This window comes from Anopheles marshallii, chromosome 3 (genome assembly GCF_943734725.1).
Source record: "Anopheles marshallii chromosome 3, idAnoMarsDA_429_01, whole genome shotgun sequence".
Taxonomy (NCBI): domain Eukaryota; kingdom Metazoa; phylum Arthropoda; class Insecta; order Diptera; family Culicidae; genus Anopheles; species Anopheles marshallii.
Window position 1 is genome coordinate 40,164,297 of NC_071327.1, and position 144,179 is coordinate 40,308,475.

At 44.1% G+C, this 144,179-nt stretch overlaps 11 protein-coding genes across 11 annotated transcripts; 7 read left to right on the forward strand and 4 right to left on the reverse strand.

Moving 5' to 3' along the window:
- The first annotated feature begins 372 nt into the window (after nt 1-372).
- LOC128711268 (stress-induced-phosphoprotein 1) lies at nt 373-1,419 on the forward strand. Its single transcript, XM_053806136.1, has 2 exons — nt 373-1,277; nt 1,347-1,419. Exons 1-2 carry the CDS (start codon nt 373-375, stop codon nt 1,417-1,419), a joined length of 978 nt encoding a protein of 325 aa, XP_053662111.1.
- Nucleotides 1,420-6,293: 4,874 nt separating this feature from the next.
- LOC128711386 (arf-GAP domain and FG repeat-containing protein 1) lies at nt 6,294-26,107 on the reverse strand. Its single transcript, XM_053806256.1, has 7 exons — nt 25,911-26,107; nt 9,329-9,517; nt 8,470-9,182; nt 7,584-8,258; nt 6,935-7,165; nt 6,406-6,833; nt 6,294-6,338 (listed from the first exon to the last, which is right to left on the reverse strand). The coding sequence occupies exons 1-7, from the start codon at nt 26,072-26,074 to the stop codon at nt 6,294-6,296; spliced, it is 2,445 nt and encodes an 814-aa protein (XP_053662231.1). The 5' UTR covers nt 26,075-26,107.
- A 1,841-nt stretch (nt 26,108-27,948) lies between these two features.
- On the forward strand, nt 27,949-30,359 carry LOC128714481 (intraflagellar transport protein 80 homolog). The gene is made up of 3 exons (XM_053809354.1): nt 27,949-28,752; nt 28,824-29,203; nt 29,273-30,359. Exons 1-3 carry the CDS (start codon nt 27,949-27,951, stop codon nt 30,357-30,359), a joined length of 2,271 nt encoding a protein of 756 aa, XP_053665329.1.
- A 721-nt stretch (nt 30,360-31,080) lies between these two features.
- Nucleotides 31,081-32,160, forward strand: LOC128711443 (reticulocalbin-2). Its single transcript, XM_053806320.1, has 2 exons — nt 31,081-31,919; nt 31,989-32,160. The coding sequence occupies exons 1-2, from the start codon at nt 31,081-31,083 to the stop codon at nt 32,158-32,160; spliced, it is 1,011 nt and encodes a 336-aa protein (XP_053662295.1).
- A 1,388-nt stretch (nt 32,161-33,548) lies between these two features.
- LOC128713764 (dedicator of cytokinesis protein 7) lies at nt 33,549-40,305 on the reverse strand. Its single transcript, XM_053808630.1, has 7 exons — nt 40,265-40,305; nt 40,071-40,155; nt 37,564-40,002; nt 35,454-37,478; nt 34,338-35,382; nt 33,821-34,220; nt 33,549-33,753 (listed from the first exon to the last, which is right to left on the reverse strand). Exons 1-7 carry the CDS (start codon nt 40,303-40,305, stop codon nt 33,549-33,551), a joined length of 6,240 nt encoding a protein of 2,079 aa, XP_053664605.1.
- An 869-nt stretch (nt 40,306-41,174) lies between these two features.
- LOC128714204 (glucoside xylosyltransferase 2) lies at nt 41,175-42,437 on the forward strand. Its single transcript, XM_053809080.1, has 3 exons — nt 41,175-41,326; nt 41,392-41,704; nt 41,772-42,437. Exons 1-3 carry the CDS (start codon nt 41,175-41,177, stop codon nt 42,435-42,437), a joined length of 1,131 nt encoding a protein of 376 aa, XP_053665055.1.
- Nucleotides 42,438-54,596: 12,159 nt separating this feature from the next.
- On the forward strand, nt 54,597-57,763 carry LOC128715499 (uncharacterized). Its single transcript, XM_053810405.1, has 2 exons — nt 54,597-54,744; nt 57,201-57,763. Exons 1-2 carry the CDS (start codon nt 54,597-54,599, stop codon nt 57,761-57,763), a joined length of 711 nt encoding a protein of 236 aa, XP_053666380.1.
- Nucleotides 57,764-58,909: 1,146 nt separating this feature from the next.
- Nucleotides 58,910-60,904, forward strand: LOC128712594 (U2 small nuclear ribonucleoprotein auxiliary factor 35 kDa subunit-related protein 1). The gene is made up of 6 exons (XM_053807485.1): nt 58,910-58,914; nt 58,997-59,573; nt 59,636-59,874; nt 59,938-60,041; nt 60,211-60,367; nt 60,439-60,904. The coding sequence occupies exons 1-6, from the start codon at nt 58,910-58,912 to the stop codon at nt 60,902-60,904; spliced, it is 1,548 nt and encodes a 515-aa protein (XP_053663460.1).
- A 486-nt stretch (nt 60,905-61,390) lies between these two features.
- Nucleotides 61,391-62,787, reverse strand: LOC128716122 (putative gustatory receptor 28b). The gene is made up of 2 exons (XM_053811043.1): nt 61,570-62,787; nt 61,391-61,504 (listed from the first exon to the last, which is right to left on the reverse strand). Exons 1-2 carry the CDS (start codon nt 62,785-62,787, stop codon nt 61,391-61,393), a joined length of 1,332 nt encoding a protein of 443 aa, XP_053667018.1.
- A 21,863-nt stretch (nt 62,788-84,650) lies between these two features.
- LOC128714038 (uncharacterized) lies at nt 84,651-85,462 on the forward strand. Its single transcript, XM_053808915.1, has 3 exons — nt 84,651-84,750; nt 84,816-85,216; nt 85,304-85,462. Exons 1-3 carry the CDS (start codon nt 84,651-84,653, stop codon nt 85,460-85,462), a joined length of 660 nt encoding a protein of 219 aa, XP_053664890.1.
- Nucleotides 85,463-94,396: 8,934 nt separating this feature from the next.
- On the reverse strand, nt 94,397-115,561 carry LOC128716198 (protein gustavus). The gene is made up of 3 exons (XM_053811117.1): nt 115,545-115,561; nt 94,646-95,559; nt 94,397-94,548 (listed from the first exon to the last, which is right to left on the reverse strand). Exons 2-3 carry the CDS (start codon nt 95,346-95,348, stop codon nt 94,409-94,411), a joined length of 843 nt encoding a protein of 280 aa, XP_053667092.1. The 5' UTR covers nt 95,349-95,559; nt 115,545-115,561; the 3' UTR covers nt 94,397-94,408.
- Between the last annotated feature and the right edge of the window lie 28,618 nt (nt 115,562-144,179).

The window sequence follows — 144,179 nt, forward strand, 5'->3', positions numbered from 1 at the left end:
TCATCTGCGTTGACATTTCATGCTCGCGCTGCATTTGCACACACTATCGAGCAACGCTCACACAGAGAAACAGAGAATAGAAGATTCTCGAACATTCGGATGAGAAGAAAAAACAAACGTCGATTAAGCGAAGAAAAACGTGTCTCGGCACTACTGCGACTGTGAGCTGTGAGTTTTCCGTAACAAAGCATCTGCGATATCAATCGGACGCGAAGGAGTACATCTCGTTGTTCGAAAGTCGGCGCGTGTGTGTTTTGCGAGCAAGTGCTACCATACTATCACGTTTTATCTCGACCGGGTGTTTCTAACCCCTCCGTTACAACACACTCGTCTATTCGTGGTTGAACACGGTCGGAAGTTGTTTTACTGAAAATGGCCACCCCAGAAGCCAAGCAACTGGCACTAAAGGAAAAGGACCTCGGCAATGCGGCGTACAAAAAGAAGGAATTTGACACGGCACTTCAGCACTACCGCACGGCATTGACGCATGATCCGATGGACATAACATTCCACAACAATATTGCGGCAGTATACTTCGAACAGAAGGAGTTCCAAAAATGCATCGAAGAGTGCGAAAAGGCCGTTGAGGTAGGTCGTGAAAACCGGGCGGACTATAAGCTTATCGCGAAGGCTTTCACCCGTACCGGCAATGCGTACCGCAAGCTGGAAGACTACAAATCCGCCAAGACCTACTTCGAGAAGTCACTGTCGGAGCACCGGACGCCCGAGGTGAAGTCGTTGCTTAGCGACACGGAGAAAAAGATCAAGGAGATGGAGAGACTGGCCTACATCGATCCGGCCAAGGCGGAGGAGGAGAAGGAAAAGGGTAACGAATATTTCAAGCAGGGTGACTACAGTACAGCAGTGAAGCACTACTCCGAAGCCATCAAGCGCAATCCGGACGATGCGAAACTGTATAGTAATAGGGCCGCCTGCTACACAAAGCTGGCCGCGTTCGATTTGGGTTTAAAGGACTGTGAAACATGCTGTCGGCTGGACGAAACTTTTATCAAAGGGTGGATTCGCAAAGGCAAGATCCTGCAGGTGATGCAAAAGTCGTCGGAAGCGCTCACAGCATACCAAAAAGCCTTAGAGATCGATCCGAACAATGCGGAAGCGCTGGAAGGATACCGAGCATGCACCGTGGCAGTACACTCAGATCCCAAGGAGGTGTGGAAGAAGGCAATGCACGATCCGGAAGTACAACAAATACTGAAAGATCCTGCGATGCGCGTCATTCTAGAGCAGATGCAAAACGATCCAAAGGCGGTGCAAGAGTGAGTAGTGTGGTAGATTTTTTAAGTAAACATCTGAAACTATACGGTTTATTTTTTTTATCGTTTTAGGCATCTCAAGAATCCTCAGGTAGCTTCCAAAATCCAGAAACTGCTCGAGTCCGGAATCATTCAAATCTACTGAAGACGCTTCACGAATGTTGATCATCGGAAGGGTTAAGGGCCACGCAACACATCTGAAGCGTCGTCACTCGTCACTCTTCCTCCGCCAGCCAGTCGAAAATATCCTTAACGTTAGGAGAGAGAGAGAGAGAGAGAAGGAGAGTGAATAACATCGATCGGGAAAAAGTTAGAAAACGTAGTTGAATGGTGGGAAGAGAGAGAGAGAGAGAGAGAGAGAGAGAGAGAGAGAGAGAGAAAAAGATCAAGAATTTTCCCGATGGTGAATTTATAAATCGTTGCGCGCCGCTTGCATCAGCCCGTCTTTTTTTCTAAGCTATGTCGCAAAGTCAGCTCAATGTTCTCTAATTTAGTAAGTGCCCTTTTGGTTTTGATTCCCGGATCCTGAGGTTCAACCATAATTAACCACACTTTCTGGCCGTGCCGATTGTGTGCACCCAGCACAAGTTGGAAACGGAATGTGTGTAATGTTTTGTTTTGAAGGCACCCATTTCCTTACCGGCACAGCAATGCGCGGCACCATTAACTACACAACACTCGATTCATCCACTAATAGTAACGCATTCAGAATTGCCTAAGAACAACGGTTAATAATCCGACTAAGCATTAGGGTACGTACGTAAGCATATTACTAGTAGTGCCGTAGACATTAAACAAAATAAGCGTAGAAAGGAAAGCAGGGGCGCGTGTGTGTGGTGACCAGGAATTTGCGAACTAAATGGTTGATTATAAAGCGACACTGAAAAATTGAAAATAAACTATTTCTGCAACGTAATGACTTCTGCAGTATAATATAATATTACAAACCAAAAGCGTTTTCTTTCTCGCCAAATGGTATTTTTTTTATGAAAAGATGGTACAGTAGTAAAATTGGCATTATCCAGGTCTGCGACGTAAAACATCCGTTCAAATCTCGGTACAAAATACGAACGGAAAAGAAAAGATACGAGTGCAATTTTAATTTAGATCCGACGACATCAATCGAACCACACGAACGTTCCCGACGATTCTTCGCGAAAAGACGCAAGACACACTGAGTGATGAGTTTCTGTACGGTTAGTTTCTTTACTGAAACCATCAGAAGTAGTTTTGTGCTTAATCAATCTATTAAGAAGTACCATTCCTGTAAATCTTCAACGAGGAATCATTCCAATTAGTACTCGTCTCTCAACAGACTCGTGAATCTTCAGCAATGTGACTCAAGATCAATCATTTCAGCTCAAAATCATTCAAATTTAAACATCTGAGTTGACCCAACACTAATTAGAACCAATCCAAGAAATTCAAGTATAGAAAGAGCGATATTATCTCATGGTGGTTTTTTCGATAGAACAACAACCAATCGTGTAAAATTCACGTAAAAACAACAACAACAAAAAACGCTTCATAACTAAGTGTGTCACCTAATAAATATTAAATAGTATTTTTCTTTATTTTACGACCTTTTGAAACATAGCGCATAAACTTGCATTTGTTATACATGTGTATGCATATAAAGATGAATCGCGTCTGCTTTCATTGCGGAACTACGCTACTACTTTGTTATCTCTACTGCTACAGATTGGTATTATCGTGGTTAAATAACCATTTGCCTTGTTTTGGGATGCATAAATGTATGGATGTAGTAATAACGTTTTATACTTTGTCATGCTAGAACGCTATGGTACTTATTCTAAACTGTTTTAATTGATATTTGAGTTAAAATCATTCAACCGTAGTACTGGCATAAACGTACATTTTTCACAACAATTTGTTCATTTGATAATCGCTACATTCATCTAGAACACGTTCGCTTTGCACGTATTCCATGTATCACCATATGCCGTGGTGGCCTGTGCCTCGATGCTAATAGTAGTAGCAGTTCGGTAGTACGAGCTAAAAACTTCCAATCTCGTAGTAAGATGCGACTGTGCAAACTTATAGAAGCGCAGTGGCGCTAGAACCCAATGCTTACAGGATTTCGGATTTCTCCCATGCCATAGAAAAGGCCAATCTCATCCTGTGTCAATGTTTTTTTTTGGGTACATATGTAACGACGTATAGGAAACGGTCGAACAAACAGTGCCACAATGAAGATCATCCGACCACGTGATGAAGCAAGTAGTTGACGCAAATTAAGGCACAATAGATGCATTGCACTGCACTAATCTTTTGATATATAGCTCCTATAATATACGCATTAAATCACCCACACTGATCGCATATCTAACTTAGACAATGAAAAGCACTTGAATTGTTTATTACCACTCGGTTCGGGATTCAACGTGTTGACTTGTATCCTGCAACGTTGGTTTTCCCACGTGTTTTGTCAACATCTCAATTCACAAATTGTTACACAACGTTAAGCGTGCATGCAAGCGAGTTTATGCTTGTGCGTAAATAAAGCATAACAAATTCTGTTTTAGAACATACACTGTCGTACACATATATATTCTAAACACTCTCACAGACAATGGTGGCAATGTAGACAGGTTTAATAAGCGGCTACCCATTACTATTATTCATTACTTTCTGTTTTGGGTTACTCTTTAATATTTTTTTTTTGTATTAAACTTTCCTATTATTTGATGTGCTTTATTAATCATTATCTTGTTTTATATCGTTCGCTAATTCTCCACCGATTATATATTAGAAGGCGAATGTTTCATCTCCAAACACATGTTCACATTTGCTTGGTATCACTTATAAGATTTAGACCTTTGTCCAGGAAGTGTATTGATTAATGCGTAGAAATCAACTTTATCTCGTTTCCTTTGTGTTGTTTTTCTTACTTAATAGCTTTTTCCTTGCCTTCCGCAGGACATGTTTTAGATCTTCGAGTAAAGGACTTTGCTGTCGTCATAGTGAAGGTAGAAGATAATAGTTTTTTTTTCTCAATTTGTAGCTAGTAAAACGGCATCAAGTTTGAGCGATGAAAATATTGTTTTTAAAAACAATGCCTGTAGTGATACATATGTTGCACTTGGCAATTTTTTCAAGAATAGACTTTTTCTACACCTACTCCCCTTGACCATCGTCGTTTTGCTACCGTTGTTGGAGCGATAAGTTCAACTTGCATAGGTACTGCGCTTGGTGTTGTCGAGCTGTTTTTGTATGCAGCACTACATTTTAGCACTACATGTATTTAACCGTACAACACACCTCCTCTATGTAACTTTCACTTTTCGTTCTTTGTTTATGTAAGGCCACATAAGCGTTTTCTTTGTTTTTGCCCAGCGGACATTTATTGACCAAACATTGTCAAACACTCTTGCGCTAAAGGGTCGATCGTTCAGATTAGAGCAATTTTCGCACTAGTCCCGGAAAATTGCACCCGAAAGGTGGATGCTGGACGCCAATTTAGAATAGTGGCTTGTGAAAAAGGCAAATGATCGATCGTAAATCTATTCCCACTGAGCACGTCTCGTTTTGTTTGTGTTACGTTTAGTTACAATTGAAGACCATAGGTTTTTACTACCACTCACTCATATATCGTTCGTTTAAATATTCTTTGAGAAGAGAGAAAACTACCAGCTTAAAAACGCTCTGTGTTTTGCATTTAACAGGGATTTAAAACGATCTGTTCGCTAGTGTTACGTTCATTGGTAGCGCATGTGGCGCACGGAATCGAGCTAGAGTAGATTTTATGAGGACAGAAAATGGCTTAAAATTTAGCATTAATACTTCTGTACTTTATCACTTTTCTTGTATGTGTCACGAGTTGTAAGCATAAAATATATTTAACACGTTTGCTTTTCTTCGTTCATTTGTATCGTATTGTTTTTTTTACAACCATCAGTAACATACACATCTCCTTACGTTTCTGCAATACGTTGATGAATAGTTTACAGAGTTTGCAATTTCGGAACTGTTGCATAGTTTAAAGAATTCGACGTAAAGGATTTGTTTTTTATTATTGACGTTTTAAACCAACAAGAATTGGATTGTTCGATTTGATCGTTAGTTTTGTTCATTAAATAGTTATCTCCGCTCCAGACCAATCTCACCGTTGTAATAAAACAGTGACGGTTGCTTCAAAATACAGTCCCTCTCTTTTCGCAAGATTTAGTTTAGTAGCAGTGTTTCATCGCTGTTATATGTTATCGCATATTTTTTGGTGCATTCCTTCGTGTTTTAATTTTTGTTTAAAAATTAACCGAAAATCGCTGCAGTTATGGTTCAACGTTCAAACACAAATACGCTTAGATGGATATAGCCAGCTGCTGGTGTTTGCATCCGCACGAACATCCCATTTTGACTGATTCTCAAAATCGGGTTTGCAGAAAGTTCACACATTTCTACGTAGAACAGAAGTTACAGTTACAGACTACAGCAGGACTACAGATCACTTCCCCATCAAATGCTAGAAGGAAACCTCCGAGAAAATGAAACCTTGTGCAGTTTGGGTGAATTTGTTTTCGCTTTTCTTCAGTAATCATTTTTCATCGTTTGATGGTTTCTATCGTATAATAGTGCCGCTAGTCAACGGATTCGCACGCCAACCTGTGTCTGTTTTTCAATAGTTTCATCTCTAACTGTGCCCACTAATATGTCATGGGTTAAATAAAAGGTTTGCGTTGTTCGCAAATCATATTTAAAAGCTAGATTTTCAATAAAATCTATACGTTGAATGTATCAGTTAGTTACTCTATTTAGTTAGTTTAAATTAAAACCTATGTACAATCCGCTAATGCATCATGAATTCCTCACAATCACTCTCGTTCACAGTAGTATATCGCTTCATTTCTTCATTGATTTCGCTATTATCTGGTTGAAACACAATCTGAAGCATTAAAACACTTTCTATATTAAAATAACAAAGCGTAATAAACACACATCCAAACATTTTCTTGTAAAATGTATAATTCGCTATCTATACACGTCTTCTTATGAAGCTACTCATAAGAAAGGGTTATTAGAGTTTCCCGCTGTAGTACCAGCAGCCTGAAAAAAGGGAACAAAAACATTAGATTCGCATCGCAAACTATACCCATCACATCATCAAACATACCATGAACGGATTCCCAAAGTTTGCAAAATGATGTACCGGATTGGTGACACCGGGAACGTTACCCAACATCGAACCGTTCGATGTCGCATTAAACTGTCCGCCCATCATAACACCATTAACTCCTGACATTCCGGAATATCCATTACCATTTGGATGGTAGCCCGCCGGAGGAAGATAACTCATGCCTGTGATCGCTGTTCCATTAACAACATTGCCGTTGTAGAGCTGTGAGCTTGCGCCATGAGCAAACCCGCCTTGGTACGGTGACGTACCATAGAAACCAGTCCCATTCGTTGATGCCGTCTGATGTCGTGCATCCGATGACGTACCGTTAATGCCACTGATTGGCCAAGCCATCGTTTGTTGTTGTGCATGTTGTTGTTGCGACTGAAACGGATTAGCCGTTTTGAACGGGTTTGCCGAGGAAGCTAAAATAAAAAAAAAACACGTTGAACAAAATGGTTCAATTTCTGACGATCATAAATCATCTATAGGCTGGTTTATTTTCTCCCGCCCTCCAATCACATACTTGGTGTAATAGAATCGTTTATGCTGGCCGTATTTCCTAGTCCGTTGGACGTTATTGTGTTGTTATTTGCTTCTGCTTGCTGCTCTAATTTTATCTCCCGGAACTGGTCATCCAGATCCTTCAGTGCAGCGTATCGGTCAACGGACGGGGTCGAATGGATGGACGTGCTACTGATCTTGCCGTTGCTCAATTTGCTCTCGGAACCGTTCGCTCCAAGCGGCATTGGAAGACCTATAAACACAAACAAGTAAAACTTGTAATAAAACCGCACCACATAATACGAAAGTAAGATATTGATAAAAAGAAACACATATTAGTTAAAGGATATTCTCAAAGCTACTTAAAATAATTTACATTTCACTCATAATGCTGATCACGTATGGTTGATGACGGACGACTGTAACGCTAAGTAATTGCATTTTTTGCAAAAAAAAAAACAAACAAAACTAAAAAAAAAGATGCCGAACTACTTAAATACATGCTCAATTAGGCACATGTGATAAAGCAGTTTATGTTCAAAATTTTGCTATATCGGTGGCCAAACTCACAATAAGCAAAATATTTAATACACAAACACAATGGTGATAGGCCCCTCGATCTCTAGCCCTCGCAATTCTAAGACAACCCATTTTGTCACACATCCACTTACTCCACCGGTTTTGATCTGAGTAACATTTCACTTGGTTGACTGCCGAATGATGCTGAGGGCTCATCATCTGTTGAGCGCCACTATTGCGGAACAGTTGCTGCTGAACACGATCATCCGCCGACCAGCAACAGTTGGTGCCAAACTGTTGCCAAAAATTCCACTGTACGGTATCATGGTGCGTACTTTCGGTGCTGACATTGTTGTTCAATTGATTTGTGCTTCCAGTATACCTCGTTGAGTTGAAATCGGTTTGCGTACCGTTACTATTTCCCCAAGGTAGGGTGTAATTTTGATTAGCGTAACCGGATCCAGCACCGGAGCCACCGTTGATGATACACTCGTTGGTCGCATAACACGTCTCACCGGTGGTGAAAGTGTTACCAAATCCATAGTTCGTGTGGACTTTTGCATGCGTGGTTTCTTCTGGTGAAATACATGTGTAGCCAACACCGCGAACGGACGGTCCAGTGGATGCTGAACCTGACGAGGCGGTCGGTGTGCCGGCCGTAGATCCCGTGGAATTGCTGCCACAATTATTATTACCACCGATAGTATTCGAGTAAAAGTTTGCGAACGGATCGGGACCGGTCAGGCTCTGCACGCTGGCCGTGCTACTGACGCTGGTCGTAGTGCTGCTGTCAATACTATTGCTGCTGAAGTAGGACTTCATGTTTTCTTATTTTACAACATCCAGACAATACACGCAAATGCCGCAATGGGGAAAATAAAATAAAATCAAACAATTGTACACGGTCATATCATTTGCAGCATAGAAATGTCTAAACTTGACACTTTGGACACACGTCTAGATTCGCAACAAACCAAATATATCTTTAACATTTTATAACTTTACTTAAAGGTTACTTAAAGCTTTTACGTTCAATACCTGCAGAGTTAAAGATGGGATTGTGGTCGAAGTCGGCAAAGTTTTCCATCCCCCTGGTCGATGACTTTTCGCTGTTCCCGTTATTTAGTGCGTACAATCCCGCTCCATTGTCGCTGTTATTGAGGCCATTCTTCAAACTGCTGGTACTTCCATAATGACTACCCCCGTTGCTGACGTTGTTTACAATAGTTGCGCTACCAAAGTCAGCTACAAAGTCCGCATCTGGTGTAAACTTGTTGGCATTAATGTCACCACTACTACCCGACAGACCGCCCGCTGTGCTGCTGTTGAGCAAACCATTCTTCTGGTTACGTCCGTACGTCGGCGGCAATCCATTGGCCGGCTGTTTGATCTTGATGCCATTCTTTCGCTGCAGCATGTGGTTCTTTTGCGGTGTTGGTGGCAAAATTTTGGGCGGATCAGAAGCGAAAAAGCCGGAATCGTCGGGCGTAAATTGCTGCTGAAATTGTGCACCAACAGCACCCATTGCACCAGGCAATGATGACGACGATGAGTTCACGTTGTTCAGTCCATTACACGAGCCGGAGTTGTTACGATTCAACCGTAGCGTTGCCGGAGGTGTTAGCGTTGGCGTTTTGAGAGGAACTAAACTTTCATTGGCATTCTTACTGTTGCCTCCCGACAGTGATGTCAAAGAGCTGGATGCGTTCGTGGGAAGCGATTTCAGTGGACTAGCAGGTTCCAGGTAATATCTGCAAGGGAAAGACAAAACATACACGTTCATACGCGGTACACGGTTCAATACATCTTCTGTCCAATCGAAACAATCAATTAGGCGGTTCGGAGGAATCTTTTGTCGCTCAATCGAAATCCACTCCGCACGATCAGGCACACGTACCTTTTCCTTTCGTATTTGTCTATCATAAAGTCTCGATGCTCCTGCTTGATTGCACGCTTCGGATCCCAAAGGCCCAACCAAGTTCGACTGCAGTTATCGTTACCGTTCTGCTTCAAAAATTCGATTTCCTCCTGGGTGAAGGTAGCCATTGAAATCGATTTTACGCGATGTGGCGGTGTAATTCCCCTTCTGCATGTACATGGAAAGGAAATAAGATACAAACGCGAACGTCATCAATGATATTACAGGAAACAGGTTTTTTGTCTGGTGTAAATAGTGATAGTGATCAATCATGTTTCAAAGTCTAACGTAAACGAATCTTGAACCTATACATTTTAGCATTAATGTTACAAAAATAACATTGCACAAAAACACAATTTCATATTAACTTTAATTTCTTCCTGAAAAAAACTAGATTTTAGATTAATTCTCCGTAGCGTATATCACGCGCAATATTTAAGGATTATTGTATCACGATCCACATTATCTAGATCGTAACGCTACCACAATTGTATAGCACCCGTACTGCAGTATCAGATCAGATGTCGACTATCTCGCTACGTGACATTTTTACAGAGGAACTAAACAAAGTCTTACAAAAAAAAGCAGGAAAAACAATCAAACCGTTCCTGTCTTGCATCACATAAGAAGCCCTGCAAACGCAAGCCAATGAAGTTAATCATACCGCTCACGTAACAAACGCACGCACAAACACATCCGAGACTGCCCTTGACACGTTCGCAACTATTTACACTTAGTTAGTAAATGGAATTGCGCATTAATCTTATCATAAATCGTAATCACTACGATCGGAAATCATTACTGCCAAACTGATCAATACAAATATTATGGCTCTCCGGATGGAGGATGTAATGTAGATGTTATGGCTAGGAGATAACGTGATGCTAGCTCAGATTTACCTAGCAAAGATTCTGGAATATTACTGATTTATCAGTTTTGTTTTATCGTTGATAGATCGAACATCAATAAAGCCTTGCCCAAAGTCGCAAAAGGTTAAGAAGATACATCCTCATATCTGCTCACAGTTCGAATGCCTTAGGTTGTTCAGGTAATAGTATCACCAAAATGTTGAAATTATTTTAAAAAAATGTAATTTACACCCAACCCAGTGGTTAGGAAACTGCAATACATCCGGATTTGTACACACAGACAGCAATTAGACTGGAATGCTTGCATGTTAAGACAATGCAAATCGATGAGGAACATTACTTTATGAATGAATGATGAGCAGTTGTCAGCAATCGATAGTAGTGAGGTACAGACAGTCTACTACCAGCGTATTGCGCCGTCTCGTAAGTGAATGTATCGAACTTCTGGTCTGTTGGACGAACCTTAGCGCAATTGTTTATATTTCAAACGAGCACCTGGCTCTCTTTGCATGCCTGAATGTCAACACTTCCTTGCGCGAAGCGCGTTTGAACCGGCGGACTTCCTCGATTCAGCTATTTAAAGATATCGAGTTGTGTGGATTTCCATAAAAAAACATTAAACGCCACAACAAAAACAGGAAAAAATCAACAAAAAAGGGCTTCTCAGATTAAATTTGATACAACTACAGCTAGGTTAGAGGTAGATTACCTTATCTGGAAAATGTATAGTATACCCGATCGATAGTGCGACCGAATTTACGGCAAACATTGGCCATCAGTCAGCAAACCAACTAGGCCAGGCAATAACTATGAGTACACTTTATAACGGAAGAAATAATACCACTCTCCGGCTACCTACATAATCAGCGGCGTTTGGCTCTATTTATATCGTCATATTAAAACCCGAAAACGTAATGTTTAACGATTGATTTCACACGACGTCAAACGTCGCCATGTTCAATAAAACACATCCCATATACACTTTTGGTAAGATATGGTGAGGTAACTGTTGGTCACATAATAATCTCTGCCTGTCGCTTGCCGCTTTTCTCTTGCTGGGGGCTTCACGGACAGCGTCACGAGACGGCCCTTTCTGATCCGGCGACGGTATGGTTTTTCAAATTGGCTACAATTTTGGCAATGACTAAGGCACCGACACAAGCGCTGCATTTTTATTTCATTACAATAAAGCGGACAACCGGACCGGACGGAATGAAGACAACGGGCAAACGGACGGCGGCCTAGGATGATCGGAAGTGAAAGGGCAACTTAGCCAAGATTAGTTTAAACAGCACTCAAAATAAAAACGATTCACCGCACCTTCCTACGTCACTGCTGCTCCTAGTCAGTGACGATTGGCCCATCACCTCCCACCTCCACCCAAGCGAACGCCGGTAGAGTGGGTGGCCTATTTTTAAACACCTGTTTACAACCGTGGCACGTTTCATGCAACCATCGAACGACTGCGAACGACTAAAATAAGGGAAAATTCCATTCCGGCATTTTATTCTGCTTTTGGGGCGCAAAAATTGTGTTTCAGCACGTCATTTCACAAAAAAAAAATCACATGGCATTGAATTATAAACGCAAAGGATGTCGTCGGATTTGCGCAGGATATAGAGCGCACTCGATAAAAACTCAAAACTAGCAAAATCTAGCGAAAACAGATCAACGGCGCCATCATGAAATCGGCGAAGGTCTCTTTTCTTTCGCTTCAGCCCGGATGCCCGGATTGGGTAAACGATACCGGCCAGTAAAGCCGCATTTTTACGGCTGCATGGTAATGCACGCTTGTTTGTATTTACGTCCAGTCCGGTCGGTTGGTCGACCGTCGCCTCAAACAGACGGAACCGACCGGGAAAATCGCGACACGCTCCATGCGGCGGCTCGATGTCTTGAGAAAGGCAAACCATTGTCCATGACACATTGAAGCGCGAAGACCGCGATCATCACCGTTTGTGGCGGGGTGGCCAACCGGCCGTTGAGAATCTTCCGATTCACCCGAAAAGGGAAAGGGTTCATATTCTCATTCGCTTTACACGCGTTTCTGGGGCTTGCCAAACTCGACGATCAGCGGCAAAACTATCGATGCTGGTCGGATAACGCTGCATTTATCGTACGCAGCGGCACGATTCAACAGTAATGCCCTAACCCCCTCCTTCCATCGTTCCTAGCACAATATGACTCATTTTGCCTCCGGTGTGTTTGCGTGGCGTTTGGGGCCCCAATAGTGAAAAACTTTTACTTTTGCCAACCGTTGCTTTCGTTTGGCGCAACGGTGGCACAGCATCGACTGAGAAACTAAATAAATAGCGAGGGGAAAAAGGCACGCGTTTGCCGTAGTAAGGGACACACAGCGTTTTTATCGCTATTCTCCAAATCGTTTTCCACTAACAGGTACTACAAACGAACTTACGAAAGATTCCACACCAGTGTGCAAGGTTGCATGTTGCATTGCATAGCACCTGGACTGCATTTTGCACCTATTGTGTGGCATTTACTTTCAGCGTTATGAATAATGGGCCAACCAAGCGAAACCCCGAGAGATAGCAGTGCTATTTGATTCGATGTGTTTTATCACAGAGGTGGACTAGGAAAACACTTCTTTTACGAATATGATGTGTGATTTGTATCGCTATGCCTAACGAATGTTTTGAGAAGAGTCATTCAAATCATGAGTGGGCTCTTAATATATTCATGAATCTTGAAAGATTCTTGAGTCCTAAAAAAATCAGGAATCTCCGAAGGCTTCCCCCATAGTGTGCGAGATTCGATTATCTTCTTCTTTATCGGTATAAAAACCTCAAGAGGTCTACTAAGGCTTGCCATTTTTAGCCTTCTGTGACTTTATTGACCCGTAGCTGGAAAGTCAGTCCAGCGCACGGAGGACTGGTCCTGATGAGATTTGGGTCCGTTCCGTTCGTGTGAAGACCGATGCCGCTAATCATAGTGCCACCGGGTCGCCCCTCGATTCGATTATAAATCATGTATAATTCGCGATTCTTCAGAACAGAGATTCTGATCCATTCCTTTAGACTGCTCCTACACAGTTAGCGAGTGTCGCAATTGCGACTGAGACTTTGTCAAAATCTTTACATAAAAAATTGCGAAATGTCGCGTATTGCGTATTTTCTGCGACTTTGTGCGACTTTGACGCCATGACAGTTTATCTGTCGTCACGGATGCAGTTGTTCGATTGCTGCTGATTCAAATGTTTAAATTCAAATTATTTCAGTTTTGAGCCTATAAAATGGTATAAAGTAATATTTAATTTGAGTAAGTTTACGTGTTGTAATAAATGAAGAGAATGTATTTATTTTTTATTTTTTTACTATTACATATTGGTACTATCCGGTGTTTCCCGGCGTCGAGCTTTCTAGATGATGACTGTTTTCAAACTCCATCACTAGCCTCTCGTTAATCAACTCTCGTTCGTCGAAATAATGAATACACAACATACTGTATATTTTTATAGCTTAGTTTAATTAAATTCGATAATGATTTCTTGCAACCGGTTCGACCAAAATCGTAAAGCAAACTGTGTGTGTGTGTGAAAATGTAAACAATTTTGACAGCACGATAAGTCGCAAGAATGTCGCAAAATTTGTTTGAAAAAACTGAGCTACTTTTGTCGCAGTAACAATTGCGACAATCGCTAACAATGTAGAGACGGTCTTAGATTCATTAATGCGAATGAGATTCATCCATTATTAAGCAATACGACCAGGCCGTCCTTTAAAAAATAAAATAAAATAATGTTAATGTTAACATTTATTAGAACTGCATCGGACTGTGTTACGGATTTCTAAAACTTTGGCGTCTTACAGAATGTATTTCAGTTACATTATGTGCATAAAAATGATACCAATACTGCGTAATGTTATGCCCCTCCTGCCAAAGACCGGTTATTCGCAGAACATGCGTCACGGGCGACAACACTTCGTTTCCATTCTATTAGGACACGATCATTATCCAAGAGTACGGCCGCTATTGTGGTAGTGTAACAATGTTCCTAGCGAAGGTGTTTGCTCTTTGCAAAAGCAAGCATCCACCTGCCTGCCAGTGCTCGGGAGAGAAGCATTGAACACAATAATTACCGCAACGCTTAAAGCAGGCAGTCAGCAGGCCCTTCTAACCTCGACTTGAACAATACTTAAGCATCCGTTTAATGCCGGCTGTACATGGTCATTGCGTTTTAGCCGAACCGAACCTTTTACCAGCACAACCAACATGTCACTCCGTCGACCGTAAACATGCTCCGAAGTGAAGCGGAGTGACTTTGTATCACTCCCAGAGTTTGCAGGAGTGATTGTGTGGTTTCTTACAAACCCGCACCATTCGGCACCGAGTGTCAGCTACAAAAGGCCGGAAATGGTAAAAATAATGCAAACTAACTTCTATACATACACACACACACACACACACACATAGATCGCCCACAGGAAGGCAACAGGAATGGGGGTTTTGCCATCAGAAAAGTACAAAGCGTTGCTTAATAGCTTTCAAGCCGATTTTGAGGTGGATTTTTACATTTTGAGACCATAATACGTCACGTATGGGTGTTTGGTTAACGACGTAATGATTTCATGGTGTTAAGGGGAGATATGCACTCAGAATCTAGAAATAAGCTTCATCTTTGGAGATTTTTTAACTACCTTGTTTGATGGGTTGGAATTTTAAAAAGTGTACTCAACCAAAAGCATAAGAAATCATCATCAACTAAAAACAAAATTTGATGTTTTAACAGTTAGTATTTTTTTAGAAATCATACACTCAAACCAAGTACCTGTCGTAAATTAAATGAATGATCTCGGAGAAACGGGTTAATAAAGTTGAAACCTCTAACATGAAGAATGAGTAAACATTTTTATTTTTTTCGAAAATGTATACCTCTACTTGATGTATACCTCCATTTAACATATAAAGTTGCTATTTAATTTGTACTCTGCATATTGTATATTCTATTTGAATTGTAACAATTTGACAAACAACTCTATATGGATTGTGGATTGGTGCGCGGATTGGTGGATTGGTGGATTAGGTTTAACATAGTGGATTAGTCAGGGAAATTAGATACTTTTACCGTATCATCGAAGTACTTCCCAGATAGATGAAGAAAACAGAAATATTTGACGTAGTTTTTTGCCAAAACAAAAACAATATGTGTATGATTCATTGAATATTAAAAAAAACGATAATTCGTAATAGGTTTGCAGACTGTTGTTTGCTTCAACATTCTATTCATTTTAGAGTAGTCTTAGATATTAGAAATTTTTGACTGAAAATTTCTAATAGTAAACTTTCCATGTCTGATGATAGATATTTTTACTGCAAATTATTTGTCTTCCTGCAAATTCAAGATACGATGTAGATTTGCAACAAATTCAAGATACGAAAGTACGGGAACAGAACCATGTAGCTGATAATTGCTCTTACGTCAGACGTACAGCATTGTGTCGCCAACTTCCGGGAAAAGGCAAAAAAAAAACAGGACAGAACTGCAACATGATAAGCATGTACCACGGAGCATTGATAAGTGATCCATCCTTCTAGCTGTTGCATGCCCTTATACATCGGCCGTAAATGGTCTGTCACTGTTGGTTGGTTTGCCTTCGGCATACTATGCTTCTAAATCCACTTTAATCGTCTTCTTGTTAAAATCAGCAAACTCCAATGGCACGAAATAGCCGTTACATCCTTCACCTCATTACATCATTATTTTTGAGGCGTTTTACACTGTTGTTAATCGTGTAGTACAATAAATTGGCATTCAGCAAAACAAGACACGAATCTAAGCGATCTGCCGAAAGGAAATGTTTGCGTTTATTTACGTTCACGCTTCGCCAATACGTGCGCCTACAGGTGCCATGGTTAATGCTCTAAAAGCCCGATAGTTGCCGGTGCCTTGAAAAGCGAGCTTGCGCGCGAGCGATGATCTGTAACAGCGATGTAGTCGCATTACTGCATCAGATTGTACTACCGCACGAATCAAGGCATTTGATTGATGCACCGCACGCAAACTTGCGAAGGTGGTGGTGGTCGCCGTATTAGTTAACAGGTGAATTCCAATGGGGTTACAATCATTCTTACTTGACTAGCTGTTTTTTTTATCGGCGTTCATCGCTCATCTTCCTGGATTACAACAAAATCCGGCCAATGGGGCAAAACATGTTCAGCGCAAAGCAAAAATTGCACAAGAAAGTTAATGAAAGTATACAAAACTTACGTTTTACAAGAAGCACAAAAATTTAATTCTGCGTGAATTCTCGGGACTGTCTCAGTTTCGGTGGTATAACGGTATTCTCCACATGATTAGAATGTTTATCTAACTACGAGTAAATGAAGTCAACGAACACGATGAGTGATAGGTCGAAGACCCTCTGAAGTTGTGGTGCAACGATCAGACCACCGATCTCCACTCTCGTTAATGATCTTCTGATACATCTTCCTTATATGAGTTGTTACAATAATTGAACCAATAAACAATGTCATTTCCATACACGATTTAGGTGTAAATTTCATCTTAACAGTTACTGAATTACAGCAAAACTGTGTCAGCAGCGCGCGCCTACTACGCACTCCAGATAAAATGAAACAGCAACAACATCATCGTCAAATTTAACTCATACCGAACACCTCACAAGTTCCACAAAGAAACGTCACCTCACGCTTTCTCAAACCACTTTCTCAAATCTCAGCAATGATTTTGCATGCAAATCCGATGATTAATTCACTAATCGAGCTCATTTTTTTTGTCTTTTTTGTTCCAATGTGTCTAAGCGATCTCTTTCGGGTTTATGGTGCTACCCGGCTACCCTTAGCTGCATACTCAAATCTACTACAATTTCTGTAAAGCGTCATCTTTCCACCCGGCACGATGGTGTTATGTTCATGGTGCGGTGAGTTTCAACAAATAATTTGCTCGCTTTTAATCTAGGTTTCGAGTACTGTGCATGCATATTATTGTCAGGCCCGGAAAGAAGCCAACCGAACACAAATGAAGCTGCACAGTTTAGAGGCTTCACCTCTCTAATTACACTTTTATACCAAGAAGCATAACTTGCCCAACCGAAGGGAACACAAAACACGATACGCAGGAGTAGCAGTGGGTTTTGGTAGCTCCCAAAAATCCAAATGTTTCACTAAAGAAATGTTAATCAGTCTACATTAGTCAACTTTTGCTTTATGCTTAAAAACCGCTTATTTTTCAGTTAGAGAAATCATAACAACACATTAGGTAATTATATATATATATATATTTATATATATTTTTACTGCAAATATTACATTTTAGTTATGATACAATAGATCACTTCATTTAACGTAACTAAACCAACAATGATGAAAACTTGGTTTTTTGACAAATAATCAATTAAAATTCGCTCAAGATTTTACTTGCCGCGCTACAACGACTTTATGGTTTTCTGAAGGCAACCGCACACGAGTGAGCGCGTCGTTTGCCAATTCATTATTCCGAGCATTTTGGCGGATGACTCAATGCCGTCAGTTAATTTCAATTTGGGCCTTATTCACCTTCGCTGTGGATGTGGTCGGATGACATCAGACTTTACAAAAGCTGAGTTGTCCGGTGTCATTCTAATGACTTGATCAGCTTATCATAGCGCATTTATAGAAATACAGGTAATCTTCTCCACACATACCAAAATAAAATCCTTGCATGATTCTTTTTTTTTCAGGGCAGTCCGGTAGATATGTGATAGTAGCTGCACCGGTCCTCAGACCAGCGGTCCGGACCAATCCACAAAAAGCCAGAAATGGCAGGCCCTAGACCTCTTGTGGTTTTTATTGCCGATGAAGAAGAAGTACAGGCAGTCCCCGAGATACGCTATTATAGCGGACCGCTATAGCCCGGGAAAAATCCGCGTATCTCAAATTTCCGCGTAAGTCGAATCCGGGAATAACATCGTTTATACATCAAAGTTGGATAGTTGACTTTCTTCCCTGTCCTTAATTTATTCAGCAAACCAGGCTATTTTTTGATAGAATACATCAAAATAAACCAAAAAAAAAAGTTTTATATGACAAAGGAAGCTATTTTAGACCAATTTTACACTTTTTTGCTTAGTTTTTGTGCTATAAACTAACTCAGCTGCCCAATTTCCAAAAACCCCTTATCTCCGAATCCGCGTATAAGAGGAACCGCGTATCTCGGAGACTGCCTGTAATTTATTCAATTAAAGTAAAAAGAAACCACAAATTTATTATACCACGACGAAGTTTTGTATACCATATAATATTAATTAAGCACTTCACCATATTTTCATTTTATTACCTTTTCACAGTTCGATAAAAATCATATAATTATAGTGCGCACTGTCAATTAATATTTGAGATGCAATCGTTTAGTTTAACTTTTGCTTAAAGCAATAATTCTGAAGCATCCTAGTCTCTTCCTAAATTCCCAACTACATGGATATTACTATGTTATGTTAGATCTGACTACTGACTTCTCGCTTGTTTTCTAAAACTTCATAGATTCTAATTGAATTTGGTAGTTTCACCCCTGAACGGACGTCATCCAAAAAGTAATATTTACATGTACTGTTAACATACGACGTACTGCAAATGGAGCATACAAACATGTTTGGATTTTTTTTTATTCAACAAGAACGGCCAAACCGCATTGCTAAATATGGTTGAATCTACTTTTGTATGATTGTTTAAAATACCAAAACCACCAAAAGTTGTGAATTGCGAATGGTTCAACAACACAATAACGGATGCTCCATTACGTTGTTGGAAATTCCAAATTTGTTCTTAGTCATTTAGCTTTGTTGCGGCCCGATCTGAACTGAGGCTGAGCTAAGGAGAATAGATAGGAGTGAAGACTCAACGTTTTATTACTAAGGTTATGATTGATGACTCAACCATTACCACTCATTAAGTTTTGAATCTACGTTCGAAACGAATTTTATGCCCATTATTTTTAATATAGATTATTCCTTAATTCGTTAGTTTAAATATGAATGATTAAATCATTTAGTACGATAGTAGATGATTTCAATTTGGTACTATCCATACTGCTTGTAGAGAAGGGTCTTGTTACCTTGCGATAAAAGATCACGGATCGTTTTTCGCACTTTTATAGTTGGGGTTCGGTTATAACCGACAAAGCGGCACAAAGACACACCAAGAAATATGGCAACTATCCATGCAATAGATCGAAATTTCAATTTGTTTCATACTGGAAAACCTTTTGGGTTTATTTTATGGTTCATTTCGCATATCATTTACGATGAAAGCAAACGTCGTCATATCGTGAAACGAGCACGTCGCAAGGCATCTGTGGAACTCTAGCAGCTACTGGCATCTACGCTATGCGGAAAGCGAAAAAGGAAAGTATAACCCGTGTATGATACATTGACCGGTTTGTGGACCACGATTTCACACACAGAGATGTGCCGGGTGGTGGAGTAGTACCGACAGATCCGCTTGAATCCAAGCCGTAGAAAGAAAACCGAAGCTCGCGGATGAAGATGAGGAGAAATTTTAATAATTTGATATCTGCCCGCCACCGACTCCACCGACCCAATCATCAAGGCGAATGCAATTTCAATCGAGTTTTAAATGAACCGTCGTATAGTTCGTGTGTCTCATGTTCCGTGGTCAGTTCCGTGCATCAAGAAGTGAAGGCCAACGGCGTAATTAAACGTTGTTCGGAAAAGCTATTATGCTCTGGATCCTCAGGCATGCATGATGATAGAATGACCTCCCAGATTACCAGGAACTGAACAAGGTTAATGTGAGTTGGGAAGCGTCTTAAACGCGATTAAATAATTAACTGAGTTTTATCCTGCTTACACTTACGATATGTGAAATGATGCCATATATCTTGGCAAGAGTACCCTCAAATAGGAGCAAAATATGGTCGAAATTCATTGTATATGGTATAACAAGCAATTGGGCAGGTTTGGTAAGGTTTCTGCAATGCGTTCGTCATCAAGAACGCTACCGACCATCATGTGGATCGTTGTAGCAAACATCCGCCACAAAAAAAAACATCCATTTGTATGGGTGTGCACAATTGGAACGCGAGAAAAAGATCAGATGTCAATCGATATTATAATGACCTTTTCCACTCGATTTGAATACCAACCAACTTTCCCCAGCACTCTGACCTACACTGTACGTGTCTCATGCATTTTTGGGAACAAGTTTCTTCTTCTATTTTTCATCCACTATTTGCTTAACGCTTCAAACGATTTGCCTTCCTCCGCCAGTTGCTGGGCATTTATTTTGCGAAAAGGCGGTAGCAAACATTTTTGGGCGATTTTACACAGGGCGGCAGCGCGAACGCGCACACCTTTTCTCTGCCCTGTCAATCAAACTAATGGAAGTTCCACTTGGAGCATATAGATATCTTCTGTGTCCCACAAACACACTACTCATGCCATGCACCCGCGCTCACACTATCGCCGATATTTCATGGGCATTTTATCGGCAACCGATCGAAACGAATGTAGCGCAAAAACAACAAAAAATTGGCAGCCATGTTTCAGTGTTGGCTGCTGCCAAAATATCATGCAATAACGATTTGAAGCCCATCGATGAAATTTTGTGATCCTAAACTATACTACTATACTATACATTCTTTTTTTACATGCCACCTAGCGATGTTTTCACCGTTTCAATGATTATTATTTTCCATGATGATTGCATTGGCAGATTAATTCCGCAAATATTTTACTTCTTCAAGGTTCAAAAAATTGCATTTTACTTGCTTTGCACGATGACATTTAAATCAAAGTACACCAACGTTTTGTTTTTCTTTAAACAATCTAAGTCATTATTCACAGCACAGCAGTGAAAAGCGAACGTCGATTCTATACGTGATTTAACAGTAGTTATATTCATTCTGCAATCTATGACGTATGTTCCGATGTCATATTCATTAAAACATGACTACACTATCGTAAGTATATTAAATACAAATATTGAACTGAACGAAACGTACGGTAGAAGTGTGTAGTGAAGAGCAGTTTAAAATTTTAGCTTTTTTATATCTCTCATCGCACCGCACTATGACACACCATGTTTATTGTTCCACGGCAACCAAAATCATATAATGAGACTACAAAAATTGCAAAAAAATATGTTAAGACCTATTGTTATGTTATGAAACGTATATTATTCCAGACTGATATGCAAAATTTTTAGCGAAATGTCACTCAGTTTTATAAGAGCGAAAATCGTACGTAGTTCAAATATACATGATAGCCCAAGCATTGCATACAATGCATAAAACATATAAGCCAAGAGTTCAATACTTTATGACAAACAATCAAAGAATCTTATTAATTTTTTAAAGAATTCAATGATGTAACCAGTTGCCAAGGGTAATTCTATAGGCCAATTATTTGCAAGAGTTGAATCGCATATTTTATATGAATCTGAAATGTGTCATTTAAATGTCATCGTGTGCTTCATCCCTGATATAACAAATATTGTGAACGTTATTTAGCGTATTTCTACCAACTTGGTTAATAATTACGTTTTTTTTTTTTTTATTTAAAAGAGAGACATGCTTGTAGGACCATTTTTTCTGAATGTTTTTTGGAATTCGGTTACATCAGGGACTGTGGCAATCTTACGGATGATTTCTTCTAAAGATCAATCATCAACTCAAGAAGCTCAGATGGGGTAAGATATTTATAAAATAATCTTCAAAATATCTTCGTTCTCCTCAGTTTAATGCGGGGACAAGAGGTGACGTTATCATCAAGAGGTGGCCATTTTAAGGCCTTTTCAGGAGAGTCTTTAACACAATTGAGTTTTAAATAATTTTTTGCTGTAATACATAACATGCAAACGTGCATAACGTGCATAAATGTGAAAACGGCCTAGATAATAAATAAATGCAGCAGAACTCACCACGAAAAGCCAAATCGGTTCACACGAAAACAGCAAATCGATCAACGTAGCAAAAAAAAAGGTGTGTGAAGAGAAGATCATAACGATTCCATAAATGACTCATAGGTGATCCTACACGGTGTGGTGGTCTTGGTTTTCTTTATCAGCGCCAAACGGTTCCCTTGTCTTAATATTGGTTACGGTTTGTTTTTTAAACATCCAGATTGGGACAAAGATTATTCCCATTAAACAAACATCATCAGCAGTAAGCTGCAACGGAGCGGTTCAGCATGACTCAACGTGCCATCGAAACGACACGCCGTAGAACAAAAAACCGAATCGCATCACAACCGGCGATATCGCGCATTTTAGAATGCGACAGCACTCCTCACTGTCGCGAACCCGCCGCTAGCATGGAATTTCATAAAGCGAATTGAAAACCGGTTTTGCGCCGTTGGGATGGGATGGTAGGGGCAAATCACGAGCACAGTACAAATCGGACACAAAAACGCAACTGGAATGCGCCAAGTCAGAAGGGATTGAAGAAGCATCAGTTCCTCCGCCACGAGGAGCTGCAACAGCAGCAGCAAGCGCGAAAGCCTTCACGAGCATCACAACAAGAAGCATTTGCGAAAAAAGGGCTGCCGCTCGAGACCTTGGTGCCGGTGGTGTTTGTTGTTTTCATTTCCATTTACCCCCCATACGATGAAACGATCAATCCTCCCCACTACACCCCGGGACACCGAGTTTAACATGCAACGAGTAAAATGAGGTTTGTTTTGATTACACACGATCCTTTAGTGGTGCTTTGCTGACCTAAACAAAATTCTAATTGCACTAGAAAACACTGAAACGCTTCCTCAAGTTGCAAAATAAGTCGGCCTAAGGCACAGCGGAACCTTACAACACATTCTGGTGTAATCAAGGCTAATATAGCTATAAATGAAGAAACGAACGTCAACGTTGGATGATAACTGGTCGGTTCCTGGTTTGTAAAGCTTTAATGAACTTTTCACTCTGGTGAGTCAATCAGCCCAAACCGATTGACGCGCTATCAACATATGATCTTGCGTTATTTTGGACTATTGGCAGTTGATCGCTTTCTTGACGGAAATTCGGACAAGATATACCATACAAATGGATTACATAACAATGCATTGGCATTTTGATCAAAAATATGCTTTCCTTATTTGCACTTGATGTTGTAATTGTAAAGAACTAATGTGTGTAACGATGCAACGGTCAATTGTTTAAAATTGATCAAAAATTAAAAACAGTATCAGTCTCACACACGTTATTCATTCGCAGAGCCACTGAATCATCGGGAGATGTTTACAAATTGAATTAAGAAATAAAATCCAATCCTTTCAATATGCTGAGGATTGATTCTGGTTTATGTTAAAAATCCTTTTTTTTGCATAACAAGCTTCACAAATTCTTATGGGGTTTCGACGGGACTCTCAATAAACTTCAAAAAACAGTCCCAAGAAGCCAAATGCTCATTAGGTTTTATTCTGTTAAAGGAATATTTTCGTAACTAGAAACAAAAAAAAAGATTGTTATGTGAAACACTCTTAAAAAAATATTAACAATGTTTATAGGTTCAACCGCGCTCTTTTTGTAAATTGTTCTACGGCTATTTCCACATTGTAATTATAACGCTTTTACAAACAGACCCGTGCAAACAAAGTCTATGCGGTGCATTGATATTTTAACATTTCATTAACTCAAACCTTTGCCTTCTAGTTTAAACAGTGATTACTAAAACTATAAACTATTGAACACTTAAAGCAGGACCAGGAATACAGTTCGACAATGACAGCTTCAATTGCCAATCAAACGCGCTTGGTTTTTATCAAACATTATTGTTGAATAAATACGTAAAATCTCTCTTTTAAGTTAACGATTTGTTCATGATCGATTGCTGAAAACGGCTCAATATTTAAATAAAAACTTTAAAGAAATTTTACTTATAACCTTTGTCGCTTATCAGAAATTTTACTTGATAATTATTTGCGGCTCTTAAATGTACATCTCACCATAGAGGATTGATGTAGGGTAATTTGGTGTACCTGCTAGTGCTTTCGTGTGTGATCATCCTTCAACGCACACGTGGAACCAAAAGTAGCAAAACAAGAAGGGGCAAAGATTTAGCCTTGTTCACTCTACTTGTTGATATGTTTCCAGGTGCCCATTCCAGGATGCAGACGCTGCACTTATATGACACCATTCGGTACGAGTTCTGAACCCCGGCTACCTGTACAAACCGATTCACACCAGCCATCCTGCCGTTCGCACGATACATGAAAGCACATTATGCAGTTATATGCACTCATTTCGAACCAGAAATGCTGGTTTTAGTCACCCAATCAAGCGGACAGGCGCTTCTCCGCCGGCGAAGATGTATGCTTTTGCGCCGATTCGTGCAAAAAAGCACAACATATTGACGCTTAGGAGGCAGAAATATCAATCAATTGAAAGACAAAAAAACGTATATCTCCCAGACACGGTCACCATATTGCTGCAGCCGGAAACGGGCGGTTCCGCTAGTCAGCAGCAGCAGCAAGGGCTCCAGAAGGACCGGATTGAGGCGTGAACGAGAGAAATGTGCTGGAAAGAGACGTAATCGAGTGGCCGCCGTTCGTTGACGACAAAACGACGTAAAGGGCCTTCACAAAACGGAATTGATGCCGTCTCAGCCATCACTGGTCGTTGTTGTTTTTAGCATCCTCCTGCGTGTTTGTGTGTGCATCGCACTGTAACGAATTGACAATTACGGGCGAACGACCTCCGACATCATCTTTGCTCCATTCGCTGGAATGCCACATGAAGGCACACATCAGAGGTGAACCAAACAGACAAAACGCGATCGCTCGCAGTGAAAAGAAACTGATCGCAAACATCGCCTTTTACAAAGCACGCTTTCAAGCGGTGACACTGTTTCTCAATATGGAACCTGGAAGGCAAACAACCGGTGGTAATGCTTAGATAATCCGTCCTTTAGATGGTGCTCGGTGTGCACGACACATCTTAAAATGTTGAACCATTGGGGAAATCAACAAGGAAGGGTAGGGAAGATCTCCTCCCTTTGGTTTTGTGGAGGATCGGATCGGAAAAGGTTACAGGTTTCTCACAGCGGTTGAGTTGTTTTAAAGCGTTAAGCCTATTGAGGCTACTCATAACATCCCTTATTTTAAACAATCCAGAATTAAAAAGAATAAACTGTCGGCCTAAAAAGAGTTTGAAAACAACTTATTGATGTTCTTTTAACAAACAAGTTAATTACTGTCTGATTACCGTTATCACTTGTAGTTGTCGATTTTTTTAAATAGTTTCGATGTTTACTACTCTACCCTAATGTTTACGTACTCCTGCCTGTGGGTAAAGTCGGAGCACTTAGGGGTGGTTATTATGAGAATTACTACTCCACTCGTACTACGATTTAATGAACTAATTCGGTCTTATCTTGGGCACCATTATGGTCGCGCATTTCTCATTAAATACACCGAAATGAACGACTTCCTCTATTCCGAATTGCGGTAACATCCTCAATAGAAAACAAAAAAAAAGTACAATGCCAGATAACAAACACTGGAAAACCCCTCGTCGATGGATGTAGGTTTTTTTTTTACTCTGAAGGTGACGCATAGAAGTTCTAGCACGGAACGTGCTCAATCTTTACGGCGATGGACAGCCATAAAGGCGACAGCACGAGCAAGAAATTGATGACGGTGACTTAAAGCATATTACTGACTCTTGGGCTCTGTTTCACACAGTGACTGTGCCGCAAAAATCCAGTCAAACCTACTACTATTACTTACAGTATGCCGGAGCAGCTGGTGCAGACGAATGAACCGATAGTCATGTTGATGTAAGTAGGCCCTTTCTGGCCACAATCGAAGCATTCTTTGTTACCGCCAACGCCTACCAGCTCTCGCAACGTTTTCAGTATTTTGTCATCGAGTTTCTTCCGCACCAGGGCCATCGTTGCTCTGCTTTTTCTGCTGTTCGGTGCGCTGCTTCTCCTGCTGTAAAGCTGACTGCGTTTTATTTGTGCCCGTGCTGTAAAACAAAACCTTCACTGCGTTCCACTAGCTGCCCGCACAGTGCACTGCCGCCTATCAACCAAGCAGCAGTGACTTGACCACTTCCGGCTGATGGTGAAGAAGATGATGATAGCGGCCTAAATTTCACCTCCGCTTCGTTGAGGTTCAACAATTATATTATTCTTTCTTTTTGGTTGTTGTTGGTTGGCTCTTCCTTTTTTCACTTCTAGCATAAACCGTGGTGCGATGCGAACGGCTTAAAATATTATTTTAATACGTATTATTTATTCACACGAACAATGGACTCACTTTGGACCACGGGAAAGCACTGCATTTTTCATTGCTCTTTTCTGGCCCGTACGCACGCACGGATTCACGGACGACACAGAAATAATACACGAAAAAACACAAACAAAAGGACTACACCTCGATTGGTACACTGGACAGAAATTTGCACCCCGGACAGCAAATGGCAATGAGGATGGCTTTTCCGTACTATTTCACGAGAACCACGGCAGCTTCTTGCATCGAGGACGGCTTTCTCTTTTTTCACCCTGCACGCACTGCACTAAGTCCGGTCAAACAGAGACTTTCTTCAATCGCCTGCACCACCTTTGAATTTTGCCACTTGACAGCTCGAACCAACAAGACGAAAGCGCCTGAAAGTGAACACCACGAACGAAACACCATCCGTACACACGCACGCACACTACTCCATCATACAAGCTAGGGTAACACGCACACCATGTTGTTTGTGCTGTTGAAGAGAATTACAAAAAATACAGGCTGGTTGGAATAAAAACATTGCGCTGTTCGCAAAATACGACTGGAAATCCTATGCTACCTACCTTTTCTCATCAGCAATTTTCACTTATTTTGTGTATATGGGCAGGCGTTACCTAGGCAACACAGATGGCAATGAATCATTCAAAAAATAAGCTAAAAACACACAAAGATTCGAGCACAAAGCACACGGAACTGTAATTCAATTTGTGTTACGTAGTTCAAATGGCGTAGCGCGTTCGAAGCAACTTTGCGTTGAATTCCTTTCGCACTGCTGTTTTACCCGACTTTCTTTCAACTTTTTTGCGAATGTGTGTTTTTTCGTGGGTACCCGAACGTGACATTTGATGCTTTTTATTTCCCAAATAGAAATTGTGAATGATGGTAATATTGACAATGTAATGTATGTTGGTTTTGGAGCTATTATACACTCCATGCAGAGCGTTTAAAATAAAAGCATTTGTTATTACGTTTATTAATTCAACATTTTTAAACTAGACTTACCACAGTTCCTGCTAACCACCCACTGTGTACCAATATTTTTACTGCAGGGTTGTCAAACAACATACTATTCGTGGAATTTACGGATCTTTGTTTGGACACATCGAGGTTGTAATTAATCTTCGCATTGGATTTACTAATTTGCATGTTCCGGTCTCGACTGGCCTTTGAATCCTATTTTATTAACTTTTCGAAGTTGATAGCCAACTTACAACTCAACGGAGAACCTTCTAACCGTTTCATATTGCTGTAGTGAAGAAGTGTTTTTTTTATAAAAATGAAATGAACAAAAGCTCTCGTACAAGCAAAATGAAGTAATACCTTAGCAGAAACCAATGCAACACAATTTCTAGGTTCCAAGTTCATGAATTATGAAAATAAGTAAAATGAAATGATACAAAAAACTTCCACCAATGAGCTGTGAGAATTTCTGGATACCGTTGCCATGACACTAAATTCTGCAATACAACGCAAACATTTTCGGTTGTTTAGGCATTGGAAGACAGACGGTACGGAATCATATTTGATAATGAAGTTCAAGACGTACATTTCTAAAGATTCTAAGCTGAAAGACACTATTGCTGCTCTGGGCTGGAGCAACAATGAAGACGTATACAGTTGTGGCGAAGATCAACAGGTGTACAAGTGGAGCTCTACTAATCGGGAAATGGTCCAAGTGGCTAAACTTCCCGATGGATTCGTAACAACAGATTTGCATTGGCTCATTGGTAAAGGTACAGGATTGGGTACACCGGGAGCAAATGCACCCGGTGGCAGCAAAGGAGGCGAATCCTTGCTAATAGCCGGTGCGGATGGTCGGTTTGTAATATTGAATAAAAGTGCACGCATCGAACGCAATGTATCGGCACATACTGGGCCGATTGTGACTGCTCGCTGGAGCCCTGACGGTGCCGGTTTGCTCACAGCCGGTGAGGATGGTATCATCAAAATTTGGTCTCGCTCAGGAATGCTACGGTCTACAGTTGTGCAAAACGAAGGCCAAATCCGATGTGCTAGATGGTCTCCCAATGCTACGGCTATCGTGTATTGCCAAGGACCGTTTGTGGCAGTCAAACCGCTGGCTGCCAACAGTAAGCTAACGAAATGGAGAGCACACGATGGGTTGGTCCTGTGTCTGTCGTGGTCCAACAACACGAATGTGATCGGAACTGGTGGCGAGGACTGTCGTTATAAGATATGGGACACTTTAGGGACGAATGTATATACGAGTGTCGCCGATGATTATGCCATCACATCGGTTGATTTCTGCCCCGATGGGGAACTGCTAGCGATCGGAGGATTCAACATGCTGAAGCTGTGCCATTATACCGGGGTAATTCTTGGAGATATTTTGTTCGCAATTTCGTGGAATTCATCCATCACTTTTTGTTGTTCTTTTTGTAGTGGAGTCACAGTATCGTAAGATTTAATCAGCAAGTGAGTGGATCGCTTTTCAACATAGTGTGGTCCGCAGATAGCACTCAAATTGCGTCCTCTACTAGCACCGGGTCTTTGCTGTTCGGGCACATTATCGAACGTGAGCTAAGAAATCGAAACCTGAAAGCAATCACCACTGGGCGAAAAACGATCCAATTGCAAGACATTGTGGCACGCACTAGTGACACGTTGGATTTCTCTGAGAGGATTATCAAATGGGAACTAGGATACGGCCATTTAGTGGTAGCTACGATTCATCAAGTGCACATTTTCAACGAACATTACATAAATACCCCGATCATCATAGATGGTCGCAGTGATATTCGCATTATCATGCTTGGAAAGAAGTAGGTCGACAACCGTAGTGCTAACTATCTTAGTGTCTTTTAAAATACTTTTTTTCTCTTTCTTCACAGACATTTCATCTTAGTTGATTACAACTCCATATGGATTTACACGTACACCGGACGGTTACATTTGAATCCACGCTTTCCTGGATCTCAGGCGCAAATACCTCACCTGAATGGACGATGCATATCACTAGGAATGGATTGCTTGGCCATACGCGACCATTCCGATCAAACCATCGTGCATGTGTTCGATCTGCTGCCTGGTGCCACACGGCAGGAAGAACCATACAGCATCCACAGCAAATCCCCCATAGTAGAGGTTGCTGTGTGCCGATATGGTATTCCGGATGATCAGTATCTTGTGTTTATTGATGCCAATCAAGATTTGTACATTACAAACGTCCACAGTGGACCGGAATATGTAATGCACAAAATTGGAACCCAAGTTACAACAACGATGTGGTCATCTGATACGAACATTTTAGTAGGACTGCATGACCTCAGCTACAGTGTTTGGTATTGTCCTGGGGAAGCCTGCGGGGATCCGACGTTAATTGCGTTGACCACATTTACATACGACACCAGCGAGTTCGGTAAAAACATAACTCTAGAGAATTTTGAAGGAGCGAACATAACGTTTCGTAGCTCGGGTGCGATTTTCACTATATCGGTAAAAACCTACTGCGTAATTCTTCACAAACTGTTCACAGAGAACCATTGGGATCGAGCTCTGAAGCTATGTCGCCTAGCACAGAACCATCTGTTATGGGCCACGCTGGCAGCAATGGCCTCGAAGCGAAATCAGTTGGAAATAAGCGAGGAAGCATTTTCCGCATCTTTGCAAATTGATAAGGTAAACTATTTAAACTATATTAAATCGCTGCCTCTGTCAAGCCCTGAACACATGGCAGAAAACTCGATCATGAATGGTCGCATCCAAGAGGCTGAAATCATTCTCATGCACAACAAGCGCATTCCGGAAGCAGTTCGATTTTGTCTACGGATGCATCGATGGAACAAAGCACTAGAAGTGGCACTTAAGCATGGTATTGATATGGAGTTGGTACTGGAGGAACGCAGAAAATACTTGCGGGCACTGGAACGGGAAGAAAACGATGCACAATTCTTAGCTTTGGACGAACGTCTCGAATAGCAGAGTGTAGTTACTGCTGAAGTTTCGATACACGCAGTTGAAAGCACACAATACATGCAACGATGTGAACACAGAATAAGAATTTCACCATGATTTAAGCACACTGTTATTTTATTATACTTTATCTAAGGACCTAGAGAAACTTGCTTTCCATTACCATCATCTATTCAACGTTTTAATGCACTGTTTCAGAACATAGCAACAGAAGTATTTGAGTAGCTCCCACGTTTTGGTCAGTGTCGTTAGCAATAAAGAGGTAAATAAATAAAAATAGATTTTATTACTGGCACCAAAACTCGCAGAGTATAATCTGTACTACGATAAAATTGCACGAGAATGAAAATTATAACCGATTTTTTCGGATTTCAAATTTGAAAAATATCCAAAGAAAAGCTGAGAACAGACAATTTTTCTGGGCTTGGGGTGTGTATCTTTTCATAGTTTTCAATAGTGTTGATTTGACAACACAGCTTCCATAAAAAAGTGACATATTTTTAAGAATTCCGAACAAGCTTTGCAGCAATACCTCGTATCGTATTTTTGTTTACTCTAATTTTAAGGTGTTGTAACAAAAAAGCTCCCTAAGCAACGCCCGGTTCCTAATGGTGTCAAAGGTAGCAAATTGTTCAACTTGAGTAAGTTCTGGGTAATCGTGATTGAAGTAAGGAATTCTACGACATTAGTTAGCAGGGACAAGCATTTGTGAAAAAGTGTCCAAACGATGGATCGCGTTATGTGGCTATCGGCTCTCTTGATTCTACTAATAGCCGTATGCGTTCAGTGTGCAGCTACGCATAAACACACGCATACACACACGGCAACCAAGGAACGCACCGAAGACGGAGCGTACGCACCTCGAGATGCGCATCATATGGAAGGTGGGGAACACTTTGCCGAGTTCGATCATGAAGCGATCCTCGGAAGTGTGAAGGAAGCGGAAGAGTTTGATAATCTGTCACCAGAAGAGTCGAAGAAACGGCTCGCGGTGTTGGTGGTCAAAATGGATCAAAACTCGGACGGTTATGTCGATCGGCACGAGCTCAAAGCATGGATTCTACGGTCTTTCAAGAGCCTCGCGGAAGAAGAGGCGTCGGAGCGATTTGAAGACGTTGATTTGAATAACGATGAATCGGTTACGTGGGAGGAATATCTTCAGGAAACATATGGCATGGATAGTGAAGATGAGGAAGGCGTTCGTCTTCCATTCGAAGAACCCCGAAACGAGGAGGAACGTAAGCTAATTCAAGACGACAAGGAAATGTTTGAAGCAGCCGATACCAACCAGGACGGAAAGTTGGATTCAACCGAGTTCGTTCAATTCATTTCACCGGAAGAGTTCCCCCAAATGCTACCGATAATTCTGCAACAAACCCTGCGCGATAAGGATGCGAACAACGACGGACGCATCGATTTCCAGGAGTTTGTTGGAGACAATGCAAAGGATCATGACAAGGAATGGTTGATTGTCGAAATGGACAAATTCAAAGAAGACTTTGATAAGAATAACGACGGTTTCCTGAGTGGGAATGAAATCCTTTCATGGGTTGTACCGAGCAATGAGTAAGTTTCTACATGCTGTCTTACGGCTTAAACTTATTTGGGTAAGTTTAACTTTCTGTTTATTTACAGTGAGGTGGCAAGCGATGAAGTAGCCCACCTATTTGCTTCCAGTGATGATGATCATGACGATCGTTTGTCACATCAGGAGATCATCGATAAATACGACATCTTCGTTGGAAGTGAAGCGACAGATTATGGCGATCATCTCCAAAACATTCATCATTTCGACGATGAACTATAATCGAAAAGGTTACCATATTTTCGCCAGGGCCTAGATGGCACATATACGTATATCGCACACTTTTTTATTTCGTGCTGTAAGAGCTCTCTCAATTAGCTTCTATTTAATTTATTCAACTCAATCAAACCTAACTTGGTTTTTATAAATTCATTTATATAGCGGATCAATAACTGTTGCCATATAGATAGTCACTAAATAGCGTACCTAACATGTGTTTGCCAAATAACTTATGTTCTTTCATTGTACAACTATTAAAATGTGAGTAAAAACCTTCATTTACTGAAATTATGTCTTAGCTTTGCACTGATTTCCCCATATCACGAATTATGTATGTGCATTGAAGATAAAAGTATAAAGTAACATGCATTACCACAATTAAAAGCTACTATTGATTCAACGGAAATCGAAAAGTCCTAATGCCTTAATCACTTTGGTTCGGATGAAATAAACTTTACATATACTATTTATGTTTTTAATTTATTAGCAAGATATTTTTTGATAAAAAAGCTCACCATTCATTTGTTTATTATTGTGCAATAGTGAATTGTTTGTCATTCTACGATTTTGATATTTGCATCAAAGTTACAGTTCATGTTAATGTGGAGTGTTTCCTGTTCTTCCTTTATGAACCTCGAAGATCAGGCTTTATAATATTGATTTTAAGGTAAATTTAGAACAAAAACAAATAATCATATTCGTATATTGCAAAGATAATTTCACACGTTACGCACACGTATTCACAACTATCGAAAGTTATTAAGAGTATAGATAAATTTTCTCCATTTGTCATGAATAGTTCTTAAATCATATAAATGTGCGCCCTAAAGATCAAGAATTCAATCAAATAATGAATGTGTAGAGCCATCACTTCTCATATAACAAATCTTTGGCACTGATTGATCAGAAACACAGTGGGGTAATAAGTCAAATATTTGTAACTGCACAGATGTGCCTGACGATTGTTTATAGGTGCTTTTTGAATTCTAAGGAAAATAGAAGCCAGTTAAGAAGTGCATATTAATGGTAAGAAATGAATTCTTTGATGATTCTTTGACTTATATAAGTTACATTATTTAAATCTGTAGAGAGCCATTTTTCGCATGATATTTCGCTTTATACCATAGTGCGCGAATCCATATCATTACACTCAAAAATTTATTTTCAACTCAGCTGTGAATAATTTAATTACGCCAGATGGTTCTCTATTAAACATTCACTTTAAAGAAAAAGTCATGATACGTTTTCGGGATTCTACTGTTGATACATAACTATTACCATATTGAAATGATCGATATTGATACATATTTACCAATGTAATATAATGAACACATAAATACAAAGAGAGCGTTGTAATGCCATGGAGGATCATAAACTGCTTAAACAAACTCTTAGAACCGAAGGGTACAGGTCAATCGGTTATTATTGTGTAGGTCGTTCTTCACTGCTACCAATCCCTGGGCCTGGGACGGACTAATAGTAATCAATGGAGCTAGTCGCTCTGTAAATACCTGATAATTTCGCTCCAGTTCCTTTTGGTAATCCTTTTGGTCAGATAGAATAAGATTACGATTCTTTTTAAGCGCATCGGCACATCTACGAATGTGAAAAAGACAAGGAAATTAAAACATTACCGTCTATCATCCTGTTGCAAGTTACTTACTTTTTTGAAAAATCCTTGAAACACAGTCGCAACTTATTTTGATGTTTGGTCGGTATCGTGTTACCATTAGCGATGTTCGATAAAAACACGAGAGCCATTTCCATTGGGCCCTGATTGACGGTGGTACCAATGCAACCCTGAAGCACCATTTGTAAAATTTTTGGATCCGCCGGTTCCTGATTGGTAGCGGCAGCGAGTTCGGCAGTCTTTTTCTGTATATCTTCGATAGCCACCTCGATGGGTTCCAGTACGATTTGATGCCGATGCACTACTTGTATGCGAGTTTTAACATACGGGAAGTGGTTTGCGGTGGTTAGAATAGTTTTGCGTTTACACTGCTCATGCAAATCGCCATGTGCTTTTCCGAATTTCGTGAACGGCGTAGCAAATATGAAACGTTCTGTAAAGGAGATAAGAAGTAAAATTAAATTCCATCACATTATATCCGGCGTCCATAGATATACGGCCCGTCCGTTTTTCAGATAAATAAAAAAAATATCCGGCGTCCACAACTTACTTATGTTAAAGTTGCGTTCAAAATACGTTTCCCTGTACCGCAGTTCGTATGTCTCAAAGTACGGCTCCACGTACGTAATTTGTATGTAGGCCTTTTCAGGATCCAGGCTCGCGACTTCAACTGCATTCGAATCCTTAATGATTTGTACCACGTCCGGGCCAAATCTATCGGCGTAAAAATTTTGCAATCGACTGAAAATCTCCGGCAGCTTTGTGAGTGTCGGTTCTTTATAAATGAATTCTTGCTGATCGAGATCTCCAAACTTTGCGCCATAGAAGCCTACGCGGAAGTACGTTCCGAACACACGCTTGCCCTGCAACTGAGCAATGCGGTTGAAGGCCTCCAACAGTTTGCCGTGTATTTGAGCCAATTTGCGAAAATCTCTGTTGGCTTCACAAATCGGTATTAACACCTTGTAAACATCGTTCATCGCTTCATACATGCCGGCTGCCTGGAATGCGCTGGCCGCATGATCGAGCAGTAGCTTTAGGCCTCCTTCAGTGAAGCTGTTACCGAGACATATTCCATCTTCTCCGGGGCTTACAACATCGTCCGAAACGGCTGATTCCATTAGGGCATTCGGGGAAATGTGCTTGAACGAGACGGCACCAACCGGTAGGTGAGTTTGAGATTCCAGCATACTAAGATACTCGGCTACAAGAGCGGCACTGTGCACGTAACACATTGCCGCTTCCGTGTGATTCGCACGCTCCGTGTGCTTCTTCGCCATGTTTTCCAACCACGTGAGGCGAAGATCTGGAGAATTTTGGTATCCCTTAGCAATACGGTTCATGAGATCGAGCAACATTTCAGGATCCTCTTGATATTCCTTCATTTTTACGGTGTCGGAGAGAATCATGTGTAAGTTAAATAGCAAATCCTGCACCTGCTCGGGAAAGGATGTCTCCTGTAGATCTGTGTCAGATTCCGCGTAGACAAGAATCGTTTTCAATGCACGCCGCAAGGACTGCTCGCTAAACGACGAGCTGGTGCCCACGAGAGAGCTTAGTGACATAGTGACCTGCATTTTAACGCGAGCAAAGTTCTGTGAAAATAAGAATAAAAATACATTAAAATTCATATTAAGTTTGGACTTTATCCTGCCATAATACATACATTTCCAATTTCAAAGTTTTGACGCATAAGCAAATACAACGATGCCGCTGCTTGCGATCGCACGGTAGGCAGCTGAGAACCACAATGTTTCAGCAGCAGCAAACAAAGATCCGCACAATTATCTGTTTCTTCGTCAAACAGCAAATTATGGTACTTGAATACCAGTGAACGCTGGGAAGCAAATAGATTTTGTAGCGCCAACGTACTCTGATTGCGCGACAGCGCATGTAGCAACACTTTCAGTACCGTCCCCAGCAGATTGTGGTGCATTTCGGAAGAGGACGCTACCTGCACGATCATTTCCAATGTGTCCAGAATGGTTAAACACACCTCGGTCGCCAGAGATCCTTCGATGAAATTGCTTATCTCCAACTCTGCCTCATTCTTAATGTTGCTGTCGTAAAACTGAGTCCGAATTTGATCCTTCTTCCAGCGAAGCTTCTCCGTCGAGTTGCGCCCATCTTTACGGCGGTTGATCAGATCGTTTCTTGCTGATCCCGTGCCACGAATAAATTCTTCTAACTTTTCGCGCATATCGGGTGTTTTACGGAAGCTCGAAGTGTTTCGTTTGGATGTGCTGGTGGGTTGCTTTTTACCGCGATACTCAAAGTTTGGTATACAGATATTCAACACCTGTAACATTTGATGAACACGATGCGGGCTTAAACCCATCGTGTACTTGATCAGAGTGGTTGGTTCTAGATTCTTCAATACCCACAGAAAACAGGCCAGCAAGTTGCGGGTATCGTTTGTTAGTACCGTTTTTGGTTTAGGTGTTTCCGAAACGTAGCTGTAGCGACGGATTCCGGAGATGGCAAATGCTACCTCCGGACTGATCGTACTAGTCGCCGGGACAGAAGCTGCCGGGCCTTGATAATCGTCCAGTTGCCCAATCGTGTTCAAACGATCGTGCGATTGTGACACGGGGGTATGCAGTTGTGGTATTACGTCCATGACAATTCCCAGCAAGGGAAGATAGAGAGCGGCAACGCGTGCTCTTGCATCGACCTCGCTATAGCGGGGATCCAGATCATGCGAAGTCAGGAGATTTCTCAGACAACGAATTGCTTTCCCGTGAAGTTGTGTGTTTGAAATGTCCAGCACGTTAGAGAGTTCTTGCAGAACCAAACCTACCAGAAAATGCTGCTGTCGGAACTCGACGCTCAAATCAGCGTACAGCGCACGATCGTTGCCAGTCATGGCACTGATGTACGAGTTTTGACTGTTGTTCGATGTAATGCTTGGAGTGGGGCTACACGGTGCAGAAAGAACCGTATACGGGGTACCAAAGGGAAGATTTAACGCCACAAAATGCTCATGACTGCAAACGATTCGCAAAAAGTCTAGCTTATAGTGAATCATGTCCGGAGTAGATGAGCTCTTTGTCATGATCACCTTATAGTACGTCTTGATCAATCCGTAAACAAAGCCACGATCCATGATGCTTAACAGATCGAATATGAAGAACGCTAAGCTGGAGTTTATCGATTGAGCTAGTTTTGGATCGCTACTATTGTAGCCGACTACTTTGGTCGTAACCAGATGCACCAGTGTGGCGATATCGTCCGTGTACTGATGCGGGAAGCGACTTTTACGAGGAGAATTCAATGCATTCGTTAGCTCCAAGTGTTCTACCATACTTTTCACGATCAGTTCAAACAACATCCAGGAATTAGTCATGGATAGCTCGGCTGCAGAACCACTGGCTACTACCCAGTTTAAAGCGATTTCTTCGTGCAACAGTCGTACCAAACCATCTTTAACACCCGATCCTGGAGAACAACCATCCGATCGCATGCTTAGCGCACGATCAACGGTACGACTTGCATTTAGATCCGTAAGTGCCAGCAAATCGGAATTGCTTGTGCTACGATTCATTTCTTCAGCCGACGCAGGGCGGCGAATTGGCATTTGCAGTGAGGCCAGTTTACACTTCGGATCCATAGGATGCGGAATTTTGCATTGAAATTGTATGTAAGTGCTAAGTATGTTTTGTCGTCCGTAGCGTTCTTCAGGCTGAAGGAACTGAAAGTGGACATTACGAGTATAGAAGTGGGATTACTTTCACGATAGAGTATTAATACAGTAATAATAATTTTCCGATACTTACGAATATCTTATCCGATATCTGGCAAATAGTTTCAAATACTGTTTGACCGAGGGACAATGCTTCACCACCAATTTTATAGCTCGTTACCAACAACTCGATCAGCTTATCCAGTATTACTTGCAGATTCTTCACTAATTGCTCTTGGTCGGCACTCTGTAATTCCTGCAACGTTTTCTTAAACTCCTTCTCCATGTTTCCTTCGCCGATTCGCGGTGGAACTTTGCGCATATCCAAACATTCGCAAAGGTAGATAAACTTATCCAAATAATCATCCAGTGCGTGAACGGATGTAACGGCATCGATCGTAACGGAGAATACTTGTCGGTGGTTGTCCAACCACTTGGTGCCAGGCAGTTGAACGTCAGGCGGAATGAAGGAATAGTTGTTCGGTGGCTCTTCAACCATTACAGGCAAATTGAACTCTCCCACATTTAAATGGCCTCCGTCCTTTAGTACAGGCAGCCAGGTGTATCCTACCGGTGTTTCAACGGTGGTTTGCACTTCCTGAGGTTTCTTCTGACAGGAAACGTGGAACAGTGTGAAAAGAATGTGATGGTTTTGTTTCAAATTCGCCGGAAGTTCAATTTTAATCTCATCGTAAAACGTTGGCTGTTTGTTGTGGTAGTTGACAGCACTGTAAGCCTCCGTACTGTATTCGGAGCACGAGCTCCTTCCAAATATAGCGGGAAGCGCATCGGATTGCTTTTCTCCGCCCATTAGCTGTACGCGCACCGCTATGTTACGAGCCGAACCAGCACGTGTTGAAAAGTTTAGCTCCTTCGTTGAGACAAAAAGTAAATTACGGTAAGCGTAATGCGGATTAAGTACCGGTGTTGATGGGAATTCTAAAATTTCCTTTACTGGACGAGAATGATCATCGGGATATGGGTCGATTTTTGCCAACTCTGGTGTCAACGCATATTTAAGCTCTTCCGGGGCCGGAGCAATCTCCACTTTTATCGAACCCGGTATACATTTGTGCTTCTTCATCAGTGCGGCCGGGCGTTTCAATTCCGGTAAAAACTTATACAACTCCTCGTCCTTCATTTTATCTGATTCTTGCTTGAAAAAGCTCGCCACGGTGATCGTGATCGGACGAAAAGTTTCAATGCTGTTGGCAAAATCATCCGGCGACCAGGAACGACGCTTTTCCATCTTCCTTTCCAATGATCCGCGCCTTGTAAGCGTCCCCATATCGCTGGCCCTTTTCCGGAACTGATCGAAGCTGCTGGTAGAAGATTTACGATCCAAGCTGTTCGAGCTCGACGCCGAACCAATGCTTTCACGATCATCCTTTTCCATGCCATCTCCATTGAAGATGCTAGTCAAATAGATACCGGTCCATGCGAAAGGCATTCGGTACTTTCCAAGTCGTTCGCAGTAATCGGCGGCATTCGACTTTGCTTTATCTTTATATTTATCTTTGTCCTCCTTCAAATATGGTTCCACCGAGTCTTTGATATCTCCTTGAAGCACTTTTTCCAACCGGATTACGAGGTAGAGTTCATTGCTTGGATTCGTAATATCGAAGATTGCTTCGCGAGCCTGTGTGCTGATATCAGCAAAAGGTACATGGTTCACCAACATACGCCGCAATGACTCCGGGTTCATATCAAAGTAGAAGTTTTCTGACAGTTTTTTCTTCTCTTTAGCATCGTATATAGCCATAGAAGCAAAGATTGGCTCTACTTCTAGCTCCAGCTTCAGATGAAGACATTTCACGTGGATTCGATTACCCAAATGTTCCATCGGCATCTCTGCTGGCATTCGTTTCTCAATGGACTCCTCCATTTCGCCATCTGCGTACAAATCAAATAAGGCCTGTTGGCGTTCCTCCTGCCGTTTGCTTTCATTGCTCTGGTCAACACTTTCCGGTGGTACCCGTTCCAAAACACCGGTAATGAGCGGGTCATTGACCGAGCTTCTCAGGTCAAACGATGCCCACGATCCACGTGGAGTCAGCGTATCGGTACAGGTGGACACAGACGAAAGGCTAGCAATCGACTGGCGACTGCTAGGGGTGCAGCTTTCACTGGCGTACAAAGTAGTGGAGGTGACCGATTCATCCAACGATACCAAATTGCTGAAATCTCGGTCTATTTCAAATTCTTGCTGGTACGATGTGGGACTTAGCGCACCCTTTTCCTTTCGCTCACGAGTGCTACACGAGCTGGAGTGATGCCTTGCCGAGAACTCTACCACCTTCCAAGGCCTTGTGAAGCAGTCGACACAGTGCTGCACGTACAGGGGTAATTCCTCCAAGGGTTCCTTCGGAATAACATGTTCGATGGTACGTATTTTACGCGGCACTATCCTCACTTGCACATCTCCGGATGGAAAGTCCAGGATCGATCGAAGGTGATCTTTCTGCAAGAGGTTGCTATGTTGAGCCAGAAACTCCTCATAATCGATCGGTTCAACGAGATCGCACAATGATATCTGTGAAATGGATAACAAACAGATAGTTTACGATTCTTATCTTCCAACTAGATTTTGCGATGACTCACCGATGACGAGCATACAGAGCTGCTGTCGCTTTTCGATAGCAGCTGGTAGTTCGCCACGTTCTTACGAATATCCGAAGAATTGTGTCTGCGGGCGTAAAGGTGTATTGATTTTGTGTCATTTACCTTTATTTAAAGATGATAGTACTCGCAGCACAAGGGCGTTTCCGATAAGTTACGCACCAGGGTTTACTTACTTGGTCAACTTGGAAGCGAATGCTCGCTGTGCAGACGACATTGTCGCTGCACTGATGCACCTTGTTGATAGTGCTTCTTTCGGAAACACTTCTATCGACTGCACCTTTGTTTCTGTCGTCTGTTACCCCTGTATTGTTCCCACCTTACACTACTCCAATGAGATTTCACTTTAATTAACGCGCGAAGACTTGAACGGAACACAATTCAATGGTTTGATGATGTTTGTTCATGCTACCGTATTTATTGAACAGCACAGTTTTTCCATTTCATGGAGCATTTTCATCACGTCTCCGTACGGTTTGCAAAAAAACCCATATTTGTTGATAAACTTTTGCTGTCATTGCGATAAGTTTACCACACTGGATTGAATGTTGCGATTCTACACAAATCCATCGCACAATAGTTCACAAAAATAATCGTAGCCCTTTTTTAATCATGTTTCTGTTTTCCTTATTATTTAGAGCTTCTGTTTATATAAAATATGTGCGGTCAATTACGAAAATGATCATTTATGCTCTACAATGTAATTTAAATTACGATTAGCTTATGAACAAAATTACCCGTTGTGCAAAGGCAGTGAAATACGTGGGTTTTTGACAATTAGAAACGAAAGCGTTTCATTTGTATTATTATTTACATTTACGTGCGGCATTTGTTGAATTGAAAGTTGTGCAGATCTTCGATAACTAATATTGGCACAAATCCTTCGCGAAAAGCATGCTCGCGAATGCTTGATGCCGCGTAAGTACAGAACAGTGAGGAGATTGCAAATTTCAGGCTAATAGTATTCCAGTGCCATATTTTGAACATTTTGTTTGTCACGGAAATGAAAACGGATCTAGAATAGCCTCAGCTGTGTAGGAGTTGAGCAGTTGACGATGCTCAAATGGTTTCTCCAGTCACTGAACAATGAGAACCTTCCGATATGTGGCGTTGCTCGCAGCGGCGTCGTTTCTTTTGCTTCTGTACTACATCTACCGAGTTGGGGACCGGCCCAATTTGGGCGAGCAGGATTCGGCTGACCGTCTCCCAAATGGGCAATCAAAGGCTGATATTAGAAGGTATATCCTAAGCACAAATTAATAAGACCGATAAATATATTTCAAAATCCAAACAAACATTGCAGAAAATCTTATTCTAGTTCATCGAATGGCACCGAGATCTCGGTGGTGGTGGTGGCATGCAACGAAAGGCACAACGAAGCCCTCAATATGATCAAGTCGGCAATAATGTTTAATCGCAACCTATACCCGCTACGCTTTGTGGTGATAGCCGAGGAGAAGCTGAAACTAAATTTCATGGAAAAGTTGAATGATTGGCAAGAAATGACCGACCGAATATTTACCTACGAAATCCATTCCCTAACATTTCCTCGGGCCAATAAGGATGAATGGAGGAAACTGTTTAAACCTTGCGCTGCGCAAAGACTGTTCCTGCCGGTAAGATTGAATGAAACACGGATTCGTATAAGCAAAGTGCCAAATAATTCCTTTTTCTTCATTTCAGTCACTATTGCAACATTTGGATGCAGTGCTGTACGTAGATTCCGATACCGTATTTCTGTCGCCAGTACAGGAAATATGGGCCATGTTTCAGAGCTTCAACGCAACTCAGTTCGCGGGCATGGCACCGGAGCATGAAGATACGAATGCCGGATGGTACAATCGTTTCGCACGGCATCCCTACTACGGAGAGCTAGGAGTGAACTCAGGTGTCATGCTGATGAACCTTACGCGAATGCGAGACTTTCGCTGGGAGGAACACATACTACCGATATATCGCGAGTATCGCTTACAGCTTGTGTGGGGCGATCAGGATATACTGAACGTGTTGTTCCACTACAATCCGGACCGGTTGTATATTTTTCCCTGCGATTGGAACTATCGCGCCGACCATTGCATGTACATGAGCGTGTGCGAGGCTCCGGATGGGGTGAAGATCATCCACGGCAATAGAGGATACTTCCATTCGCGGGCACAGCCCATTTTTAATCTTATCTACTCGACCATCGAAGAGTTTACATTTCGGACCGATGTTTACAGCAACTTCATACGCACAATCGAAGAATCGCTGGTGCTACCAAGCAACTCGAACTGTGATAAACTGTTGGACAAATTCTTGCAAGATCCGCGCAAACATTTCAAGGAGAATCAATACGAAGAGGTGACGTAGCGCCTATGATAATTGGCATTTGGTCGGTGGTGTGCTTTTGGAGAACCTTTTTAGTCATCTCTGTTTCACTTAAACTCGCAATCATCCATTCCACAATGATATTTGTATCAGAATAAGGAGATTAACGACCAATACTCACGAAACAGATTTCTCTAGTGTATCGGCACAATCATGCTAAACGTAAGATGAAGTAACGTAAATGATCAACGTGTGTATAAATAAACGTGTATTGTATGATTTTTAATTGATTGAACAGTATTACATTTATTTTACATGTATGTGATAGAGGTGTTAACTGTAATTTTGGTAAACAAATTAAAATCTAAATCACTGTTACATACAGCTACTTTGCGCATTTGTCGATAGATCTTGCGACTAAAATAATTATCCCATTTGTACAAAACATGCTTCCATTCAGAAACTCGAACTTACTCACAGGAAAAATGTTTTTGATACAAGTTTCGCTAGAAGCAGCCCCGTGCCAAGACAATGCCCACCCTGGTTCACGATTCAGAAAATAAATCTCCCTTGGTTTGCGGACCTGTTTGTACCGGGTGAATCCGAAAGTACATTTAACAGTAGTGAAATCAGGGCCGGGACCGGAGGAAGAGGTAAAGTTCAAACCAAATGACGGTATGGCTACAGAGGTTACATCGTTGCCTCGAAAAGCCGGTAATCGTCTTGCAGCCATCGCCATCAAGTTTCTGCTTACTCGGACGTCGTAAAGGTCGCATCTTCTGCCAGACGAATGGGCAGTGGTTTTGTGGCCCCAGTGGCGGTGGTGTAGCGGTTTTTGCTAAATGCACTTGGCGGACAGTTTCATTAATAATAATAACATAAACCCTCCCCTGCCCATGCCTTGTGCCCAATGGTAGAGCGACTCGCTACGACGAGAAAGAGAGAAGACTAGTCGGCACATTCGGCCAATACACACTATAGAGCCACTTGAAATGCACACAAGTTGCTGGGAAGCTATGTGTACGTGTGTTTTTTTTTTGTTGTGTTAAAGAGCTCATAGCATTTGCATTTCACAGTTGATTTGTAAATGTTGTTAAACTTTACAGTCAATATCAGCTGGCAAGTGCTCGGGTGGAGCTCATGGAGGCTGCGGTCGAGTGCCTGTCCGTAGTAGTGGGTGTGCTGCCGCATACGTGTTTGTGTAATGAGCGAAACTGTACGTTTAGGCGAGAAAAGCTGAGAAAAAAGTGGTTAAACTTCTTTCAAGCTGACATTCGACATTCGGATACAGTCCCGGTTTATGTTTTGTGCATTTGTCGTTAACAGATTTGTATTCATCTAGTGAAACGTCCCAACGGCAAGCATAATAAGCCGGGCGAATATTTATGTTCACCACGGGTTATAGCACACACGATCGCCATCGTTGTCTGTTTCCAATCGCGCGATGGCGCGCCGTGTTTGCGGCGACGTGCAGGTCGCGTATGGGACGCTATGGGACGCGTCAGAGCTCTACCCATCTCGGACGGCGAGGAAGCATGCACCTGCACAGGACGCATAGGCTGAAGTGATGCCCGTTGTATATAAATATGTATTCATAGTCAAGCACCCTTAGCAAGTCGTTACGGTCATCGTTTCGAGGATGCATTGTTATGCTGAAGAAGATGGCTCTCATCTCCAAATGTTTGCGGTGAGTGTGACTTGTTTATCATGCGTGTTCACTGACGACCACGTGCTGGTGGGGACCGGTGGGACAGCATTATCGCAATCATGATCACCTGCGATCAGGCGTAAGCGTGCATGGCTGAACGTCGAACGTCGTCGTAAATGCCGAAAATAAGTCAAGGTTAGGTCTCGTCCGTCTGGCGTATCGGTGCGTTCGGATGAGGCTGATTGCAATCGATCGGGCACCGCGTAGGTCCCCGGGTCGTATCCAACCCTGTGGCATAATCGAATGCAAGCAGCGTGGTGCGAGGTGGCTCCTTTTACCCTTTATGTTGGTATGCACCACGTTTCGGTTATGTATCTGCGCATTTCCATCACAAAAAGACACCCTTTGCACACAGACCTTTAAACCTCGCCCGTTTTGTGGCCCACTTACTTCAATGTCTGGTTATCCTGATTTGAAAGCGATGCGCAGAAAAGTGTATTTCGGCTGGAATGGAAAGCTCATCTTCGCTTATGATGAATGAGCCTCAGCATCAATGGGAAATTGGGACCGATTTCGAAATGGAGGACAGTCGTGGAGATAAGTTTGGTACAAGAAGTTACGAAACTTTGATAGCTATTTTAAAAAATCGAGAACATTACTGGTCCTGTAAGAGTTGGACAGATATTGAACGATATGGTCGAATTATTCCTAATGTCCTTTCATTTCTCAGTTATAGCAGACATCAGTCGAGTGTGAATACACCTTAGCAGATGCACTTTCGCAGAAAAAAACCGAGAAATTTCACAAATACTATTTAGCACCAGCTCGCCCAATCTGGTTTGAATACGCAACCAAAAGATGCTAATATGCAGCTACTATCGCAATTCGAACCAGTGTCACATTAAGGTGTATGTTTGTGATTTTGGCAAGATTACATATCAGTGGGATCTATCTTAGTCAGTATTAGGCTGCGAATGGATCAACGTATCGTTAAACGAAAAGTGTGTTTATCAATACTGAACGAAGACATGATCAACCATACGCTGTTCCACGGGTGTCGGCCATTTTTTCGGGTTGCGTAATCATTGTTTGTCGATTTGCAAGCGAAAGGAAGCAGAAGCTCCGGTAACACAAACAGCCCAAGTGTTTATTAATGTTTTGATTGTTACACCACCAAGCCAATGGTTTGGTCAGGGTGGTTTGGTAAAACTTAGCCCCGCGTGAGCCGTATCTCACCTTAGAGTTTGCGGTTCCTGTTGTAAATCATATCAACCTCAGCTCAAACACTCACTGTCTTCGACAGCAACACTTGGCGATACTGGTATTGGATGATGTACTGAACAGCTGTCTGGTCGAATAGCTGGCAAAGAATAGCATCGGCGAATAGTTTACGACGGTTGGTGAATAAATCATGTTGATTCAATAGATTACTGGCCTGCCTGCATCATATGACTGGATATCTCCCACTGAACATGCGCTTGCGAGTTAATTTCACAGATGAGCTTAATCATCAAACGTTTCAGGGATTGCAAGGAATTGAAACTGATGTTAATTAATCCAAATCTCTGTACACATCGTGCAAAAATTTAAGAATGGAGGAACATCAACGAGTCTCACGAAATTAGCGCTCGATTTTGGCAGAAATTGTGAGCAAGCAACTTTGTCCAAAGGACTAGCAATGTCCCAGCAAATGTATTCAAATTAACATCCTGCTGATTTTAACTTTCTCCTGCCATCTGTCACACCACGATCGTAAACGGCAAAGAAAGCTTTTGATGCAAATCATCAATCATGCGAGTGATTTTGATTGTGTTTCTTTTTTATCTATATTTCAACAACGTAGTGCGGTACAAGATGCCAGAGGTCACTAGATACATGCTAAGTTTATTTTTCAGACGAAAGCCATTCCGATGCAGATCCTCACAGAGGACTGAAAAATGGGAAGCACGGGATTTAAATGTGTGCGGTTGTGTGTGCTTTTTTTTCGTCACAATTTCCAAATTTCGGAACAACCCGATAAGTAAACCCATCTGGAAACGAGAAATTATTATCAACCCTAACCGGTTTGTGGTAGCTGGTATGCAAAAGGAACCGGTTCTACATATTCTGTAAAGCACCGGGAGCGGGATTATATTTATTGTTGTTAAATTGGGCTTTGAGCGTGTGCTGGCGTTTCGTACCAGGAACGCTCAATTGTTGAAATGTTCCAATCAGTAGTGGCGCAAAGTTGTTAAAAAGAAGTTACAAAACCGAGCCTGCAATGGGAGAAAAATATCAAAGATCAGAGCCTAATTTATTGGCAACCTGCTGAGAGAGGATGCTGCACCCGTAATCAAGGACGGTGCGAATACAGGCACTGCATGTGGGGACTTGGATGTGCGAAAATCAGTGGCGATAAAGATTCTACCACTGCGTACAGCTTCGAAACGAAATCTCACGATCCTCTTCTACTGCAGTGCCCAAGCATTGACATTGACCTCGAAGATAATTGATGACACATTACTGCCATTAAGTGGTGCTTATTGCTGGGAATGGCCAAGGTAACAAGTTCATCTTCGTCATACGCGTCTTTGGTGTCAGAATCGTCAAGAATAGTCGAAGTCGTGTATTGATTGGGGAGGGGAAAAGAAACCCGGGGGTTTTCATACGCCACACTGCTCACTATCGTACCGTTTGATGAGATTTCTATACTTCGATGCGAAACGAATCCCATCCACGCAAGTGACTGTGCAGTTTACTAGCAAGGTCGTACCGAATGCGTGATGATACCTCGAATGTCGCCAATTTTCTCACGAAGAACCAGAAAGTGCCGACACTGTGGAAGTGTAATAAATTTTATAGGCAGCCAAACCTTCGCTCTACAAGTGGGAAAACATTGTAAAATAGGAAGGTTTGACGACGGTATCAAGCAATGAGTACACGGATCGGAAATTCATTATTTAATCGAATGATTTGAGATATTTTCTGAAACATGATAGCGTATGCCTATCAAACTTTCTTCCATACAGTCCAATGTAAAACTATGAGATTACTCCATACTCACAAAAATTACAATAAACCCATAAAAAAATCTCTAATTTTTGAATACCCTAGATTGGATTGAAAATCCAAAAGCAAAACGGAGCTTTTAACACGTGTTTTTAGAAGAATTTTAGTCCATCGATTACCAATACCAATACCAATAAAATCGAGATACCAATCGAATGAAAAGAAAGAAAGATCCTTATCACTGTGCTATCAGTTTTTTGTAGTTTTTCGGATGGCTTAGAACGATGTCAACTTTTGACAACGATGGAAAGCAACCCCCTTTTCGCCCACCCTAGTCAGTATTTTAGAACTGCAAATAGAAAGCAATTAAACTCAAGAGCTCTAAACGAAGCACATGGTAGACCCATCCCCCGAAGTACTCCGAAGTTGCTTCCTGACACCAAGAATAAGTTTCTGAAAATAAAGATTAACTTATTCACCAATCGAAGTCGTTCTGAAGATATTGAAAGTATTGAAAGTTTCTCACGTGGTAGCAAAAATCATTCCGACAGTACAGTTTCCCTAAAAGATAATGATCTGTGTGTCAGACACAAATGCTAATATTCAAACATTTTGAAATATATTTGATCATTTCATCGTAAAAAATGAATTAATTGAAATTATTAAGACTGAATTGAGAATGCATTTTGTTATGTATTTTCCATTTGATCAGGACGAGGAATAATTTTCATAAACGTTGAAGGGTTCGTCGTGTCTTCTAACGGATAATTGCACATTCCGTATAAAGTTGATTGAAAAAACTTCCCGCACAACGAGTGAACGGATTAAATATAAGTTATTCAGAATTTATGTTCTACACAAAAAAACGTATTCGCGTAAATAGTTTAACAATCAGTTTTGCGTAGTATTATTCACTTGCTACCTTCAATTCTGTTTTGTAATTCTGTCTCTGGTTCTTAGTGACTCTAGAAAGAACACGTTTCCATATTCGTTCGATATCTCTCTAACTAGTTGTGCCACAACCTTCTCTGAATCCTCAATTAGTCATCAAATAATGTTACAAAATTTAATATTAATAAATATTAATTTTATAATAATAATTTAATATAATATTTAGACAATACGTTTGTGTGAAATGTTTGTAGTCATATAGTTTTTTAATGGGGTGAAAATAACTTTTACATCAACATCCGATAGGAATACCTTATCAAACGTTGTCACGATAACATTAATTTTAGTTAAGCTTATGTTATAATCGGCAATCGTCCTTGTTCTCATTGGATAATCGATATGAACCATCCAAGGGTTCTCAAAACGTCCCATGCAGGTAACCGCAATGTAGGATACTGATGTGCTTTTTACTGCAAGGTGACCATTTCTAGTGGCACCACTGTTCCCCACATGGCACATTAGACAGAATGTTCTGCGTGGAAAAGTGTGTGAAATGCTACGGTGGTGAGCTCCGTTACGCACCATAAGTCTGAAATGTCGACAGTTGACATTGGATCTGCCGTAGTGAGTGATGCAGTTTTTTTTTTGTTCATACATACGCAACCATCAACACTGCTCCCTGTTGAACTGTGCCGTCGCGTTCAGGCGTTCTTAGGGTGGAAAAGGTTGCGGTAGGGTTGGACATTGGCAGTATCAGGACCCCGCGATGTAATTTGAGAGCAACCTTGACTTTCAACAGTGCACCATACTAAATAAGATTCATCCCCCGGGCCGTTCGGTGGAGTGTGTCATTCGGTTAATAACTCGCCAAATATATCGATGAGATAATTCCGCTTGATATAACGCAGATCGTGCGCACCGCAGATGTCCGGTGCTTGCCGTTAAGTGCAGTACACCGACACGTGATGCATTTCAATCAAGTCAATGCACAATGTGATCGAATCGAATCAAACCGTGCGAGCCGCTCTTTCCGCGGTGCAACGCCGCCACGATGACACCATTTTGAACAGCTTCACCTATCGCGTGCGCGGCACACACACACCGCTGCAACTGCACGCAAATTCGATCGATCACATCAATCGCATTTGTTTACGCGTCGGCTCGCTGGTGTGAACGAGCGCGGGGTTCAGAAGTGCAACCATACGATTTCGAAGTGACTATGCATTATTAGTCGAACGAGCTGCAGTCAGTGCAGTACCTTTCGGTATCGAATCAAAAGATGAGTAATTGAATGGCACGTTCCGCTTAAGCTAGTCGACTCGCGTATCATCTCCGGCGACTGTAACCAGGGAGAGGATAGTAAATAATTGGTTGACATTGAATGCATCGCATGTTCCGCGCGTATAATTATCCATTCGGGATACAGGCGGCACGGTACGGCAGATAACCTATGGAACTGAAACAATTCCCTATTTTAAAATTCTAATACAAAGCACACTTAATCCAAGCGGCAACTGACCGACAGCTGGTATTATTCCCATTGCTCCTGCACGTGATCTGATTGGCGAGCAGGATGATTACACCTACAGGGATGTGCCTGCAGTGTCTGAGCGGTGAAAGGAGGATCACATGTGCTCAAGATGCTGCATCCGTGTGTTGTACACGAGCCAGCCTCTAGGCGAGGCGCGTAATAAATGTTGATCAAAACGGCAAACAATGAAGAATCGTGCGCGGAGTGGCGAATTCGCTGTACCGCGTACAAAATATCACGAGCATGGAACATGAAAATTCGCTTACGGTGCATGTGAGCTGAGAATTAGCGACCGCCCGTGGAATGTTTAGATGCTGTGCCGGAGGTGAAGCTGCTGTTATGAGCCCGAATTACCATGCACCATTTCAAGTGCTGGCGAAAGCGGACATGAACAGGATTTTACTTCCGGTATGGCAGTAGTTCCCCGTATGCTTAATAATTAATAATAATTCCCACAACAGACAAACGGCACGCTAATGGTACGCGCGGGGAAGAATACGACGTACGAAGCATAGTTAAGCAACTGAGCGAAAATTATGAAATACCGTCCAGGATATCAGAACCTGCCCGTGCTCGAAACCTTGTAACGCACAAAAAAGTGGGACCGCCTGCAGAATGCTTCCATCGTGTACGAACGTTACGCTTGGCTTAACTAACACCAGCAATAGGGTGTTAAAAGTGGAACTCAAGTGTAGTTGAAGATCGATCGCGTACAAAAACGCCGAAGGATTGAAGATACACCAGTCAACCATTCGTGCGCGTCGCGGATCGCCAACCAAACGATCTTTGTGTTGATAGCGGCTTTGCGATTCTTAAGCCGCTTCAGCCATCGTCTCCCGCTTCGACCAGTCGTGTGACGGTGGGAGTGCTGTGCACACGTGGTGAATCGTTGCCTGTGTGTGTGTGTGTGTGTACAATACATGCAAACAATCGAGCATCAATTCGTGCGCGGCATCCCACGGCGAGAAGTTCTTCCACCCATGTAACGGATCAGCTAGCGGTGGGGAATCACCGGGGAAAAGGGGGCTCACGAACGCTCCCCACTAGTTTTCGCACACTCCAACATCCAGCCGGAATGGCACACCACTACCACACGATCAGATGCCGAATTATCCCGGGTGGATGAATCGTGATCCCCGGCACACTTGTGCATGCGTCTGGCAGTGTGTTGGTGTATGCACACGCATTGGGGTGTATTGAGAGAGTCGTGCCGTCGCGGATTCGTGTGGCACTGTGTTGGTCCGGCAGTTTGCAATGGGCGCTTAGCTATAAAATCACAACACCCTGATGAATTCACTTTTGTTTTCGTTCGAAGCTCAACCGATCTAGATAAAAAGCGGAGTCGCTTAGCATAGAGCCGTGCGAAGCGTTAAGCAGGCAGACAAGCAGGAATCGAAGCCCGTTCAGGAAGAAGCAGTCAATACACACACAGTTAGCATAAAGGTAAGAATGTGATCCGCATCGCAAAGTGTGGCTGTACTTGATCGTTACGGAGAAAGTGAGTGAATCGGGAACACCTGCAGGATATGCTCGTGTCCGGGTTCACAATTCCCGCTGTGTGTGACGTATTCAAACCAAAACTACTTGGCTCAACTTTTTTGGCAAGTGCTTACTTCTGGAGATGCAAACATTCTGAGCATGAACTGTAGCGTCGTTGTGAAAGTAGCGTGTTTGTGTGCTGTAATGCGTCCCGTGCAATATCTGGGCAACACCTGGGAGTCCAGTGTAGCCTGCGCCTCCTGCACTACAGCAAACCAGTGTGCGGTGGTGGTTCCTGTGCCGAGATACTGTCGTAACACACAACTCCTGACTGTCATATTATAATAACCCCTCATCGTCACGATGACTTGTCTTCGAGATAAGTAGAAAGCCTGGCTGAAAGCGAAATAAAGAGAATGGTTGACGGTCCATGTGCATAACGCAATAAAAGCGTGCTACTCCATCCAGATCAAACCCACCAGATCGGCAACGGAATGGCACGGTGATCATCGGTTGGGGAGGATGTATATGTTGTGTATAATATATCAAATATTATGTGTTTGAACCAGCAGCATGATTGAACTATTCAAACTCAAACGGAGTCGTTACGCAATTTCGAAACGGAATGTAACTACTGTAACTTTCCGCGGGTAAAGTGAGAATGGAACAGTTAAATTCTATGAAAGTTTACAACATCTAGCTACAATTGATCATGATTTATAAAATTTTAATCTGAAGTTTTGTGCCTTGTACCATCACCCTTGTTCAGTGCCATCGTCCAAAGCGGTACACCGCTCACTTCCATCCCATAGTTCCCAATTGTAGTGGTAAACTAACGATTAACTGTTGGCAAAGATTAATGATACTGTTTTTATGTGGGGATTCAAGCAGAGGAAGAAAAATTGGCAGAAAACCGGCTTGTGGTGGTTTATATAAGGTGTTTCCTATCCATGAACAATCCTCTTCAAGCGATCCGTGGCCAGAGCTGGAACGCAAGAGTTTGACCATTATTCAAATTCAGCATGTTTTGTAAATCATCTCCGTCTCTACCAAAATAAAAAAAGGAACAAAAAATGTACAGAAATAGAAACATATTAGTATTTGAAGAGATTTGACAAATTTATGTACAGTTCGCGGTCGACAGGAAATCTGTCATAAAGCATTACCAATGCGGTTAGAAACAGTATCTCTTGTCTAGTATCTGCCACCCTACGGTTAGAAGGGAAAGTATCAGCACCACAAACATTGTAAACCACGGTAAGAACCGCGATGAGTTTAGTGAAGGGGAAGACGAGCGAGATTCCGCGTATTGATGCAACAACACGGAGATGTGGAGTTTTAGTGTTTAGCACAGATTCATCAGCGGTTCAGTTTGTGCAATGTCAATTGCAGCTGCTGCTACTGGTGGTGAGCGTAGAGCCTTTCATATTCTTTGAAACTATCCCAACGATCTGTGCCGCTGGTTGGTACTGGCTAGTAAGTATGTTAATTCGATGGTTTGGAAACAGTTTTCAACCGCGGTGGAATTGGAGATTGCAGAGTTTTGTGCTGAATTGGCCGTCAGCCTTAGTCAATGATTAGTAATAGATGGAAATTACCGCACTAAGGCAACCAATCATCATTTATGCAATGCAGAAGAGCCAATAAAGAAGCTCATGATCATGTGTCACAAGGCACTTTAACAATGCTAGGGTATAGCAGTCCAACGCTAACTTGAATGGGGATGTGCGTGTGGAAATTAGCGTGTGACTAATCTCTGGCATTTGTTTAACAGTTGTTTAAATGTTATTGAAATTAACTCAAACGAGTGATTCACAAGAATTTCACATGAATGCTATTAACGTGCACACGTATGGAGGAACTCTATCTACATCGCTGGATTGGGTCAGATTTCTTGAATCAGATTTAAATTAAACAAACAAGTTCTGCAGCATGTTGTTCCGGATGTCGTCCGGAGCTGGAAGGGGAATCCCCCACCATCAGCACATCAGCAAACCACCGAGATGACGCAGAGAAGATTAACGGCTTAATTTGGATGCATGCGGTGGCAACGCTAATGAAATAGTCATCATCATTAGCAACGTAAAACAATGGTGTTTTATTGGGCTTGGTGCTGACGTTCGGCGAAACAATTGTGCCGATAACAACGCCCCCGGGCTTGATCGATGATGCACGCCGTCATGATCCCGGAGATGGTGTAGTTTGCGTTTCAGCTCACATTTAACCCAAGAGGGTGCATGTCTTACAGAGAAGATCATGGCTCTTTACCACCGCGGTTGCTCATGCTACAAAGAACAATACGTGGCAACAGCTCATCGCGCGATCGCTAGCCTGACGAATGCCCGAAGATGACAAAGCGGAGTGCGGAGTTAGGGACGGAAGAAGGGAGTCATAGTACAACAATGATCGATCCTGAGGTAGCGGACTGTAAAGTGAGAATCGCACACTATTGTGTCGCATCTTCCACTCTGCCCACACACATCCCTGCTGCCATGCACTTGAAGCTGCATACCACTCCGTACCCTGTTTGCGTTTGCACCGTGCTTTTTGTCCATGTTGCGTCGTTTTACAATTCTATTAGCTTATCTGTCCGGCAGTGAACCTTCTAGACTTAGCCTCGGCAGTGTTTTGAATTGAGTGGATGGAAGAACATTTTTACAACCATTTGGCTGCAAAGAGCTCGCGAAACGCAGGCTGATTGAGACCCTGCGATACCTGTGTCGTTTGTTAGTAAGACACCGCGTCGCTTGGCACTGTTCAGCAGCAGTGGTGATGTTTTTGGCCACATGCAAGCCACCGCTGCGTTGCTTTTCGCGAAAACCATTGTTCGCGGTGCCTACGTAATAGGTCGAACTGGAAGCTATCAGTTACAGGTTGGTTTCGCTACAGATGGTATGATTATGGTAAAATGGCTCGGTGGTTGTGGTTTAATCGAACGGTAGCATTGCCATCTACTCATTGGCTTCTTTTGTGTAGGCTTATTTGGAAGCGGTCTTTTGTGCACACAATTTCCGATCTTCTGCGCAACAGTTGGTGTAGCTGGCGATAGATTGTCTTACATGGTAAAACAACCCCGAGAGTCATTGTTCTTTACACTGTTGATTGATAATTCCCAGCAGCTGATGAAAAATCTAGCATGGTTTAGAAATAGAGCTGAGGTTGAAAAATGTAACCAGCCTAGTATATTGATTGCCCGGGGGTATGCAGCAAGTTGGCAACATTCTCTAGCAAACTTCACCAAATTTTGTGCATCCAGAAGAATAGCTAGTCATGTCCTTCAAACCCTACACACAGGGACAGGGACAAAACCGAAGTGTATCGGTACGGAATGGAGCGAAGGAAAAAAATCCAATCACGATCGATGGCGCACGTACTGTCTACTGCAGTTGTGCGACGTTCATTGCCTTACTGACTTCTTCACTCACTTACTTACTTACTTGCTGCGATCGTGTTTGACCGTGAGGGAATTAGTGATTGAAAACAAATGAAGGTAACTCCATTCACGGACCGCCAGATTAGGTCGTCGTCGGGTTAATTCTTGTCAAACGGTGTGGTGCAGTCCTCTTCACAGTCCATTAGCTATTCAATATTTTGTGCTCCCAGTGCTAATTGAATACCACTAAAGATCGCGTGCCTTTTTTTGTTGTTTTATATTAATTTCCAGATGAAGCTGCTGCTGCTAGTGGTGGCGTCCTTGGTCGCCGTATGCCTTGCCGAGCCAAAGCCTGCCATCAATGAGGTCAAGTCAAATCAACCCTTGCAGAAGCCGGGCCGATTCTTGTCACTACCCGTACCCGAGAAATGTGCATCACGTGAGTATTACTTCCATCCTATTGATTGATGATGCTTAAAAGGTTCTGTGTGTTTTCTTTTCATTGTAAGCAATTGATAAAAAGGAACATTAAAATGATCCAACAAAGACATTTCGGTGTGGTATGAGAGTGAAAAAAATGAAAAAAACGTTTCCAATATTTAGTTTTGTGAGGTTCGTCGCTTAAAACTTGTGCTCGCTCACGCTCGGACGTTGAAGTCTTTTGTACAGACCAAGTTCATCGAACCGATGAGATCGCATAAGAAGCTATCGAAAAATCCTTTGCTAATTTGCATATTGGGAACACGCAAGCCAGAAACCAAACACGTCTGCCACGCCCAGCCCAGGGAAAGACTAACAACACCGGTTCCACAGACCTTGAGATTGTGCCTTTGAAGCAAAACTCGTTGTACACAACGACTAAAGCGGCGCTGTGATTGCGAAGAGGCAGGTTAAGAAAAAGGATGATCGTTGAAGAAGATCACCCCATACGGTCTTAACCAATACGATTACGCTAATTTGTTGGCTTTTAGGGTGTCTACTTCACGTGGCGCCCATGATTCCCTGCCGCGACTGCCCGCATGCGGGTTTTTGAAGCGGCACACTGGAAGCTGGGACTGGGCAGGTTCAGCAAATGTTTACTATTATGACAGATCCGCTTTGTCGTAAGCAGAAGGCATTTCATAATAAAATTGGCACCATCGTCGTCGCTATTTCGTGGACCAGGGAGCGCGGGATGAAGGGCGAGAGGAATGAGGGAGGGATGAAAGTATAAGGGAAACGTCAATAGTGCGCCCCATCGTATCGGAGAGAAGGGTGATTTCTAAGTATGCGTTTGACATAAATGAACTGCAAACCATCACCGCGTGCGGAGCGGCAAGATGATTTTCGAGGCCCGCGTCATCCCTGTGACCGGGGGCTATTTTCATCTCGCAGATCTCCGCAGCCCACGAGGTATTCCAAATGGTACGGTTTCGACCTTTATTTATCGGTGTTAATAAGCACGATTTCTTAATGCTGTGGTCCGCAGCCTGTGACCTGCAACGAAAACGTGATGGTGACTTTTCTCCTCATGCGAGTATGGCGCGTATTCCACCACTACGTTTCCGTTGCCCTCGTTGGCGTGCTTTGTAGCGTTCTGCATTCGGTGCGGCCGGCGAAGGAATGAGGACTATGAGGCAATTTCTTGCACTGTCGAACTACATTAGCTACCAACACAGGACGCTACAAACTGGATTGTTGGTGGGGCTGCTGTGATAACCGGACTAAGACACACACACACACACACACACCCGAGGGGGAAAACCGTTGTGAGGAGAATATGGGCTTGACTTGGGACGAAATAACAGGTACCGAGTTATCGCCGTTGGCCTACTTATTGGGGCCACTTTTGGCCACAGATAGAAAGAAAAGGAAAGTGCTCCCTTTACGCGGCTTTATGGGCTGCTTCAAATCGGGCAATCGAAAGTGAGAGTAAAAGCAAGTCCCAAATCATGATTGATTCGCAACAACAAAGAAGCTAAATTAGCGTCCATTGGGCCGATTCCCAATTGACACATTCGTGCGCGGGGGCAGCATTACGATATCGGCGAAATGCGTCGATGAACGATTGCCCTTCCAAGTTGCATGCAGCATGCAGTCAGGTGTAAATGCGTAGAAGAGTGTCTTTGATTTATTTGAAATTGCCTTTGCGCCGGATTCTCAGGGCCGCCGTTACGGCGTCACTCAAGGTGTCAAAACGGGACGGGTCGCTTGACAAACACCGATTGCGCAATGAAAACTTCAGTGGCTTTGGTGAACGGATTTCCGGGGGTTCGCGTGCAGGGTGGCTGATGATATTGGGACAAAAATAAACACCAGCCTTAGCGAACCGTCCGACCCGCACCAGCTCCCGGTCGGCCATCCAATCAACCGGTAATATTACCACCACTTGGCACATTCATCCCACAAAAAGTAAACCTGAAATGGTGCTTCATTAATAATTAATGAAGCACTTGAACTTTGCATCTTCATATAGAAATATGGGAAAAGATGAACACTGAGCACAAAACACGATGACGATGATGAGGAGCATACGTGGAGAGATCGGGTGAGTGCAAAAAGGCCGTATCTCACCATCGACGTCGACCGAAGCGGTAAGATTTGGCATAGGAATTTGTGTTACGATGCGTGCCTGTGTTACGATCGTATCTTGAGGAAGGCGATTACAAAGATTAGCCACAGGCACGCTCCTGTGCACGATCACCGTTCCAGCAGGTAAAAGGAATAATATAGCTGACAAAACACTGCTTAGCTACCGCTGACATTTAGTCGGGCGACGCACGATTACGTGCGATCGGCAGTGATCTTTTGCTATTGGGGATGTAACGGTCTTCCGGAATAATGACCAAGGATACAGACAACGCCAATGGTAACGATTTCTCTTTTGTTTGTTCCACAATCAATCTATTTCCGCAGGACCGAAGCAGTTCAGCTACCGTGGACATAACTACTTCTACAGCGCCCACGTTCCGGCTCTCGCCGACAAGCGAGTTGACTGGCTCGATGGTCGTAACATTTGCCGCGAGTACTGCATGGATCTGGTGTCGCTCGAAACGCAGGAAGAGAACAACCTGATCTTCCGATTGATTCAGCAGAACGATGTGCCATACATCTGGACCGCGGGTCGACTGTGTGATTTCAAGGGTTGCGAGGGTCGTCCGGATCTGGAACCAAAGAACATTTACGGCTGGTTCTGGTCAAACAACCGTGAGAAGATCCATGCCACCAACCAGATCCCGAACGGCTGGGGCTACAACCCGTGGAGCAAATCGGGCCACAAGAAGATCCCGCAGCCGGACAACGCCGAGTTTGATATCAATCAGACGACCGAATCCTGTCTGTCGATCCTTAACAATGTGTACAACGACGGTATTGGCTGGCACGATGTCGCCTGCTACCATGAGAAGCCGGTCGTGTGCGAAGATTCCGAGGAGCTGCTGAACTACGTGTCCGCTACCAACCCGGGCATTCGTCTCTAAGAGGGAACAGTGCAGCCGGTGCTCGACGTGCAAGCACATTCAAACTGCCCGGTGAAATGGTGAAACTGCCGCGGAAGCACCACCAACCAACTCGAGGAACCAAATGTCCTCCTTTCTTTCTTCTGTACAACTTTTATTGCTACCATACTGCTCATCCTGGAAAGGCGTAGTACGTTTCCTCATTTCATTTAGTAGACGATTTTTGCAGAAAACATCCAATGCGGTATGTTTGTTCTTTTGCGAAAGAGGAGGGGTAATTGACAAAAATATGCATTACAATGAAAACGATCCAAACAAATTAACATGTCACCTTCCGAAACGTTCCAACACTAGCCATCCTTTCTCAATCGTTGGATAAGTGGCCTTAAATTGCAAATAACCTTACATGTTAACGTATTATAACATATTCTTGTTTCCTTTGAACGTATCCTTTCTTCATCTGTTTATCAATTTTGGTTAAATAACACATCAACTTATCAATACAGAGATCGAACGAACATCTAAACACACACACGCGCACACTGGAACACATGTAAAATGTTTTCTAAATGTATATTTATTGAATAAATAGACTTTTTAAGAAATAATCAAACTATTCTTTTTTTACGCAAGTGTGTTGAATTGTACTGTCCGAAATTAGGTGTTGTGGAGATATCTCAAATCTATGGCACAGTTTAGAATCGTACGAAAATGTTACGATTTTGGGACGTAATCTTACATTAAAGAAAAATTTCTTACATTATAAAACGAACTGCCATAAGTACATCTGGGGAAAAAATCAAGACCATCAATAGCTAGTCCAGTTTTCCGAGAAGAATTGCTAAAAATACTGAGGAATTGTTGATGATTGATTTCATCTTTCGAAACATTTACAAGCATTTGAAACTACTGTTTTTAGTATATTTAAGCAAGTGCAATACAAAGCTGGTAACATGTGAAATGTTCAGATGCTTCGACTTCTAGAAAGTTATCAACTTAACGATGTTACGTCCATTTCGTGCAGATTTGAATAGATTTCGAGCAGTATTTCGAGTTATTTTTTTTAACGAAACTGACAGCTGGAAACTGTCAGACACCAGCATCAAACTTAACGAAAACATAACAACAACATTGCTGTGCACCAAGAATTATATGGCGGGAGGAATAATGAGGTTTGCATTTAACAAACAAGCGGCGACTTGCAAGTGCTTTGCAATAAATTATTAACAGTGGCCATTTTAACCATAATTTCAGACACCGAGAATGGAGAAGACTGTTCAAGAAAAGACGGCGTAAAGCGATACGGCAAAAGGCCGCACAAGCTCAAGCAAGGCTGGAAGATGAAGAGGAAGAACGAAAATTGGCATGTCCGGAGTATCAGTCGTATCTTGTCGAAAAGGAACGCCAAGAAAAAATCGCCACAGACCGAAAAGCACTAGAACATGCACTTCAGAATGCGATATGGCTTGAAGAGGAACATAAAGCACAGCTAAAATTCGAGTCATTGCGCAGGAAAGAGCAAGCTAAAGAGCGAGAAGAACAGGAGAAAAGGGAAAAGATACGGAAAGAATTCGAAGATCGGGAATGTAAACTTAAACAAGCCAAAGCAGATCGTTTGGAGCAGCAAGAACTCGTGCGTCGAATGCTGTATGAGCGGCATGTGAAATTGCAAGAATTTGCTGCCACCGGAGTTGATGAATACCTCCAAGAACTACAGAGCATACACAACACACGGAGCGATGCTGAAGATTGTAAGTTCTTCCTAAAAACAGGCGCATGTCGACATGGGTATCGATGTAGTGGAAATCATCCCACACCTGGGGTGGGCAAGGTAAGTTGTTCAAGTAACGTGAATTGTTGGACAAAACTAATAAATGTTGACTTTTTGAGCAGGTCATCTTGATTGCAAGCTTCTTCAGCCATCCGGCCCTGGAACAGAAAGTACATGCGGAGTACGGCCAAGACGTCCGCCTCGAGTTCGATGAGGATGATTTGCAGAATTGTTATAATGAATTTTTCCGGGACATAATTGAGGAGTTTGAAGCGTTTGGTAAAATCCAACATATCCTTGCTTGCAGAAATGCTGGAACACACTTAAGGGGGAGTGTGTACATAGAGTATGAACTATTAAGGTAAGCATTACATTGTGTTTAATGCACCTATATGGATTAATCGCCTTGAAAACATTTCCCCAGGAATGCAGCTGCCGCGTATTTGCGAATGAATGGAAGGTTTTACGCCAAAAAACAACTTCACGTGGAGTTCAGGAGTCCAATCGTCTGGCCGGCAGCGGTGTGCGGTAAATGACGCGTAAAAAAGTGTATCCTTTTTTAAATCAATGCTCATTTCGAGTATTCGCAAACGATATATTATTCGTTTTATCCTTAACCCATACACATAATGAATAGTATGATTGCATTGAATTGTTGCATCTTGTAACGTGAAACACTGTCGGATCGAAATTGCAGGGCTTTTCGAGCTTAAGCGGTGTCATAAAGGAGCCGGATGTAATTTTCTGCACATCCTTAAGAATCCGGACCACCGTTATGTGTACAACCATTTCCAAGAGTGCAGATCAATGCGGAAAGAAGAAATTCTACACGTAGCTACGCCGCTAGTTGAAAAGTATTGTTTTACTCAATGTACATCAGTTCTAGAGTTCAGTTTAACAAAGAGATGCAATTTTTTCTTTCAAGGACGTGGGATGAAATAACGTCCAACGGTGGACAATCCTCGAGGAAAGCTCCCCAATGGCGATGGTCTGAATCACCGGAGTTGGAAGATGAAAAATCAGATCCTAACAGACATGAAGCAAGGGTTCGGCATGACGGTGATGGAAAAAGCAAAAAGTCTTCTCACCAATCTCGCGAAAGACCGAGCTGCAGTTCAAAACGACACCAAAGTCATAAAAATCGTAGTCCTAGTAGTACGCCCAAACACAATCGCAGTCGAACTCGGAGTCGTAATCGCAGTCAGAGCCGGAATCGGAAGCATAATTTCAGGGATAAACAACTGCGGGAACACACATCGAGACATAGATATTTTGAAGATAACAATCACAAACGTGACCGACGAAGTTCACCACGACGAAAGTCGAAAGAAGGACTGAATCCTTCAGATCGAAAGAGGACACATAAAAGAAATAAAAAAGAAAAGGCCTAGGATACTACTAATACAATACTGACCTTAAAGTGTATCCTCGTTGATAGAAATGATCACCGAGAAAAAAGAGACAACACTCACCGATAAAAGTAAGTATTTATTTTGACATTTTTGGTATTCAATAATTTTATAAAGATAATTAATGAGGAAAAGCTACACTAATGTTGACGTATGTGATGTCAGGAGAAATTTAGGAAAGCTTAATTTTTGTTTTAATTTTGACTATATTTATGAAAAAAAGTTGTCTATAACGAAAGAACGCAAAAGGTGTTGCTAGTTTAAATTTAAGATGTAAATTTATGCCTTCCAGTTTACACGCAGTCATAAACGTCGTTGTAAATCGTTCGTAATTGGCACTGTTAGTGTCTGTAGAGTATGTCCATGATATGTACCTTGTACTGAAATCTTTGTTGTTGTTTATGCAAGAAATAACATATACCATCACACAGATCAACGAAAGATATGTGGTCGCATATGCCACGGAAATTACCACGTTTCATTACCCAGGAAAGCTCTTGCAATTGTTTCGTGTTTACTTTCGTCCATGCTCAGCTCGTACTGGATCAAAATGACCAAATATGTAGTTGCTGCTCCCACCAGCTACAAGCAAAGGAAATTTTTTAGGGCTTTTGATTCTACTACATAATGCTTGATCCGAAACGTACCGTAAAGAGCAGTGTAAAGTCCAAGCTAAACAGTCCGCAGGCGGAAAAACGCACTTTGCGATGCAACATTTGTAAGGATAGCTGCATCAATTTTCCCGCCAACTCACTGTCCGCTCCAGCAGCCGCGTTCAGCAGCTTGTGCACGTTGGAACCAATGTTGTCATTCTCGTGCACTAGCGAGCTACTTCCGTACACGATGTTAAACACTCCGAAGCCGTACACCATAGCCTGGCAGAGGAAAAACATCGCAAACTGTCCTTTGGAAAACGGTGTGTCGCGTGAGGTGGATCCGAGCAGCGCATCCAGCACATAGTACGAATTGAAAACGATGATTACAAACACGATCGTCACGATGCTTAGCATTTGTATCGTAAAATAGTCCTCGGCGGAACTACACGCTTCACACAGTGCGTCCTGTATTTCGGCCACAGTCGCCACAACGTCTGGCATGGATTTGTCATTGTTGGAATACACGGACGCGATGCCAAGTGGCCGCTGGATTTTGATCGCATGCCAATAGCTGGGTCGTCTTTGGGGAGAGATTCTCTTCTCCAATGTCGCTTGCTTCAGGTGTTTCAGTACTTTGTTCAGCAGATGAAACCGATGCTTGGTTTGGTTGACGAAGCACAGGAACAGCACGATCACCATCGACATCATTAAATAGGGCAGCAAAAACGCCATCCATGTGGTCACGCTCGGATACGTGTCGGAGGAGATAAACACGGTTAGGCACACGACCAGGTAGAGCGAGGTGATAATTACTTTGGTGCACATTACCAGCAGGTTGTAGTGCAGTGTGCTCTTGTAGTTCGTTTCCATACCGATCTCCTTGAAGCGTCGGTCGATACTGGCTAGCGCGTGGAACGATTTGATCAGCTTGTTCCGCTGGAAAATGCTGCAGAAGAAGGTCATGAAGAGTGCAGTGATGCCGATGGTAAACTGCAGCACGTCGCCAAGCGTGCTGATGTCCGTGCGGAAGAAAAACCTCGTTATAGTTTCCCCGTTGAGCAGCGCATTTACGTAGCAGCTGCAGAACAGGATCACGTGCACGCTGGAGTTGATGTAGCCGAACGGAGTGCAGCGCAGCATCATCAACTCCGTGGGTCCCTTCACGACCGTAAACGGTGTCATGCCGGCTAGGAATGAAACGCGCAGCACGGGCCGTTGGGCGGCATAAAAATCCTTCGGATTGAGAAAAGTTCGCAGGCACTTCCGCATCCCGTAGATCAAGATGTATCGCGGTCGGTATCGGTTGGCAAACTAAAACGTTTACCGCGTCGCACGAGACTGTAGTTTGAGCTCATTTCGTTTGATGGCCCTCACCCGAACGTTCTCCCCGGGTGTTTCCGTTTTCCCTTCGGAAAATGTCGTGATGGGTGACGAGCTATCAGCCTGAACAAGAATATCATTTGCATCGTTAAACATCGATTTGGCATGAGTGTATTTGCGCTCTAGAGGAAACAAAACACCGATATCTGATTCGACTCCCTTTACCCATGCGGCCAATTTTTTCACGAAACGAACTTTCCGTTTCATTTTCCCAGCTGGCACAAGATACAGTTTTGGTTCCTTACAGGTATATGGGTGTTGATTTGCTTTCTCCGTTGCTTTATCGCACAGGTGAGGCCTGGTTGTGTGTGTGTGTTTTCCGCTGTTCGGTTGGGTTGTAGCGTCATCCGAGAGCCATTTGCGGAAACGATTGTAATAAAACTGACGAGCGATCCTATCGCCGCGAAAGGACACTCGATGACAGCCATTCCGTTGGGTGTGCCGTGGTTGTCGCGCGTAAAGTTGTGTTTGAATTTTGCTTTATAACTCCGCCGCGACATGTAAACATTAGGCGGATAAACAGTGATACTATCTTTAGACGAACCGGTGGATGATTCAACAGTTGAGAAACGGCAGTGTGAAACGGACCATCGTATCGCTAACATGTCATTTGTGAAAATCCATCAACGTAAATGTTTAGTGACAAGGTACTAAAGGGTTTTTGAGAAGGAGTAGTTAAAATAAAGTCATTAGCCAATCTTGGAAGTTCCCAAAGTTGAACAATTGGCATGTTAGAATAAAAGCAGTTATTCATCAGTTAGAATTTCATCGGTACAACAACCTCAGGAGGTCTTTTTTACCCGTAGCTGGATAGTCAGTACTGTGTACGTGGACGATTGGTCCGGATTTAGGTCCAGTCTGTTCGTGTGACGACCCGGCGCCGCTACCATCATCTCACCAGGCCACCCCTTTAAAACAGTTTCAATCGTATTTTGACATACCTTCCATGACCCGGCTTCAAATCATGGCCAGACGACAGCTGGATGACTATGGCAATAGTGTCCAACAAAACAATGAAGGCAGACTTTAGTGAATTATTTGATTCATCGTTATTTTAGAGAATTTCAGATCTACTACGAGTGAACCGCAACAAAACAGAGGGCCCGTTTTTGCCGAAAACATTTTAACGATTCTGAACTACGATCTTTTCTGTTCCCAACTTTGTCTTCATTTCCGCAATTGTGGAGTGATGGCGTGTCCGTTTTATGGCGTCAGTCTTCTTCCATGCAACCGCGGTTGATAACGTTTGCAGTTTGCCATTTTATTTACCATTCCGTCGTTCCATTCCGATACCACGGCCGCACCGGAAGGACAAACGGAACCATCGGGTGAATGGCTATGCGATAAAAGCAATGTCGGATGCCCAAAAATTCATCAAATTCTAGTATCCATACCGCAAATCCCTGCGCGGTACGTGAGGGTAAACCCAAAGCGGGGAGACACAGTGTATGTGTTGCAAACATTAAGGCACCCCGAACGCTACCGAGCGGCCTTGTTGTAATGAATGGATGAAGTATTAAAGATTCAACGATTGGACGATTTGCCGGGGGAATCCGCGTTCGTCTGCCGCAGGTCATCTCGCCGTGGAAGGCAGATGGCCCATTTGCTGGGGCTGTCATTGACGGAAGGAAGGATCCAGAGTTAGCATCCGCTCACCGATCACTCCACGATCGTGCGAGATGCGTCCAAAGGCTGATGACGGCGACGGTTGAAATGGTTGTTGGAAGGCTCATCCATTCAAGGGAGCAACGAGCGCATTGGTACAGGGAATTGTTTGGTGAAACGATCGAGATCATAGCGAGCGGCCGGCCGTGAACCACTTCAGTCACGCCGCAACTGTCCTTGAACCATCCGTACCATCTTATTTTGACACCCCATTAATGCGGTACTTGAAGTAAAAACAAAAAGCGTATTCTATCCTATGTCTAGCGGCCGGGGTACTCATTAGGTCGTGTGTTGATGCATAAAGTGTTGCACGCGTTCTTATCGCTCGTTGAAATCCTCCATTTAAGGAAACCGTCTCAGGAAGGACGTAATAATAGAACTTCATCCAATCCGGAAGGGAAATAGTAACCCACAAAATCTCCTTCAAAACTCAGCTCATACAGAGTGTCTACTTATGTGTCAGTTTTTATAAATTTGGCCAATGACTCTTCTTGACATACATTAGTTTTTCATCGCCATCACTTCATAAAGTCATCGAGTAATTCGAGAAATGTCACGTGATTGTGACGCTTTGAAAGACACACTGAAAAGTGGTAAAAGTAAGAGTCGTCTCCTTCAGCAATATTCCGATGGTCACCATGAGTCCGTTTGCTGGCTAATTCCCCTGGCTAATATTTGCACGGAGCTGGTACGTAACCGGAACCGGTTATATTAGTGCACACTGCATCTAGCTGTTTGGCAAGCGTTGCCTTCCGCTCAGCCGAGGATCGCTTCAACTTGAACTTCAATCGGTCCCCAATGTTGCGTGGATGCGCTTTTAGAGAGGTACACTGGCGCGCAAGTTCACCCATGCACGTGCCACCGTGGACGAGAATGACTTTCATTTTCATGTTCGTTGATCCTGACTGGTTTGGTTGTTGAGATCTCGCGTATGGGATCGGATTTTGGACATAAGACTTCAGCTAGCAACAGACGATAGCAACTCTCATTTTTTTTCGATACGATTTTCTAGCGGACGTTTGACTGATCATCAGTTTGTTTCATCGAACATGGTAGCAGTGAACGTAATGGGCTATCAACTCTTTTTGTCGTCCACAACTGATCCTCTTTGGCAACGTTTTGCATGCAGCCCTCCGTGTCCGTCCAGCTGATGACGAAAAGCCACAGCTCAATAGTTTCATAAACTGTTCGTTTCGCATCAAAATGTTCACTAACCACCTGTTGAAGAACGAGCTGCATAAAATTTTCATATCGCAGCTCATTTATCAACGTTCCCTACTCACAACCACCCGCCATTTTATGGCGCTAACAAATAAATAAAAATAATTACATTACACCCTTGAACAAACAACCTTTTTGCACACACAAAACCCATGTTGCACGAAGAGGCGTGCAGTATCCACCGTCTGGTGTATATTGTTCGGCTTGTGAACCCTATCGAAAAGAAAATCGGTACCGCCGGGTGGTGGGACCACTAGCACCATCATCTACTACAACCGAACAGTGCCCAGTACTCGTTGGGCAGATCTCACCGGTATGTCCTATATTAAGGGGTGGTCGTGATCGTGAGAAATCTTCAACATTAGCTTCTGGCAAATGTCTTAACTGACACCTCAAGAAGTACAGCCAAGAACTATTCGTACAGCCCACCTGTTCGTTGGCCCGTTGTACGACCGTTCCAATCAAACAATAATATATTCCTTGCTTCCTGAGTGTACTTATCGGTGGTGTCACTGGTAATAGGTGAATTATTCGAACTGTAGCTCCATACGAATTGAGGTTATCACTCGCTAAAGGTCTTCGGAGGGTTGGTTGCTATCTTGTGAACAATGCTCGTCTAAAGCTGAGCCGTACGTAGGGTTGCAATGTTCATGCACCGCTACAGGTTGAGATGAATTTGCTTTTGATAATTGATATTTTATTGATTGTTCATCACCCATGCCGTCCTTGGCGGGGAAGACGAAACAATCGGTTTTTGTGCGAAACAATGCCTGTGAACCGTTTAATCGAAAGCAAGCAGCATCTTTTAGGCCGGTAGATTTATGTAACGGTTCCCAGCCCATAACCGTTTTTCGCGGACGATGGATTTTCGTAGGTGACGCTTTTTAGTGGTGGAAGCGGTGAGTAAGTGCGCAAGTATGTCGTAACGTTAATCTGCAACATTACAAACCAGAGCATCGCGCTCGTTCGCGAAGGTGCTACTGGATTGAGGTGCTACAGGGTAGCCATTAAAATTACGTACGTAGCATAGCGGAGCATAGCTATCAAGACGCGCCGTCCCTAGCAGCGGGGGCACACTGTACCAGTGCATCAGATCCGTGCTCATTTCCAGCCATGCCGTGAGTGCCAATCGATCGATTGGAAAGTTGGTGCGGAGGTGAAAGGAAAAACAAATCGCTCGATTATTACACGCAACGTCAGGTAACCACGTAATCATACTTCACCAAACGCATCCTAGAATGTGGTACCGGGCACAAGTAGAAGCTAATCGCTTTGATTTGTTGGATAATAGTGAAACAACACACGCTTACTGGTAGCTAAACCTGGACAAAACGATGCAGTTGCAAAGTTTACCGGATACGAGAACTAGGGTGTTACCGGCTATGTGTTAAATAACGGATTGAGGTATTAATTATTCCAAATTCGTTCGGAATAACTACACGGGTTAAAACAGACAATGCACAAATTGTAGCTGGCCTCAAATTATAGACACAATCGATCACTTGGTTCTTTATCATGACGGTATTCTGGGAGCAATGGCTAAACTTGGTTAGGTTTAACGACGGATAGCTTTAATATTGCTCCGTAAAGATGTTTAATGTTTTTGGTATTGCTGAATCGTCTGCTATTTAGCCTAGCGTGCGATCTTTTAAATGATTTGTCTATAATGTACCTTTGACTATGTTTGGGGAGGGTCCTTCCAGAGCTAAGGAACGGCCGGAAGGGATAAGAATAGAAGAAATATCACGAAGTCGACGAGAAGGCTACGTACAGGGGTGATGAAAATAGAAGAGAGGGAACTTCGAGCTCGGAGGAAAGTATATTGACGGGATTCGATGTTACTTAAATCCAACATTCGGCAACAGAGAGAATGTAATGGCACAGAAACTATATAACCGAGTAGTAATCTCCGGACTGCGAGCCGTGTAAACATCCTCTGAACCCACTTCAAATCAGCTACGCTACCATAATCCAGAACGGAACGAAACCAGCAACAATACAGTGTCTTTAAACATAATAAGACCCAGTGCTTCTACATGATTATTGTGCTCGTCGAATGAGAGACACTTATTCAGCTAAATCCCAATGCATTTTAAGGTTGATTCTTTCGTTATTTGGATGACGCATAAGGAGTGACCTCATGAAAGGTCTATCGAAAGATGCAACACAAGAGGGGTGGCCCGGTGGCATGATGGTAGCGGCGCCGGACCGGACCAAAATCCCATCCATACCAATCCCCCGTAGCAAGGACTGACTTATCCGGCTAAAAGCGGTAAAGTAAGTCTAGTAAGCCAGAAATGGCAGGCAAGACCAAGTTTGGGAAGTACTTTGAAAGGTTTAGGTTTAGGTTTAGAAAGTAATAGCAAAGATTGGGACATAAATGACAATACACTTCTTTAAGGCACAGGAAGATATTCCATCTGGACCAGGTGAAGAACACAATTTGAGATAGAGAACCGGCGTGTAGCTCAGGCCTGCGGAGAGAGACACTGTATTGCCACGTGGATCAACGAACACGCTTACACATCGAATACCATATAAATCTATGAGAGAGGCAGGTAAATGATGTAATCCAGAAAAATATAGGTAGGAAATCTGAAACAGGAGAACTAACAAGTGGAAAAACAGCGAAAAAAACGAACAGTAACTTAAAACTAAGCAAAAAATATGGAAAGTTCAGTAGGCGGACAACGACGAAAGTGGGAAAGCAAAGCAGGAATAGCGCGGAGCAATGGATCATTAGAGCCAAATATAATGCGTCGAGAAGGAATGTCAAGCAGAGGGCGGCTACATAGCTGGCGAAAGGAGGACAAAAGTCCCAGGACGCAAAAAGGGATGGGACATTGAGGTTTATGATAAGGATGTTGGCAATAAATAAGGACTGCGCTTGAGTGTGACGCAATTCTTCGGAATCAATCCCTAGAAGTTGGCAGCGAGTGCTAAATAATACCAGAGTGGTAAGGCCACACCAGAATTTGATACTGAATGCAAAGCAAAACGATTAAATGCTTTTTGTTCTCTCTCAAGACGGATAATAGACGTATTACACACAGGAAATCAAACCACACTAGCATGCTCCAGAGCAGATCTTATAAGGCTGAAATAGAAAGCTTTCAAAACTCAATATCAGTTCAGAAATCCCATAGGACGGATGATTCCAAGCATTTTGAATACCTTGCTAGATCTAGACCTTTTGAGATTGTTGTGCCGATAAGGTAGAAGAAAAAAAGAGTTGAGTTGAGTTTGTCAACATATAATTGAGAGCGAATATTTCAACCCACCAACCAATAGTTGTACTCATTTGAAGATTGAATGCAACAGTTCCAACATTCATGTGTACGTACTTCATTAAATGCTTGCACTTGGTGAGAATAAATGTAACATAGCATAATGGTTTAAGAATTATGGCACTATGCACATGTTGAGCGCACAGAAAGATTAAACTTGTTACGTTCCCAATTATTTAATTTATTGTTCTCCCTTGAAATTGTGTTGGCATGTAGCGAGCAAAATCAATCAAAAATTAATGGCCCATCCAGACATCTAATTGAAATTTGTACTTTTCGGTGTTCAATCGTCTGTGTCGCTTCTCGGCAACAGAACAACGCCAATCAAGCCATGTTTGCCCCAGCTTTATCGCAAAGCCTAGCGAATTTTAATGTTCCATCACCCGGGGGCCGTACAGAATAAAAGATGCGCTAAGACAAAATGGAAAGTTGTTTTCCGTCAGCTCTTGGAGGTCTCATCATCTTCTGGCTGTGGTGCGCGTTGCTGCCAGCCCGGTGCTCGGTGTTTCGCGTGTGTGTGCGCTCCTGAGCGCGATGATAAATGACTGCATACCGCCGGTGTGCTGTACTATGTTGGTGTAGCTAAGCAGTTAAGCGGTTCTACGATGCATCCTCCCTACCCGAGTTCGCTCGCAAACTGATGGCATTGCTCAACATATTACCGTCGGTAGTACCAGCAGTGTGCCGTTGTTTTCTGCAACCAGTTGGAGGTTGTTTGCTGTAGGTAGTAATGAAGTGCCATAATTATGATTCCTTCATCGTTCCCTGGCAGGTTGCCGCGCGGTTTGGCCGGGCAGCGGCATATTTTGGTGTAATCAACGTAATGTTTTGTGCTATTCAAATGGGCCACTGATTGGTCGGCGTGTCATCACAGCATCCCTTCACTTGTGGCCTCATGCGGAAACTCATTGCCCGCCTATCCTTGCGATCGCAAACTGCGTAGAACTAGACCAGCTCACCAGCATCAGGAGCGCCTAACCTAGCGTTCGGTAGCACTGACCCACATATTAATGCGAAGGAATGCCGATCCGCGTCCATGCGTCGATGATGGTGAGCATCGAGGAAACGTACGTGGTGTAACTTTGCTCGGTTCACACGCTCTCCCAAATCGACCCGAGCGAATCGAGTTTGACCCCAGATCGGAAGCACACCGCTTGCCGGTGGCACCCGGCGTTGATTGTGCCGGTGGCTATATAAACGAAAGTGGTTACGCAACTGACATGAGCATCGAATTTCGGCGTAAGCGACATCGCTACATCGACCACTCGCGGCCCTACCGTTCCCTTTTTTTTTCCTTTGCTGCTGTCCCCCGTCCCTCTTGAGCTCATCAGATCGACCAAATGGGCGGAAAAAGAGCTACGCGATTTGGGTCGCAACCGGCGAAATTCCCGCCATCCCCGGCCGTAGGCAGAGGTGACAAAGGCCATCGGCTATAAGAAAAAGAAAGTGGCGTGTGGGGCTGACGGTGTGGAAAGCGTACGAAAATAGTAACCATAAAACAGCCTTGCGAGTCGGGACCGATCCACAGGACACACCGGGGCAACGGGGTTTATCCGATGCGGAAGACAGTTGATGCCATTTCCCCACCCCCCAATAGCATAGCAGGCGCGTTAGAAGTGCCATCGGCCATGATATGGTGATGGCGATGACGCAATTTTCCGCACTTCAAAGCACTCCAGTATAAGCGAACGCTCGCCTGCTGGGTTGACTTATCGAGCACTTTGCTGCCGTGATCGTTGGGTATGATCGCATCTTGGAGGGCAGTTATGAGAGAGGGAACAAAAAATAAAAACCTTTGCGCACTAGCGTGTAATCTCCGAACGCGGATAGTATCAATTCTGACCTCCATGGGACGTGAGATTAGCTCGCTCAAGGGTCACACAGTCTGCAGGCCGGTGTGTTGCATCATGGCGTTGGGGTTTTGGAGTGCGTGGTCGATGTGTGATTCGTTTGCGCCCGTTGCCCGATTCCCGAATCCCTGCGGGGCCCTTCAGCCCGAAGGTGACCATATGACTCGCCCGCTGAAGAATGGTACATTCAACCGTCAAGTCGCCCGTCATGGGATGTGTCGGAATGATGATGTTCAGCGAGCATTATTTAACGCACTTGAATCGTGAGGATCGTGACGATCTGGTCGCAGCTTCCAAAACTCCATCACCGCGAAGAATCGGTTGTTTATCTTGGTCCAGATGAAACGCTGCGGAATCTTGGTGCTGCGACAACGAGCAATTATTAAACGAGCTTTATGCAACCGCGTAAACGCAAGCGTACACACAAAGAAGCGAAAGAGTGCGATAAAACCGCATTGTTTCGATGGGAAGAAGCTGTTGTTGGTTAAATACTGCTGGATGATGTCAAATTTGATGCTGTGGGACACTGGCCACCGGGGTTCCGTGGGCTACAACCCCAATGTAAAGGTGGGAGTACAACACAATGATTGCCAGAAATTCCCAAAAACGGCCGTTTAGCAGCAATGGACTGTGCCGAAATTCGTTCGTAACGAGTGACTTTGTCTATTACGCGTGGTTTTAGGGGTTGTACTTGGGCATTGGGCGTCGATCGCTAGGGAAGCGCTTGTCACTGTTCAGACATTACGATACATACTGTGGAGTAGGATGTGCCGATTGTCAACTTCCCTCCCATTTCTACAAGCGTTTACTACAAGATGCCAAAAAAAAGAAAATTACGTAGTGCAAATTGTTTGATGGCAGAGAGAGAGGAAATCTACATCCGTAAAATCAACAGTTTCATAATATCTTTGCCTATTAGTGAGGTTGACACACATAATGGTAAATGGTTTTCCTTCCCTCTCGAGGTGCCCAACAATCAAACGCTTATCTTGAACTGCTGCCTGTTGCTGTTCGCTTTCGCTAAACTGTCCACGATTAGATGCAATGAATATTTTTGTATTAGTTTTGGGGAGAGATACTCTATACCCGGCAGTCGGCGAGCGACAATAAAGCATCGTTTGGAGCAAGAAAATATCGGCATATCGGTTGGGGTTTGGTTGTTGACTAAGGCGGCACTGCCCAATACAGCCACTTCGCACCGGTCAGCGCAGTGAGAGTGGAAGGAAAAACGAATATAAGCGGATATCGTTAGCAGACCATGCGAATCCAAACGAATCATGACCAGTCCATTCCGGACATACGCCGTTAGGAAGTGGTTTACGGAACACGGAGGAACAGCACGCAGTTTTACAGCAAACGATTGAAGTTGAGCTAATTAAACAATCGAGTTATCGCAGTCTGTTGTGCGGTTCGAAGCAAACGAAATGTGTCCAGCAGATTGAACATTTTGCCCAATATGTGTTGCTTTTTGTTGGATTTATTTAAATTTTGTAAATCGAAAAAAAAAATGATGCGTTTCGTCACTCAGCATTGCAAGTTACACAATGAAGCGCATGCGAAAGATTTTTGCTACGTCCATCATTCGTACGATCAATTTCTTCACCAGACACAAAGGCCGATTATCTAACATTGGTTTGGAAGATGCATTTTAGCACCTACTCGACCTATGGAACGACTCATGACGATGAGCCCAAGTCCTCGGGGATCCAAAAGCCCCGAATGGTACGGAAACTAGGTAGGTCATCGAAAAAGCCTCCATCGGCGAATGAGTCCAGCCAGGAAAACGGGATAAAAACGGTAAAGTGGTATTTGTGCTGTTTTCTTTTCCATTATCCTAACTAGCTGTTTTGAATATTCATAAGCGTATTGCATTGGACTCTGGGTAGAAAGACAGAAAATCACCCGGTCACTTATGTGATGACAACTGGTGTGTTTGGGGAGCTATCGCTGTGACCGATCACCTGGCACTACACGGTACATCATTCTGTGCCGGTGTGGCTTCGGCGGCGCTGACGTTCGCGACTGATCGCGTGCAAAAATGTGCACTTTCGCTTTCCGCATGCCTACCCAGATGCTGTCTTCTTGCAGACACAAACCGGCGAAACAGGCGATGCGTCGTTACCGAGTGGACCAGCTCTGCATAAGGTCACCTCGGTACAGGCGGTTTAATAGATGTTTTGATTGAATTTATCTACCGCAGTAGCGTCGCATCGAATCGTGAGACAACAGAGGGTTTGGGGTGCGTTGTGGCCTTTCCGAGTTGCCCCGGACCCGGACCTCCCTCGGCCAGACATGCTTTCTTCCAGCGGTGTAATACCCTTTGGACATAGTGAGGGGCATGTAAAACCGTATGTTCACATCATGGGCAAGCGATTCGCATGTCCGCATAGTGGTTCCGTTGTGATGATCGCTAATGCTCGTCCCCTCCCAAATTCTCGCACATTGCCGACACTCGCCAGCACATCGTCGGGAGAGTATCGGTTGTCTGGTGCCGCGAGAGACAAAGAGAATGGAGAGTTTTCCATCGTGGTGGTTTTCCAACAGTAATTCTTCAGCTAAGCTGTACTCGTGGAAACTCATCAATCAAGCAGAGGATGAATTTATTTAAGCAATTTACTGTATGTCTTCAACATCCCTGAAGTTCAGCGGGAGTTATGGAAGTTCGGTCAGTTCCCGCCAAACACCGTTCCGGGTCGAACATTCCAGCAAATGCTGCTCCAGTGCAGACGAGCACCAGATTCACCGAGAGAGAGTGACCGTTTGATCGGGTTCTCCCAGAAATGAGCGACTCGTGTGAGGAAGTACCGAGCGAGAGAGAGAGAGAGAGAGAGTGAGCAGCGTACGGCAGCTGATCAAGAGTGGTGTAGCCTTCCCGCGATCAGCTATAAACCGAAGTCGCGACGCGGTTTGGCGTTCAGTTGTATTGCTAAGCTCGCCGACGTGCCAGCACAAGCGGACACCTTCCACGCGTACAGCGCATTCTAAAACACCCTCTTGTGAACTCGGTAGTGAGTGCATAAAGTGCCAAAAGCAGAGTCTAACCAACACGTAAGTGCAACATTCACACCTGTGATTGGATCCCGTTTCAAGGCGTACCTAGCTATGTTCATCGACTACATCCGTGTGGGGGTGGTTTTACCGCAGTAGACACATTTTGCAAAACCCGAATGGCCTGCCAGGACGACACACGCGCCACTTGGTCCCTGCCGTAATGTGATCCCCGCACACAGTGTGCACAGTGCAGTGAGGTTGTTTTGGGATTTGGCCGGCCACACTTGTCGTACGCGTCGGGTCGGCCGGTCGGTGGGTGCCAACGGTGAAATCGAGCCCGAGAAAAACCGTTATAACCGACTTGCCGTTGTGATGTTGCTGATGTTGTTGATGGTGCCCGTTGATGGTTTTCTTGTACGCTCAAGCCAGCGGTTCGGTTCTCCCAGGTTTTTGCGTTGATCGGGCATCGTGGTTCGAGGTTGGAACATTATTTTCTCTTCGGCCACGCGTTTCCGTACGCGAGTGTTGGGGTAGTACGGCGAATTTTCCCAGTGACATTAGAACGCAATCTGGAGCACACACTTTCATCAAGGCACGGTAAAAGAAAGTGTGGCCATGACGTGCATGAGTCCATTATTGAATTGCTATGACCATGGATGCTTGGCTTGTTTGCGGAAGTGTATGTGTGGTTTCATCGTTCGCATATTCAGAAGATCTTCCGTGGGCTACGGTTTATGTCACAAATTGTGCAAAATTCGTCTGGACACATTTTATTCAGTGTAACATAACAATGTTCATGCATTGGTAGCATGCAGACGTGACCTTTTTTGTTGGAAGATACAGTTTCAAATTTCAAACTTCTGTAATAGAATACAACAGTGGCCCGACAGCGATTTCGCTGGAATGTAAAATCTGTCCAAAGAACAGTTGAGAATATTGTGCCCAATAGCACTGGTTTTACTGCAGTAGACTTTTGATTGGTTGAAAAGGTGGCAAAGAAACTGGCAATTTGATAGATGAACCAGACTTTTCCTTTGCTAATTCAAGTGAATCGTTACAATTGACAATATGTGATCAACTGTCTCTAGAAGCGAGTAGATTAGACCTTTCATTTGAGATTTGTCTTAAAAAGTGCTTCTGATTATGTCCACAGGGTGTTGATGATTTTTTTTTTTCAATTATTTCGAAATTGTATTTACAGAAGAAAAACAAAAATTGGAATAAAATGTGTCTTTAAACTGGCATTCGGGTGTAGAGAAGCAGGAAACCTATCTCTATGTCATGTACGAAGTTAAACACCTCAGCGGTTGGACATCATTATCAGTTCTGTCCATTGCGTCTTCGTGTTATTGGGAGAATTGGCGGTCTTCAGCATAACGCTATCCTCAACTATTCGCATTATAATTTTCTGTTCAATCTCGAGTTGCTGCTTGTGGATAATCGTCCGGTCAGGCAGATGGGATCTCGATTGACTCCTTCACATAAAAACATTAATCTTGTTCAGGTACTTTTTCATTAGTTGGGCAATTGCTTCTACTTCCAGGGGGAGTGAAAAGATCACTTTCCTTTCGATCTTCATCGCTTGATTGTACTGCAGTTTACAGTAACGTCTGTTATTGGGGTAGATCACGCCCTAAGCCAGTTTTTTGTATGCGTTTTGACGTTTCCAGGCTTATCCGCTTACAGCTCGCCATACAAATGGCAAGCCAAGTTAAGCCTAGGAAAGAAGGATTAGATTGGTTTCTCACTGAAAGTACCCAAGTACCCAAAACCCAAACTCGACAAATGTCAAAACAAAGAATTTTGCTAGCTGGTTTGAGCCAGTTTAGGCCATGTTTCCCGTGTGCGAAAAAGGTAAACAAATTTTTTTTAACGAAAACAACTGAAAAAGGATTATTTTAATAATCAGACTTATGTATTATTTCAAATGAATTGAATTTAAAATTAAATTTCTAAACTATAATCGATTTTTCTCAATTTGTAGTTTACAAAAATGATCCCTTGTGTCATTCTTTATGTCAAAATGCTATGTCCTTTACGAATCTGTACAGAATGATACAGCCCGGTACCTGGATTATTTGGCAGATAGAGGCTTAAAGTTTAAGCTAACTAACTTTTGGGATGATCTACCCCATTGACTGTCCCGGACTTCCTTTTTTGTCGCTCTAGTCTGTTTTCCAGTTGGGATGGTAAAATATGTCCGATCGACCATATCGGATCTTGGATACGAAGGATATGAAATTCTTTACCATTACTTCGCACAGGTGTTGCGTACGCTCTGTGAAGGCAACCTCTAAATCAGCTGCCTGACAGTTTTCGTAGCAACTGTTATAAATAACTGATAACTTTGTCAAGTTTTGACTGAATACCAAAACAGGTTAACTACCATAGACGAAACAATACTGACCTCTCCAATAAGTGGCAAGAAACTAATATGGAAAAATCATAAAATCCGTCAATTTGTCAAATGTAATCGAAATTTATGCATATTAAATTAATTTTGCAATAAATTTAATTGACCTTACGTTTTGCTCTTGGCTAAATTAAAAAACCAGAAGTAGATTTCAGTAAGAAATGGGTTAGCAGGTATCTCAGAAAATCAATTCACTAACTGAGTTACCACAACTTCAATCAAAACTCCAGCTGTAGCTGTAGCTGTAGTATTGATGCAGCAAATATTGATAAAAATAAACTTGCGATTATGTAACTGTATTAATTTCCCTTTGGCTACCATTGATGAATTTTTACATTAGCACCTAATAAAATAACATGCCCCGAATCGGTTCGGGAAGCCAACTGAACAGAAATAGAAAGCTTTTAAGCCTCGATTTACATTACTCTTCTACCGTGTGTGTGTGTGTGTGCGTGCGTAGCAATGGAACATCGGCACGCACAAACGCCCGGTACCATTTATCGTCGGCAACGACACACTGCACAAAGCGCAAAATGATAGTCGCGGCGCTGCGATGCGCGTACCGATTCTGAGCACTGCTTGTGCCCAACAATGTTGCTAATTTCCGCTACAAATTCACGTTCCAATCATTTCGGTGTGACTATTATGCGGCTGGCCTAACGCCCCATTCCGGAACACCCTGTACCGTTCCGTTGCGTTGTGGCCTGCTTCCTGACGAAACTACACACAGACGGAAAGACTTTACACTTTCCATTTCGATTGATTCGATAGCGGGTGTATGAAGGGATGTACGCATTGCTACGAAACACGCCGACACTACCTGCACCGGAGCTGCTGACATTAATGTCATGCATTTCGTGACAAGTCCCCACACCGCGGGGGGCGCAGTTCCTGCGGCCATCATTTCGGTATTATGAGCACTTTCACAGCCATTAGATAAGCGTCGTTCTGCGGTAACATTTCACGACTTTCACCAGTGCAGTAATTTTGCACAAGTACTCGCATCCTTGCAACTGGCATGCCGTGCCGCGTGTGCTTTACGGTGTGCACCATCAAAGGTCAATTTCGGCCACCAACCGGGAGGGCGGTTTATTCCGACAATTCATTCGATTTGATTGCCGCCATGGAACCGAACGGAGGCCGTGTTAGTGGTATGACTGGTTAGTGAACGCTTGCTGTCCAGCAATGGTAGTCCAAATCGCTTCAAACAGCATCTCTGCATTACGAGCGCATCGAATGGATTAGAAAGGATGTGCCAATAGGCCTTTAAATAGATCGTTCGATCGTTAAATCAGATGAATATTGTTGGCGCATAAAGTAGCACCGACATTCCCGCGCGGATTGTCCCGTCAAAGCGCATCCATTGTGGCGTATCGTTGAAGCGAGATTACAAAACATCTCCTTCGCCGCTCGATGACGGTGTGCCCAATAAGGGCAAAACGAACGACAAAAACACTTTCTTCATGTTCATGCTCGTGTCGCTCATCCGCGAAAACGAGAGTCAATCCAATGGCCACATCAATCGCTTTTACTCCCTTCAACCGGTGCACTTGGCAGCGCGATTCGCCGCGCCGGTTCGGTTTTGGAAAATGAAAGCGATCTACCCGATCGGACGACGATCGGCACCTGAACGCGTACCACGCGTGTGTTGGCTTTGGGGTGAAAATACTTTCCGGTCTTAGTCACCAAACTCACGCAGAAGAGCGCGCGCGAAAGGCGTTCCAAGATCAGGGACAGGCGAGGTCCACAGTCCTATATACTAACCGGAATCCAGCCACCAACCGTTCCCATCCCCCGCGGCGTTGCGTGCAGCGGCTCTCGGCACGAAAATACGCACCGATAGTGATAGTTTATTTTTTTAATCTTTCCTACTATCAAGCAATGCGCCAGCGTGCCACCGATCGGTTTCGCATTCCTTCGGCCAGGATGTGTCGCTCGCGGCCGTACGTCGCCGCGCCGCGTACGATACAAAAGATTTGCGACGGCATCAAGCGACGAACACGCTGTTGTTGCTGTTGATGCATGCGTAGGGCATCGTTTTCCCGAGCCGCTTTTAAACATGGCCATCGGAGTGTTTCTCGGTGGTGAAGAAGGAAAAAAAAACGCTCCCATCGCGATGGGGGAACGGCAATCATTCATCGTGTGGTCGTTTCCGCCGCAAAAATCCATATCATCCGCATCCCTATTACTATCACACTCCGTCAGCTCCGGTCTTCCGACCGGCGAGAAAGGATGAAACGGTTGGTGCTATCAGCATACGGTCGATATCTCCGTCCGTGCATGGGTTCATCCAATTTTCGACCAAAAAGCAGCAGACAAAACAAAAAACCGCAACAGGGAACACCCCGCGAAGGAGAAAGAAAAGCCTCGACCTTACGGCGGCGTGACTGTCGCCCGCTGGGGACGTGCGGGTGAATCCCTGGGAGGAAAATCACAGGTCGCGGGAACGGGTGTTTCGGTCACGCCGGTGGCAAACTGGCGCAGAAAGAAAGTGACGAAACCCGTTTTTCTCGCACATCGCACACAAAGCCAGATCCCGAACGTGCGCGCCATTATTTTTTTTTTGTTCGAAAGGAGACGCGCGCCGCTCACATTCGCGGCCAATCCAATTTCCAGCAGTACGGGTGGATCGGCAAGGTCCCATTATTCGACGGGTGGAAAGGGCCGGGAACCGCGTGTCCGTGTGTTCGTCGAGCGCGTTCCTTTCCAAAAGTGAAACTTAGCGCACCGGAGATGGAACCGGAACGTGTGTTCCTTTCATATGTGTTTATGTCCCCGGTATGCACAACCCCGTGAGCACCCGACTCGAGTGCGGGCGTGTACTGTCCTTGCCGTGGAACGTATTGGGCGGAGAAAATAATGGCATCGTAACCGTGAGGGGTTTCAGCACGAATCACACATCCTCCGGGGGTCTATTGGACAACATCAAAAGTCCACCCCAAAAGGGACCCCAGGAACCCGGGGCAATAGAGGCGCTCGTCTTAATCGAGGAGCAGTTTATTTTTTTTTTTGCTTGTCTTCGGTTGCTGTCAATCGATTATGTTTGCCAACTTATAGTGTGTGTACCACTCCTGGTGGCTCGTGCTTGAAGCCCTCGAAACAAAAACACAGAAACGTGGACAAACACGGCTAATTGAAATGGGTTTGCCAACCGGACGACAGCATGCCGCGGGGGCCCAGGCTGGTTGGTTAAGCTTTTTCCGCCACTCGCTTGAATAACACTCGGAACTGTGCTAGTGCTGGCCACGAACAATTGATCCATTGATACCATTGGGTAACGTAGAAAGTTGATGACGCTCTTTTCCTGTCGTCAATCGTTTCGTGGCGTTCGTGTCCATTGCTCGGTTGTCGAGATTGTTGCCAAGGTGATGCAATGTCGTGCGCAGAAATCGATGTGCAGAAATTGGTTTGGGGCAAAAGACAAAGTGGTAAACTTATGACGGATTGTACAAACGTCATTTCGACTGCTAACTATGGCCGTCACACGATAATTGTTCATTAAAAAAGGAGAATCCGTCGACGAGGAAAGACATTAGCCATTAGCGGTTGACGCACCAGGTTAGTCAAATTGCTTGGAAAGTGGAAATGATAATGCATTGAGGACATCACTTTCATTGCTCAGTTTAGTCTCCCATATGTTCGTTTCATTTAGTCCATTTAGATGTTCTAACTCTTCGCAGTTTTATGCATCCTACTGCTCAAAAAGATCACAGTAATAAGCAGAGCTAGTTGTCTTTGGAAGTTTGGAACTGTTCTATCAGTCAAATTCCTGGCATTCTTGGCATATTTCTAAGGATGAGTTTGCTTCGGAGCCAAAGACTTACTTGACATCACTCGTTGGGCTCTTGTTGTGAGTCAGAATTATGGTGGTGGACTCAAATCTCATCCATTTAATGTCACCAAGAAACGCCCAACCCATACCTAAAACTTTCGCTAATAAAAGCTCTGTGGTTCCATGTGAGACGACTTTGGTGTCAGCAACACATCATCCACAGTCGATCCAAAACCTTCCAATGATTGGTGGCGTTGCTGCACTTTTACCACCAGGACCAGGCCACTCTTAAACACAACGGAGAACAATTCTTCGTCGAAAATGAATGAGAAGACTTCTATTAACACTTTCACCATCATTGCACGGATCTCAGAGCATTGCTACACAAAATACTCTGATACGTCAACTTCAAATGACTCGTAAACAAAGAATTAAATGACAGATCGAAATAGTATTTTGTGTTCGAAGATGACATATTCAAATGGAACAGGAACTCGGGGTTTTCTACTGCAGCCTAGATGTTGCTTTCAAAAATATGTTGACTAGCCTAGTGCGGCCATATATATCAAGTGTTAATTGTCCATTAAAAATAGGAGAGCCGGTCAAAGAAATACGACATTAGCAAATAGCCGTTGACATATGATGATGAAGCGCGTTTCTAAACAACGCATGCCTATGTCACCTCCTTTCCATGCTATTACCATATGAGGTTGCTGTTGCTATATGGTGTCCTCCCCCTAACGGAGGTTTCTTTTCGCTCGCTTCATTGCGGTGTCGTCACGGCACCGCAATTGACCAAGCCCTTACAGCGTCGCCAACCACGCGGACACAAGTATGGCAGTGTGTCACCTGTGACCGAGTGCGATGATTTGGGGGAGGTCGGTGGACCATTGCGTGCAGAACCCAAACGCAAACGGTGTCTATCTGCGGGAATATGAATTTACAGCTAGAGCTTTATGTTCCCAACACCATCCGCCCGGACCATCCCGCCGGCTAACTGAATCCGGGTTGTGGAGCTTAAAGTTGGACGTTGGAAGAACACCGCGGGTAGACGGGGGGGAGGGGGGTAATAAAATAAATAAACACATAACCCAAAACATTCCCATGCTTGGGTGGCAGTAAAAATGGGAAATTCCCATCCCACAGCGGGAGGCAAACCATCGCGAGTCATTTATCAGCAGGCTGCACAGTTGCACATGCAATTTTGTAACGCAACGATCTCCGGCAACCGATAGCGCCGACTGTGTTCCGCGGCGGCGGAAAATCAGTGGCCCGATCTGAATAGCAAACAGCTACCGAGTACGGGCGCAATTGGCCAGCTAATTAGCCGTTAAGTGAGTGCACACAATGGGTGCCCGTTTTTTATCTTTTTTTGCGAGCTGGTGCAACCCCATTCATCATCTCACTTCCACGGTCCACGGAGAGAGATCCAAATCGGCCGATTCGTTATTCTTTGCAAAGGTGGATTCATTCATTCCCACCGCGAACGGCGGTCCGGTTCTGCGGCTGTTTCCCATCCACGTTGTCTTGGTGTCCCGGTACCGATTGTGGGGTATGCCGTTAGGTTGGGTGGTTCTGCCAGGACTTGAGACACCCGCCCAGACGTGTTTGCAACGGCTCGAGGTGTCAACGAACCTTTGTCGCGTCAGGAATCCAACCGAAGACCGTTAGCCAACCGGCTTTCCACCGACCACACACACACACGCCGACACCACCGGATGCAATGGCGCGTCTTCTTTAGCCGGGATCCGACGTAGAGAGGGAAAAATCAAACAATTGCCAACCGTATTAGCAGCCACGGAGAACTGGCAAGCTTCACTACACAAACATCAGCATCACGAAAAAAAGCGTTTCACGTTGGACCGGTTTTCCGGTGCAAAAAGTGCGGCCGCTTAAAAAGGGTGGCCCACGGGAACAGCTTGTGTATCGGTTGTAAAAGCAGTTTTCCTATGCGCTTCTACTCGTTCACATTCGGAACTCAACCTCCTCCTTCCCAGCGCATCATTTTCGCCAATGCCGTTCGCACTTCCATTGCGATCAATCGCATTCCGACGAGATTTGGTGCATCGTGTGTCTGCGGATGCCCACCGGCGGGAAAGCGCATAAACCTGTCTTTGATGTGAGCGGGGGAGGGGGGGAGGTGGGGGAGAGAGGGAGGGAAAGAAAAACAAAACTTTTACTTTTTCCCATGCCAATGTCGCGCATTTGGGGGGTTTCGAGACGAAAGTGATTCGATCGATTGCAGCAACTGTCGTCGGTCGGACGAAATGTTTTGATCGTTAGCTTCAGGCATGGCAAGACACATTTAACAACGAGTCATTTAATAGGCCAAAGTGATCAGTGGTAAAACCTTCCAAGTATCACGCATTTTTCGGCAATGTTTGCCCATCCGTATTGTCGGTATTGGGGACAAAAGGTATGTGGGTTTTACAACGAGTAAAACCCTCGGAAAGCTCTCCATTAATGCTATTAAATGCTCATTCATATTCGAGCATCGTACACCCAACTCTGAACACCGTTTTGTACCGTCTGTCGTAACTTCTTCCGACAAAGAAAAAAACTCGAGGTCTGCCATGTATCGTTACACGACGACACCTCGACACCCAGGCAAGTGCGAACATTGGGCCGTGTGCACACGTTGCCAGCCCCGTCTCCTTGCTCTTCTGCGCGGACCATCGGACGGACGATCTTTTCACCACGACACCGTTCGGCCTCATTCTTTGCCGAACAAAGTGACATGCGGGCACTATCGTTGCGGGCGAGAGAAAGTTTCGAACTTACAGTACGGTGCGAGGTTGTTCGTCGCAAAGACAAATGCCGGCTGTTTTGTCACCAGCTTGCAGCATGCACAACTATTCTTGCCATACCTGAATCTCCGGACATCGGGGAATTGCATCACACGTTGCAGCAGTGTGTCGCTCACGATGCAACGCCAATGCAGATACCTAGGTACAGCGCTGCTAATCTAGGCTGTCAGCTGGAGCAGAAGCTTCCATCTTCATCGTGCGATTGCGTCACCGCCGCGGCTTCTAAACGGAATGGGCAGAAAAGAGGTTTTTAGCACTGCCGACAGGCGCTTTACGAAACACGGTTGCATTATCGAAAGCTTCTTCGGTTGTGAAGTACGGTGGATAACAGCCTCATCCTCCAGCTGTGGGATGTGAGGTCATGGCTGGACTTTATGGAGTAGAGGAGGAGTCGGATCGTAAACCTCCGTTCCCCGTTTGCCGCAAAGAATGAGGCGGAAACCGTAAAAAATGCATGATCTTACATGAGATGCAACAAACAGGCTACAGCCACACGCCGATTGCACGGTGTGGACAAGTACACGAACCAGTTGCGCAACGAATCATCCGCCAAGGGGACATCTTCGGATCCTTTTGCACCCTGCTCAACAAGATCGAATGATCGATTTAATGTTTTGATTAGTCACGCGAGTCACTCCGGCACGGAACGAAAGACGCCATCACGCCACCTTGGATGCCACGTTTTCGGCGGACTTGATTGTGCGCCGCACCGTCCACCGATTCACATGGGTTCGATCGGATTGGCTGCTTTGACTAGCAAGACCTTCACGCGGCGGGATGGTGGTTCTTCTGTAGGGTATAATTCCGGTGGGCAAATGTTTGTGTTCGATTGCGCCTTCGCGTACTCGACCCACACGGGGCACGATCGTAACGAGTTCGTTAGGGGGTTTTGCAATTAGTCATAATTGAGGCAATGACACTGGGGCTGTTTGCCTAAATTACGGCATTACCTTCCGTCCGTACGGAAGGTGGTGTTTTGTGTGCACCGTCGAACATTAGTCAAATGCCGGAACTGAGGCGTACTTGAAAACAAACCTCAGAAGACGGGCTTTGTTTGTTCGCTTCAGAGCCGTGCTCATGTTGTTTGCCAGCGGTACGTACCTCAAAATCATAGAAAATCGTGAAATGTTTGCTCAACCGTTGAATTTATCTTCGGTCAAACATTGGAAAACTAGCGGATCTTTCACAGTGGCCCCAGGCCGTGATGGGGGTGCATTTGAATGCCGCTGCCAAACACGACTCGATCATAAACGATCATCATTGCGTCGCTGTCCACAACGGTGGCCACAGTCCGTCGCATTTGCAATCAATTTCATCTGGTAGAAATAAAACATCACAAACAACAATCAAACATTGTAACACAACGGGTTCGAATGGGCGTGGAATGGAATCATGGACATCGCGTTACAGCGGGAGAGGTGGTCTTCCGCCTGCTACTCCTCTTACGGAGCTGTCCGACATTCGCGTCCCATGAAGGAAATGGGTTTGGTCGGTCAGAGACACTGACAAGTGCACCCCTGCCAAACAATACCGCTAGCTAGCAGCGGCCTTCGATCGATGTGAAGCGATCGAGGTCTGGGAATCGATCGTTTTTTGCACCTCGGTGTGCGCTCCAAACTGGGAGTTCTGGGGTTTTTTCGGGTCGCTGGGTTGTTATTGTCACACAAACTGGCAAGGGTCTGCGTTCGATGTGCATTAACGTGCCGAAACTTTCTATCGATGTTCTTTACAGCAACTACCCCCATAATGTCTGTCTTGCGGACATTGGCACTGTTGGTCATCGGAGCCACCGTTGTGCTGGCTCAGCGCCGTCTAGCCCTACCGGATCCCCGTAGCTGCGCCAACCGTACGTATCCATTGCTGGAATAGAGAACCCGCCGTACAGCACTGACCGTCTCCCTATTTCGACAGGTGTGCGACATGCGACGTACCGTGACGCCCGTGGAGTAGCGCATTCGTACTTCTTCAGCTGGGAACATGCACCGACCCGCAGCTTGGAGGTCGACTGGCTAGACGCCCGTAACATCTGCCGGCGACACTGTATGGATGCGGTCTCGATGGAAACACCGCAGGAGAACGAGTTCATCAAGCAACGCATCGCCCGTGGTAACGTGCGGTACATCTGGACCTCCGGACGCAAGTGTAACTTTGCCGGATGCGACCGTCCGGATCTGCAGCCACCGAACGAGAACGGCTGGTTCTGGTCCGGATCGGGCGTCAAGATTGGACCGACCACCCAGCGCAACACCGGCGACTGGAGCTACACCGGCGGATACGGCCAACAGCAACCGGACAATCGTGAAGCGGCCCAGGTAAGCCAATCATTAGCACGGCACGGCCATTGCATTAGGAAATCGACCCGTAATAACGCGCTGTCTCTCCCTCTCGTTCTCGTACAGGGTAATGACGAATCTTGCCTTTCGATCCTGAACAACTTCTATAACGATGGGCTGAAGTGGCACGACGTTGCCTGCCACCATCTGAAGCCATTCGTGTGCGAAGATTCGGACGAGCTGCTGAACTTTGTACGCTCCCGCAACCCGGGCATCCGTCTCTAAGCCCGTCCGATCCATCTCGTCGCTGTGCAGCGCAATCTGTGGGATTGTGCATGCAGTATCAACACACCACACGCATACTACGACACACGGACAACAACCCAAGTGCACCCGAGCCGACATCATTCGCTAGTGGCGGTGCAGTGAGGAATGTTACTGCATTTTTATACCGCTCCATGTTGAGTCTCCCACCATTACTAATTCCTCCACCAACAGGAATCAGTTGATTGGTTTCGTTTCCATCAATCGACCCACCAGTAAACGCAATGTCCCAGCAACCGAGTAATGAGAAAGCTACTAAAAGCGCAAACAAATAACCCATCCAACAGGACAGGGCCGCCGTCGAAGGCAGCTGGCCGCCGAGATGGGTTTTATGCATGCATGCATGTGTGTTTTTTAAATGTAGATCTGTTTTGTATTAACTCTGTTTAATTTCTATTTATTGTACTATAAGAAAGTCGTCAACCGGTTTTTTAGACTATCGTTCAGATCGCCAAGTGAAAGGAGACGCAGAAGAGAGCAAGCAAAGAGGAAAGTTCGCAAAAAGTTGTATCGAAAGATTAGATGATTTAGATCAGCACTCAGTACACACATTTCGAAGGATTGGAAAAGGTTAAACAACACGAAAGAGTTGGATGTAACGTTGTTTTTAAATTTGTAAGTTTTTGTTTTCATTTGAACGAGAATAAAAAGTACGGAAAAATTGTTGTAATACGTTGGCATTGGGCTTAAACACCTATGTGGTTAAAATCTTTAGGACCAATTGCTAGCAAGATTATGAATACGGGGAAAGGGTCCATCGTCTTAGGCAAAGGTCTAGCTAACTATTAATTTGCTGGTCTTACTTACGAGTAATTATAGGTGAGTATCTCCGGAAAGTCGTCCAATATTTCAACCAGTTACACAATGCACACTTTTGGTAACAAAACGGGAAAGTTATGCCTTTGGCAATTGTTACGTATTTAAATTGTATTTTCTGAAAACTAAACACGTCTCACTCGTTAGCCGTCCAGAAAAGAAACAGGACGATGGAGGATCGCTTCTAGTTGATAACTCAACGTTGACAGCTCTCATCCTTTGGCAGTGCCGCCATAACAGGATAAACATTTTACATTAAACATTCCTGCTGAGACGCAAATATGACGAGTAGTATAGCGAGTTGGTGCAAAGTGTGCCACCTTCTCCAAAGTGTGCATTCTCTAGCTCACTAACACATGTTTCAAAAATGCCGGACCCACTTTAATTATCCCCACTCAAATATTATTACTTACTTACTTACTTACTTACTTACTTACTTACTTACTTACTTACTTACTTACTTACTTACTTACTTACTTACTTACTTACTTACTTACTTACTTACTTACTTACTTACTTACTTACTTACTTACTTACTTACTTACTTACTTACTTACTTACTTACTTACTTACTTACTTACTTACTTACTTACTTACTTACTTACTTACTTACTTACTTACTTACTTACTTACTTACTTACTTACTTACTTACTTACTTACTTACTTACTTACTTACTTACTTACTTACTTACTTACTTACTTACTTACTTACTTACTTACTTACTTACTTAATTACTTAATTACTTACTTACTTACTTACTTACTTACTTACTTACTTACTTACTTACTTATTTACTTACTTACTTACTTACTTACTTACTTACTTACTTACTTACTTACTTACTTACTTACTTACTTACTTACTTACTTACTTACTTACTTACTTATTCTCTGCTACAACCGCTACTTCTTGGACTTGAACTGCTGCAGGAGTCCTCTAAACTGTATGACAATCAGTTCGCCGTACATCTCACAGCGTACGTCATTGTAGCGGCTCCTCCATTGTCCTTCCACATATACGGGGCCAAAAATCCTTCTGAGCACCTGAACACGGATCAAAGGGTTTCGTCGGTTTTGAACAAAGTGCATGTCTCAGAGGCTGCAGCGTATTTCGACATCAATGTTGTTGTCGGCGCTGACTTTTGATCCAAGATAGGTAAAATTTTGGACTACTTTGAAAGAGTGCTCTCTATTTGTACGTCACCTCTGCGTAAGTTAGGATGTGCTAGTAGCGCCTCTGGGGGTGCCACCACCAACTTAGGTTTTGCCTCGTTAATCTCCGAACCGAGGTTTTCTGCCGCCTCCTTAATCCTGTGGTAAGCATCCGCTACGTAGAAGAGCTGTAAACCAATGATTTCAATGTTATCAGCCTATGCCAGAATCTGGATTGATTTATAGAAGATGGTTCCCAAAGTTTCGTCCTCCGAGTCGCGTATGGCCCACTCTAGCGCTAGGTTTAAGTGTAGACAAGCTAGCCCATCTTCTTGGCGCAGACCCTTTGTGATTCACCCGCTGTTCCTCCCAGAGTTGTTTCTTGGTGAACTTTTGCTCCTACCGACGCGCAATTTTCTACATCCAACAACCAGATTGCTTGCTGCTGCAAACTGGACCAATCTACTACCATTGTCGTTACTGTGCTCATGTAGACTGTGACTACCAATGTATTGGCGGTACATTGGTTCCCTAAGGATTTTAGCATTGAAGTACCCCAGGATTATTTTAAGATCATGTCTGAGACATTGGTAAATGGTTTTTGTGAGGCGGCCGTAGAACAGCTCTTTTTCCTCTTCGTGCTTGTCTTCGGTAGGGGCGTGGACGTTAATGAGCCTGATGTTGAATAATCTGCCTCGTATGCGCAGGGTGCATAGCCTGTCATCAATAGCCTTGAAGCCGATGATCTCGGATTTCAGCCGAGGTCCTACGGCAAAATCCGTTCCAAGCATCTTTTGGCAGTCATGGCAGCTTTAGTGAATGTCGTAGTGATTGCTGCCACACCTGTTCTGCACACCGTTCCCTAGCCAACGGATTTCTTCTAGAGCTCCACGAGGGCCATCCCTGTCAAGTGTGACGTTCCATGAGCCCATAAAAATCGTAGCCGTAGCCTGGGTCGTATACCGTTAAGTCCGTTTCGAAAATTCCTGATGCTTTCTGTAGTCACTTTTCACTTGAGGCAGGGACTGGCCCTGCGCTCAAGCTCCCAAGTACCTCTAGATGGCCTCGTGACAGCTTAGTTTTGCGTCTGGTTGTCTCCCCGACGTTCATGTACCCCGAAGAATTGCACTACCCTGCTCCTCCTGTTCTGCCATGTGCCGCCATCCACGCAAGCGGTTGGGACGAGCCCGTGTACCCAAGCCTGGATATGCGGTGACACATGTTACCACTCTGCACGACGAGGACGTGAAGGAATAGGAGTTGAGTAGGAGAGCCTGTGGGAACTTCAGCAGCCTTCGGATCCTGCCCCGTTACAGAGCACAACAACAACAAACTTCCATTATTATTGCACCGAAAATAATAAGCAATTTTATTTAGGTCATTTTCTTTACCATAGTTTAACAAATAGAATAAAAACCACAATTACATTGTATACTGGGTATAAATAAAGATGCCTCAGTCTGAGCTAGATATTACTTAACCAAACCTTACCACTCATTACAAGAGCTTTGAGTGTCTCCCTACCCAAGGTAAGGCTTCAACGTATCCAACGGTAGTAAAGGAAACCTCTTCCAGGTTTCCTACGATCACCTGGATGATCGATGCAATATAGAAGTGTTGTGCCATAGAGTCCGGCAACCACATCCGGAAAGTATAATCGCGTGTGTACCCGATACGTTCACATAAATGGTACTCAAATGTACAATGGAGTAGTAAGTGATATATTATTTGGTAATTTGTTGATATATTGCAGCTCTATGGCCTTGTAACTGTGTCCGTTTGTACCACCCTATGTCGCATCGGTGGATCCGACACGTAACTCACCGTTGAAAAGTAACGGTCAACGGTCGATGATGTAACCGGTGCCAGCGAGATGTCAGCGTACGGGGGCGCGCGCAGCCAGCTACTTCGGTTAGGACAAGGGATAGCGATGAACGTTTGAAAGGCGGGAGGGCGAAAGTTATAAGGTGTCGATTTTAGATAGAGAATATATTACTTTGTAATACGTGTGTTGTAAACGGTTCACGTGTGTAATTTATTTTCGTGCATGTATGGCGTCATCCTATTTGGCGCGAAAGAAACATAACATTATGCGTATTACTTTTTTGGGACGGCGTTCGGCGTTCGGCATCAGTTATCTTGGTGATGAACATGTTAGTAGCCGTGTTAATGTCCAGCAATGAATCACATAACGAAAAGTCAGTGTTTTGCCATATAACTGACATTTTTGTAAAGTTAGCATTAGAAAAGTCATAAGCATTCAATGATTTAACGAAGAAAATTTAACACTCCACAAAATATACACCACGGCACGGTTTATAGAGAATACACTATTTAAAATGACTTCATTGCCGGACACTAGATCTAATAGTATTCCATCCAGCGGGGTTCGCTGATGTCGGTTTTGCTCAATATGAAGCATACTACATATCAAAAGATAATCGTAGGGATCGTTTTACATTTTTAGCGAGGAAGTAGACATTCTTTTTGTTCTATAAGATAAGACGAAATACAAGAACTATTATTCATCATAGTGCAGGCGGAAGATTATCAGTTGCGCATGTTGTACTGGCCGTAGAACATCAACGTAAAGTGTTGATCATCTGCTTTTGGTATTACTACCTTACGTTATTGCCTAACATAGCTTGCACACCATAATCTGGCTTTAATGTAGTCTACAGCAAATAAGCTAGTTTTACGTATGGGGAAACGTTTTGATTTTGTATTGGTCCTTTCGTGTAAAATCTGTTCGTCTACCACTGAACCATAAAGAATAATTAACTCAAAACCCGATTATCAATATTAAAAATGCAAATGATCGTGTATAAGCATATACAAGTAACTGTAAATTAGCACTGCTCATTATGTAATGAAACATTTTACGAAACGAATATATAATGCTGTTGTCAACCCATTTTTCTAGCGTATCTGAAGCTTATTTGATGAAGATTACCTTAAATAATAAGCTTATTTATTGGAGGGCCAATGTCCGTAGTTTAATAAACCCTCATATGACAAGACTGTCCTGCCACCTGCTTTAGATAGGTCCTTATGAACTTTACCGCTTTTCTACGCTTGTTAATTATTCCACCAAGTATTGTAATTGTTGTTATGCCAAGTATGCTGTTGAGTTCTTCTCTAAAAGTAGTTACATTTAAATTCCATCCCAACTCAGCCTATCATGGCTTGCACCAAATCGTCTGTTGAGAATTCTAATTTCTCATTACGAATACGCTGGTCATTCGGAATTATCACCTTTAATCGAGTAGTTGATCATGTTTTCTATCTTGCGACTAAAATTGGTGCTAGCAGTTGCAGTTGGGGCGGCCCGATGGCATACTTGATAGTGAAGCCGATTTCCTATGGCAGGGTCCGTCCAAAGTCCCATCCGTATTAATCCACCGTACGCAGTCTTCAATCCAGCTACGGGTAAATAAAGTCATATAAAGGCAGGCCTAGACCTCTTGAGGTTGGTGTGCCGGTTAAGATGAAGAAGATGCTGTTGCAGTTGTAGTGCCCGAACGTCGATGTTTTCATACAATATATATCTTGTCAATAATCTCGTTCCTTTTATGGCGATCTGCTAAAAAAATTAAATGTTAAATAAACGGATGGTTAGTTGAAGTATAAACGAAATCTTACCTCGCTGTTTCTTTCCTAAGTTTCATTCGGTCAACATATTCACCTTCCATGCAGATATCAATAGACCATGAGAGTAGTAAATATTATCAATTTAAAAGCAACATTTACAAATGATCATCAGCGCAAAGTGAAACAATGCTTACATATATATAAACCCTTTTATCTCACATTGTCAGTCCAGTAGATTTATTAAACAAGAGGAATCATCATCGGGAGTCATTCACTCGATAAATGCACACACTAACGGAAGGGCGCGCTCTTATAGCTTTCTCTTTTTTCATTCATATTCACTCTTACATCGACTTCTTCTCGTCTAAGCCATTCATTCTGTCAAGCTTCTGTGTGATTTGTTTTTTCTTCTAAACTCTTGCTCAATCTTTCTCACATTTTGCTCTATATTATATATACGATTTGTATCCGCACGTGTTTGCGGAAGGATATTTGCTTGTCTATTCGTTGCCTTTTCCTAGCGCATTCATTTCCAGCACATCCCTCTGGCTTGCGATTCTTTTTTGGAGCAGTAATTGCCCGCTACTCATTCACACTCGATCGAATCCAGACGCTCGGTTCCCATTCATACACAGGCAGTAGTATTATAATTTCTCCTCCCCGCTCCATCCCGAACCTTCCAAACGTACGCACAAGTATTCGCAATCACACAATTCCCACGCACACCCTATTTCTTCCCTACTGCGATCCTTTCATTCACACACGATCGCGTTCGTCATCGCATTGCTACGGATTTAGGATGTTTTGTCCTTCATTCTCTACCACCGCTATTCTCTGTTCTCGTTCGTACGTTCTCCTCTCTCTCTGTTCTGCCTCGATCACACGTCGCACTCGCGCACATTTTATCTCATGCACGTTTTACAATATCCTTTTCACTAAAAAAACTATTTTACATATTTTTTTTGTTTTGTCGTTAAAAAAAAGCTTATAAAAAACAGAACACAGTTTATCGATACTCTTTTCCGCCGTAATTTCTAGTCCGTTTTGCGGGGGGAGGGGGGAAGGAAAGGTTTGTGTATGTGTGTATGAAGGTGTGTATATTAATGATGGCCCACAGTAATGGATCATTCATTAAACCAAACTCCCAAAACGGGCGCTTGGTGGTACAAAACATCGAAGAAGGAGAGGGAAATGGGTTGCACAGAACATTGCAAGCGTAAATAGGAGGAACAGTAAATATCCCAATTAGAATTAGGATTTTGCCCGGGTACGATAACGCGATAAGTCTGCGTTCATTGGCATACGAACGAATACTAAAAACAAAACAAAAAAGATTTCTAAAACATGTACATCACATCCTGTTGCACACATCATGCATCGAAGAAGGGTTAGAATTAAAATTGTCTACAACTTGAGAAACGTCGGCAGAAAGCGGTGTCCGGGAACGGCATATGATTCCCTTTTACTGCAAACCGGCTAAGAACATAAAACCAGATGTTTGTTTGTGGAAGAGGGCGCAGGTGGCAATATTAAATGGGAGCAGCGCCTTATGACACACAGGTCTATGGTGGTAGTTTGTGGATGTCGTAGTTGTTCGTCATGTCCTGTCCAGTCGGTGTTGGAAGCGCAATCCTTTCGAACAATAAACGGCAGAATCGTTTTTACCACGTTTAGTCAATTCTGCTCATCATCGGACTTCTTGGCGGGATTATCTTACAAAAAAACTTTTGTCAGAGTTTACCCTGCCTAAGACATATATATTTCTGTATATATCCTAATACACGATTCCACATTTCTCTTGTCGTCAATTCTGATAAGATCCAGTTCCAACGTCATTGTAGGTTCTGCTGCTGCATTTCCTATGCTGCATGTTTGTAACGCTAAATGTCTGTATTCGTTAATTCGCAGTTTTCTGACGTTGCTTATTCACTTCTCTCTATCTTCCTGTAGGCGCGCTCATTCATTCGTGAGCGTGTTATCGGTGACAAACACATCACACACTGCAGAATGAGAAAACTTATTGCATCGGTTGTCGTCGATCGATTATGCCACTATTTGTTATCAAACCCAAACAGAGGCTATGCGCTCTGAATGGTCGTTTGTGTAGTTGCTATGTGTAATGTAAATGTATAATGAGAGGTTGTGCTGTTCCGGGTGTGGTAAGAGTTTTGTGCGAAAGGCGATGGTCACCACATCCACGTCATATCGTTAGTCACCTCTCTTGGCTTGCCCTAGCCTGTCTATCAATAATTATTGCTTTTAACCACGCTCTGCTGAGGGTGGAGAAGTGAATCTCGCGATGCCCATGGCTATTGTAATTCCAACTGCTAGGAACACCTCACGGTGGATACTACGGTCATCGTCCCTCCCCTTTTAAACAGCAGCATCAGCCATCGATCCACAGAACAGTGTCTTCCACGTTGTACCGGGAGATTCCATCATACCACCGAATCATCTTGCAAACGAGTTCGTTGAATGTTGTTACGCTATCTTTTCTTTTTTATCACAAATAGTACAGGGATGTCAAACAAATCAAAACTATGCGGTCAACTACAGGGATCGTACCAGCAAAACAATCCTTAACGCTCGTGATCTTAACTCGAGGGTGAGAGTGTTTGTGTAGCTATCTGACACCTTTTAGTTTGTTTAGTAGTAAAATGTAATGCTTTACATTGTCCTCAATTTGCCATAATTATAGCAATGAAATATTTGTAATAGTAGCTATCATAATCTTCGCCACGTGGGGCAGGGACACAATTATTAATCTATACTTAATAGCCGTGCTGCCCTGGTCGGTGTTATAATCGTAAAACTATGCTTGCTTTCGAATACTATCACTGCTCTTTATCATCTGTGTAGATATCATTTCTACACCACTCTCACGAATTGCGATCGATGACCGATCTGATTCAACTAAAAAGCTCGTGTTCCGACTCACATTCTGCGCTATATAACACATAACCTGCACCACCATACACAACACACAAACATGGTTTGTAATTCGCGACACCGAATTCAAATCGGTCGGTTTGCTGGCACATGCTGGAGGTGATGGGAAGCGTATCCTCGGCGGTTGATGAAGATGAAAGTAAACGAGAAGAACACAGGGACCCAACAGGCCAGCCAAACTATTTATGACGACACCTGCTGCTGTTACCATCCCGGAGGATGTATGTGTTGTTACAATTGAAGGATCGGTTGAACTGTTCGTAAAGAGTTGTTGTAATTTTGTGTTTACTGTCGTGTACCAAGGTGACGATGATGATGGTGTTCCGTCCTTATCGGGGGCTCAGCGAGTCCCTTCCCCTTCTCCTATCGTGTCTACCACCCACTTGAGAGACGTTTTATTATCTTCGATCCCGATACAGCAGATAGGTTTTCATCGACTGCGGCAGGGCTAGGTTTGGTATACGTTCCTCTAAATACGTCCGGCCGATTCTCTGGCGAATGACGCGCCTACAGAGATCCATTAGTGGTAGCGGTTCGGCTAAAAGAAAGCAAGGAAAAAACGTGTTAGTATTGCAAATCTTGAATTCCACTATAAACACAGCGAATTGATAAGTGAAAGCAACTCTACTACTTACGATCTAATCCGCCAATGTATTTCATCGTTATTTCGCAGTGCCCCCAGACGGCTGATACTATCGGGTATAGTTTCCGTCCCTTCAATCCCTTGAACGCCACACCCAAATACTGGCCGTCGACAATAAAACTGAGCGTTCCCTCGTCCATGTCGAGCGCTACGAGGAACTTGTCCGGCACCAGAAATGTTTCCTCCGATTTCAGTATCGCAGGGTAGGTGACGCCCGGACAGGACTTGGAATTGTGGAACAGTTTGTTGCGTCCCAGATCCCAGCCCCAGCTATGCTCGTTTAGGCCGACTAAACTTTGATAACCTACAGAGTGCAGGGGAGCTTCAGCGGTAGCCACACCGATCACTGCGTGCGTTCCGCGCTGCCGTGTCGACCAGGTCACTTCCCACACGTGCAGGCCCTTGGTGAAGCCTACCTTGCCCCGTATGCAGTCTGTGCTCTGTGCCACCGGATGTCGGTGGAAGGTCATTTTGTCGTCCTCCTTCACAAACACGTTTAGCGATCGGTCCTCTGAGTTCCACGAGTACTTAAGCTGTGTTTCCCGAGGCGCCGGCGGCATATCGAGCAGTACGTCGAGCCGTGCAGGACGCTGGAAGTGAGCTGCCAGTTCGCGGGGAATCTTCGGAATGAACGGGGACGGCTGATCACGGCTGACCGTTTTGACGCTGCCACTGATTTTTTGGCCCATATTCATGCCACTGTGACTACTGCTGGTGTTATTTGTGCGACTGCTTCTGGTGCTACGGATGGCAACCTTGTACGATACGCGAATACGCTGCTCACAGTCTCTAGGATCGATGCGGTTCAGGACCACGCGCGGCAGTAGTGCGGGGGTGGATGACGATATACTCTGTGGACGGCGACGTTCGCTTGACCTTAACACCGGACCCCGGCTAGATTTGTATCTGCAAATGTAAAGAAAACAAAATGCATCCGTCAGTTACTGCATATACCAAGGAATATATCTTTGCGTTGGAATATTTTTACAAAGTATCTTTTTCTATGGACGTTTTTAGACCTTTTCATGAACATATCTGATTCTTTTTCGAATCACCGCTCTAAAAATATAACCAACCACATACGACCCTATTCAGAGAGAGTTGAAAATACACAAATCGGTGCTATGTCGATGTCCTTGGGCGTAGTGATTCCTTTCTCCAGCAGGAACAAAGCCGGCCACTGTTTACTACGGTGCGTCTGTGACCCTGCACCGGTTGGAGAGAAACGATCCAAAAATAATCGCTCACTTTTACGTTCGGCTCACCCACCCACATCTCGTGCTACAACGATGCACAATTCTGCGGAATACTCCGAGTTGTGATACTTTCTGGTTTGTCCACTTAGTGCACCCAGTCCATTGACGGAATGCCAGAATGGTGAATTGTAAACAAGAGCACACAATATCCGATCCAGAAAGAAACACGTTCCATATTTTTATCCTCGTGGTGAACCATTCCCGAAAAACCAGACACACTTCATTTGAACGAAAGTGCTGCAAGCAAAGCCGAAAATGGAAAATTACCGAAAAGGTTAATCAAACAGCAAACTGTTCCGAAAAGCACATGAGCCACATCGGTAAGTAAAAGTTACTAGATTCATTTCATAGTAAAAGGAAGCGTTTACTCAAGGTCTACGCATAGAACGTAAACAATCATATTGGAGTCCATGGAGAGTGAAGTGAAAGACGTCGAGGACATTTGGGTTAAGTTACTTTCTTCTTTTCCTGAACATGTAGTACCCCTTTTTGCTGGCGAGTCTAGGTACTACACATTCGGCAGATGGTCTAATTTCTTATATGTTTTGAAAACAACAAAACATGCTCACAACATACGACTTTACCAGAGAAAGTCACAGTCAAATACAACAAAAAAAAACCTCTACCAAAAACCCAAGCAGGTGGAAATAAACATTCAAAGGATTACTTTTTTATTGTATTTCATATTTTTGCTTCACCCTACCAGACTTGCTGCTGCTGCTGCAGGTGTGTATAAAGTTGCGTTTGTCGACAAATGAACAAAGAATATCGACAAAAAGAAAGGAAGGAATTGCCTCAAGGTAGCAGCTGCTGTTTGCTGCCAACTGCGAACCGAGCAGAGATGCGAATGGTCAGTTTTAATAGTAAGAACAGGGACCCTCTCTTCACCAATACTAATATCACCACGGTTTACTACAATGTGAGCCGCCAAAGTCAAAGGATAATCTATTTCCACTGCCGTACGCGCCATTAAAGTCGGTAATCGCATCTGCAGCATCTTTCATCAACTTCTGTAATTATCATGCATCACACGTACCATACCAAACGAGGTAGTGGTGGTGTTTTCACCAATTTAAGTTTCCCTTGCCTTCTATGTATAAAATGTCAAACCAATTTTAAATTGAATTTACCACTTGTCACTCAAGCGAATCCACAACGGCTCTTGCGATGTTACGGACTATACCGAGAGACGCATACCACGAGCCCGGGTAATCAAATGGGCGACGTTGTGTGAGTGCGTAACGTGTACGTTTTCGGTGCTGCTAAGAAAACGATCGTATAGCCTCGTTCTTAACAAACATTGCTATCATTGCATCGATTGCATTCATTGCGGCAATGGCGACTAAATGTCAAAATCATTAGCAATTTCCTGCCGTTTGATGGTGTGGAGCCTGCCTATTGCTTGCCCTGTGTGTGCGGTCATGCCTTGCCGCTTATCAGAGGAACTTGTGTACGATGCTGTGCGCTATAAAAACATGCTTCTCATCATTCTCAACACTTGCACAGCGGTATATATTCTATACATACTCCTGGTGTAAGATCTTATGCTGGCGTATCTTTATGATTCGATCGTCGTTTCCATTGTTTCATGGGCGGTTCAGCAGAAGTACAAGCTTTAACAGCAATAAATTAAAGAGAAAACTTAGCATTCTTCCCGTGTTCCTTTCGCCCCTCTTGGGCCAACCAACAGCTACGATATAACTAATGCATGAATTAAAACGCACATACATCTCTCCGGAGGGATCTACGCAAATGGCGATGTCGATAAAGAATGCGCAGCAGCAGCAACAACAACGCATACACGCTTCAAAGGTTTGCCAGCAAGGAAATTGTACAATGGAATCGTATCGATTTAATGTCAAACAGCAAGATAAAAGGGAGAGAAATCACAATTCGAGTACGACCACAACGTTTCTTATGTATTCTCTCTCTTCATTCTTGCCGAGCCAGCCAGCACCAGCAGCAGCAGCAGCATCCGGCAGTAGCAGTGTGTGTGTGAGTTCTGTGAACCGCTTGGAACCCGCCATCGGTCGATTTCCCACACAGTGACAGCGTAGGAACATCACGTTAGGGGCCAGCATCCATCCGGCCACCAGTGTAAATACTTTCATTGCATTTACTAACCGATCCCTTTCGAAAACGTAACACGAACAGGATATACACGGATCATGCGCAGTTCCTGTTCCTGTGATGCTTGATTCGTTCCTTATTCCACCACTCGTTGGCCGCGGTGCTCAGGAACGAGGGGAGTGCTTCCCTATATACCGAGCACGTTTACGGTACGTCCGTTCCTTTTATTTGGTTCCCTCACACCGAACCCCGTGTCGTATTCCTTGTGCCATCCTGCTCTCTCAGACTCTGTTTGAGTCTCCTTTCTGCGCTTTAAAATACCCTTTTATGTGCATCATCGATCACAATTGTACATTTGCGCAATCCTGTCGTTCCGGTGCTGTCAGAACTGGATACTAAAATAGGATGCTGCACATAGTTCCTAGAAGTGTTCTTCTTGATTGTTGAACTTCTAAAATGCTGTCCTTAAATTGCGATCGATAAAATGTGTATCCATTCCTACCGCTGGTCGTTGTTTATCGTTTATTTTGGGAACGATGACTGTTGTTCTATTTGCTGCACGTTTTGGAAATGAAATTCGTGCGAAACTTGTATTGCATTACTATTAATGTGAAAATGTCTCATTTCGTTCATTTGGTCTTGATATGAAATCCGGTTGTTTGGTACTAACAGGACATCACCAGCGTCAATGCCCATCCGGAACGTTTTCCTGTAACCTGGACATTCAATACCTAGCTCCGGTTGGATAGAATCCATGGAAATTGCAATGTCAAATCCCTTACCACTACTTCGGTTCTGATGCCATAAAGTAGAAGATTCTCACATTTGGACAATTGCTAATACACTCACATGGCTCACACAATGTTGTACACACTAAGAGCAAACGCACGCACTGTCTCTACAAGAGCCTTAGGCCGCCGCGTATTTAATTCTCCTTATGAAATGCAGAAAAAAGGCAACGGTTGCGTTGTATCAATTTGTCATAATTCATTACTCAAAAGGAAAAGTAGGTTCCCCTTCTGGTTGTGTGTTCCTCACTTAGGTCTATGGTTCGGTCAGTATGGTTTCAAACAGCTGTGTTTGTACGTTATTTGTTTGGATCGTAATTATCTGCAGCCGTTATGAAAAGGTAAAGGCAAATAAAAAAAACCGGGTAGACGAGTTCTAACGAGCCCGCACTACCATACACAAAGTGTATAGCGCTGCACAAGCCTCATAAAAACGTGTAACAAATTTTACAAACCAGAGGACAACTTCTACCACGGTTAAAGCGCTGGCTAATAAGTACACCATCAACTGGCCACATAAATATCATTGCAGCGGTGTAAAAGCGGAGTGCTAGTAAACTTAAGAAGCATTGCCTTACAACATCAGAAATGGGCGACCCAACTCTCAGCAACAGCAGCTCAGTAACGCAACTGCTAACACCTCTGGACTCTGTAAGGCAAGGTGTCAATGAGTCGTTTGCTGTGTGTGTGCAAGATTGATAGCTTCCAAAAAACGATCACTTTTCATATTCAAAGTTCGATATTTAAAGCGAGTTTGCTTCAACTTCCGCCAGCCGCGACGGATGTGGTATTCATCAGAGTGATACATGACTGCACCGTACGGAGGCTAATATACTTGAAGCACTTTAAGAGCCTCCGGCAATATACTTGGGAGTCACTTAGCTCAGGGAACGGCAACACACAAAAACGCACACCATATATTCATCTTCGCTCCACTTAGTGTGAAGGTCTAACCTGCCTGAAGATGGTAACATGACACTCTGACCAGAGGTTTTTTGGGCTGTCGATTAGCTGGAGTCGGTTTACAACGCAACGAGATCGAACCGCGTTGGCCTGGGAAAAGGCGAACAAGGATCATGGACGCAATGCAGGCATGAACCAAAAAAAAAAACAAGGCTGGTAACGAAACATTCAGTAAAGCTATTCTCCGAAAGCGCATACGAACGAGCCGGGTGATAATATGCATTCACCACATCCGCCGATAAGTCTGAAAAGGAACCGAACCAAAATGATCTGGAACATCCTGTTTCCGATGATCCGATGAGTGATTTAGTGAATGTATACACATTGTGTTTAATCCAGCGACCAGGGCTTATTCAACCGCGTCTGCCTCTCAATGTTCCCGTCTGTTAGCGATGTAACACATCCGTACGGCATATGGTAAATTGATTCAATTCACCACAACGATGATAATGACTAACACCGCGAACCAGATGCAAAACAGATCTCACGAAGAATGAATCATTTGATTATTAATTTCTAGACTGCGAGACACTGCATGCAGGCCTGACACGACCCGGTATATAATGGTTATGGTCTGTCATACTATCATGTGAAAACGTTGCGGATGTACTTTTTTCTGATGGGTGATGTATTAGAGATTTATCCGCCCAACTCTCGGAATATTTCCAATACGAGCAGAGAGTTAAGTAAAGCCTTGATGAACTTTCAAAGGACTTAATAATGAAAATAGCATCACATGCGCTACACTTGAGACTGCTCGTACATAAACCATTCCTACGACGACCAAATAAAGTGGCAATGCACTACAAAACAGGATAAACATACATTTGAATAACCAAACACTGCAGTGTGTCACCATTATGCCAGCTTTACTCTACCAGTAGCGAAGAGAAAAAAAACCCAAATCAACAATTCTAAAACATGCTCACAGACGACAAAGATCGATTGTTCAATGTTGCTCCTAGACCCCATGCTCCATTGGTTGTGTACGGACCTTGGGAAGCAATTCGTCGTTTTGCGAAGGTTTGTATTCGTGCGACTCCGTGCCAGTCAGCGAGACGGTTATGTAAGGTCCGAGAGAGCATTATGATTGAAATGCAAAAGTCACCCGACTGCGTACCGAAAGAGGCGGCACACACACACACGCGTTAACCTTCAAATCTAACCAAATCGTGGCATAAGCCGCGCACATTTAGCGGTGCTGGGAAACTGTATTTGGGAGTGGAAACCCCCCGCGCAAAAAGGAGTGTTTGTGCGCGCATTTATGTTGCGTTGTCCGTGGTGGCGCCGTGCAAAATAAGTGCGAAGCCCAAAAAAAATATATATGCGTACTATAAAAGCACCATGTTACCATGTTATGCTGCACACCATGACATGCTTCTGGGCACGTTCAATGCGCAGCAGCAGCAGGCACAGCATCACACCCGCCGCGTCGGGGACGAAAAGCGTAGCGTCTGTTCCGAAACCGACGACGTATTCGCATTTTTTTTGCAGCTTTACATAATGCAGCAAAACGAGCGATCGCGAGACCAACCGCTGCCGCTGTCGTTGCAATGTGGTATTGCTGACACCGATAGCCGTGTGCGCGTGTGGTACGTTGCATCTACTTCCTTCACTAGTCTATCAACGTCTGGGATAGAAAAAAAAACACGTACATGTGACATTACTTCTGCTGATAATATTACGTGAAAACCCCATATTCTGAATGGATTTGAAACGCCTACAACTTCATCAACTGCACTATTCTGCGGTATCGTACCACATTTTTATGGGAAACAGTTAAAATATAACACGGTAAACTTTAAAAATTTAATATACCATATGCGCGCGCGCACTCAATCGTCCGCATTGCAAACATTGCACAATGATCGTGCGCGCGCGGTTGAGGTTGCAATCCGTACAAAGCCATTGAAGCAAGGACCGGTTAAACGTGCTGCACAGTCACAATTCAACGTCGTCGTCCTAGCAGCCAACCCCAGCGTACCAAACCAAGAGAGCTTGGCCTATTCTCGCCACAGGGTGATGGTTTTTCGGTGGCCGTCATATCACTCGAACTGACCGCACGCTTCGTATGTTCAACCAGGCACCACACTTCGCGCGCCATTGCAAGTTTAGCAGAGAGGCAAAGGTGTCGGTGCGTGCCGTGCGCCATTAAGATGACCTCGTACGTGAGACCGTGTGCGACCGTGCGCCTGTGTGCTCAAAGCGATTGGTGAAGCCGCCACCGGGTAGGGAGCAGAGGATGGAGGAGCTGCGTAGTGGAAACGCGTCAGAGCGCGGCCAGCGATTGACCTTTTACCGAAAACAATGACCATTAAAAAATTTATGCAGATTGAGCATAATGAGACGACCTTGGTGATCAAAACTTAACAAGAAACCAAGCATATGGGACCAAGGTGTGTGTGTGTGAGAGAGGACTGGCGCAAACCACGCAATCTTTGTCCATCAGACAGCTGCCACACATCGAGTTACTAACGCAATAGATGGCCACATGGTACGCAACGGCTCAGCCAAGGAATCCCATTTTGGTGCACAGAAGGAGAGTTCGGTTTGCTGTTGCTACAGTTATTGACATTTGCCTATCGATTGATACGTTGCTAAATGGTGCGTGTTTCTCTTCCTGCTGATCCGCCAACACCGCGCTGCCAAGACGTGAACTTCATTCAATGTGCGTTGAAGACCATCGGACAGTCCCCCACATGGTCCCCTCTCCTGACCATGAGGTGTCGTGATCCACAACTCGGCTTATGAATGGTGGAACCACAGCTAAATGCAAATCAAATAAGCTGCTAGAGAAACGGAGGTGTTGGTTTTGTCCACAACCGTACGGCAGGATGGGGATTCTCCGCCTTGTGACATCACGATCCACCGACAAGTTGCGCGTGTGTGCCTTCCTTGACGGTCGCGTCGCTAGATATTGGCGGTTTCTTTAAGCGAGCGTTCCAAAATTCAACCTGTTTCGATGACATCGGTGGCGTCTCAGTGCCCTTGAAGATTATGATGGCCACCCTTTGCTTAGCAGACAACCTTAAAACAGCAACGATAGCGTTTGGATTCGTCTCTTCAAGAGACATTGCAATATCATTTTTGTTCCATTAAGTTGTGTCAGTTGAATGATCAAGAGTTTCCTCGCTCTGAGCCTCAATACTGCAACGGTCGTCCTTCATCTCTACCGATCTGTCACTGTGTATTAACAGTGTGTCTCGTTTAGTAGCAATTAGCAGCAATTTAACGCTCTTTTACTTTATGTAAATTTCAAACTACAACGGCACGTTGTCTGTGCAACTTACTACCATTTCTCTCGCCTTTAGCGGTATGCGAGGTTTTACTACGCTTTTCAAACTCTTGAGATAAACATCACAGGGACGGGCGGATGTACTGGGTAGGAGCATTTGTGCAATTATGCGTTATCGCTCCGGCGTGTGGGGTTTCTTTTCCTCTTTGTGACACGTTTGTACATGCGCTCGTGTGGACCTTGGCCTCACACGTGTGTGCGCGCACCTTCGTTGTCTACTAATCCGTGCACATGTACAATATGAGCGCGTGTTGTGGGAAAACGCATACTTTATGCAAGTTTTGACTCCTATCCATGGCACAACAACATTGGTACAACGGCATTAACTATGATGAAGCGATGCTAAAATGGAACAATTCTCAACATTTGCGAGAAGGAGTTTGATTGAGGTAGTGTAAACTCCGCCAAGCATCGGTTTAACCACCCACACCGTTTCTTGCGCCGGGCGTACAAAGTTAAGCCTTAAACCCAAAGCCATTTTGTCTCCCCATCCAAACGACAACCAGACCAATCTTAAAGACGCATGCAAAACGCAGGTTTTGATTATTCAACAGCGGAAAAACGAAACCCCTGGACCAATACGGTCGCGGCTAATGTGAATGTGGCCAAGGTCAGGCATCATTATTTCTATTATTTGCTACACCATTTACAGCAGCAAACGGCGGCACGATAAAATGGCAAACACTGGCTTCTTACGACCGGGCCCGTCGCGACATCTACGATTGCGGAGGTGGCCACCAGGTTTTCCTTGTTTGGACGTTCCCCATGACCACACACGTATTTATCTCTTTATCATTACCAAGCGTTTAAGCACGGTAAGATTGGTGGCCAAGATACATCCCAGAGCTTGCCTAACCTGTCGGGAATTATGTGTGTAAGAGCCTGCGAATTAAAAAGCCGGCAAAGTCTCAGCAAACCCGAGCTAACGCACAATAGCCCAACATGTAGGCAACATGTTCAACAAACAGTGGGCGACACTAATGCACAACCAACCGGCATAAAATGGGCCACAAAAAGATTATTACAATAATTCAATTCTAAACCGCCTCAATAATGGTTGAAAACTGAAAAAAAAATTAACAACAATTAACTACTCTCTCACCAATGGCAACTATGCGGGTTTAAAGTACAGTGAACTATGGATGTCTCAGAGACCAGCAATTCATGCGCATGTCGACGCTCACAGCTGGCACTGATGAGACACTCATTTAGACACACACAAAATTGAACGAAGGTCAGCAATACACCCTTATAAATTGACACAATCTACTGCGAACGATAAAGAAACCGATCGACCAAACGGCTACCCTTGCATTACAGGGGGTAGTATCATCTTTTTTACTTCCTCAAACTTATTGTTTGTGTAATCGATACGTCCGTTTGTGACCCTTTGCAAACCAAAATGTTCGTGCTTGTGTTTGGCGTCGCGCGGGTCGAGGTGATTCAACAACCTCCAGAGGACATCCCCCTCAGCGCTAACCTTCGCAAGGCAACTAGACCTCTAACTTCACAAAAAAAACGTTACCAACTATCTAACAGCTAAAAGATTGCGACGAATATGTGCTCAAATATTTACGTACGTACGCTTCATGGTGCCATGGCCTATTAGCGAGAGGTCAAAAAACGTAGTACATCATTCACACGCAAATGCAGATCGCAGCTCGCTCCATTCGTCGGAGGACGCTAGCATGCGGCACGAAAGCGAATCGTGACGAGCATCTTTCGGTTACCCGTCCACAGTTAATCGTACTGTGTCAATGCTACTATACCGTATGACTCCTCTTACTCACCGCCGGTACCACACAAAGATCTCATTTATGCATAAAACGAGATCACATTCATGGGGATGCGACCGGACCGAACCTTGCGTCAGATCGTATGACCGTCAGTCGTGAAATTCTCTCTCGGTCTGCGGCTTGACAGCGACCTTGTTGAAACGGTTGCAATCCACACTGCGATCCGATCCCCGCATTTGTTTATGCTTTATTAAATTAATTGGCCAATACCCCTACCGTACACACGCACATGCTGATTCGTAACACCCACCACCCTTATCAACCAACATCGCCGTTAATGAATGGTTGAGGTCGTCTATGATGGGACGTTGGCCAATTGAAAAGCCACTGCCATCATCATTGACTGTGAGCACTGCGCGAACGGCCAAGACTTTTGCACTCTGGGAGCAACCCCTGGAGGTTAACCTGCGAGAGAAGAGCTGACGCTATAACGCGCACTCACATCCTGCTATCGATCGCGATAGTCTGTTGGACACTCCTGCTGCTTTGAATGCGTCCCCTTGAGCCGCATGACACGTCTAGGCAGCACACGTACGTGGCTATCTTCTTTTGTACGGTTTCGTTCTTGCGCAAAACAGGAAGAAGGATCCGGATCGAAGGGACTCCACGGCATGAAACCGGTGGCCAGGGCGGGCGATGGCCGCTGCCGGTGTGTGAGCGGCATAACGAACGTGCTTGGCGAAGCGATAAAGATACTCAGCGATGTGTGCAACCGAAAAAACGCACAAACCATGCACAACCGAACGGTGTTGCCGGTGGATCGGGGTGGATTCTAGCATTTCATTTCGTATGCAAGGAACGGATCTTCGCGATCGACGGCCGTTTCCGTGATTGTGCTGTGCCGAGTCGTTGCACTAACGACACAAATCGATTTTTCGCCAGTGGTCCAAGACAGTGGAGCGACACAACGAAAGCGGTTCAGCTGACCGCTGATGTTGTTAGGGTGTGAGGAGGGGGAGCTAGATAATCTCCGAATACCGTCCACATCACGGCGCATCACCCTCCGCGTTGTCTTAGACCCTTTCCCTTGTGCGAGTCCCGAAATGGCGCAAAAAAAGGTGCGCACCAACACACGCAGCCACAGTAGCGTCGAAACCGCGCTCAAACCGTGGAGAACGCGTTTCCAACTGATCGCATCGCTTAGCATCGTCGCTTGGCTAGCTGACCGCGGAGCCGTGCCGCTTCGCTATGTAAAAACGGCCAAGCGAAACCGACGGAAATCCATTGTCAAACGCAGCTGAACTGTTTACTCGGTCATGCAGGTCGGTCGACTTCCACACACCCAATGCCGCTTTTTCATCCTCGGCAAACCTTGCGCCTGCCCCGGGACTGCGGAACCTAGAACGCGGCGAAGGGCGTACTGTCCTCTCACAACGGGTACAATACATAAGATGACACTATTCTGTGCACAGCCTGAACCGTTCGTATACGTTCTTGATGTGCCAAGGACTGCGTGCTGAAAATAACTCTTCAGAAGCTATACATTGAATCACATCTCCACTTCTCACAGGCACAATATCCAGATCCTGGTGAACTCAACTTCAACCGATGTCCAATGCCGAAGTGCAAGCAACGCGGAATACGAAAATCCAGTTTCCACAACAGGGGAAAATGAATTCCCAAAAATGTCATATGGTGGAAATTGGTGGTGGGGAAAAGGTTGGGGGGGGGGGGGGGGGGGTTGGAGGGCCCACCCATGCGCAGGAATGTTAATGAAACCAGATGCGTGCGCTACTCTCCACACTGCCACAACTGCTTCGCCCATCAGCGAAAATACGGCGACGGTGTGTAAATGTCAGATCGCTCCGCATCTGCCTAGTAGATGCCGTGCTGTACCAGAAGCAGCAGTTGAAAGAGAGCGAACCAATGATTCGCGCGGCGCAAAGGCAAACAAATCAAGAATCGAGAGGAAAAGGCTAATTTTAGTATGTTTTCCAAGCGGAAACTGCATCTCGCGGCGTACGAAACGTGGCATTTCCTTGGTACTCGCACGCTGTACACACACGTACCAACGAACTACCAGCGAACGCTGATAGAAGCACACAGCTGTGGTCTGCTCTTGCTTTGCCGGCCATTGAAGTCCATTGAACTTGTCTGTTCAAGTACCGGGCATCAACTACCCAAGTGCAACTGCATGAACTGGACAAGATCAACTCAACGAGCTTTATCGACGAACGCTTCCGGGTGTTGTCTTGAGCGAATCAAAACCCCAAAACATCTCAGCCAATGATAGCCAAACACCTTGTGTTTGAAAGAAAAAAAAAAGCTTGTGCAGACGACTCTTCTTTTCTTCAATCATCAGCAAACTCTTAACTCCAACCTGACCTTCGTCAGGTATAGAGAAGAACGCAACTAACGCCGCGAGATCATCCATCAAGGTATTCGCTCTAAAAAGAGCTAGAGCTATGAGTCTCTTCTTGGCTTGTTTGGCGTATTGAAGTGCCAGCGTTGCAGATTGTTGCTACCGCCACACAACTGTGCCACACAGAGCTCGGGTGCCATGTTTATTCAACAACTTGGCGGCACAATGACAAGCGATCACGTCATTTCAATTTGAATACGTTTTAAATATTTCACACTTCTGCCTGAACCAAATCTTCGGCAGACTGGTGTGCAGATTGCTGTCAACCAGTAGGAAGCAGGGAAAATGTTAGCTCCAAGATACATCAAATCATCTGTCGAGGACAGGTCGACGCTGTAATCCGTCCACACTATCCTCATCTGGCCGAAATGCTCCAATCGCAGACCAAAATGCCTGCCGGCCGACTAACCTTCAAACAATCGTACGGTCTAGAAGCAAGAATAGACGAGGTTCATGAACATTACCACCACCGCCAACCAATCACCAAGAGATGCCGGATGGATTGGCTTCGAAGCCGAGAGGGCCGAAAGGATTTGGTCAATCGTTTGAATGCCGCAATAGCGCCAGCTTTTCTTGCAAATCACAGAGAGATTTGGTATGTCCCCATCGTGACGGAAGGTCAGTTTACTTAACGTTCGTAAAAAAAACCGGACTGGCACAGCAGCTACCAGCATCAGCTGACGATATGACGCACCTGGCGGCTGTAGTACGCACCAACAATGCGTCCATGCGAATTCGAGTCAACCGGCCGCACAAAACGAACGGCACTCCAAGAGTATCGTGCGCTCAATTCCCGATGGCCAGCTGACCAGGACGGACATATGAGCATCGTATCGCTGCTTTGTTGCCTTGGTCGATGCGCATTTCGACACGACTGAGAGGCTGGGTCTGCGCCGCAGAGTACAGCACTGATACACTATGAGCGCTATGGTCTGTCTCCGGTTCCGGCAGAGCGGTGAAAAACAAGAGCCGGTTGTCGTAGCATAAAAATCCATTCGCGAGATCAATCGATCCGAAGCATGCACACACCGCAAGCACCAGGCACCAGGGGCACCATCATGCTCCAAGCCGCTTACGGTTTTATGTATATTGTTTACAATGCAGTGAAACGTGAACTGAACACCGAACCTTGACTATTTTCCATGCCGAACCACAGCCATCTTCGGGGAGCACAGATCGTAGATGACTTGATCTTCCTCCTCTCCGGCGCTGTTCGAGGGCCGGCTGAGTGACTCTGTGGGGTACCCAACCATGTGCTGTTCAGCTGGGCTGAATTGAGCTGTCTCGCTATTATTCGGGTCTCGGGTATAAGGCGTAAACCTCCGGACTCAATGCTGGAACTTGCCAGGTTGTATCATCTTTTCACTATGTGTGTTTTGCGCTCGGCACGATTCAGATTTCGCTCCATGCTAGTGAACTGAAACGGTACGGAACACTGACGCGCTCTCTCGTTCGCATCGGAAGGCATCACCACACCAGCTGAAGGGCAGCATCAACAGTAGTGGCTGCAAACGAACAAAAAATCCTCCCCTCCCCAACATGGACACGGTGTACTAACATCCAAAATTCAAAATTCACCAGTGCGCGGGGACACCGTTCTCCTCGGAGTTCACGATGTGGAACATCGTTTAGAACGTTTCCCCTTGCCGGTAGCAAACACTCGGCAAACAAAACTACAAAACTTTACTCAAAAGACCGAAACAACTAAATACCTCCCCTCTTGCGTATCCCTGAAGCAACGGAAGCAAAACCTGAAACCTGCCGAAGACGGTTGCATCTGCCGGCTTTGGGGCCCAAGTTCGCCAACTTTTACGGAGCTCACCTTTTCTCACTGGCACGAATCGGTTCCATTCTAGCGATCGTGATCGTGATCGTGACCGTCTTCCGTATCAGCCCCAATGCAGACGGAGGTCGATTTCGACAAACTACCACACAAAACCCATCCGGATTGAACCCAGCCGAGGGGATCGAACCGACCCACCCGAACCGTCCGATACACCAAGGCACCTCCGTCGTTGTTTGGTGGGGGAGAGGGTGCTATGTGAGTGCAAAAACCGTCAAAAATGGCATCAAAAGAGGCAACATGTGTAACGCATATTATTTTCGATACCATTTACCACCACGCCGGGGAGCTACCGAAGCCGCAAAACCCGCACGGTATCGCGCATCGACAAACATGCGGTGGTAGCATCATAAGTCCGGAACAGTGTACACACACCAACGCACACCCCCGTCGCCCGACGCCAACCGGTGGCAAGCAAAACGAGGCGGACGGATCTGCTGGTTGCGTTTCGACGTCTGAAAATACGATAATCACACATTATCTCAAATTATTCATTGGAAACTTTTGTTCAATTGTGAAACCTATATCAACTTCAACCCCTTTGCGTACCTGCAAGTAATTTCCACAGGGGTAAAATGACACGGTGGATGGTAAACTTTTAGCCCAGAACGACCAGCGGACATTAGCGACAAGCAAAAGCGGGATTTTAGGTCATTGGCGCGATCGCATAACTGTATAAGTTGCATTCTGCACTGAAGGACTAGTTATGGACCACAACGTTACGACGCCCAGTTTTCATCACACAACTCCAATTTTCTTCGATTTTACTACAAAGTTTACTAACACAACCGAACAGTTAAACGTTACTATAATGCAATTCGTTAGGCGGAAGGTGGCACGGAAGTGATATGATGAATAATTATTGGCATCACCCAGCACAGCTGCAACTCTTCGATAGCTCTGGAGTTTGTAGCTTACGGCGACCCTGACAAGAGTTTTTGGATGAAGTGTAGATGTCTGGTCGAAACAACGATACAACAAAAAAAAACTACAAAAGACTGACAATGACCAGCAGAGAACAGCAGAGTTCGTCCGCGGTGGTCATTACCGTAGTTGATCACCTTGAAGCGGTTTAGTGAGAAGAATCCGTTTTCAAGCTCCATTCAGATGAAGAGACCTTCGCGAAGAACTGACCGCGGATACACGTTATGATGTACACCGCGATGAGATATGATGTGGCTTGTTTGTGACAAACGAGTGGAATGTTCCAAGAAGACAACATCGGGGTTACAACCAACAGACGACGAACGGAATCAATCATGAGCAACGAATTGGGACCTATTTGAACCACCAGAATAGTTCACATCCCACACATTCTAGGCCTATATACCTACTGTAGCTAGCTTTACGTCACGTGCTCACTTACGTCACTACGCCAAGTAAATGTCCTGCATTGGCCTTGGTTAGACCACAAACTGTTAAAATGCTTTGCACGTGGTTCGAATCAGAATGCTCTCCAGCACAGACATTCGCTGCCTCCTCTAAGAACCCACGTATCGTCAAATCACAATAATTGTATTAACTGTGGAGGGATTGGATGATGCAGCTTCGTTCAGTTTGGATCCACACCGTTCACGGGAAGAATACGATATCCAAATTTAGAAGCAATTCAGGCAAAGATCTTCCTCCACTCATGCTTCCACCTTTAGTGCCGTAGTAATTTACGATCTCGAGCAGCGGTGAACACACGGATAAGGCAGCGACAGGTTCTTTACCGACAATCGATGGAAATGTTCTCCCACAGATCTCGCACGTGGGAATACAAGGATGGACGATTCATGCTCATTACCCAATGCCCAATGCCCTTACGCACACTTCCCATCCAATAGCTGACGAACGGCAGTGGAAGAACACTAATGCACAGAATAGGCATATGTTCAGCCCGGATGGATCAAATTGAAGAGCTGCAAAGCGACACCCTTCCACATGGTGTAAACGCTTCTACTGTTGTTCATTAACGCCACCATAACCACATGCGGGGGTTTCGTTCTGTCGAGCTATATTCGTTCATTGCCCTGTGGGAGATGAGCTCACAACTTACAGGCCGTGGGCGGCACTTATACACTGCGACACAGTACACTTTGTAGTACTCTGCAATCCTTGGGTAATTCAAGAGCGTCTGTAGCATATATGCGGGTGCGTTAGCATAAATGTTGTCTTTGTCGTTCTGTCGCACCGGATATCTACACAGTGCACACACATGATGCTGGCTGGTGCTCCTCTCTAGACAAACCATCGGAGTCAACCACCTCTCGAATCGATCTCGAGCGGAGGCCCCAGACCCAGCGTTCACCCATCCATTCATCCGTTGCATTGGAAAGATGCGACTCTTTATTGGAAAGTTGTTTTGTTTTACTTCGCATGCATTTTGCTTTCGACTCACGCATTTGCGTTTACGCCAGGCCAAGCATACGGCCACCTGGGGGTGGGAGGGATGCGCAAAAATGTGTGCTGCTGTTAAAAAAAAAAATGCTCCACTGCCGCGAACCAAATCCGGACGACCGAAACGGAGTGCAATATTTCCCTTTCAATAACTCGCGCCACACTACACTAAGCCAGTGCTGGGCGCAATTGAAATTCGCGTACCGAAAAGCTCACACACTTGAATGAATTTGAGCGAAATCCACATCCCGGGGTGGACATGGCCAGTCAGCTCCAGTGGCTGGTGTAGGATATATAAGGAAATCTGCTTTGCTACACCGAGCACTATGGCTGGATGGATTTGTTGGATTTGATTTCATTTGGTTGGATGGTCAGTTCCTGCGCATGACTGCAGTTTGCTGTTTCTACTGCTGCTGCTACTTGCTATCGTCTCCACCACAACGTCTACAACGTTTTCACAGTTTCAAAATAAATTTCTTTGTCTATCGATCGTGCGCGAAAAATCATAAACTCGCGTAGTAAACGTCTACCACCACCCTCTTTTCCTTCCTTCGCCACGGACTGCACCTTGACTGCAGCACACACCCGGTTTACCCGCACACATCTGAACTCAAGAAAGCGCGAAAAGCACGTGGTCTGCGTCACCGAGGAGCTAAAAGCTTTGAGCGATTTTCGCCCAGCTCCTCGAGCCTTGCATCGATGAATTCGGGATACGCGTCAGTTGTCGCGGTACTTTGGACCAAATTTCTTGGACTACGACCGTCATCCAATCGGAGTCTCCTTTTTGCTTATTGCTGGAGATTGCAAATGCCTTGCACACTTGGTGCACTGCAAACCCACGGAGAGGGTTTATTCAACAACAAAATAAAACCGGTTCACGATTGTACCAGGTGGGGGGTCTTTTGTGTGACTCATTCGGTAAACTTTTCGCCAACGAAAACTTAACGGAACAAATAGACTACAAGGGAATTTTCCTTGGAAGCAAAATGATTGCAAATGATATGGTGCGGGGCAACGAATTCCGGAAATGAAAATAGGATTGATCATGAAACGGAATTATCTGCCCGTATGACTCTCACCAGTAGGGAAAACCTAGCGCTCATGATGATCACGGCTCACGACGTCGAGTGTCTCGAGTGTTTCCAAGAAGGAAGCATGACACTTTCCGGCAGCATGCAACTGTCTCATTTCCAGACGACGCCACATGATGACAAAACGCACCGCGCACCGGTAGAGTATAGGCGGCAGAGTACCCGTGTTCTGCCGGCGTACCACATGTTTGCCGGCGTTAAGTTGAGCATTGCTCATAATGCAAACGCTTTTGCCCGGCCGTATATGCATTCGTGTACGGTTTTACGACCCTCTAATTAGTTAATCCTTTCGCTCGCTCGGCTCGATGGGCCGCGGTTGGTTTGTGACTTGCCATTCACTTAAAGGGACAGACAGAAATATGCTGTTCGGGTAAGGCCATTGTCCGATTTATGATCGGGATAGGTGGGGTTATGCACACACGCGCTCGCTTGGGTCGAAGCGTAGTACTCTACGCGGCTGTTTGGTTTGATATACAACGTCACCTAGATCGCATGCGAAGCAAATCACAAAACTCGTTTCTCGAGGATGACGCATAAAAAATATCCTTCCCAAGCGAGGAGGGTAATGTTGCTTCGGTAGCGGGTCCCAACAGGGTAGCAGCACAATATCTATACGTGTGTGCCAGCAGTTTATCGTTTACCCTGATGCATTTGTGCCCGTGTCCTCGTTTACCCTTCGGTCGTTTTTCGATATCCCACTGCCTAGCAACCGTACGCATCAGCATCGATTCCTTTTTGACGCTGACTTCCCTGTTGTCATTTTCGTGGATGAAGTAGCAGCAGCTTTAACTGAAACCCAGCGCGATCCGGCCTGCTAAGCACGGAATACGACACAACAGCTGTCATATTTACACTTGAGGGGTTTTGCTGTGTCGTGTCAGTGGGTTTTATCGGGTACCTTCCGATAGAAAACAAACCCGTCAAAGGGATCGAAACATAGCGCGCCCATTGAATTTCTGTGAAAACATGAAAGAAAACGCAAACTTCCAATGCATAGGTTACTAACATGTTAATGTTGGATTAAGGACGCACGTGGTTCTTCATCGTACTACTACAGTCGATCATATAATACCGATTTACTGAGGTATATCAGATGGAAATTGTTTTATATTGAAAACAGTAGATTAAATTCCCTTTTCGATTCGTCTACTGATTTCTTCCTGTTATTGGGGCAGATCATACGATAAGTTAGAAAGCTTCAGCTTTTAGCCTGTATCTGCCAAATCATCCATGTACCGGGCTGCATCATTATGTATAGATTCGTAAAAGACATAACATTTTGACATAAATAATGACACAAGGGATCATTTACGCGCAATTACAATTTTAGAAAAAAATGATTAAAGTTCATACATTTAATTTAAAATTCAATTCATTTGAAACAATACATAAGTCTGATAATTAAAATAATCCTTTTTCAGTTGTTTTCGTTAAAAAAATTGTTTACATTTTTCGCACATGCGAAATATGGCCTTATCTGGTTTAGACCAGCTAGCTAAATTCTTTGTTTTGTCATTTGTCGAGCCTGAGTTTGCTGCTTTCACTAGGAAAACAATCTAATTCTTGTTTCCTAAGCTTAACTTGGCTTGCCATTTGTATGGGCAGCTGTAAGCTGATAAGTCTGGAAACGCATACAAAACAACTGCCTTAGAGTATGATTCCGGCCATTCTTGGGTTAACGACCCTGCTCAATCATACAGGACTAACCGGATTGCCGCTTCTAGGAACCGGTCCGGATGAGATTTGATTCGCAGTCTTCGGTGTACTGGAGCGAAATCTATTTGCAAGTCGATGGGATCGTCCCTCATTACCGTGCCCAAAAGCGTGGCTTTCCTTGACAGTTTCCGACCGTTTTGGAAGCTAAATCTTATCTAAACGAGACAATATTTATTTTTAATTCTGACATCTCTGACATCATTTTGATAGAAAAAATCAAAATCTCTCACAAGATGTATTGTAGGAGCAAAAACACGTCGTTCCAAAAATTAAAGCCCATGTTATTACCATAGTAGTACGGCAAATTCTATCCATCAATGCACACGCTTGTTCAAGCATTTCAAGCACGTTTGCTATTCTTTAATTTTCTCAGCAAACGGGTGACTAGTGTGGGAAAAGCAAATGAAAAATACACCGCACAGCCAACAATCGCATTCCTCTGTATTTGTCAGCCACCACCATCTTATCGGTTGCTGTTTCTCACCAGCGTATCGATTGGAGTCGTGTGTTTTGCCCAATGAAACGAGCAAATGCTGGTGACGTTGTGCGAGGGTTCCCAGAACGGGCAAAAGGCAGATAACTGTTCTGGCTGTTATCAACACAATGATAGTAGCTAGAACACGAAACGAAAGCGCAAGTCCGTCAGTCCACAGAATGAAACCGTACTGCCAAGGTGAGTATGGTTTGTTCTGGTTTGTTTGACATTATTTCCCTTTATCGCCCTGCTAGAGCAAACAAGGTTAGGTCCCAATCAGAGGAGGTTAAACAAAACGACGCTCCGAACACCAACACGATCGATCATCGTTCGATCAATGCCCCCCCCCCAAATGTTAATGTGCTTCATCCGTATCTGTGACAATAGTATCGACTGGAGAATTCGTTTCTACAACCAACAGTATTTGAAGAAAATAACCTTTACCAAAATCATTACGCGCATCAAAAATATGAAACGATGGTGGAAATGAGTTTAGTAAAAGATTTTTTATCATCCAACATGATGAACTTCCATTTTGTTTATGCATCAAGTGATTAATCTTTAACCTTTCTGAAATGCTACGCTAGTGTGTGTGGCTACTGAACATCAATAACTTGTTCCAAATCCTGTTCGGTTCTCCACAGTGTAGTGTACGTGAAATCACATTCCATCGTATTTACAACACAAGGATACTCCATTCCTTTCCGATGGCCGAATACACTAAATTATTTGCAATAATCGAATTTGGTTCTTAAAATACCAATGACTAAAGTACTGAGACATAACATTATTTTTTAGTACAGCCGGAATTCTATATATCGTATACGACTACCAGTAAGGATGCAAACATTTACCTTTTTCGTGCTACTTCCATTTAGCTGTCTTTTGGGTCTGTGATGTCTTGTTCGCGCTTCCTTTCCACACTTTCGCTTTGTTGTTTTCACGATATCAGGGATAATGATGACAATCTTTATCCCTGACGATACTGTATGTACTGATATCCAAATTCAATACTGCTGGCCGTTGTGTTGCTGGCGTTCGAGGTTCGTGGCAGCCAAAGGTTTAGCTTGCTACTTCATCTACCTTCGGTAGATTAGGAAACGAGGGTGGTTTTCTATTTCTTCTTTGCGACGCATCCGTTTCTAATGCTGCTTTTTCCCGCGTATCGGATGATTAAAGGACCGTGTACACTCAAGATTTATCACACTGTTTCCACGATTGTGTTTTTTTTCTCTTTTTTAGGGAAATGCAACTTTACTCGGGATTGAACAAAATAAATATTTTTGTACTATATTTTTCTTCTACGGACTCGGAACTAATCTTCGCACACAACACGTGACAGAGAGCGTTTTGCTTTCAACGAAGTGAAACAAAACTGCAGCAAAAGCACATAGCGCTAGCAATGAGCGATTGCTAATTAGCACCAATGGAAGGATGATGGGACACTCTTACACACACGAGCGCATCGGATTGGGTTGGTTCGTCGACTTTGTTCTAGTACGCTTTGCTTTTCCACTACTGTTTCATCGGCTACTTTGTTTGATTCTCACGCGTTACGACACTTCCTCCATGTGGGTAAAAAAGATGGCGAGCAATTGTTAGTAGTCGGTACCATTTTTTTTGTTTTACTACTGTAAACTATTTATATTACTCTGCTTAATGGCTTGTCGTCGTTTTATCTGCGTTTCCGAAGCCTTTTCGTTTCACCGTGTGTTTGCAAAGACACATATTTTTCCCAAGTATGCAATACGATACACACATGCACAAAACAACACTCAAATGCACGTACTGCAAACGACCGATAACGCGTACACGTGCGCACGGCAGTCCGCTAATCTTTGCTGGCGATTTCGGTTACGTTTAAAACTGAAGCCCTTTTCTTCCTGCAGCGATGGAGAGAGATCGGTTTGAGATCGATGTAGTCGCTATGTTATGCGGAAGCTTGCGGTTGCCGTAGCAGAATACACCGGGGTGATTATACGTCAAAACCTAGCACACTAACAAAAAAACAAAAGGTACACACACACGTTTCCGATGACTTTTGCTATTGTTTCGCGGCTAAACGAAATGCCTAACGAATTAAACCGAACAACGCGAAACGAAGGAACCAATGGGGATTTTCTCGTGCGAAACGGCAAAAGGGAACGTCAGTCTGCGTCTGGTTGCCTGGTTCGCGTACTGAGTTCAAGTGAATGAACGGAATGAATGAGAACAATCATAAAACGAAATGAACGGGTGAGTCGTGAGAGCGGATCACCGAGAGCAAATCGTGCGAACGATGAGTAAAAATATATTGTTTGTCTCTACCGCATTTGCTCGCTTACTCCATCATTATTGAACGACCGGAACAGAGAAGGCCGACAGGAGAAAAGGATAGAAAATCGAGAGCAATTTGCCGATTTCCGCTCAGCGCGAGCGAACAAAATGTTTCGATGTGGGAGTAAGAAAAAAATAACACTCTTTTACTCTCTTACATCTCACAGCGAGTTATAGGCTGAACGAGCAAAAGAGATAGGAAAGTGCTCGAGCAGGTCGGAAATATGACTATTTACTTTTAAATCATTTTAAGTAAAATTCAATACCCTGAGTTCATGTACGGTTTTGACCACGTTCAATAATTTATATAAATAATTCGTCGAAATGCATCTTTATGTTTCAATTACTTCTACTATCGAAGCTAACGTGATAACAATAATGTTTTCTATTTATTAAATGGTTCCCTAAATACCAAACCACATTACAAACAAGGCATGTATTCTCCGAAATTACCAACGTCGCATTCAATTCAAATGTCCTTTGCAACGTCGCCAGTTTTCAATTCTAATTTCTAAAGTTCCTCTAAATTTGAGTAATATATGAAGGAAAATTGTTTAATTTTACTAAGTATATTCACAAAAATATAACTAGAATTCGACGCTGTTAATCCTATGTTAACTGTGAATGTCCTTATGTGAATGTACAGTTGTAACAAAAGCAATATTAGATTAAATAAAACAGGTAAAATGACAAGATGTTTTTTTAAAACATTTAATGCATCGAGCACATCCTGCATCATGAAGATTTCTTATCGAAACTTCTCGTATCCTTTAGGCGGGTCTTACACTTTGTTGTCCATTTGGTTTACTCCATTTTTCCGTCCGCTTGGTCTTTGCCTGAATTCGTACCTTTCACAGGAACAACAGGTAAAAAAAAGAAGATTCCAGCCTATTTTGTAATCTAATGGCACACATTCGATAAGAATCACATACACAACCTTGAAAAGCCAAAGGTACAAAAAACACATCGTATGTAGAGCCAGAAGGCGGACAAACAGATGCACTAACAGCTCAACTCTTCGTCCAAAGCGCAACCGTCTATAGATCGGCATGCATCGACGAGTTCTGACTTTTACCTCCATTGGTCGATGGATGCCAGTTCTTAGGGTAGGTCTTTGATTCATTATGAGAATACCTGTGTTTCGAGGATGCAACCAATTCTATAGAACTACGAGACCTTCTCAGCTCGCATTCGAAAGAAAAAAAAAATTTTTTTTTCTCGGTGTCCTGGAGAACCTGGTTTAGTTCGAGATTTTGCTTTCTCTTTTTCAGATTCTGTCAGTGTGGTTATACCTAGGTAGTTCGGAGACCCCATAAACGCATCTCCAGCACTTTGTGCACGTTTTCTTGTTCCTTTTTGAGGTTTTTACCAAAAGGAAGAGAAGAGAAAGACAACGGCAAACATAAAACTTCTTCTTGCCAGTGTTCTTGGAGAATTAAACCAACAAAGGTTCTGAGTCTTCCTTCTATGGGGGTGAATGTTTTACTGTGGGTTATTTCTCTTTCGGTACCACGATGTGGTTCTATCTCGTACACCACAGGATACTGCGCCATCGACCGGTACGGGGTGTGGACAACGATAGTGGGAAGGATAAGAAAAACAGGTTTCTGTTCGGTTCTGCTCCCGCTGGATCCTCTGCTGGGATTTTCATTTTAACCACACACCGGATTGTAGTTGCGGACCTCCAACGTGCGAGGCCACCATATAAAAACTTCCTTTCGCTCCGAAGATTCAATTCCCTGCGTTCACGTACCAAAGCAACTTTTTTCACAACTCACCATCGAAAACACTCTTTGTCCGCAGTAAATGATCTGAGCTTCTCGGTGTTGTCTGATCGTCTTTAGCGATACCATTCCGACGCTCCGGCAGAAGTCGTGCGGGTGATTCGCGTGAACTTGAACCCCACTGGAATGTGTCGACATTTCTACACCGGAAAGGCTTCTGCGCGATTGTACAGGAACTGCATATTTGTATTCTTTCAATATTTTCGTCACCATAATGTTATCCATTGGAATGAAAATTGGAACAAAGTCCAAATTTCATGACTCATTAGACATCTTACGGCAAAACTGAAATGAATCATTTGTGCGACATAATGTTACACGCACATTTAACAATCCCATGGTACTGACTATGACCTTAAAAAATCTTGGTTGGATCAGAATTCCCAAAGAGACACGTACAGCAAAACAAAACTCTACAGTTGGCTTGCATGAAAACGAACATAATACTGAATGATATTGCAAACAGTTTCTACTTGTATTTTTGCATGATCCTTGATACACCAGGTGTGCAGATGTTACCTGTGCGTTGTGTTACTATTCTGGGAGGGATCATTTCTACCTGTACCATCCTTTCCCAATACCTGCGACAACAACAAAAGAATCAAGGATCTCTCACCTACACATGTACGTGTTTTTTTGTGGTTAAAAGAATAGGGTTGTATATAGAACACAAGATCAATCTAACAGTTGCTACCAAGGCTTCCATGTTAGATCTCCGCATTGTTTGGTTGTATATGCGTGTATTTGTACCAGGTGAGGTAGCGTTTGTATCCCGAAAGCAGCAGGTACCAACAACAAAAATGAAGTAACACAAGCAAATCAGAAAATTGGACGAAAATAAATTATTTCGATGATCGTATTTGATGTACGTACCTGAACCATGTGAGTTTGAGTGAAAGATCAACACACCAACAAGCAAAACACATTTTCTAAATTGACATATTTAGGGTCATATTACCCCCAAAACGCTACGAAATGGGAAATGAATGTAATCATAGTACTGGCCGTCGGTCGAGATTTAATGAAAAAGTGTACTAAAGAGTTAATTTGTTACTTGCTAAACATTGCATATTTAAGAGAATTTATAAACTTCTTTCCTCAATTCTCTAAATCCAATATCAATGTTTTTGTTTTAATGTGGGGCTGGTGGTGTATTGGTAACGGCGCCGGTCCAAAATCTCATCCGATCCAAACCAATCCGTAGCAAAGTCTGACTACTCGGCTACGTGATAAAATAAGTCTAGTAAGCCGGAAATACCAGGTCCTGTTTGTGATCGTTACGCCAAGAAGGAGAAGAAAAATATTTTTTATCTGATTTTGACACAATAGGACCGCTACCAAATCCAGATTATCCAGCAAAATAAAAAATGACCGACGCAAGATTACCGAGTTTTAAGTACTAAAAATAAATAAATTTCATTCACTAAAGAATTTTGATAAATCCTCAATAGTTTTCTACGTTTTCTTCTCCAGCAACACAACCATGCCAATGGTTTTCGGTTGCATAATAAAACACAGCAGGATGCTAGTTCGATTTGTCTGTACTTTACTATCGATTGAACGCTTAAACCTATGCTAGCAAACGAATTGCAGCAATCACCGTGGTGATGGAATTTGAGGTTTCCAATCAAAACGCCTGCTGTGGTCATTGCATCGTCTCAACGCACGGATCCATTAGCTTGTTTATATACCCATGCCAATGGTTATTTCCATACAAATGGTTCTTAGAACCACTAAGGATATCGGCGGATTACTGACCCGTCAGCGATCAGAGAAAGCAAAAACCGTTTTATGCTATCCCCAAAGCACAGCTTATATTGCCTGTGCGACAAGATATTTCATACATAGGACGCGACAACAAGCTTGTCCAATTTGCCAAAGGAATGGTTTGACCAGTCGCAACAAACGCAGCGCCGCATCACACATTATACGGAACCAGGCAACAGGGAACCGCAACGATTAAACGTGAGTCATGGTAGGTGAAAGAGGTGAGCTTCGGACGCTGACCGCACCTTTGCTACGATCACTAGCCTTGCGTCTTTTTTTTGCAAAGTGCTCTTGCAACAGATCGTTCAACCAGGGACCCGACTTTACATCTCGATTTCCCGTTTCTTCTCCACGATGCTGGCAAAACCATTCTAGCGATAGTATAACCGGGATGGATTACCAACACCATGGCAGGAGGAACGACGCCGGGCGAATGTCATGTTTGAGCAGCACCTAAATGGCCATGCGACCGGAAAAAATCTCCACCATCCGAAGAACGATTTCCCTGCGGTTGAGAGGTCTAGGAGCTGTTGCTGGCTCATCCGTCTCTGCGTGAGATTCGATTTGCTTCTTATACATGTCATCCTGTTTGAGGAATGGACCGAGAACTTAGTGGATGCTGTTAGCGTTGCGTTGTCGAATGCTGGATGCGCGATGAGACTTTTGCTCGCTTAATGAGGTTTTTTGTGTAACCTTACATTATACGGCTAGGCTACGGGCCAAGTTCAACCATCAACAACAAAGGAATCGGACGGTAGGAAAGCGACTGGGCGAATGAAACGAGATAAATAGCGTGCCCAGTCCGTGCCTAGGAATACGATTACGTTGCCAAGAAAATCACCAGTTTGCTTCATTCTATACATTTGTTATTGGGGGGTTTGCGCGTTCCTCACACGGAGAAGAACACGCCGGAATCTGTGAGATCTTGAGCAAAGTCATAAGTTGTAGTAAGGCAAGAACGAATGGAATTAAGGTGTGCTATGCCGGGGAACTGATCATTTGAATCAAATCACATTCGTTCTAACACCACGAGCATTCTACCTCTTCTTCTGCTACTATACTCCGCGAGACTTGAACAACCCTTGCTAAACTAAAGATGTTCATGATGTCCGACGTTTTCGATAGAATATGATTTTAACCAATCAAAAACCACATTACTGACCCAGTAAAATAGCACCGATCAGTAATACAGCCGGCAGATTATGTACAATGCTGTTGTGTTATATAAAACTCTTCCATTTAAGCCATTGGCTGATGCTTTAAAACTGTTTCCCATCAAATTGAGAGCTCACAATACGTCGATTTCGAAAGCCAGTGCCTAACAAAATTTAAACATCTTTGATTCCTACTAGCACATACTTCGACAACCAATGCCCAGAACTCTTAAACTGGTTGTTTTAGAAAGTCGATCCAAAGCGAGTCTCACCGGGTAGCCATATCGAAGATGAAAGGGGAAAGAACTTATGGTGTTTTTTTTTGTTCTTCGGCTCGTTCAACAACAATCGTTCAAGACACATGGTGCCGGTTGGTCAGCCTGTCACTAGCCGGCCAGGCGGATATGTGTACGCTCGAAGGGTATTTCGCTCGCCATTCCTGCACGTTGCTGCCGTGGATATGTTTTTGTGCCGTGTCAGTGAAAGAGAATGGTTCTGAAAACGAAGTTCATAAAACTTTCCTGAAGCAAGAATGGATGCTGCTGCTCTTACTGGATGTGGCCGGTGAACAAGCAAAAGGTGAGTTTTTACTTTCCATTCTATTTCCATTCCTGTTTTACGTTTTATTTTTCGTTATGTTGATGCTACGTCGCCACAGGCCGGCCTGCCTTCCATGCAGCATCATCTGCCTTCCTGTCTAATACTCGATTAAAATCGTTTGGAAAAGGTATAAAGGAAACGTTCATAAGAGGAAGGCACAACGTATTGGGTAAAGGAAGAAGAACATCCAAATTGATGCAAGCAGCTAAAGAACCAAATTAAGAACCCAGACACGACTGATTTGAGCAAGATTCGAAAAACACGAGAAACAAAGACCTGCACACGAAGATGGTCGGCATACGTGCGTTAGACAGGGACACGGACTGGCGGAAAAAGAAAAAAAATAAAGATCGTATAATTTCCTTTTGCTGGAATTATTGCCGGACCATCATCTCGACGCACTGCACAAAAGTTGGGCAGAATTCGGAGACGTAGGCACCACCACGTACGCGTGGTGTTCTTTCGCTTCACCTTCATCATACCGATTGTATTCTTTGTTGCTCGATTATGATCATTAGTGTTTTGTATGAGAAGCTAATTTTCATAAGCTAGCGAAAGGCGTTTTGCTGAATTTTGCTCCGAAATCATAACTTTTAAAGCTTCGGGCGCGCCGCCGTAGGAAACCCGAGATAAAACGTTACTGCAGATGCAGCAAAGACTTTCAAATTTGTACATCCTGATCTTTTAATGTTAAAAATTCGCTCCGTAAACTGGTTGATTGTATTCAAACAAACAGGTAAATAAAAAAGGAACAATAGAGGCTTAACTTTGTGATAATATATCCTCATTGTGATCATACCTTTCCTGAAGTTCTCAAGTACATAATGTTGCGTCATTACCTGGAACGAAAATATAAAACACATATGGTTATATTAAGAATTGATTAACTAATTATTAATGTCCGTACATTCATTCTTGATGCATTGCTCCGGACATTGAATGTAAGAAAGGGTTTAGGTTTCATACACCCAAAGCGAGTTCGAACATAAGATAGGAGACAATTCCTTGTGAACCCCTGAAAATCATTATTTACGGGAAAAAACAGTAACGTGGAACCGGTGTGCAGGCGAACTTTGTACATGATTGTTGTAAACAACAAACAAGAAGTGTGAGAATGGCAACAAGAATCGATTATGTAGGCAATTTCAACAGACCCATATTGGTGGGTGGCAGTGTAACAGCTGTAAACGATTTGTTCATCAAGCTTCAACATAAAAGTGTAGCTTTATCGATAATTACGGTATGTTGTATTTTTACTCCGTCCATACTATGACTATGACCATCTAGGATCAAGTCAATATATTCAACCAGCTCTTTGCATAGCCCGCTCAACGTCATAATCATGCGCAGTTTACTTTCATCATTAACATGTCGTAGGTGTTGTATAAGCTAAATATTAGTTTCGTGTACAGCATGTCAGCGAATAGATACATACATAGTGGATATGCAGCAGAACCGAACAAATAACCAAGTGTAGGAACTTGTATAAATTCAACTATTCCCACTGAACTTGAACTGCTTTATCCCTGTAACTGGTACCAAATGTTCTGCACACTGGTTGCCCTGTATCTCGCCAGCAACCCAAGAGGTCCTTACAATGTACACAATATGCTACCAAAAAAGAAAAGAGAGACACGGCATATCCCTCCTGTGAGAAACTACGCAAAAGGAACCTAGAATATCGAGAATGCAGAACAGCTGTTCTACAGCTGAATGTGCGTCTCGAGAAACTTGTTTCTTCACTGGCAGAATCCATTTGCCGTTGTGTTGCCGCTATCAATGGGACAAGTTTTCGAGTGTTGGTAACATAATTTCTCCTGCCAGCTCATTAGAGAAGCCTCAAAATGGTAGTACCTATACAGGGTATGTGAGCGGCAAAATCCTGACGAAAGGCTCCGGATGTCGATTAAGCTACCCATAAGACTTACCATCAGCTTCAGACAGGACTGAAACCCGAAACGAAATTTTGGGCACAATGGGGATTCAAACCCAAAAAAAAAGCAGACTAAAGCAACAAAACAAAAAGGAAGACCCTTGTATGCTGAGTTTCCTCGTGGCCCTTTCGATATTGATATTTTTTTAAAGGAGAAACGAAATGGATGTTAAACAGGAGTAAAAAAATCCATTTAGCTCCCAGGCGGTAGTGGTTCTTGCTAGGAACAGCACAAACCTAGGAACCAAGCGCACCAATGTAGAGAACTACGGAGAAATCGAAGAGATTCCAAATCCAGGAATAGAGCGCACCAAGAAAATGCTTAGCAGTACCGAAAAAAGCGAATGGAAGAAAAACTAAGGCCACAAGAAAAGCATAGCAATGTAAATAAAAAATAAATCATGGCCAAGCAGAACAACATTGGTGGCGTTGAGCGGTGCGCGGATAGGTGGACGAGTATGTTTGGAAGCAAAGATCGCACGTTAACACGCTTCCCGTTGGCTGTGTGAGTGCAGCATTATAGCGTGCATGCTATGTTTGTTGATTGCCCTGATGTTGGTCCGATGGTTTGTTTCCTCGTTGCTTAATTTGTCGCAGCCAGCAAGTGCGGAGTGCTGCAGCAAAACGTGGCAACGTTGCGTCTGGAAATAGAAAGGATCTCTTTTCCCCGGCTTCGTACACAAACGCGGACGCCCGGTCGTACGAAGCGGTGCCACAAAAGGAAGTGCTGAAAATTACAGCCAATGCACCAGGCGTTCTGTTCAGTTCTGGCCACAGAAGAGAGTCAGTTATTATGCGTAATTGTGTGTGTGTTCGAGAGAGAGAGAGCGAGAGAAAGAGAGAACGAGTGGGAGCGAGAACCAGTAAAATGCATTGGATTGCATTTGCTCGTGATTGCTGGTCGCGACCGAGCACATGTGCATCGCACGATTGAATGGAACACGCGAAACAAAACAAGGACCGTCCGTCCGTGAGAGCACTACAAAATGGATGAGAATTTTGCGCGATCCATGCACGGGTGGTGCAGTTCCTGCTCGCCTTTAATTGCTCATGCTACAGATGTACTTTTTCACTCGTCTGAGAGCGTGGCGATGCCGATTCTACGTAGAATCGCCGGGACAACCGCTGCATATTGCGTTAAGGGACGTTTCCATTTAGAATGCATCTTCTGCCGTCGCTTAGTGCTGCCTTTTTGCCAATGGTCCGCGTGGTGGTGGGACGATGATGATGATATTTGTGAAGCGGTAACGAATGCGATTATGTTCTGCCAATGCCCATGTTTGCATTGCAGCATCTCCTTGCTGGGATGCAGCAATTGGTCACCGACGTGGCAACGTTGCGTGTCGCTTTGCGCGTGTTTGCACACATACATAAGTTCAAGCACACGTACACGATTACACATATTTCCACCAAACTACTGCTCCTGTTTGGCCTTCGGCAAACACAGCACAAAACAGCATTAGAGTCAGCATCCTCCTGAGCATAATCCAATAAAATACATCCTCGCTAAGGGTAGAAGCTTGTGGCCTGTGAGTGCACACAGCGAGCATCCACAGATGTTTGTGTGTGTTCAGTCTAGCTGGGAAGTTCTTGCTTCTCTGTTATAACAGTTGTTCGAATCGCGTACTGCAAGGATCCTTTATGCCACGGTGCATTAATTCTAACCCTGTACATAGGGTTCAATCTTTCACAATCTTTCTCGATGTGCGATACGCACACCAGTACTACTGGTGTTGAGCAGAAGGAAATGGAAACGTAATTTTCTGCCTCTTGTGGCACTCAGGCCAAAGAGCAAGCCATCATTAGAAATGGGCGGACGACCTTGCTGATACGTTGCTACGGAAGTTCAATTTCGTAGCGTAGCGTTCGTTCGTGCTCGATTATCTGGTACAAATGATTATTCTTACTGGATAAATCAAATAAGACTGGTATGAATCTTTGACTATACCTTTTTTCGTGGCTATATTTCTAGAAATATAAAGCAACAGTTAACGATTTGATTAAGCTGTTGCGGGAGATTCCACAAAAAAAATCCCTAAGCATTTTGTCTGCATAAAAAAGGAAACTGACTAATAGTTTGCCACACACATTAACGACCGAACCTTGCCGGCATATATCTTACAAGAGTCTCGCGGTTAAAAACTGTCACGCTGTGTGGCGGGATCCCATGGAGGATATTTGCCGTGGGACGGTACAAGCGTATCACACATAAAAAAGTAGCATTTTATGAGGAAGGGTTATTTTTTGTGTGCGAGATTTCAAGGAATAAACAGTTCGCTAATTCGCGACAGACTACGCAACGTGTTCTTGCAACATGTGCTCGCAAAAACCATTTACAAACAGGGCCAGTATGCGTCGCTGCCAGGCTTTGGTAGACAAAAAAGACATCAATCTGAAGCACGAAAACTTAACTTTTGCCAGCCAAGTCGTTCGTTTAAGCGCCATAGGTTCATCACTAACTGGAAATTCGGCCCGAAGGATGGGAGAAATCGAGGTCGAAAAATCCCATCGAAACGGGCAAAAAATAAAAATCTCATTCAAGCGAACTCACGGACCTTCATTGGGAACGTTGGGTAGAGTTTTGTTTTTTGCTGCTTGGCGGAAGCCCAAGGACGTAATCGATCGTTGTAGCGGTTGTGATGACTGTGTGCTACGAGTGTTTGATCACTTGACGACGGTTCTGTCTGTTGCTGACCGGACGTGGGGCAGATTTTTGCACTCCATGGTCATATATCTGCGATTCTCAACAAAAAAAAAAACACAAATAAGTGACATAACGCTATCCATTTCCATTGGTTTGAGGAGATTCACTAATGGTTTTCGCTGTTTTGGACCAGTATACAAGTAATATTCTCAGCAATCTGATACAAAGGAATGGTATAAGCCGGCCGGACAACGATCTATGATGAACTCGAGAAGAACGAACACGGCGCACTAGCTCAGTGAAGGGATCCTTGGCTCTGTTCTCGCCTGCTGGCCTAGGAACGTCGAGCGGTGGAACGTTCACGCAAATTTGTGGTATAATTAAAGAGACTTTCTTTGCTCGTACATTGGCCTCGTCTGAAGCAGATGCGGGGCTACAAAAACGCGATATGCTTCAACGGGTAACGTTACCATAATGGCGGTTAATTAGTCATTGCAAACAACGTGCCACAGACAACAAGGAAGCGGACGGAGCAATTCGCAGAGTGCACCGTTGTCAACAGCGTCATCATTGACACCATCCACCATAATGTCTCAACACACCCAACCACACACGGAGGTCGTACGCAATGTTGATAAACGTGTTTGAGGGGGCGCACCCACAAATATACAAACACTACCACGAAGATGAGCTTATTGGTTGGTATTATCAAGCAGCTACAGACCGTGTATATCGGCATCATGCATACGGACACAATTCCAGCCAGAGCACACGATCGAAGGATATCCGAAGTCTGCAGTGAAAGACAAAGACTCGCAAAAAGTGTGTGGCCTCCAACTGATTCACGCTCTCGAAACAACGACGTCTTTGTCACCGATCCACGGAAAAAAATGCTTAAAGTCGGTTGATGGAGAGAAAGAAACATACTAATTTTACCGGGGAACTAAGATTAATGTAATAAATGTACGAGTTAGAAAACTAATTGTACACTTTTGGCAAGACCTTGCTTGTACTACTGCTTGCTGAGAATGGTAGCAAAAGGACTTCAAATGAATTGATGGAAACTGCATCTTCTAGCAGTTGTATCCATATACCGTGCTGTATTTGCTTGCATATCTAAAGATTGATTAAGATTTTGAATGAATATCGTATGGTTTCTACAACGTTAAAAACTCCCCACCAGAAGAGTCCAGAGTGCAGGATTGTTCCTAACCACGGCCACAACAGCTTTTCGTCTCAACATAACAGATTGATTCTATTACTTCGCATCTTTACGCTAACAGTGTGTACGAGAACCATCTCTCGATGGGCACGAGCAACTCCAAAAGACCAAATTGAAGCTTCACTACCCACCAACTGAACAGATTTCTTTGAAGAGGTCTACGCTGGAAGCCGTTGCCGGTGATCGACGTCACCGTATTCTTGGAAACGCATCCACTGGAGCTGAACAGCCGAACGTTAAGGCTGGAATAGGAGAGGCATCGAGAGCAACCAAAACATAAACACAAGCACAAGTAACAATTTTGGATGATAAAAATAAGCATGTTTATTAATAAAATCCTGTGTCTCGGGACGTTCTTGGGATACGAATTATTTTTCTTTCATTTCTCTCTTGTCGACACAAACGAACCACCCAGAAAGGTTGTTGAGTTTTTTTTTTTACCCGTTCATAAAAAGATAGCCAACGGCGCCTTTCCCGCCTGAGATTATCCTCCCACCGTGTGCCATGGTGGCGCGGTATTGTAGCACATATTTTCGGAGCGCAGGTCCACAAGCGGACACATGTGTAGTTGCATGTGCAGCAATGTGTAGTATTTCTCACCTTTTTATGTTTTATTAACACATTTTATCCGTTTGGTTACTAGCATGATGCCAAAGATGCATTCCACCGGCGATGCGCATTGTCCATGCTTCCTGCCTACGAATGTAGCTGCATGGAGGCTGGCCAGTAAGGCTTGGAAGAGATATCTCTCAGATGGAAAGATTTCTTTTTGTTCAGAAGAAACATTTGAGAACGAAACAAGACAGCAGGAGTCCAACGGTGTGATGATGGTTGTTTGTTTACATATTCTTACGGTCATAAGCTATAAGCAGGGTTCAAATCTGGTTGCCTCCTCCCTTAGCGAAGGGAAACCGTTTGGGGACACTTCTAAATGAAGGTACACACATAAAAAGCTTTCAATTTACGGGAACACCGGACAGGGGGATATGGTCAACGCAAAGAAGCCCTGAAGAAAAGGGCATGAGACAGACATTTTTAAGGAACGATGGTCGCTAGGAAAAGAGCAGTTGATGAAAGGAGTGACTAAGCACAACAGAACAACAGGGTTTTAAGAAAGAGAGAAGCCAAGATTAGACTAACGAAGCAATAGCACAAAAAAGGATAGAAAAAGGATGAAAATAGCTCCACCGACGAGCGAGGATGGCTTGCGCGACTTCAACGCTTTGTTGATCGCGTGAAGAATATTGAGCATTTGAGTGAAGGCTGATTAGTTCAAGCCCCTTTCGTGGGCCCGGGCGCGTTTCCTCTTCCACCCAACCGGAGGCCTTTCCGGCCAATCCTGCAGCCCGCGGGAACCAGTTCTATAGCCAGCCGCGCGCATAGTCGCTTGGCTTTCGCTACGAGCGCCAGATTTATGACGCTCGTCGTACCAACCGTCGCCTGTGCTTTGAGGTTAAAAAATGAAACAAAACAAAACCGGTTTCTAACCGGCATGCGTCGACCCATCCCTACCTGACTGCCTGATCTACCACCGTCGGTTGGAAAGCTCGTGGAATACGTTCTGGCGGAGGTAGAACCGTGGCGTTGAGGTTAAGTTCTTCCAACTGAAAGCTGTGCGCTGCATTCCTGCCACAATCGAGCCGTGTGTGCTTACGATTCGTTCGTGTCTCGCTGGTTTGGTCACAAACCCCAAAACCGGATTCTTTACGGCCCCTCATGTCTTCTGTTTATCTACAGCACAGGCTCAGGCACACGCGCAGCAGACACACTCCGCAACCTCACAAGAACGCCAACGGATCGTACAGAAGGAAAGGACAGCAACACGATTAACTGCGAGCGAAGTGAGTAAAAAGGGAACAGAACGAACGGGCCGAATGAACTAAATTGGTCCGCGGAGGTAAATGTGCCCTGTTCCCGGGAACCAGAAGTGTCAGAAGTTAGCCAAGTTTAACGTCTGTTTCGATTGTTGTCAATAACTGGTTCCAGGGTGCCAGATTTTGGTTCCGAAACGGTGTCACTCGATAGAGTGGGAGGAAAAATTTAGCAAATGCTGCAAATATGGACCTTAAACCGCCCGAAAAAAGTGCAATCTGAAACAGATTCCGTTCGGCAGCTATTGAGACTACAGCGCACCCAAACAGCAGAGGAAGAGGGCAAGCTTTGAGTGAAGCTTAAAAGAATGAGATAGAATTGGAAATCGGAAAACAGAACGAGAAGGGGTGGGGTTGAGCGTGCGATCGATTCCTGAGATGCTGGAGAAACCCGAAGAAGTTTAACCCGTGCTGAGGAGACCTGCCTCCATAGGCACGCCGTCGTTCCCGCATATCCCAGACCAACAGCAGATCTTATGGTGTCAGTGAACTTGTTCCATCAGCTCGCTGCTGCGCTGAACAGAGGATGTGACGGTGTCCGGAGGGGCAGTGCGGGAGAATAGGTTCTCTGCAGCGCAGATTGATCTTAGCTTGCGCTTGATTGCTGCCCTATCCGGCTCTATTTGTAGCCTCACGCGTTCGCGCTGGCAAAATCCCAAACATGGATGTTAAGTTCTATCTGTGCCATGATGTTCTGCAAAGCCCGGTGGGAAGCTGATCGCGAACGAAGCGTTCGACGATATGTTCTCGGTCCGACTTCGTGATGCGCTCGCAGCTAGCTACCTACACACACACATATACCCGGTTTGCCCTGTAGATCGTGGTCATGGTTGTGGGGAACCTCAAGTGCCATCGCACGATCCAGTTTTCAAACTGGTGTGTCTAGCTCCAGTATGGTACGAGCACTGCTCTTTGGCCAGCGCAAGATCATGGCCACATGCGGCGTGGCGTGTATTGACATTGCGCGCGGAGATCGGAAGGTACCGTAGCCCTGTGCGTTCGCAAGTCGTTCGGAAATAATGGGCGCCTTGTGGGCGGCGAAAAAGTGCGGCTGGGATGAAGATGAAAGGTAAAGAATTTTGTTTACATTATCTAACTCGTCCGACATGCTCGTGCATCTCATGCCCGTACGCAACCCGATCGATGGAAGAGTGAAGCATTCATTAGGGAATGATTAAAGATCACCGTGCGTTCGTTTGTAAATAATCGACAGTACTCGGACGGCCTCGGTGTTGGAAATTTGTTCCCGTTCGTCTGTCGGAGTACGGGTTTGAGCATGAAGTCGAGGTGAACGGTTGATACTTCTGCTCTCTCGCTAGCAGCTCTTCCGTCCGATCCGGACTACTATTTTTAGGGCACTATTAGAGCACCAGAGCCTCCACGTATAGCTGTCTATCTGAATTTATTTACAGATTCAATGCTCCGGATGCATAGCGCAATATGAAACTCAGAAACTAGCAACAGCATTCGACTAGGCGCTTCAACTCCTACAACAAGTTGTTCATTTTTAGAATTAAATGGAAGGTGTTGCAAAATATCAAACAACTGAGCCGAGAGGATTCGCAGCATGTAAACTGAAGTAAATCCGTACAAATGATATTTATGTTCAAAACCAGGTGGAAAATTAAATATCTCTGGTTTGTCGATGTATCCGCAATACACTTGTTGTGGGGTGTGTAGAATTTATAAAATCAAAACAACGGTCAAGTTTTGCTTGTGCAATCATGGTTACTATTCTCGATTCCATCGAAACATACCGCACGTACCGTTTGCAGTAATGTACATATACCGTTTATAATTTTATTTCATTTCCGCTCTCCACGGTAACTCACTACGGATGTTTTGTATGCAATGGTCATAGCGAGGCACGATTTCAAAATTCTACGAATGTGGCCATGCATTCGAAGAATTTTACGTGCCAAGAATGCAGTGTCCAGAATTGCGTTTGATTACGCCTAAAGGGAATGCGTATGTTTTGCAAAGATCATTTAGCATACGACGCGTAAGAATATGCAGCAACAATTTTAACGATAATGTCATTAAACTAAGCGATGTCTTATGAAGCTAAACTATACATTGCTCGTTGACATACAAAGGGTAAATGGTGTCATGTCTAAAGAAAATGCTCTTGAATATCCAGAAACTTATATTGGTCACAATTGTGTGCAAAATAAAACATTCATTGCCATTGGCATGGTAGAATTTGCAGCATAATAGGTCGTCGTAAACAATAATTTCCCCAAGTAGCATTACAGTTAATAGATACAGACATGCAATTAAACACGCAAAACAAATTTGAAACAGTACCACAGAAATTGCTTTGCCGTGTAACAATAAATGCGCCCGGAGTCGTAAACATTTATTTAATGTGTTTACAGAAATAAATCAAGCTTGATTTACATTGCCATTTACATGCTAAATCTGTCGAACGCTTGCAAATGTCGATCCTTACAGCATAACAACCCTGCTGTAAGCGGTGCGCTTGGTAAAGATCTATCACAGACCAAATTACCCAGCGATCGGTCAATGTCTTCTGATTCAAAATGCAAGCGAAACACCCCTGCAGCCGGTACGAGTGTATGTGCATGTGTCCGATGCTCGATGGTGAGTTATATTTATATGGTATAATTAACCAACTTGCCTCAAGCTACTCCGAGCACTACTAGGTGATCGCTTGGAGGCCCCTTTTCCGCGTGTCTGTATATCTGTTTGTCTCTGCTTGGTGATGGATATGCGATCGTATGCCTGTCGATGCAAACCAGTGCCGCACGGTACGCTACGGATGCGATGGTGGGTCGACGATCGGTGATGCCCGGAGTCCTTGTAGCTGGACGCAGTAGCGTGTAGTGAGTAAAACCGGAGATGATGCATGTTGGTGTGCTGCATCGCTGCAAGCAGTACGATCTGTTGCCTGTTATTGCACCCAACGCGTCCAGCCGGCCCTCGAGGATGGAACCTTGATCTCTTCCCCAGCTGCAAGAACTCGCCGTGTGCGAGTCTTGAGCGTACGAATGTTGCAGGCACGTCGCACTGCAAACCGTCCCCACATGATGGAAATCCTTCCCGTGGTTGAAGGAGGGAATATCTTTCCTCCCATTGGCCTTGTGTTGGCCTCAAACCTATAATGAACCGTAAGCAATCCAGTGAAATTCACTATGCGGGTGCATAAGTACACTGTGGTCGGAATCCCTTTTAGGTTTAAAGATCATCACACGGTTAGGAATGGCTTATTTATAGCCGTAGCTCTCCTTCCGCTCCTCAACATTTAGTTTTATAGCTGGCCAGTATATCTACTCTAATTTGGTGTGTTGTTATCAACTTTTGGAGTTTCACACACTAGGCTTGGCAACCAAATTTGTGTTTGATCCGAGACCAAACATTTCGTTATTCCTGCTCATTAGCTCATTCATTAGCATTCCTGCTCATAACCCACATCCAGACTGGCTGCGGCAAGTTGGGGGTCTGTTTTATGCTTCGCGGTTGCCGGGGTTCACAGTCACAGGTCCTTTTTGTTTGCGCGGTGATTCTACTCCTTATGTTACTTATATCCAAACTGAGGTCATGCACTTGAAAACGTGCTCCAATCGCTTGGACTCACCATCGGTGGCAGGCGGCTTTTATGTGTTGCGAGTTTTCCTGGTTGGTTTTTTTTTGTGTGTGTGTATGTGCTTATGTTACTGTTCATTTTCGATTTTTATACTTTATCCATGCTTCCTCACGGCCCCCCCGAACAGTTCTGACCGTTCCGAACCATTTCCACCCATTTACCGTCCCCCATTTAGCATGGGACGCCTTCTGTTGTGGCTGCGGTTACAAACTTTTTCATCGTTTTTGTAACTATGGGATTGATGGCCACAAGCAGACCGACACGGCACGTACCTGTGCGTACTTTCGATTCCTTCGAAGAAGCGGAGGGTTTTAACGAGCCGGACGGAGCTGTACGGTTCGGAGACCAGCTACTATATGCATGGCTCTACTGGACGCTTTATCTGCAGGGCCAGCAATGGCGGCAACGATCGACGGTGACCATGAAAGCGAAGCATAATTTCCGTGGGCTTCGGTTCCACGTTTGTTCCTGGTTATGCTTCTTCTCGTAGTGTCTGGAACCATGGCATTGTCGATCTTGCTTGTCCTAAAATCGGGATAAACACTCGTGTCCATACACTGTGGTGGGCACATGTAACAGCATCGCTGGACAGAACCGACTGCAGATCGGTCAGCCAGTGCACCGGAGATTCGATTCGATCCTTCCAATTTTCAATTACAATCGCCATCATTACCTTTATGATTTTCAATTTTCAACTCCAATAAATTACGTTCGAGAGAACCTTCAATTTAAAACGAGCATGACGATGTGGAAATAGGGCAACGATGTCGGAATGGGACGTGAACAACCGAGCGGGAAAGCTGAACTGAACATTTACAAATTCTCACCGGGAACGCGATCTCGAAATACACGCGAGTCGCAATATAAATGTCAATACAGAGTAGAAAACAATCAGTGCATATTTCGAGTGATATTGTATGTGTTCGATGGGACTAGATATCGGGACATAACTGCGTTGTCCAATGTCTTAAGTCGGTGCCTTAGCTTCATATTCAGCAAATATCAGTTATTCCTCAACTAAATTACAAAATTTGAACAAATTGTATGTTTACGACAATATGGATAAAATATCTTTCCTCGTGGTCAAAGTTTCCATAGTGCATTCGACAACTTGTTAAAACAGGTAAAAGCAGTTTGACACCAAAATCAAATTATCACTAGTGAATTGAGGTTCGATCATAACGTTACTAGCACGGTACCGATTTTCCGACACAAAACAGGGTCGATAAATCCTTCCTGCAAAGTTCCTCCAAGTTTTCGTACAGCCTTGGTTGGCACGGCAGGGACAAACACACACAAGGGCGTCAAAACGTACTTTTGGAGAGTTGGATACAGTGTTTCGCCGTCGCAACGGGGCCCTTTATGTTGATTATATGTACCCGTAGTCCACAAGGACGAGCACTCGAGCCGAGCTAGTGCCCACACAGTGCTATGGGAGCACAAATTTTACCCATCGGATGCCTTTTGATTTCTGGCTCGATTTAGTGGGAATGTAATTATACTGTCAAGGATACGCTGGAAACCGCGTCAAGGATATGGAAACGGAAGGCAAAACGTTCCTCTGCTCAGGCAATCGTGCAAAACGAATATCAGCGGTTGGTTGTATGGTAACCATGATCTATGATTTGTTAGTAAGGAAAAAGCACAAGTTCAAAAAAATAAAGAGATTTGTTGTTTGGAGAAAATGGTATAAAATCAATAACTATTTTGTAGGATGAAGATTTAGATACGTTGCTTACAGAATATGTAAGAGACGGATGAAACTGCCATCAGCAACTTAAACCATATCGTGGAATAAAAAGAATCATATTTGATCGTTACAAAAAAACAGATGAAAAAATCTTGCATCTTTGGTTTGACTTCTCTCGTGTCCCGAAGAATTGTGGGAAGATTTCTTCTGCAGCACCTGCACGCGTGCAACCAAACCCAAGCAGGATTCATGATTGAAGAAATAAAAAAGGGATAACACTTGAAACTGTTGGAAACCTTTTTTTTGTTGGTGTGTTCAATCTACAGCTTTAAAAATGTCTGATCTTTGCCACTCACACATATTAGGCTGATGGTGAAATATTTTTGAAGCAAACGCCCATCCTGACTTACCTAAAAAGAAAGACGAAGAGAAGAAAAAAAAACGCTGTCAGTGTTGGTACTTTCAATCGAGAGAAACAGGATCGAGCGAATCCAGCTGCATCTTTAACGATCGTGTAAGGTAGCATTCAAGATCAGGACGAGTGTCAGGACGAAGTCAGGAAGTCGTCTTTGGAAACGGAGAGCATTCAGAGAGCGTAGCTGCTTTCCGAGCAAGGTGGTAGCGCGGTACCAAAGGGTAGAAGGTTGCATCGCAATGCTGGAACTAACATGAGATCGAGGAATCAAGAAACGGAACCAAACGGAACGGCCATGGATCGTTTGGGAGAGCACAACAACAAAAGAGTGAATGATGCGTATCCGAGTGGAAACGTGGGAGAATCGTCGATGCGTTGTCAGCGGTAATGTGGTGGTACTTGGCGAAGGTGCCGGGGTTTGGTGAAGAAGATGCCGCTTGGATGGCGCTTTGCCTCGGTTACCGAATTCCCTCGTATTGCGTCAAATAATATTCTGAACCTCGATCCATGGAAACAGTGCACCAGCCCTATCCACCTCCATCACTCCCGCCCTTCTTCTATTCCACCCCACCCTCTTTCTATTCGACGCGAGACTGATTTTACTCTTGCGTTGATGCGAGCGTCTTAAGATTCTGGCCAGTGCACATTTAAGCAAACGGAGCGTCCGAGGATGACGGAGAAGATGACACGACTTTCTAGGCGGATGGAAGATTGTTTTCCTGTCGCTTAGTCGACTGCCTTCCTTTGCATCGGCATCCGAATGGAACGCAATTTTCGCCACACTGACCACGCTAGAATGGCCATGGAAAGGCGGATTTGAGCAGGCGTGTCGAGGTCGATCGCATTTCCATGGAAGGTTTTCCCGGCCACACCTGTGTGTTGCGCTGGGAGGGGACGAGCCATGGAATAGCAAAGTTGGGGGACCCGGTTCGGGTTCGGGTTTGGATTTGTTTTCGGGGTTTGCGAAGCGAAGCGGACTTTGCTGCGAGACTTTCAGTGTTATTCCTGCGGCTCGATACGAGATTCGATGTGCGTGATAATTCGCGCACAAAACAGAAACACGGCATAAGGACAGCCGCTGTCGTTACACGTGTTTCTTAATCTCTGCTCCATTTTAGCGCTAGAGCGTAAGGGAAACGAGCGATTTGACCTTTTTATTCACGGGATCAGAAAATTGGTGTCCGATCAATGAAAATTGCTGTCGAGAAAAATGCATTTACAGGCCCAGCTGCGTACGGTATGCAGATGGAGATTTGGTATGTTTGCTCTGCAGCTGCATAACGATATTGGCAAGAACTATTCTTGTGGATGAATGTGACGGCCAACGTTTCTCGTTATTGGTGTCTCAAAATTGTAACACCAATCCGCAGAAACTGCCTCTACATAAGAAAACTCAGCCACATTTGGTTTGAGTTTTAACTTGTTGATGTCGAATCCTCTACAGAGATACAAATTTCATTGTTTTAATACTGTATCGTGCACATCGGTTCACAATTAGAATTCTCGTGACACTTCCCCCATATATCCCATCCCATCCCGCGTTTGGATGTATTTGTTCGCCAGGTAATCCTTATAATTATAAAAATATTTCTTTTTGACTTAGTGACTTGTGTTGGCTTATTCTCATGGAGTATCATGGATCTTATAGTTATGTAACGGACTGCATAAAACCATCCAGAATATGGACATAAATTAGCTTTAAATAAATTAAAAAAAAAGGTGCTATATTTCTATAAAAGGTGAAAATGCTATATTTTATCGTAAAAGATATATTGGTCGGTTTGCAGCTGTTTCTTCATTAGGCAGGTTCAATTACTTCTATTCATTTTATTTAATCTTAGGAGTTCATTGCATGAGTTGTCACGGTGTTTAGATATTCCTAACCCAAGGTTTATAATTCCAGTAACTAATTAAACCGTGTAACCGTTTTCATGTAATCCGTGTAAAATAATTCTCACAAGATGCAACTATTAATAAAAGTCAAAAACATTATAAATAAAAATTAATCGATGCCGAACAACCGATTATTTATAATTCTGCCATAAGGTATGATCAGGTTTCTTCCAATTATGTTAATCAAAGGGATTTCATTCTCAACTCCAAAAAACATGAAATATACAAACATCATTCAGCTTTTTGAATTTATAACTGGCAATAAAAGCGCGTATAACTCCCGGATCATTGAGTGTTTAATAAAATCATGAAAATATATTGTTTTTATACAAATTTCTTATCTTTTGAAAATTAGACAATAGAAACCAAAAACATAACAATATTAGTGCCAATAGTTCGATCGTAAGCAACTCAAGCATGGTCAATTGTTGTATTTTCAAGCAGGTGGAAAACAAAAAAAAAACTACGAACCTACCCATCAATAGCTCACAGACCGACAGCGCATTCAAATAAACATTTCAATCAATTTGCCAACTTTAGCACCAGTCACAGTCTATCAAGCAAATTAATTAATCACTTCACCAGCAAACTGCAAGCGGTGCTAACAGTTGCTGGGGCAAACGTGACCATTTGCGCGTGTTTTACCTTCATTAAAACTCCCGCGACAGGTCGACTATCCGGTCGTACGGTTCCATCAGCTTCCAGCATCGTATCGATTTGCCATTTATGCTGGTATGCCTTGCGAGCTGTTGCATCGATCGGAAGGCCTTCGGAAACTGCACTTCGTCAACACCGCAAACCGGACGCAGCTTGCACAGTGTCTAACCCAATCCTGTGAAGGGAAGTGCGACACGATCGTCGTCGATATGATTTATAATGAATTGTGCAGCATTGCTTAAGTTTAACCTTAAAAAAGCGGCATCGTTCCGTTGGCGACGTCACTAGCGCATCGCAATCTGCGCAGCCAGTTGACGGACGGTTTTGGGTGTATGATCGATTCCCACCCGTGCTCCTTGCAGCTATAAGATGCTGTTGGGCATCTTTCACCTTTGCCGAAGCACAAGAAACTGCACAACCGCTGCTGGTAGAGATTGTTCTATGGGTGATTGTTGATTAGCAGTAATTTGTTGATTACTCAACCCGGCCAGGTCGCCCGGACCTAGTTTGAAGGTGTGCAGCGTATAACAAATTGAAACTAAAGGCATTTGAATCTTGCGAGCACGTTTGTTTCCGTCCCTGCTGGAGACAACACAAATGGCACCAATGGTTTATCCATTGATTCACCAAAAATGTCTAATGCTTCCAGGCTTTCTGGTAAATACCGTTTGCTCTACTTCTCAATCCAAGTACATCAGGGCAGTTGATGACTGGTTGTAACGACCGATGGTGGCTGTGCAAGGGGTTGTGGAAGGGATCTACACCTCTACCGGTTCTAATAAATTCATTAAAGTTTAAGGTCAGCCAATGGTTGCATAAGACGGTAACTGCCGTTCTATACCGTTTCAGATCCGCTCCATTCTATTGCCTGTCGATCAACTTGTCGCTTTTGTAACTTCTAAAAGGCAACTCCGCTAGCAATCTCCATGCCTCCATGCAGTGCTAGTGTGCGTGATGGGTTTGTTTTTGTTTTTAAATTCCGCGACGCTAACGTACCCTTAGGTACAGACGAGCAGTCAAGGAAGTAGGATATCCGATGTTGCAAAATCAGAATTCATCAAAGCATTTGATTGTGCTGAAGAGATATCAAGTCTTTCGACAGCATCCATTCAGTGGATTCGTGGATAATCTCCATGCGTCTCTCAAAGGTTTGATTGTTCTACAAGAAATATAAAGTATAGCAAGGAAGATTAGTTTATTTTTAATACATCGCTTCCAATATACTTTACAGAGTTATGAACAACTGATGATGAATCATATTAGCCTTACAATTCAACAGATACCTCCAGTCCGCCTTTCCGAATCAAATCGAAAGGTCAACACTGACGAACACGTTGGTCGACTGGCGCGCACCTAAATTAGCGCCATTAAACTGTCGAAATCATCTCAGACGTCTAAGATGCCGCCGACGATCTTGGCCACGGTTATTCGTTGTCCAACAACTGCCGATCGCGGTACTTTACCGGAGTTTCTGTTTGATAAATTGTTTTTTTTTTGTGCAGCCTCTTGAATTAGCCCAATGCTAAGATTAGCCGAGTTGAGGAGTTTTTTTGTTGCTTGTGAATCCACTCTGCTCGTGATGTTTCCCAATATGCATGCCAGCATTGGGACGTTTTATCTTGTTCCGTCCTATTCTTGGGTCTCGCATTTGACACTGAAAAAAGTGTAGCGTCCAACTTTGGTCATTAAGCCCCAAGTGGGTGGATTGTTTTGTGCAACTGCGAACAAGTAACGAAAGACGAAAAAAAACACATTCAATTCGTCATGGCTACATTAGAATGGCATGGCGTTTTGTCGAAACTGTCAAGGTGAGGTTCCACTTCGCGCGGTGCCATTTGCAGCGTTTTGTTTTATACGCGTTATTCAAATGTGGACGCAACAATATGGTATTTCTTAGGCAGCCGACGAAGCGGACGGGAAAATTCCTTCTCCACTTGCAGTAAGGCTCATACACGTTGCCAGCGGAAAACACTCACAGAACGAGGGAAAAGAGAACCGTTTTTGGATGTCTTTGCGGAACCATTTCCGAAAGCTCACACGCGAGCCAATGCAGCCGCCTCAGGGACAGCGTGTTGCCGTTAGTACAATTCGCTGATTAGATAAAACATGCAGATAAACTATCTAGCACAGCGCGGGCAGTGTGGAGTCGAATGGGGGGCGGCGTGTGTGTTACTAGTGCCGAGGTTGAACGGCAAAGGTTATGTCCACTGGTTCGAAGCGAGGCAAGTGCAGCAAGTACGGTGTGCATAAAGTTGACGCAAAACCGGTGGGTAAGCGATCGACAGATCGAAACAATTGCAGGAGCGAGGAGCGGTGGAGCAAAGGGTGGCTGGCGAGTAACAGAATTAAGGAGGTCAATGTACAAAAGATTGCATAACGTGTATCGGCGAGAAGTGCACTTGGTGTGTGCAAGTTTGCAGTGTCACACCGGTCGCTGCTGCCGCCGTCGAGTGCGACGTTTCGTACCCCATTCTTGCCATTTCCGCCCCACCGAAAAAAAACCCACGCTCCACGCTGATGTTGTTGCCGCACTTGGGCAGCCTCCATGTACTCCAGCGGACCGTAACACAACCATTTGTACCATTCGTTTGATTGGATAATTGAATGGAAGTGCATTTTACGCTTACCGCCAACAGTATGTATCCGACACACACACACTCTAACCGATTGGTCCCCGGCCAATGAAGTGACAGTTTTTGTTTGTCCCTTCTCGCACATGCATACAGATCGACGCATGCGAGACGACTCATTCGACGTTATCACCAACCAAAAGGTACTTCGCATTCCCATGGTTGATAATTATAAAATAAACATGAGTTTCCAACTTTCGCAGGCGTCAATGGTACTCATTTGCGACAAACTAACCGTGCTGCTGTACAGATCGGCACTGTTAACGCCGTAAAGACGTCCCTCTACATTAGTGCGATTTGCACACGTTTGGCAAATAGGTTTCCTATCGATGTTGGCATTTTTTGAGGGCATTTACCCAATCAAACCTTGGTAATGTGCGTAAACATTGGTGATCCGTCCAGCGACAGTTAATTGCCTACAACATATTCGCATTGTCGTGTAAAGTGGGGATTTTCAACTAATTTGGAGGTCAGCCTACATATCTCGCAATCGTTGTCTGCTTGTGTAAGGTAACATCTGAGTTAGAAAATGGATTGCAATGCGGCATTGTCTTCCCGCAAGTCGCTGGATGGAAAGTCGTACTTTACCAAAGCTTATCACAGTTCAACGCGATTATGTACGAGACATCGGAATTGAACAAACATTGACTTCCTTTTCCACATGCCTTGTCGCTTGCACGCGGCGACCACACCAGCTGCAGCTTCCTCCCCCCGCCTACCAAACCGACGATGTCAGTCACGGACAATTAAACGGTGTGGTTGCGTTCCGTCATTGTTGCAGAAGCGCGTTTTACCCATCCGTCACACGTGGTCGCAGCTACCTCCTCGAGCGAGGCCTTTAGCGATCGCGGTAAATGGTTCCGTCTCCTTCTGCTTCTTCTACTGCGGCCGGGCTTTATGCGGGGAGCGTTTGTTTTGGAACTGTTGCCTCAGAACGCGTTACTCATCGCACGCACCGTTTACGTTGATAGCCGTGGGAAAATTCGATTCCTTCGGCCGCTACAGTTCAGTGGGCAAGTGGACTAGTGCGACGATGTCGCCGGCAACAACTGTGATAGGCAAAGTCTGTACCGTAGAACTAGCAAAAGTGAATGGAAGTCGAAGCACTCCAACACGATGACGACAACGGCATGCGCGGCTGCGCGGACACCAAAGTTGGAGAACCCGAGCGAGTACAAGCTGTTCCGGTGCAGTGTGTGCGTATGATACGCACCGATTCGCAAAACGCCTTCTAGCTGACCCACACATACGTGCAAAAATTGCGTGATCGTGCGGCCGATGTGTCCGATCGTCGCGTTCAACATCCTCGCTTCGGAAGCTTCAGATTCGTGGTCTACCCGGTTACGACCGCGTGGATGGCGGCGAATGAACGACAGACCTTGAACTTTTGGAACAACAGCATAAAATCCTTTCCGTTGACTCCGCCGCTACACGGTGCGGCTGGTTAGCCGAGGGGTAGAGCAGTCTCGGAACTGTGCTGTGACTGGTCTGTTGCTAGCCGTCCTGCCGTTATTTGGTGGTGGTTCGTTCCGCGGAAGCCTTCTACAGAAGGCCCCCACCAGTACGCAAATCGTACGCATCGGTTAGGTTTCGGCTCAACGGACGCGCTATTGAACTCTAGCGAAACGGTCAATTTGAAATGAACGTTCCTTCGTTTGAATTATTGAAAGCGCACCTACCACGAGGATCCAACTACTTCGGGACGAGAGGCAGGAATAGCAGCAATGCAGAAATCCGGATCCTTTACAGTCGCGGGGTATTTCTTGCTGGAGAGTTTGATTTGAACTACTTCTTCAATTCCTTCCAGGCTCGGCTGCACTTTGTTTGTATTCACGGGCGCGTCTCGTTTGTGGTTTCGGTTGGTTTCTTAATTAAAACTCTTCCTACCGAGTCTGCAAAACCCGCCGGAGGGAGTTGAACCATAGAAACATTTCGTTTCGGCTTTTAGCTTCATCACCTTGTCCAGTCGCCAAGGAAGTCGCTAGGGTCCGGAACATGAACGGAAGCTCAATCCGCGTGGCCAGTCGGACGTTTGGATGGGTTGAACTTTTTTTCTCTACTCTGTTCACACCACAGCGACCGAAACCTTGGAAATGGAACTGCTCTAGTATGCCTCACGAGCAGAAGATTCTTGATCCGTGGAAATGAACGACCGCCGGGTTATCCGGGTTCAGGGCTGCAGAATTGTTCAATGGAAAGAACATTATAAATGCAAAAGTAAAGCTCCAACAAAATTTTGAAAATTAATATTTGAGCTTTGAAATGTGGCGAGCCTCCATTAATTTTCTGATCTAAAATGTTATCTTAGGAGGGATTTTATTCAATCTTTTTACTGCGTGCATGGAATACTCAATGTCCCGGTGTAGAGCTTATTCAAATGGGCTAAAGTTCCAAAAAACCGATGTTTACGCACAATGTCATATACTTCAGTACATTTTACAAATTATTTATTACTGATATCAAATAGCGCTAATAAAAACAATGCGAAAGACAGTGAATTGCTGCATTAACACAGGGTGTGATAAAAGCATTAGCCGCAATATTAATGTATCCTTGCGGCGTTCTTTTCAGTGTTTCTGGGCGCAGCTGTATACTTCACTTTTCAACGGCAAATTGTCCCTTCCATAATGTCATACACAACGCACTACGCATGTCGGCACGGCCACTACGCAAAAGAACCTTTTCTTGTCCTTTAACGGAATGGAAACTTTATGTGATTGATTGTGCAGAAAAGGTGGGTGCGTTCTAATTAGAACCATGGCGTCGGATGGCGACGGTCAACTAACTAATGCGCCACACCTCTCCACGCCACAAGTGTTGCGGGTACGGTTCAGGGTTTCGCCAATGGGTGACCACGTGTCGTTGCCGCGCCCTCCAAGCAGAACGAGCTAGCTGGTGGTGGTGATGGTAGTGGAACGCCACACAAAACACACAATATTATGGCGTACTACTGTTTGCCACATTGACACGTCAGTAGTGTGAGCTCATATGCCATTTGTGGTCCTATTTATCAAGTCGAAACACAGTCCGTCGGAAGGACCGAGATCGGAACGAAATAAAAGAAACCAATACAGACCACATCTAGCTGCCGTCATGGCCGTCAATATATTCTTGAGGAGCGGATCGATCAAGACGTCGAGTCACGTCACGTTCACGATGCCGGTTAACAACTCGTTCGTAGTCCGTGGTCGGTTAACGTACTTCGGTATCGCTATCTCGGCACGAGCATACATCCAGCGGTCCTAATTTCGCACGAGAATGCGCGGCATGTGTTGGCTGTTGATAGTAGCCGTGTAGTACTTGTTA

Bases quoted from the DNA above. Each gene is read 5' to 3' on its own strand.
- LOC128713764 (XM_053808630.1), bottom strand. From the start codon at position 40,305: ATGTCGTCTGCACAGCGAGCATTCGCTTCCAAGTTGACCAA. The intron at 35,383-35,453 runs GTATGTATTATG...TTATTTTCACAG, and splicing joins AAAACTTTGAAATTGGAAAT to AACTTTGCTCGCGTTAAAAT. The intron at 33,754-33,820 runs GTAAGTAACTTG...TCACATTCGTAG, and splicing joins TTCAAGGATTTTTCAAAAAA to ATGTGCCGATGCGCTTAAAA.
- LOC128712594 (XM_053807485.1), top strand. The intron at 59,574-59,635 runs GTAAGTTGTTCA...CTTTTTGAGCAG, and splicing joins CCACACCTGGGGTGGGCAAG to GTCATCTTGATTGCAAGCTT. The intron at 60,042-60,210 runs GTAAATGACGCG...TCGAAATTGCAG, and splicing joins CTGGCCGGCAGCGGTGTGCG to GGCTTTTCGAGCTTAAGCGG.
- LOC128716122 (XM_053811043.1), bottom strand. From the start codon at position 62,787: ATGCGGAAGTGCCTGCGAACTTTTCTCAATCCGAAGGATTTTTATGCC. The intron at 61,505-61,569 runs GTACGTTTCGGA...CTTTGCTTGTAG, and splicing joins ACTTTACACTGCTCTTTACG to CTGGTGGGAGCAGCAACTAC.
- LOC128714204 (XM_053809080.1), top strand. From the start codon at position 41,175: ATGAGAACCTTCCGATATGTGGCGTTGCTCGCAGCGGCGTCGTTTCTT. The intron at 41,327-41,391 runs GTATATCCTAAG...CAAACATTGCAG, and splicing joins TCAAAGGCTGATATTAGAAG to AAAATCTTATTCTAGTTCAT. The intron at 41,705-41,771 runs GTAAGATTGAAT...TCTTCATTTCAG, and splicing joins CGCAAAGACTGTTCCTGCCG to TCACTATTGCAACATTTGGA.
- LOC128716198 (XM_053811117.1), bottom strand. From the start codon at position 95,348: ATGAATATGGGCCAAAAAATCAGTGGCAGCGTCAAAACGGTCAGCCGT. The intron at 94,549-94,645 runs GTAAGTAGTAGA...GCTTTCTTTTAG, and splicing joins ATACATTGGCGGATTAGATC to CCGAACCGCTACCACTAATG.
- LOC128714481 (XM_053809354.1), top strand. From the start codon at position 27,949: ATGAAGTTCAAGACGTACATTTCTAAAGATTCTAAGCTGAAAGACACT. The intron at 28,753-28,823 runs GTAATTCTTGGA...TTCTTTTTGTAG, and splicing joins AGCTGTGCCATTATACCGGG to TGGAGTCACAGTATCGTAAG. The intron at 29,204-29,272 runs GTAGGTCGACAA...CTTTCTTCACAG, and splicing joins ATTATCATGCTTGGAAAGAA to ACATTTCATCTTAGTTGATT.
- LOC128711268 (XM_053806136.1), top strand. From the start codon at position 373: ATGGCCACCCCAGAAGCCAAGCAACTGGCACTAAAGGAAAAGGACCTC. The intron at 1,278-1,346 runs GTGAGTAGTGTG...TTATCGTTTTAG, and splicing joins GATCCAAAGGCGGTGCAAGA to GCATCTCAAGAATCCTCAGG.
- LOC128711386 (XM_053806256.1), bottom strand. From the start codon at position 26,074: ATGGCCCTGGTGCGGAAGAAACTCGATGACAAAATACTGAAAACGTTG. The intron at 9,518-25,910 runs GTAAGTAATAGT...ATGTACATGCAG, and splicing joins ACCAGCTGCTCCGGCATACT to AAGGGGAATTACACCGCCAC. The intron at 6,834-6,934 runs GTATGTGATTGG...TTTTTATTTTAG, and splicing joins AAACGATTCTATTACACCAA to CTTCCTCGGCAAACCCGTTC.
- LOC128715499 (XM_053810405.1), top strand. From the start codon at position 54,597: ATGAAGCTGCTGCTGCTAGTGGTGGCGTCCTTGGTCGCCGTATGCCTT. The intron at 54,745-57,200 runs GTGAGTATTACT...CTATTTCCGCAG, and splicing joins ACCCGAGAAATGTGCATCAC to GACCGAAGCAGTTCAGCTAC.
- LOC128711443 (XM_053806320.1), top strand. From the start codon at position 31,081: ATGGATCGCGTTATGTGGCTATCGGCTCTCTTGATTCTACTAATAGCC. The intron at 31,920-31,988 runs GTAAGTTTCTAC...GTTTATTTACAG, and splicing joins TGGGTTGTACCGAGCAATGA to TGAGGTGGCAAGCGATGAAG.
- LOC128714038 (XM_053808915.1), top strand. From the start codon at position 84,651: ATGTCTGTCTTGCGGACATTGGCACTGTTGGTCATCGGAGCCACCGTT. The intron at 84,751-84,815 runs GTACGTATCCAT...CTATTTCGACAG, and splicing joins TCCCCGTAGCTGCGCCAACC to GTGTGCGACATGCGACGTAC. The intron at 85,217-85,303 runs GTAAGCCAATCA...GTTCTCGTACAG, and splicing joins ACAATCGTGAAGCGGCCCAG to GGTAATGACGAATCTTGCCT.